This window comes from Pan troglodytes, chromosome 8 (assembly GCF_028858775.2).
Source record: "Pan troglodytes isolate AG18354 chromosome 8, NHGRI_mPanTro3-v2.0_pri, whole genome shotgun sequence".
Lineage (NCBI taxonomy): Eukaryota > Metazoa > Chordata > Mammalia > Primates > Hominidae > Pan > Pan troglodytes.
The window spans coordinates 122,322,844-122,467,022 of NC_072406.2; the positions used below are offsets into that span (position 1 = coordinate 122,322,844).

The window sequence follows — 144,179 nt, forward strand, 5'->3', positions numbered from 1 at the left end:
GGGGGGTGGTTCCTGAGCTGCCACTTCTGCCTCTCAAATTAAAGGGAGCCAGGTGTGGAGGCATCCTGGTGTGAGCTTTGCACAGCTGAACCAAGGCTGGGCAGAGGAGTGTGGAGAGGGATGCTGACATCTCCTCCCACTTCTGGAAAATAACTTTGCATTTGAAGGGAGAAAGGCATGAGTAAATCTGTAACTCGGATTTGGACGGCCTGGGATTTCATTTGGCTGTGTGAAGGCACACACAGGTGCCTCGCAAGTGTGTGCGTGATTACGTATGTATGTGTGTCTGTGAGTAGGAGTGTTTGTGTTGGGGGTGGGGGGATCTTCTGGTTACACACTGGTTCCCTTCTTCCCATTTGGATTGGGGAGCTTTTATTTATTTATTTTTAAGTCATAGCAGCCACCATGAATGGGGACCTAACTATGTGCCAGGCATTGTGCTGGACACTTTTTGAGGCATTATTTTTCTGTGAAAAAAGTAGTTTGTTTTTATGCAGGTGCACCCAGAGACATCAGGTATTTTTTTCCATTCCGGTTAAAAGACAGTGTTCTACTCTGTGGTAAGCCCTGGGGAGAGGCAGGGAAGGCTGCGGGTACGGGCAGGGGCGGTCCCTGCCTCGCTCGCTAGTCTCCACCTTTTATTTTGACCGGTCCGATGGCGACAGGCTCGCACTAGGACCCAGGCGCCAGAGTGCCTCCGTCTGTCCTGTAGGTTCATTCAATCTCCCATACACACAGACCCACAGCGAGACCGACACACACTCCCATACACTCACACACACAACTGCAGGCAGCGAGGCTCGGGAAGTCAGGCCGGCTCTTCGCCCCGGCGCCTTCTCTGCTCCAGCCGGCCGGGTCTCCCTGGGGGCCCGGAGCTCGGCCGGGCCGCGCAGCCCCGTTAGAGGACGAGCTCGGCGGACCCCCGCTCCTCCATGGGCAAACGCGGGCGGCCGCGCAAGGAGGCGCGCTGCGAGGGCGCGGGGCTGGCCCCCACCGCGCCCCCGGCTGTGCCCCCCGCCGCGGCCGCGCCCCAGCCCCCGGCCCTGCCCGAGGACCCCGCTGGGGCCAAGCCCAGGTGCCCCTTCTCAGACATTTTCAACACCAGCGAGAACTCGATGGAGAAGCACATCAACACTTTTCTGCAGAACGTGCAGATTCTGCTCGAGGCCGCCAGCTACCTGGAGCAGATCGAGAAAGAAAACAAAAGTAAGTTTGGGGGCCCCTGCTCTTCCTCGGCGCCCGGTTCTTTCTTTCTCGCCCACTTGGGCGACCCCTGTTGCGAGCTCGGCCCGTCCCCCCCCCGCCCAACATACACATCCAGCCCTTGGCAGTAAAGCCGATGACACCGGAGAAAGGACACGCACGCACAAAGCTGCTAAAGATGTAACAAAGACGGGCGAGGGGGAGAGGGGCCTGTCGGTGCGTCGGTCTGTCCTCTCCGGCGGGCTGGGGCTGGGAGGATGGCCCAGCGGAGGAGCGGGGGAGTGTTGTTGTTTGCTGACAACTGAGCCGAGAGCTCATCTCTTTGAGGTCGCTTTTCTTCCTTTTTTTTTTTTTTTTTTTTTTCCGGAGCCTTCTCAGGCAGACAAGTGTTGTTTTTCTGTTGCTCGTTCCTGGGTGGGGTGGGGATTAGAAGCCGAAAGTTGGAAACCATAGGCAGAGCTCAGAGGTTCCAGAAAGAAAACACACAGACACACACTACAACAATAACAACCAAACAGCTCTCCACGGCGTGGGCTCGGCTCTGTCTCTCTCTGTCCCTCCTACTTCGCCTTTTTCCTTCCCTCTCGCAGCAGGACTGGGCTCAGGCCATCACGTCTACGGACACAGTCCCCCTGCACGTCCGTTGCCCTGGGGTGCCACCGCCGCCCCCCCCCCCCCCCCCCAAAGAAGGAGGCCGGCGGGGCCAAGCAACGCCAGCAGCTCGCCCCGGACACGCCGTCCCGAGCCCGGGAAACTTGGCCGTGGGGACGCGGCTAGAAGGAAACTTTGGGATCTTTGAGAAACAATAGTTGGGGAAGAAGGTGTGGGCTGTTCTGTGCTTTTTCTTTATTTTCCGGGAGACGGCTCCTGAGTGAGCGCACAGGGCAAGCAAGGCAAACGCCTTCCTGGTCGATTTCTACCCCCCCCACCCGCCCACCCCCAGATTCACGTGGATAGTAGTGCGTGGGTGGGGGTGTGCTGGGAACCCCACCCTGGCCTGGCCTCTTTTTTGTATTCATTTGTTTCATTTTTGCCCCTACCAGCCAGGTCCCCCAGCTTTCCCCAGGCAGTCGACTCAGCGCCCTAACGGGGGCACGCGTGTGCAGCGTATCCAGCACGGTCCTCAGAATAATAGCTGTGAAAAGGAGGAAGGGAACTAGGCAGACAGACCGACAGATAGGGGGAAACCGGGATGTTTAATGTGTCCGAACAAGTAGGAAGATCAATGAGGCGCGAGTGTGTGTGTGTACGTGTGCGCGTGTGTGTGAGAGAGAGAGAAAGAAAGAAAAAAGGTCCCGATTGCAACGTGTCAGATCTTGCAACCTTCCCCCCACCCAACACAACAACCCTCAGACACAAAAACACCATTGCTGACTGATACCCCAGGTCTTCAGGGTTAAAGGAACCGTGTGTTGGCAGCGCAATTGTGCAGACGCTGTAAGGCCAAAACGAGGATTTGTGTTGTGAGGTCGGTGGTGCGTTCTTTTCTTTCTCTTCTCGCCTGTTTTCCCGGAGTGCCTGGGTTGCGAGAAAGGCGCATCGCAGGCTATGCAGCCGAATCGCTTCGCAATTATTCATGCTGGTCGGAGGGGGATGGGGCGCGGGAAGCTACGTGTGCATTTGTCTGGAGGGTAGTTTCTGAAAAGCCAGAGCTGGTGGGGAGCTGGGTGAAGACGTGGTTTTGTTTGGTGTGTTTGCTTTTGTTGCAGGGGGGAGGGGCGCGATTTCTTCAGCTACCCCCATCCCCGGCTACCAGTTCTCTGGAGTCTGTCCCGTGGCGTTGGCTCTGACTAGGGGTACACCCCATGAGGGCACGTTGGCAGTGTGTGGCAAACCTGGCTTGCCCCCCTACCCCAGCCACCCCCCCTCACCAGCGAGGTGTATGGAAGAGGCGGTCGGAGATTCCTCAGCGTCCCGCCCCCCACTTCGCACCCGCAGACAATCGGAGACCTCCCCCCGCCCCACCCCCCACCCCGCCGCCCTGGCCGCCGCCACCTCGTTGTTTACCCCGTGCCGGGGCTCCGGCGTGGCCACCAGTCACGTAAGCAGAGAGCCGGGCGCGCCGGGCTTGGGCTGCCCCGCGCGGGGCGGGCCCGTGGCGGCGTAACCGGGCTCCAGAAGCTGGTGAAGCCGAGGGGCTTCCTCCCAGCCCATCGCCCGAGGCGTCCGCCCTGCAAATCTGCCAGCCCCCGAGAGGGGTTTGGAACCTTAGCACCTAAGTCTAAGTCAACTTCATGTGCGTAATAGGTCCCTCGGCCCCGCAGCCCCCCTCCTCCGGCCGGCTCCCAGCGGGAGTATTTTTAGCTCTCTTGCTTCTTTTCGCCGCTGCTGTTTGGCTCTAAATGACGTGATGCCAACGGCCCCCAGATTTCCCCGAGAGCTTGGGGCGCCGCGCTGTGCCCAGTTTGGCTGCAGAGACCCCGCTCCAGGCCCTCGCCCCGTCCCCAACAGCTAGAACAGGCTGGGGTGACCTCCGGCAAACTCCGTGCGACCATCCGCCAGGCCCTCTGTTATCCCCCTTGCAAAGAGAAGCGGTCCACGGGGGCCACTTTATCCCACCCCCTCTCCTCCCCTCCTCCTGCCCGGTCTAGGTCTCTGGGTACGGAAAACGGCGGGCCCTACATCTGCCTCGTTTTATGGGGGGCGCTTCTTCGCGCTGGCGGCGCTCGTCGTTGTTTTCTGCTCGCTGCACACAATGCCCGCGCGTCACGGCAATCCGCGTGTGCACAGCAATAACGCGAGTCGGGGGGCGGGTCGTGCGTGCGCCCGGCTCGGGCACTGCGGGTCGCTCGGCGCGCGCGGGGCTTGTTTTGCTCCCGAGCTCTGCTTTCCGAAACGCTTACATCATTCAGTCGTTGGGGGAGGGAGAGGGATCTGGGCGTTCCGATAGGATTCCAGCATCTACCGGGTCCCTGGTTTCTGGAAGGAAGCAGGGACCGTAGCTTTTTAGTAGTTATTATTGGGGGTGGGGTTGGGTAGTTTGTTGTGTACGTCTTTTTTTTTTTTTTTTTTTTTTAGGTCACTACTGCAAAAGGGCATCGGTGGCCGACTCAGGTGCACAACCTCCCCGCCTTCATTTCAGCGAGTTCCCCTATAATCACTTGATCTCGGTTTCTCCGCCTTCTCCTCCTCCCCCTCCCAGCTAGAGACACATGGTTTCCACATGGAGACAAACTTCTTTCCTCCGACTGGACTTGACCTAGCTGCGTCGTTCAGCCAATCGGCAGCTCCAGCCTCTTCTGACGTCACGCGTTGCTGGGGCCGGAGGCTGGGGGTGGGGTGGAGCCAGGCTGCAAGCCAGGAAATCTCTGGGAGCTGTAGTGCGGCCAGCTGGTCCAGTCTCTTCTTAAAGGGACGCTCTTCTGTCCGGAGATGAGTGTCGGGCCCCGATTCTCCATTTCGGGTTCGGTGAGACCTTTCTGAGATGCATGGTGGACCCTGGTCACGAGTTAACACGTTCCGTTTTTACTGCTGTTTGCGAAGTACTTACTTGGCGGGAGCTTGCCTTATTTTCCATCGTAGCCAGAACTGCTTTTCGTTCCCTTGTTGAGGTTTCCGTACTGGTAGTGTTCACCAAGTTGTGGCCACATTGCTGAATTATTTCCAGTGGAGAGGTTGAGTTTTCTTGGAGGAGGGGTTCAAATTAAGTCACCTATTGTTGACTGTCTGCTGTGTGCAAGGCAGGGGGGATTCCCTAGGAAAGGCAGGTACATTCTCCCAAAACTCCAACTGATGTGAATCTCCACGGATCACAAATTGAAGGCCTCCAGAAATATTAATCATGAAGGCTGTGATCCTATTACCACAAATTCAGAAATTATATGTAAATAATCTCTGACATCATCACCTATATGCATTTTGAGTCCAGTGGAAGGGTGGGAATTAAGGACTGACTAATAAGTAGAAAAAGATCTTGGAAAAGGTTAAAACTAAAAGAGAAGAAGAGATCCATAAAGGGATGTTATGTGCATAAGAGCCGACTGGCAGGTAAGTGAAAGAAGCTGTGAGAGCAGGTAAGGTCTGGAGGAGAGAAATGGGCTTCCTAGTGTCTGGAGGAGGTTGCTTTGGAGGCAACACTTCAGATAGGGAAGGACGATCAGATGAGAGTAGAAAGCCATAAGGCTCCTTGGAGTGAATCACCTGGGTTTGAGGGTGGGGTGCTTTCCTAGGGGCACGGACAGCCCAAGAAACAGCCTGTTCCTCCTGGTAGAGGAAGCTGCTGTTGTGTGGTGTCATTTGGCCCCACCCTGCCTTCTGACTTAATCTCCTCTTCCTTGCCCTGAAACTTCTGTGTCTGTGCAGCAGATCCACCAGCAAGCAGGCTTCACAGTCGAACCTCTGTGCTCGACTTAGACTCTTCCACTGTCTAGAATGCTTTCATTCTCTTACTCCCCTAGGGATATCTGTATCCTACCTTCTCTTCAAGACTTAGATCAGTTCCCACCTCCTCCAGGAAGCTTCCCCTAGCTATTTCAGCCCATTTGGCTCTATTTGTTAAGTCATTGTACTTGAGAGAATGAAACCTTTGCAGTCACATGGAGCAGGGCCCAGCTTGCTACTCTACTGCTTACTGGCTTTGTGACTTTGGACACAACTTACTTAGCCTGAGGTTCCATTTCCTTTTTGCAAAATGGGGATAACAATAGTATGACCCTCATATCATTGTCAAACAACTCAATGAGGCACTGCACTTAAATATTTAACGTACCTGAAATATAATAGGTGCTCAATAAATAGCAACTTCTCTGAGCTTTGATAATCAGTACCATGCACTTCTCTACTTGCTTCCTGTGTGTTAGCTTTACCTTTACAAGGAGTTTATTAGTAACTTAAGAGAAAAGATCACTTACAGTATTCAATGCATGTTACCCATTGCATATAGCACACCACTGGGCATACAGTAGTAGATCCTTAATATAAATGTTTTGATTGGTTAGATTTGTCATTTACTGCTAGCTATGGCACGAGGATCAGGTTTGGAGGCCAGGGGACACATGACAGCCTTTCCGAAGATTTGGAGACGAGTCAGAAATACTGATCTCCAACTCCCTTGGGTGGTGAGACCAATCCCTGCAAGAAGATGATAGTTCAGACCTGAAGAGCTGAGACTGCATCCTGTGAACAGCTGTGACCCTGAGAAACAAATAAGAAAGAAGGAGACTAGAGTGACTTCTGCTGAAATCGAGGGCTTTGATGGCAACTAATGTTCAAGCTGGTCACGTTTTTGCATGGCAACAATCTTATGAATTCATACATTCTTCAAATGTACATTGAATGTCTACTATGTGCAGATGCTTCTTTCTGAAAACTCTGTAGGTTGAAGTATGGTGGGGGTGGAGTAGGGTATTTGTCTTTAGTGGAGTTATGTGAAGAGCATTCTTAAATCAGGCCCTATTTCCTCTGCATCCCAAATTATGTTCCCCAGATTCAACTTATTTTTTCCAGTTTTAAATATGATCTCTGCTGACTGGTAAATACCAGAAGAAGGCTTTTTTGAGGATATTGTTACGGCTTTCAGAATCACGGAGCTCCCAAGGACTGTGTGTCGTGGAAAGGAGATCCAGGGAAAGGGGACAGGGCCTTGGAAGTTAGAGAAGTTGAATTGAGCCATTCCTGGTTTGGGAGCAAAAAGGAGGCTCCATTAGCTACCAAGGCAAAACAGTAGCTGCTCATCCATCTCTCATCTCTGATCGAAACAGTCTCCCACTGACACATCCAGAAATGGGGATTCATCTGGAGATGCCTGGGCAAAAGTCTAGAGGTGAAACTGAGGAAAATGAAGAGGGTGCCGGCGTGCAGCAGCAGCAACTAATTGTATGGCATAATATCAATAATGGCTACAATTTATTGAACACTGACTGTATTCCAAGTATGGGGCTGTGCATTCATTATCTCCCCTGATCTTCACAACAACCTTCTGATGGATGCAATTTTATTACCCCCTTTTATGGAGGAGGGAACTGAGGAGCAGGGATGCCAGGTAATTTGCCCAAAGGATATATAGCTAGTAAGTGGCGGAGCTGAGTTTTGAACTTAGGCCTCTGATTCCAGAGCCTGTGCTCTTAACCATATACACATGTACTCATTTTACAGCCAAGGAATGAAGTCCAGAGAGGTGAAATGACTTACTCAAGGTCACCCAGGAACCTGAAGCAGAGCTGGCATTTGAAACACCTTGTTTATTGTCCAAGGTCTTCCTGCACACACCTTGCTTAGAAAAGGTTTCAAAGTGAGGCTGGAGTCAGAAGAGCCAACCAGAGAGGCTTTTTTTTTTTTTTTTTTTTTTTTGTCTTTCAGAGTTGTTCAACTCTCCTGGCCTTAACTCAAGTTTAGGGCTCCTAGGAAACACCACCCCCCTCCTGCTGCCTTTCCCAAGTCTGTCCTCTGGGCATATTAGAGGACTTGGGGCTGTTGCTATGGTACTGGGGCCAACAGCAGGTTCATCAAAAGCCGGGTCTTTTGCCTTTTGAAAAAAAAACCCAGCCCTGCAAAAGCGAATTGGCCACAAAGATTTGCATCAGTCATTGTGGCTTGTTCTGTTTTAGATCCCCCTGCCTCCCTACCCCACCCCCTCCTCCCTACCACCACCACTTTCTATAAATACAGTTGGATAAATATTGATTTAAACTGGGTTTCTGGAGGAGAAGCACATGCTTGCCCTGGCTTGGTCTTCACTTAGATACCACCAGTATGTCAGGCCTGACACACCTAACCCCTGACAGCTCTGGCTTCCAAATGTCCTGTTTTGGGGAGATGAATTGTGGTTTTGTGGCTTTTGAGTTTTTTTTTTTTTTTTTAAAGGAGAGAAAGAAAAAGAAATAAAAATGTAACAACCCAGCAAGAAATGGGAGTCTTCCTGCAGAATGAGGAAAGCAATTTTCAGCAGGCAGAAATGGGGGAGCTTTATAGTAATATGACCTCCTGAACCATTCTTCTCCTTTCCCATTTTTCTTTCCGCTCCACTTCAGTTTTTTTTTTTTTTTTTTGAGATGGAGTCTCACTCTGTTGCCCAGGCTGGAGTGCATTGGCACAATCTTGGCTCACTGCAACCTCCACCTCCTGGGTTCAAGTGATTCTCCTGCCTCAGCCTCCCAAGTAGCTGGGACTACAGGTGGTTGCCACCACGCCTGGCTAATTTTTGTATTTTTAGTAGAGACAGGTTTTCACCATGCTGGCTAGGCTGGTCTTGAACTCCTGACCTTGTGATCCGCCCACCTTGACCTCCCAAAGTGCTAGGATTACAGGCGTGAGCCACCACACTGGGTCCAGGTTTTGTTTTTAAAGGAGGCAGGTATTAGCACAGAGCATCAGGGCCAGAAGGAGCCCCAGAGGTCACAGAGCATCCATCATCTGTACAGTCATGGAGTCTGAGACCCAGAGAGGGACACTGGCTTGCCCAAGATGACACAGCAGAGGCAGAACCAGGTCCTTCTGGGCTGTGTTCCCTCCTACCTGATACGAGAATGGGTTCCAGGTAGAGTCCCAACCTGGGCATTTGTTTCACAGGTCCAGTGCTCATAAAGTCAGCAATTTTCAAACCTGGTTTACTGATCCCAGGGTGTGTCCGGTTATTGCAAAGGTCGTTGCAACATTCTCAATAGTCTTTCAAAATGAAGCTAATTTCAATTTGCCATACTTAGAAAAATACTATCTTTTACATTTGGGGGCTGGGAGGAGGGAGGAGCTAGAAGGTGGTGGCAGTGATGAGGTGGCTATCCCAAGCCTTGACTGAGGAGGAGGAATTCAAGTCTTGGGGGATCCTTCTGGAGGTGGAGCTCTAGGCTCACAGTGGGGAGAGAGAAAAAAAAGAGAGGGAGGGAGGATGGAAGGGAATGGGAGAGGCTTCAATTCCCTGTCCCAGGGACAGACACCTGCTCTCTGGCTCTTCTAACTTAAAGGAAGCAATTGTCTCTGATGTCATTGTACCCGAGTGGCCTGGCTAGAGGTGTTAAAGCTGTCAACAGCTGACTTGATCTTTGTGGTCAAAAATAATGGGCATTTGCCATCATCATGCTGAGCAGGAGGCTCCTTCTTTGCTTCCTCATCTTGGCAGAAGTGTGCTGGGCCCCTTGCTTATGAAATGTTTTGAAAGTTCAGGTGACCCTTGGTTTGAGCAGTACGCTCCAGGGAATATATGTAAACAGAATCCTTTTTCAAAAAAATTTAGAGAAACTCTCTTGAAAAGCCCTTGTGGCAACTATTTTGGTAAGATGTGGAATTATGTTGTGAGCCATTCTCCCTAAATTTGTGTTTATTCATTCATTAATTAAACCAGTACATAAGGAGTACATACTTGCTTAATGGGAGGCACTGTGCTAGGTCTTGGAGGTAGAGTCCCTGCCCTCATGGAGTGTATTATTCCAGTGCCAGGTTTTAGAGGTAGAGTTCCTGTCTTCATGGAGTGTACTGTTCCACTGCCAGGTTTTAGAATTTCACTTGTCTTAAAGTGAACCCCAACAATGCAGGATGGCATTTGACTTGAGTATTTTTGTCTTTGGTTCTAGCTATCATTATAGACAGAATAAAAATTTAGCCTGGGCTTCCAAAAGGAGTAGTTCTTTCCCTCCCTGTCTCCCCTATCTGTGTTTAATGTTTTTTTTTTTTTTTTTTTTTTTTTTTTTTTTTTTTTTTGGAGACAGGGTCTTGCTCTGTTACCCAAGCTGGAGTACAGTGGCACAATCTCAGCTCACTGCAACCTCTACCTCCTGGGCTCAAGTGATCCTCCTGCCTCAGCCTCCCGAGTAGCTGGGACTATAGGTGTGTGCCACCTTGCCCCACTGATTTTTTGTATTTTCTGTAGATACAAGGTTTTGCTATATTGTCGAGGCTGATCTCGAACTCCTGGGCTCAAGCCATCGACCCACCTCGGCCTCCAAAAGTGCTGGGATTACAGGCATGAGCCACCGTGCCCGGCCTACAATCCTTTGTGTTTTTGTGTTTGTCCTTGTAATTTCTACAGATGTTTTTTTTTTCTTTCACTGCCTGAGCTTAGGAAACTGTGTAAGCAACCTTGTAAGTAAATACATTCCACTCTCAGTTCTTTACAGATAGGGGCCTTCTGCACTTGGAGGATTGTCCACACCAGCATTCCTCCCAAGTCCACTCTCCTGTACAACATGCTCTTGGCCACAGACCTCTAATATCCAACTCCAGTGTCTGTAAGGAAATTTAGACACAGCAAAATTAGAAAGATAAACACACTGTCCTGAGGAGGGAGATTGAGAAATTCAAACTGAAGCCAATTAAAGGGGATCTGGATTACCTACTATTTGAAATTTCTTTTTCTGTGTCTTTATTGCCATTAGCAAGGATACTTGAATAAAGGTGATTTGGGAGTAGGAAGGCTATTGTATTAAAGTGGAGGACATGCCCAGGGCTGCTCTGGGCAAGTGAGAGCTGGTGTGGACTTTGTTTTTATTTCTACAGGGGCCCAGAACTACCTTATGGTGCCCCTGTGTTATCTTCCTCTTACCTCCACCACAGCCTGACCGTCCTGCCATATTTCTTGGCTCCCAAGACTGTGTGTGCCTTGCATACAACTTACTTTCATTTTTTTCTGCCAGTGGTACTGAGCTAAGTTTTTGTTGAACTGAGCTAAGTTCAACAAATAATTTCTAAAACCTGCCAGGGAGCCAAGCTCTGTGCTTGGTGATTCCAAAGTGAAGCATGTATGATCTCCAGTTCCAGGTCTATCTTCTAGTTCAAATGATAGACGAATAGAAATCAGTCAACAATTCTTGTCTGTCTTCTGGGAGAGTGTGATAACCTGTCCCCAAGAGAGCTGCTGACAAGTGCAATGTCTTCTCTGTTTTCCAAAGGAGTGGTGATAATGCCCTCCTAGTATTGAGCATTTACTATGGGCCAGCACAATGCTACGTGCTTTATATTAAATTCTCACAAACATCCAATATGCAGGTGCTATAATAACCCTCATGTTGTAGATGAGGAAAGCCTTAGCTTTAGCAAGACTAACTTTCCTAAGGCCACAGTCTAATAAATAGTGGAGTAGAGACGAAAACCCCAGATTTTTCTTTCTTCCTAGAGAGACCTTAGGGCTCTGGGAAAAGCCCCAGGGAGTAAGAAATGTGCAAGAGTCAAGAATTGGAATCTGGAGGCTGGGCACGGTGGCTCACGTCTGTAATCCCAGCACTTTGGGAGGCCGAGGTGGGCGGATCACGAGGTCAGGAGATGGAGACCATTCTGGCTAACACGCTGAAATCCCGTCTCTACTAAAAATACAAAAAATTAGCTGGGCGTGGTGGCGGGCGCCTGTAGTCCCAGCTACTCGGGAGGCTGAAGCAGGAGAATGGCGTGAACCCGGGAGGCGGTGCTTGCAGTGAGCCGAGATCGCACCACTGCACTCCAGCCTGGGTGACAGAGTGAGACTCCATCTCAAAAAAAAAAAAAAAAAAAAAAAGATTTGGAATCTGGAATGTTTTAAGTTAGGCTGAGGGTGCCCTTGAGGATGCCTCCCTGGAGCAACTTCCTTTTCTCCCCACTCTTGCTAGGGTAGAGAGTGGGCTGTCAGAACCTCCAGGGCCCTTTGGGTGTTGACAGTGGAGCCAAATGGCTCCTTTCTCTAGACGGAGATGGTCTAGGGTGTCACTGCTTGCACCTGCAGTAGTACCTTGCCCAGCACCCCCTGGGGAACTCACCCAACCAGTAGATCTCCTGTGGTTCTGCATACTAGGGTGTCAGGGTGTGAATCCACACCCTGTCAGACTTATTAGGCTTCCTGGAGGCGCCCGAGCTTGTAGGGCAACTGGGCTGGCCCATACATGGAGCCAAGGGCTTCTGCCAGGGAAGCCAGAGGAGAGAGGCAAGTGTGAGCTGCAGAGATGAGCATTAGGTCCTCGCTGCCACCGTGACAGTGTGGGCCAGCTGGTTCCAGTCAGACGATGACATAGGCCAACCACTTCCTCTCGCTGATCCAGAGCTAGGAAACAAGGGATCTTAAATATAACTGGATTTGTCTGGGCGAGGTGGCTCATGCCTGTAATCCCAGCACTTTGGGAGGCCGAAGTGGGTGGATCAACTGAGGTCAGGAGTTCGAGACCAGCCTGGCCAATATGGTGAAACCCTGTCTCTACTAAAAGTACAAAAATTAGCTGGGCATGGTGGTGGGTGCCTGTAATCCCAGCTACTTGGGAGGCTGAGGCAGGAGAATTGCTTGAACCCGAGAGGCGGAGCTTGCAGTGAGCCAAGGTCGTGCCACTGCACTCCAGCCTGGGAGACAGAGTGAGACTCCGTGTCAAAAAACAAAAACAAAAACAAAAAACCCAAAATATAACTGGGTTCCTATTACTCACTTTTCAAAAGCCCTTCAATAGCTTCTTTCCTGCCTCACTTAAAATAAAATCCAAACTCCTTGTCATGGCCTTCATCATTGCCGTTCAGAGTGAGTGTGATTGGAGGATGGAGAGCCTTGGTACCCCCTGGGAGCTTGTCAGAAATGAGACTCCAGGTCTGCTGCAGCAGAATCTGCATTTGCCACAATACCCAGGTGATTTGTGTGCTCCTTAAAGTTTGAGAAGATGTCTTAAACAGTCTTTGTGATCATCCCAGAACTCCTCACCCAGCCACCTAACCCTATCCCATTTTTATCATTTATCCCATATCCTGCTCATCACAATTTACACTTACTCTACTTGCTTATCATCAGTCTGGAGGGCTAGAATATAAGCACATAGAGGACAGGGACCATAAGTAGTTTTGTTCATTATTTTATCTTTGGCATCTAGCTTAGTGCCTGGCACATAACAGATGCTTAAGGAATATTTATTGAATAAATGATTAGTTTTCTGTCTTTATCTTTCTGACCTAGTGTTTCTCAACACAGGAGCTGTTGGTGTGACAGTTCTTGTACAGATTAGTTTGGAATATGGCAGGATTTAACATCCTTGGTTCCCACTCACTAAACGCCACTGGAACCCCCCCAGTCATTGTGACAATAAAAAAGACACTCCTACAATGTTTCTACCGCCTCCTAGTGTGATGGGATTGCCTTTGGTTGAGACCATTGCTTTAACCAATTTCATTTGACCTGACGCGATTGAACATAACATGATGTATGCTGTAGGGTCCAAGGGTCAGAAAATTCAAGTTCCAATCTGTTCATAGCCTGTGTGACCTTGGGCAAATCACCTAACCTTTCTGGGCCTTATTTGTAAAATAGGAATCTCAGAGGTGTGCTGAGGATTAAATGGACTGGAGGAGCAGCACCGTGCATGTTGGCCCTAGTTATGTGGCAGCTAGTAGGCAAATGGATGTGTATTGTTCTAGGATCTAGGGACAATCCCAGCTTCCTCAAATCAAAACACTATTGCTGGAAGAGCTGGTGAGATCAGCTATACCTTGGACAGGCAAGAGAATGGTATTTTTATTATAAGTGCTGCATCTGAGGCTGAGAGAACGCAGATACAAGGCGGCAGGAGCTGGTTGTGTGGTTTAGTGTTCAGGGCCTGGCTAGACCTAAGTGTGACCTCCACAAGTTTCTGCTGCCTGGAAAAGGGTGGTGATGCCAAGGGGTGGGGGCAGGGCAACTCGAGGCCAGCTCCTGGCAGGGGAGGGAGGGTTACCCAGGGCTTTGGCAAGAATGTGGGGCATCCTCTTAGCAGCAGGAGAAGGCCTTAAAAACAAGTTACATCTAACTTTGAAAGAACAGACTATTGCAATGCCAACATCTAGGAAACACAACAAAAAATACAGTTTACTTTTGCTTTCAAATATGGATGCAGAAATCCTAAACAAAAATATCAACTCTTGGAACTGAACAGTGCTTCAAAACAATAACACACCGTGGCTGACCAGGTTATTTGCTAGATATTGCTGAAAGTCACAAAATCTACCAGCATAGATGATTACAGGCACAAATTAAAGAATAAAATGTGTTTACACTAACAAATGTTGAAAAGTATTTGGGAGGCATTTCTAATGAAGAAAACTACTTTGGCACAACAAAGATGGTTTCCTGTGGTGGTCTTTTAATTATAGTGGAAGGGTGAGGTTGGGCCCAAGGTTTGCGGTCATCACCAGGAGTGAAGGAGTTGACTCTGATGGCAACCTTTCCTTGGGGAAGAATGAACCATGAACAGAAAAAAACAGCATTTGGATCCTTTGGGAATGCAACTTCGTCTTGATATTTAAAGGAATGGGCCCCACGGGTTTAAAAAAGCCTGAGTTCTAACCCTTATTCCATCAGTTTGATAGACAGCTGTTGGCCTTGGGCAAGTTACCATACCTCTCTGAGCCTCAGCTTTCTCAAGTGAAAAATGGGGACTGTATTGAGAAACAAGCTTAATGACACAAACTTCTATGACATAAACCTTGAAATGTTATTTGGGGAAATATTCACTTGGCATGGCCCTAGCAAAATCCTCCCAAATACCTTATCAGTAGCACCCTGGTGTCACCCCAAGTGGGGTGCTCCAAAGTAAGCAAGCCGCTTAGATGTGCATGTTAATTGAGTCCTGCAATGCAGATGTCTTCTTGGATCCAAGTTCATGCAAAAAAGAAGGAAAAGGACATTTGAGAGATTAACACATCCATTATAATCACTGAAATAGGCTGCTGTAATAAGGGCCATTTAATAAAATGTAAGAAGCCCTTTTCTAAGAGGGAAGAGATGGGTCAGGATGGAAGTCAAGTGCAGCTGTTTGAGCCTTTGCCAGTGGTCTGATCTCACCAGTAAAACTGGAGTTAAAAAGCAACAAACTTCCAGATTCAGCCGTCTCAGATAAACACTGCCTCCCCCTGGCGTTCCCCCCACCCCATGTCCTTTCCCTTTCTCCCCAGCTCGGGCAGCACCTGAGTCGCTTGGTGCGTTTCCGTGTGGTTGGGATGTCAGCCGGCAGCCCTGGCGACAGGAGCCCTGGGAGGCGGCAGCTACCTCTCGGGTTTAGCATTACGTCATCCCTTCTAGACCCAAATTTATCTCGGCTGCACACAGACCCGCAGCTCTGAGCTGCCGCTGACTTGAGGAGAGCTTACGCATGAACTTAGGCAAGGCTGACTCACTGGGCGAGGGAAATGTTTTCTGCTGTTCTTCACGTTTCTGGGCTCTGGGGGAAGAGGAGGGGAGGAGGCTGCAGTAGTCATTTTGGGATGGGGGATGGAAAAATGTATAACTGTTAACGGTTCTCATTTAAGAGCTTGGAGTTCACCTCCCGTGTCCCCAGTGTTGATTATTTGAAAACGCCCATCCTTAAAGATAATTGCAGAAAACAGTGCCCTACTCAGTAAACACTTTGCAGTTTCAGGGAAGTTCTCCTAAGTGCAAGGTGTCATCAACACAGTAACTTTGGACTTGTAACTTAACCTCATGGCCCCTTCCTCTCTCCCCATCTCGCCTCCCTGAAGAAAAGATACAACACATCAGCCTCCATTGTTTATGAATCTGCAATAAATCACTTGGAAATTGTCACTAAGTAAACTGTGCTGAGAAAGGACCCTTAAGAATTGAGGGCTTTGCCTGCTTCCTTCAGAAGGCAGATTGTCCCCATCCGTGGCTGTGATCGTTATAGGCCTGGGGTATTCTGGGGGACTTTCTCCATTTTCAAATGACTCCCTTGAGAGAGATATATACTTTAGGGAGAGGACAGAACAGAGACTATGGGTAGGATTCCAGGTTCTTATGTCAGTAGACTTTGGAAGCCTTGCTTTTCCTGTTTCCCCATCTGCATTTGTAGTGCAAACTAGTTCATCGGAACAAAAGAAAGGCTATGGCTGCCTCTGGGTTCCTCCGGGCTGAGACTGTTGCTGAGGGATGGTTTGTGGGTAGCATTACTTTCCTGTGGATAGAGCCCTAAGCTTTGTGCTGGAGAGGCCCTTATAGCTGATGTCCAAGGAAGGACTCCAGGAGGCAGCCAGCGCAGGGAGAAGGAAGTGGCACCTCAATTGCTTTTAGAAAAGGCTGGAGATTTCTGTACATGAACCAGCCGTTAATACTGCCCACCATGATCATCATCTCTCCCCTTCTTCAATGCAGGTGGGCTTTTGGTGAGTCTCGCTCTACTTTCCATGTCCTCATCTCCCTCTTGGCCATGGCTCTAGAAGAAGGGCTCTAGGTTAGTTCACCTGGAGGTCAACTGTGGAAGGCCATGCATAGGCCCCAGGCCTCTTGCATGTAGCCATCTCTTCCTAACCAGCTATGGTTCTGTGACCTCTGGAATTAAAGCCATCTTGAATTCATGTATATTTTCAGTTTGTACTACTTTTCTTGATTGCTCGTCACACAAGTTTACCTCCTATTGGGAAAAGTAGAGTTGTATTTGTCCTGGCCAGGGACACTTTGGGAGGCTGAGGTGGGCGAGTCACGAGGTCAGGAGTTTGAGACCAGTGTGGCCAACATGGTGAAACCCTGTCTCTACGAAAATACAAAAAATTAGCTGGGCGTGGTGGCAGGCGCCTGTAACCCCAGCTACTTGGGAGGCTGTGTCAGGAGAACCCGGGAGGTGGAGGTTGCAATGAGCCGAGATCGCGCCACTGCACTCCAGCTGGGGTGACAGAGTAAGACTCCGTCTCAAAAAATAAATAAATAAATAAATAAAAAATAAATAAATTCTACCCTCAACTAACAGATGTTCTAAATGAATGGTATTTTCTTTAAAATAATCCAGTCCCACCCCTACCCAACATGGCCCTTGTTGAGGGTGAAGGGAGGTTGTTACCAACACCCAGTGGGAAAGTCCAGATCCAAAACGACCTGGGAAAGTCCAGATCCAAAACGACCTAGTCAAGAGCTAAAAGAACAGTCCCTTTTTGAAAGCCTTTACAAAAAAAAAAAAAAAAAAAAAAGTTCTTCTGTGGCTTGCGAACACCTCTCATTTTGGGTCTGCTTGCAGACCCAAATAGATGGAACGTCTATTTGGTCTTAAATGTGGTGCCAAGTGTAATATTTAAAAGGACTGGCAGAATTTTGCATCTTGTGACCTCACTGGAGATTTTGTTCACTTTACCAAAAAAAAAAGAAAAGAAAAAAGAAAACAAAAGGTATGAGGGAAAGGTAAGAAAACAAAAGGTATGAGGGAAAGGTATATTAAAATGCAGCATGAAGCCGATAACATTTTTAAGAGGGTAAGATTTCCATCTCAAGATGGTATTTTCTGCAGGAGCCAATGGAATGACCACGGGAGGGGGAAACTCCCCCCTCACCAGGAGCTTCCTGTTATTTTGGATGTGATGTCAAGCAGCAGGTTAATATAATTGGGGTGGAAAAAAGTTATGGGTATGTTTGCACGGTTCCCAGCTTGTTCCTAGAGCATTCAAGTACGATTCTCTTGTTCTTCCTCTCCCTAGATCCCTTGTTCCCAACTGGGGGACAAGGGAGGGATTTTGTGCCCCAGGAGATATTTGGCAATGTCTAGAGGCATTTTTGGTTGTCACACCTGAGGGGTGGTGGTGTGCTACTGGCATCTAGTGGGTAGAGGCCAGGGATGCTCCTAAACATCCTGCAAAGCACGGAACAGAGCTCCTGCTCCAAGGAGGAATTACCCAGATCAAAATGTCAGTGATGCTAAAGTTGAGAAACCCTGGTCTAGACTTTGAGGATTTTTTAGATGGAGGACTTAGAAAGAGAGTGGCCATGAGAGCAGTCAGTGGCTTTTTTTTTTTTTTTTTTTTTTTTGAGACTGAGTCTTGCTCTGTTGCCCAGGCTGGAGGCTGGAGTGCAGTGGCGTGATCTCGGCTCACTGCAACCTCCGCCTCCCGGGTTCAAGCGATTCTCGTGCCTCAGCCTCCCGAGTAGCTTGGATTACAGGCACTGGCCACCATGCCCGGCTAATTTTTGTATTTTTAGTAGAGACAGGGTTTCACCATGTTGGCAAAGCTGGTCTCGAACTCCTGACCTCAGGTGATCCGCCCACCTCAGCCTCCCAAAGTGCTGGGATTACAGGCGTGAGCCACCGTGCCCGGCCAGTGGTAGTCTTTTAATGTGGTCTCCGCTCTCTAACTTCCTTTTTAGCTACAGAGGAGAGCATAAGAGAAAACATAATCATTGCTTCTATTTACTGAGTGCCTAGTATATACTAAGTGCTGGAATTATTATATTTAATCTTTGCAAAAAGCACTACTGAATACACAAACCTCGAGAGCAGGTCTGCGTCTGTTTCTCTCTTACTATGCAAACTAAGTCTAGTACAGTGCCTGGCACATGGCACGCCCTCAAGGCCGTGGATATGATCATATCCATTTTATACATAAGGAAAATGAGGCTGGAAGAGTTCACACAGGTCTCAGTGTAAGTAGCAGAGTCAGGATTTGAACCAAACTCTGTTCCGCACCAGGGAGAATTTTCTGGCGTCTAAAAGCACTAGTGAGGGACTGAGGGAGGAGAAAGTTTTAAAAAGTAAGATTAAAGAAAAAAGTAACTACTTGTCTGTGTGGAAGCTGAGGTGGAAGAAGGGCTTCATGGAAACCCTCTCTGATGAAATCATCCCTCGTTTTTGAACAGCAATTTTGGCTTTTCCAGTTTCTGTGTGCGCTGTTGGTGCAGGTGTGTTACTCTTCTTATTTTGCAGATGAGCAAACTGAGGCACATAAGTTACATGAGAAAGTAGGAGATAGAGGACTGGAACATGATACTTCGAATAAAGAATGTCTCAGCCCCTGGGCAACCGCAGGGAGTCGCTGAGAAACAAGTTTCCCCGGGAGTAGACTCCCAGCTCGCTCAAATCCCTCCCATTCCACATCGTGTCTGGAGGGAGGAAAAAAAAATTCTTCCCTCCCAAAAGCAAAGTCCCGCAACTTCTTAGTCTTCCCTAGAGACAGGAAAGGAAACCCAGCAGGACTACACCTTCCGACGACCTTTGCGAATCTTGCGGAACGCAGGCGCCCTGAAACGGCGTGCGCACTACGATTCCCGGCAGCCGCGGGCGGGTGCGGGACTACATTTCCCAGGGGGCAAAGGCAGGGGCGGGAGGGGGCGGGCCCCGGCGCTGCTCCCGCCCCTCCCCCGTGCTCGCGGGGAGAGGTAAACAAACCACGCGCGGGCTGCCCGCGGCACGGCGGGCGCGGCTGGCGCGGCTGGGGCGGCAGGGGCGGCGGAGAGCGCGCCGAGCCGCGGCCGGGCTGGCCCGCCAGCCCGTCGCACATGTTCCGGAACGGCGCCCGGCCGTAGCCGCCTGCGGCGCCTCCTGTCGGCCCGAGAAGGGAGTGCGGAGAGGCGCCGGTCGCCACCCGCGGTGCCCATGGAGCGGGTGAGGATGATCAACGTGCAGCGTCTGCTGGAGGCTGCCGAGTTTTTGGAGCGCCGGGAGCGAGGTAATGGCTGGGCGCCGCTGCGTGAGCCCGAGCGCTACTAATCTTTTTCGGGAGTGCGGTGCGGCCGGTAAGGGAGGGCACGCGTGTGAGGTGCGCGCATGAGGTGAGGGGTGCGCGCATGTGAGGGGAGGGGTGTGCGCGCGTGAGGGTAGAGGAGCGCGCGTGTGTGGGGAGGGGCGTGTGTGGGAGGGGCGTGTGAGGGAGGGGTGCGCACGTGTGAGGGGAGCGCGCGTGTGAGGGGAGGGGCGTGTGAGGGAGGGGTGCGCGCGTGTGAGGGGAGGGGCGTGTGAGGGAGGGGACGCGCGTGTGAGGGGCGTGTGGGTAGGGGAGCGCGCGTGTAAGGGGGGCGTGTGAGAGGAGCGCGCGCGTGAGGGGAGGGGCGTGTGAAGGAGGGGAGCGCGCTTGTGATTGGAGGGGCATGTGGGGAAGGGAGCGCGCGTGAGGGGAGGGGCGTATGAGGGAAGGGGAGCGCGCGTGAGGGGAGGGGCGTGCACATGTGAGGGGAGGAGTGTGTGAGGGGAGGGGAGGGGCATGTGAGGGGAGGGGAGCTCGCGTGTGAGGGAGGGGTGCGCGCGTGTGAGGGAGGGGCGCGCGCGTGTGAGGGGAGGGGCGTGTGAGGGGAGGGGAGCGCGCGCGTGAGGTGAGGGGCGCGCGCGTGTGTGAGGGGAGGGGTGAGTGCATGTGAGGGGAGGGTTGCGAGCATGTGAGGGGAGGGGCGTACGCGTGTGGGGAGGGGCGTGTGAGGGGAGGGCCATGCGTGTGTGTGAGGGTAGGGGTGCGCACGTTAGGGGAGGGGCGTGTGAGGAGAGGGGCACGCGCGTGTGCGGGGAGGGTCGCGCGTGTGTGAGGGGTGCGCGCGTGGGAGGGATGGTGCGCGGGGGGGAGGGGCGTGTGCGGGAAGGGCGTGCGCGTGTGGGAGGGGCGTGCGCGTGTGGGAGGGGCGTGTGCGGGGAGGGGCGCGCGTGCTTGGGGAGGTGTGTGTGCTGAGATCGTGAGTGGAGGCGTGTGTGAGAGGTCGCGCAGGTGCTGGGGGAGGTGCGAGGGTGCGCACGGAGGGTGGGGTGCGGCGAGCGGGAAGGAGACGGGTGGAGGGAAGTTGGAGAGAGGGCGGTCTGGGGCTGGAGAGAGGGTGACCGTGGAGAAGCCGGGAGGGCCCCGGAGCGGGAGAGGGTGCTGGGAGATAAGAGGAAGGAGGAACAAGGATGCTGGGGGCGGTCAGGGGAAGGGACGAGGCCGGGAGAACACTGAGCGGGGGAAAACCGGTGGAGAGGGGCCTTTGAATACCTGCGGGGTGATGAGATGGGGTCCCTTTAGCGGTGGCAGCCCAAGGGGCTGTAGAGATGGCGCAGAAAGAGCAGGAACTCGGAGACTGTGGTGTCGAGAGAGAAAATGTCTTTCTAAGACTTGTTCGAAGTACACAAAAATATTGGGCTTAAAGAGACTCTTTAGAACGGAGAGAGTTGAAAGTAAAGGGGAATTTTTGAGGCAAGCGAAGTCAATGAGGTGAATGGTAACTGGTCACAAAATTTTTGTTCTAAAGCATCTGAAATCTCAAAAAAGTTCTTGGGAGAGAAGGATTTTGGAAAGGGGGGATAAACTCTTTGGTTTAGAGGAGGTATCCAAACACCTTCCAGCTGGTGGGGTGTCACAGGATTGATGTCCAGGCGAGGGACATTAATTTTCTAACCAAAAAGAGTGGAAACATTTTACCTCTTTTCCTGCTTTCAAAAACCTGTTACTGCAAAGACCTCGGATTTGTGGGTCAATGGATTTGGGTACTATATTCTTCTTACCGTATCTTTTTTTCTTGCTTTCTTCAGAGTGTGAACATGGCTACGCCTCTTCATTCCCGTCCATGCCGAGCCCCCGACTGCAGCATTCAAAGCCCCCACGGAGGTTGAGCCGGGCACAGAAACACAGCAGCGGGAGCAGCAACACCAGCACTGCCAACAGGTAGCAAGCTGGGAACGCTTAGAAGAGGGAACTGGAGGGAAGGAGCACATTTCTCCTGTAATCCCAAGTCTGAAGGAGCAGCACTTGATGGGTTCCTTTACCACTACCCTGGGGATTTGGCCCTTTTAAAATAATGAAGTCTAGAAATCATAACCTGGTTTTGCATGGAAGGAAAGGAATATAATCTGGAAAGACAACCAAAGAAGTTCTTGCTGGGATTATTAAGATGGCTATGCCAAGTTGAGAGACTTGGCAGCATGTGTCCATGCATGCAGCCACCTGCTAAAAGTAATTGTGGGCTGGCTTTCAATATTCTGGCCAAGTTTTGGACAGTCCAAGAAGATTAAAAAAAAATCAGAAATAGGTCTGGCAGGGTATAAAGCAGAATCAAGGGTTTGTTAAAGGAATAAAAATATTTAGGTAGAATTGGTAGTGAGCGGATGTGGTTATTTGTTGAGGAGAAAAGGGAAGACCATGCTGTGAAAGTTTTGCCTCTTTAAATGATGAGATCGGATTGGTTGGTGGGCTCTTAAAGCAAAAAGGAAAAAAAAATCTGTTTATCTTTCAAGCAGAATAGATCTTTAAAAATATACTTGTCTAGATGTACTTGGAAAGGCTGGGCCTAGTGGCTCACGCCTGTAATTCCAGCACTTTGGGAGGCTGAGGTGGGAGGATTGCTTGAGCTTAGGAGTTCAAGACCAACCTGGATGACATAGTGAAACTTTGTGTCAAAAAGAGAAAAAAATAGATGTACTAAGATGTAGCTGACTTCCATTTTTGAAAACTTTTGAGTAGTATGTGGCTATCTCTTCGGTGTTTTTATTCTAGGGAGCCAGTGAATTCCTAGGATTCATCTCATAGGAAGTTTTCAAAAGGCCTTTCTTAACAGAAGATTAACAGATGGCTGCCTTTTCCATTGATAAGGGGAATTAAATGAGACCTTTATTTCTGTTTCCCAGAGCTTTGTCTAGAGAATATAATAAACATTCATTTTGAGGAGGACAGAGCAATCCCTGGGTAACCAAATTTCCCTGAAGGCTTTGGGGAGCTTCAGTCAGGTGGTTGGTTAGTCATTTGGGACAGCAGATTGGGTCAGAATGGGGCTCTTGATTCAGAAAGCCTGAGGCTTCTACAGATAATAATTGGAACTCATGAGGTTGGATCATCCCACTCTGTATTTCAGACATCACCGAGGAAAAACTAGGATTCACTTTTCTCCTTTGACTTCTCTGTAGAGCTGCACGTTTCCTTTTTTAGCTTCTTTTCATTAAGACTACTATATAGTTTTTAAACTTAATTTCTTAAGTTATAAAAATAATTAACCATAAGCTTGATGTACTATCTGTGTTGTGTGTGGGTCTAGAGATTTTGTTGTAGTATGGTGTATTTGAGATGAAAATATGTAGTATGATATACAGCATTTTAGAAAATGTACATTTGCTTGCCCTTACGGTTTCAATGTTTAAGCTATCAAGAATTAAGACCTATTCAGGAATTTATGTGTCTTTCAATCCACATAGATTAAAAAACTTTTTTTTTTCAACTTGGAGACATAGGAAGAGTACACATAGGAAACCAGACCTGGGTTCTGTCATGCTGCAAGTATTTAAGCCTTTCCTATTTTCTAGAAATTAGGTATATAATTTCAGTACATTTCCCATCCCTTACTGTATTCATCTGTAAAATAAGATGCATTAGAGTCTCACCAAGGTCCCTCGTTCTCCTGAACTTCTGTGACTCTGATTTATTGACAGTTTTAGAGATTGGTTACTATATTAGTAATTTAGTATGTCTCCCATCATTGCAGATGTGACATTTTTAGGAACTCAAGGATTATAGAGGCATAAATAAGATGCACATTCCTAAGTTTTATCAATTATGTTACCAGTCATTAATAAGAAACTCTTAGTCATCTGTTGACTTACGCTTTGCTCAGCTTGGGGTTTGGGCTAAGTGATGTTTCTCTTTCATGCTAGTGTCTCTGTTAGGATTCTAATATTATGTGTGGGACCACAGTGCTAATTAGTGTGTTTTAGCATAGCATGTCGGAAAATTTGTAAAACTGCAAGCATGCCATATTGTTCTGATAGTGCCCAAAGGAGAATATGTGTACATTAGACCACCTAAAACAGGAGAAGATACTTTTTTTATGGGAATATAAGTAGCAAGAAAGAGAGAGAGAGAGAAAAATATATTTTAGAATATATGATCTCAAGATCCACCAATGTGTGGGTTTTGGGCTGGGGCTTATGAGAGAGAACTAGTATGTTAAAATGAAACACTAGAAATTATTTCTCCTTTGCCACTTATTTAAAATGCCTGCTTCATGGAAGTAAGAGCTGAGGTAGAAATTCCAATACTGGGGTATTTGGACAATAGTGTTGGTCCATTTGAAAGAGGACACTGTAGGCTTCTTCTTAATTTTAAGTTTACTATTGGATTTTAATGAGATTTTATTATGTTGGTTACATAAAGCAGAAAGTTAGAAGACTTACAGAAATTTCCATGTGTTTATCATCTGAAACAAGGAAAGGAATGGACTTCATAAGTATATATGTCTTATTTTTTGCTGATCAAAAAGCTACTAGTGTGGAAGTAGCTGTTATTTTATTACTATACATCTTGAACACTGATGTATGTTATAAAATGACATTTGTTTCTCTGACATCGTAGCATCTTTAAGATATAATGGTGATTGACTATTTTACCCCTGATATTCTCAGGTATTATATGATATGCCTGATAAAATGTTACTTTAGGCAGGGTGCAGTGGCTCACGCCTGTAATTCCAGCACTTTGGGAGGCTGAGGTAGGTGGATTGCCTGAGGTCAGGAGTTCGAGACCAGCCTGGCCAACATGATGAAACCCTGTCTCTACTAAAAATACAGAAATTAGCCAGGTGTGGTAGTGTGTGCCTGTAATCTCTGCTACTTGGGAGGCTGAGACAGGATAATTGCTGGAACTTGGGAGGCGGAGGTTGCAGTGAGCTGAGATTGCATCACTGCATTCCAGCCTGGGCAACAGAGCGATAATCCATCCCCCCCCTCAAAAAAGTAACTTTATAAATTTATGCTGAAAGTTAACTCCTAATATTATAAATTCCTATTCCCCTTTCCCCCATTCCTTAAAATCTTATTTTCAAAGAAGTAAAAAGGAGAGAAAATAAATGATATAATGTGATATTACAAATATGTTCCTTGCAAATACCAGTAATTTTATCATTTGGGATCCTTCTGATAGTTGGAAGTGGCACCTATAATATATAATTATTTTTAAAATAAATGCTTGATTTTACTGTGGTCTTGGTCACAGCCTTCTGGCACACTTCCAAAAATCAACATTGCTAAGATGTTACTGCTGTTAGAGAATGTGGCTGCAATAGCTATCTGGCTTTTTGGGGAGCATCAGATAAGTTCAAATTCCAGCTTCTTTACTATTTGGTACCACAGGTGAAAAATCTCAAGGTCTGTCATCCTTAAAACTCTACTAAATAAGCCATGACTGCAGTGTAACACTGATTTCTTCCTAAATATCTCTTCAGTCGGCCTTCTTTCCTGTTACCCTCATTACTATCCTCCTAATCTCGGCTACCATCATCTCTTACTTGGACGACTGCGGTAACTTCCTACCTGGTGTCCCTGCAACTACAGTTTTTTTTTTTTTTTGTCTGGTTCTGTTGCCCAGGCTGGAGTGCAGTGGCGCGATCTCAGCTCGCTGCAAGCTCTGCCTTCTGGGTTCACGCCATTCTCCTGCCTCAGCCTCCCGAGTAGCTAGGACTACAGGTGCCTGCCACCATGCCCGGCTAATTTTTTGTATTTTTAGTAGAGACAGGGTTTCACTGTGTTAGCCAGGATGGTCTCAATCTCCTGACCTCATGAACCGCCCGGCTCGGCCTCCCAAAGTGCTGGGATTACAGGTGTGACCCACCGCACCTGGCCAGTTCTTATGAATTACATTGGCCAGCCTTCTTTTGATTCCTTCAGTACGCGTTTTCTTCTACCTCAAGATCTTTGCATACTTTCTGTTCCCTGCGGGGAATCATTTTCCCTCCCCCTTTGTTATCTCTGTTGAATAACACTCTTCCTTCAGCTCAATCATAAGTTCCTCAGGAATGTTTCCTCATCTGCCGTAGTAGATCAGGTCTTCACATACTTCATGGCACCCCTATTTTTCCTTCATAGTGTTCATCACATTTGTAGAAATACAGTTATCCAGTTGTTTCTTAAATTCATGTCCTATTCACTGGATTAAAAACCCTGCGAGGCGGGCAGGGATTGAGTCTCTTCTGCTTAAACATTTATCCCTAGTACTTATCACAGTGCCCCGTAAATAGTATGTGTTTCTTAAAGAATGGAAGGTTTTCAAACTCCAAGCAGACTGTCTTAAATTGAGTTTCTTTTTTGTGCTGAGTACCATATTAGACTGGAAGGAAAAGTGATAAAACCCCTGCTTTGGCAAACTCTGATTACTTTGTGTTCCAAGGGATGTTAATGATACATTTGGAAAAACAGCATGTAGTATTTAAAGAATAAAAATCTCTAACCTGTCAATTCTTTTAAACAAGCAGGCTACAGAATGCTACACTTAATTTTGAAGAACATTCAGTGTCATCCTGTGTCATGAAAATAAAATAATACCGAACTTGCATATTGAAAGAACCAGAAGTCTTTCAGATATTGGCAATAAATATTCATATGAGCCTGTGACACACACATAGTAATTGCATTGTTTTAAGGTAATCTGGGAAGTAGTAAATAGCCAATTTATGCTTTAATTTCAAGCTGATATATTTCTTCTCTTTAGTGTCCTATGGATACTAAAGAATCTCATAAAAGCAGTATCTCAGTTCCACTTTCTAAGATTGAGGACACTAAAAAACAACTTTTCTGTTGTTTATAAGGCTTTAGTTTAATTTTTCTTAAACTGTAGAATAAAGAAATGCTTTAGTCTTATTTTAGATAGAATTATTGTATTGTTATTTTTTAGCTTTGCATCCTTTTCGGCTATCTTCATGGATTTTTAGTTTTTCTGGGGAGAGGGATGGTGGTGAATTATTTTCCTAGGATAGTTTCAAAGGATTTTTTCCAGTAGTAATTTGAGATGCTTTATCTTCTCTTTATTCTACGTGAACCTATTTGTTCACAGAAGAATTGAATGAACCCTTATTTTTATTTTTGTGTAATTTTTTTCTACTATTCTGTGTTTTTCAAATTTTTTTATATTAAAAAATAGTTTCTGGGTCTTTGTTCCGTAGAAAACTCCCAAAGTTTCAGGACAAAAATGTAGATTAGTAGCAGTTAAACTCTTAATGATGTTGTTATTATTCTTAAGTATTTTCTGCATTTTGAGTGATTAACACATCCAGTGAAATGTGTTTTGTGATAGTCTATCTTCTACCAAAATTGACTTAAATGAAAAATTCCCAAGAATTACTTATATGCCTTTACTAAAAAAACTCAGGCTTTCCTTTAAATGCTTCTTTGAAGTGTAAGTTTGCTATTGCTGGGTTTCTTAAGGTTATATTCCTCTATGGAAGTATTGAAGGAGACTTGTATGATCATGCCTTGTAAGTCAGTAGGACAGCTGTTTCTGTTCCTAGTCGATGAAAGGCATTTTTGTCAAAATACTGAATATATGATGTAGAAGATCACAAAATGTAGAAAGGGAATTCTTTAGTACAATTCTCTGATTTATGAAGACAAAATATTATCACTCATTTTATGATTAAAGCACATGTGGCTTAGAGATGGTGATTGCTTAAGCCTTACAGCTGTAGATGATGGTTGACTTTATTGTCAAGCTGGATTTTAAGCAATATATGCATCATTGTTATAATCAGGCAGTACTGTTGACTGGAAGAAAGCTTTCTCTTCTAGATTTCTCCTTGCAAATGAAAGAACATTGCCTGCTTTTGAATATAGCATGATTCTTTGTCATTTCTTCAGTAAGGACAGTTTTCTAGATACTAATCTAATCAAAGAGGCTTGATGGTATGCTTTGACAGAGTGTATTTCCAGGTCCCATTTTTAGTGTGATTTTATAGTGCTGATGAAATATAAACATGCATTTTTTGTTAGATTGTTTTTTTGTTTTGGTTTCCTACATTTTAAAACACAGTTAGTGGTACCATAATTAACAGCATTACCCATAATATCAAACCTATTTTTTTGAAGTTGCTCCTAACTTTTATATTATTATTAATATACTCAGCTCCTCCCCATAGATGCAGGTGTTATACATCTATGGTACCACTCATTTTCCCCCCAACAGTTATTTACTGAATGTTTATTTCATGCCTGACTCTTAAAATGATTACCTTTGGAAGTCAGATGAGTTAGGAAATTGCTGATATTTTCTGTACTTTTAAAGGTTTTTTAGAATATTGCTCTGTAATAGAATTTGTTAACAAATGAAGTAGTCTAGATAATTAGTTGTTTACCTTAATGTGTTTTTTAACTTCGAGAATATGTTTAAGAGCAATTATTTTAACCTTCAAAATTCTCTGTAGTTTCTAGTGTTGCTGCCTTACCTAAGAAATATTATTTTACAAACAATATTTAACTTTAGAATGTATAAGATGCTTCTTAATTTCTGCTGCTACCAGGTGAACTAGTTATTTTAAATTCTTAACATTTTATAAAAGTAATATATGTATATAGTTTAAAAAGTCAATTAATACTAAATAGCTTATAAAGGAAAATAACATCCCCATGCCCCACCTCTCTCCATCCAATTTCTGCTTCTTAGAGACTACCACTTCCGATAATTTCACAGCTTCTTCTGTTGTTTGCTTTCATATTTCTAAATGAGAAGCTTTTCTTGCTATAGAAGATGAGAATTTGACTGTCATACTCTTTGACTAACAGCAGATTAATATGCCAGAAATGAAGATTTTTAAAAAGTACATGAGAGCAAATATTCTCCAAAGGAATGATGTTTCCAAATGAGATACTTTGTAGTACTGTTTATTATTAATCACCTACAGAAAAACATTGATATTTTACTCTCATCTCTGAGTACTTTATGGTAAATTATTGCCTCAGTTTCATGATGAGGTTTATTAGTTAAAAAAAAATAAGCTTGGCCGGGCACGGTGGCTTACACCTGTAATCTCAGCACTTTGGGAGGCTGAGGCCAGCAGATCATGAGGTCAGGAGATCGAGACCATCCTGGCTAACATGGGGAAACCCTGTCTCTACTAAAAATACAAAAAAATTAGCCAGGCATGGTGGCGGGTGCCTGTAGTCCCAGCTACTCGGGAGGCTGAGGCAGGAGAATGGTGTGAACCCAAGAGGCAGAGCTTGCAGTGAGCCGAGATTGCACCACTGCACTCCAGCCTGGGTGATAGAGCAAGACTCTGTCTCAAAAAAATAAATAAATAAATAAGCTCTATTGGTCGGGTGTGGTGGCTTATGCCTGTGTTCCCAACACTTTGGGAGGACGAGGCAGGCGGATCATGAGGTCAGGAGTTCGAGACCAGCCTGACCAAAATGGTGAAGCCCGTCTCTACTAAAACACAAAAATTAGCCAGGCATGGTGGCACGCGCCAGTAATCCCAGCTACTTGGGAGGCTGAAGCAGGAGAATCACTTGAACACGGATAGTGGAGTCTACAGTGAGTTGAGATCATGCTACTGCACTCCAGCGTGGGCAACAGAGTGAGACTCCATCTCAAAAAAATTTTTTTTCTCTATTTTCTTCTAGCAGTTTATAATATTAGGGTTTACATTTAGATTTAAAATTCATTTAGAGTTAATTTTTGTAGAGGGTGTGAAGTAAAGGTTGAAGTTCTTTTTTTTTTTTTTTTTTTTTTTTTTTGCAAATGGACATCCAGTTGTTCCAGTATCATTTGTTGAAAAGACTATACTTTATTCATTAAATGGCCTTGGCACCTTTGTGAAAATCAGTTGACCACAGACTTGTGAGCCTTATTTCTGGATTTTCTGTTCTGATCCTTTGATCTAAATATTCATCCTTATTCTAATGCCACACTGTCTTAATTATTATAGTTTTTCAAAAAGTTACGAAATCAGGTAATGAATGTATTCTGACTTGGTTCTTCTTTTTCAAAAGTTCCTTTGGCTATTCTAGGTCTTTTGCATTTTTATTTTAATTTATTTTTTTGAGACAGGGTTTCACTCTTTCACCCAGGCTGGAGTGCAGTGGCATGATCATGGCCCACTGCAGCCTTAACCTTCTCGGGCTCAGGTGATTCTCCCATCGCAGCCTCCTGAGTGAGGAGCTGGGACTACAGGTGTGCACTCCCACACTCCGCTAATTTTTATATTTTTTGTAGAGATAGGCTTTCACCATGTTGCCCAGGCTGGTCTTGAACTCCTGGGCTCATGCAGTCCTCCCACCTCTACCTTCCAAAGTGTTGGGATTGCAGGCGTGAGCCACTGTGCGTGGCCTGCATTTTTACATAAATTTTAGAATCAGTTTGTCAGTTTCTACAACAGAGCCTGCTGGAATTTTTATTGGGATTGCACTGGATCTATAAATTAATTTGGGGAAACCCAACATGTCTTAACTATTGAATCTTCTAATTCATTAACATGAATTAACAGACATGGTATGTCTGTTACTTAGATATTTTCAAATTTCAGCAGTATTTTTTAGGTTTTCAGAGTATGGGTCATACACATACTTTATTAAATTTTTCCTTAAGTATTCTTTGATGCTATTTTAAATAGCAATTAAATTTGGCATTTTGGTTTTGTGAACTGACTTCGCTAAACTTAATTGTTCTAATAGTCTGTATATTCCTTAGGATTTTCTAAATAGACAGTAATGTTGTTTGCAAGTAAAGACATTTTTATTTCTTCCATTTCCTTCTGTGTATTTCCTTTTCTTGTTTTATTTCACTGGCTAGAACCTCTAGTACAGTGCTGGATAGAAGTGATGAGAGTGGACATTCTTGCCCTGTTCCTGATCTTATGAAAAAATGCATTCTTTGACCATTGAGTGTGACTATAGTTTTTCTTAGATGCCTTTTAGGTTGAGTAAATTCCTTTCTTCCCTTATTTGCTAAGAGTTTTTATCATGAATGGATGGTAAATTTTATTTAAATGCTTTTTCTACATCTATTTAGGTGATACTGTCATTTTCTTTTTTATTCTGTTAATATGGAGGATTACATTGATGGATTTTTGAGTCTTAAACCTGCATTCCTGAAATAAATCCTACTTATTCATGTTGTATTTTGTACTGTTGCAGTACTGATACTAACAACACAGAGCTAAAACAAACTTCACAGGTTTAAGGATTTAGTCCCCAACATGTCTGCCCTCGCTACAGATGCCAGCCATAAGTTCAGGAGTCCTCAGGCCACTCTCACATCTGACCAACTGGCTGCAAATTCAGAGGTTCCTACAGCCCCTTCAGGTTTGATAATTTGCTGGAACTACTTATAACTCAGGAAAGTGCTACACTTTGTCTGTGTTTAGAGACAGAGTCTCAACTGTCACCCGGAGTAGAGTGCAGTGGTGAGATCAAAGCCCACTGCAACCTCAAACTCCTGGGCTCAAGGCAGTCCTTCTGCCTCAGCCTTTCAAGTAGCTAGGAGTACAGGCATGCGCTACAATGTCCAGCTGCTATGCTTATAATTGCAAGTTTTATTATAAATGATACAGATCAGGACCAGCCAAATGCCCAGACACAGAGAGAGAGGTCTGGGAGGAACCTGGACACAGAGCCTCCGTGCTTTTTCCATGGAATCAGGATGCATTACTCTCCTGGCACATTTATGTGTTTACCAACCATGAAACTCACCCAAGTTTCAGGTTCCAGAGTTTTTATTGGGATATTATTACATAAGCATGATTGATTGAATCATTGGTTATATGGTTGTGAATTCCCAGTACTTCTCTCCCCTGTGTTGGGCCAGAATCAGTGACTCAAAGCCCCAACCCTCTAATCACATGGTTGGTCTTTCTGATGTGACCATCCCCTATCCTGAGTTATCTCTCCTTGGCATAAACTCAGGTGTAGTCCGAAGACCCACCATGAATAATGAAGACACTCCTAATTACTCAGAAAATTTCAAGGTTTTAGAAGCTCTGTCCCAGGAACTAGGGTACTTTCTGTATATTATTGGGTTCAATTTGGCAAAATTTTGTTAGAATTTTTGTGTCTGTGTTCATGAGAGATGTTAGTCTTTGTTTTGTTTGTTTTCTATGTAATTTGTCAGGTTTTGGTATCAGGCTAATACTGGTCTCATAAAATGATTTGGAAAATGTTCCCTCTCTCTTTATTTTTTCAAAGATTTTATGTAGGATTGGTTTTATTTATTCCTTAAATGCCTGGTAAAATTTGCCAATGAAGAACTTTCAGGCCTGGAGTTTTCTTTGTGGGAAGGTTTTTTTTAAAATTATTATTTTAATCTCTTTAATAGATGAAAGGCAATTCAGAGTTTCTGTTTCTTCTTGAGTCAGTTTTGATCATTTGTATCTTTCAAGAAATTTGTTCATATCATCTAAGTTATCAAATTTAGATGATGTGGACAATTATTGGCATAAAGTTGTTAATAATATTCTCTTATCCTTTTAATGTATGATGTATGTAGAATCTGTAATGATGTACACTCAATACTGTTTTTGTATTGTAATTTTTGTATTTTATTCTTCATCAGCCATAGAGGTAGTTTATCAATGTGTTGATTTTTTAAAGTCAGCTTTCAATTTTACTGATATTCACATTTCTCATTTTCTATGTCTTTCATTCCTGTCCTTGGTTTTTATTATATTTCTCTACTTCAGTTTCTCAACGTTAGCAGTCTTGACATTTGGGGTCAGATAATTCTGTTTTGTGCATCATAGGATGTTTAGCAGCATTCCTAGCATCTCCTCACAAAATGCCAGTAGCCTCCTCCTGGTTGTGATAACCAGAAGATCTCCAGACATTGTCAGATGTGTTGGTGGGCAAAATTGCTTACAGTTGAGAACCGTTGCTCAACTTCTTTCAGTTTAGTTTGTTCCTTTTTCTACTTTCTTAAGGTGGAATCTTGGATCATTGATTTTGGACACTACCCTCCCAACAGAAGGATTTAAAGCTAAACAGTTGTGTTTAAGCACTGCTTTAGCTACATTCAACAACTTTTGATATGTTGTGTCATTAAGTTCAGAATATTTTCTAATTTCTCTGCAATTTGTTCTTTGAGCTGTGATTTACGTTCCAAATATTGGGATTTTTCTAATTAGCTTACTGTTGCTGATTTCTAATTAAATTTCATTGTGATTGGAGAACTTACTCTGTATGATTTCAGTAGTTTTAGATTTGTTAAAAATCATCCTTTACAAAGCACATTTGTTTGAGATGTAGTATGCCAAAAGATTTGTCAAGGACTTACATTAGGGTGTTTGCTATATTTGAAGTAAGAATTGATTTTTAAAGAATTCAGTTTGTATACTATTAAAAAATTTTTTCCTGTTTACCAAAGTAAAATGCACATACGAAAAAGCATACAAATCCTGTGTACAGCTCAATGAATTTTTACAAAAGCAAAGAAATATTACAAATCTTAGAAGCCCCCTCCTGACTTTTCCAGTCACTGTCACCCCTTCTCCAAGGTAACTGCAATTCCAACTTTTTTTTTTAATTCCAACTTTTTATGCCATAATTTAGTTTTGCCAGTTTTGAACTTTATGTGAATGGAGTTATGTAGTGTGTACTTTTTGTGTGTGTTTGGCTTTTTTCATTCAACATTATGTTGAAATTGTGTAGATTAATCCATGTTATTGCACAATAGTTGTAGTTAGTTTATTCTCATTGCTGTGTAATATTACATTGTATGAATATTTCACAATTTATCCATTCTACTATTGATGAATGCTTCCAGTTTGGGGCCAGTATGAATAGTTCTATACAAGCATTCTTTTGTATGTCCTTTGGTGAACATGTAAACATATATTGGCTTGGTATATGCCTGTAAGTGGAAATACTTAGTCATAAAGTATACATATATCCAGCTTTGATATGTAAGTTTTAAGGAAAAAGGTTATTGATTATAGTTATTGTTGTGCATCCTGTTTAGATACTTGATGTTCGTGGGCTTAGTTATTGTGGTGGTAATTGTTTTGTCATTGTTAAGAAAGAAGCAATACATTTCTTATGAGGCATTTTTTCTAAAAGTTTATAGTATTCAAATTTTACTGTTTTTAATGGTTTTTAAAAATGAGATGTACTTTTCGATGGAAACAAATGCACAAAACTACCGTCTTAAAAGAAGAATAATAATAAATAGAAGTTTTACTGTTCCACTAATCCCAGTATATTTTCAATCTCAACCCCTTTGGTATATCCTTGAAAGATACCTGCTCTACTATAGCTAAAATTTTCTGTTTTTTTTGCCCTCTACATATATGTGTAAGAATTGTAAGCTTTAGGATACCAGTTAGTTAGAATTTAGCTTTGTAGAATATGCTCTTTTCATTGTGTGGAGGGCAACATCTGTGAGGCACTTTAGGATTAGAAAGTAAGTTAAATGATGAAAATGTTAACAAAGTAGGGATTGGCTCATTATTTCTGCAAAATTAGAGGTCTTTTCTTTTGCTAGAAGAGAGTATTGAAATTCTGGAGTGGGGATTTTTATTTTCTTTCCACAGTGGTACTACTCTTGAGCCAAACTGTACCATTTCGTGTAGTTTCATTTCTATGGTTCATTTCTTTGACTACCACCAAACTACACCCTAAATAATCACAAGTTTATGTATTGGAGCTATGTTGTAGTCAATGAAAAGTCACATATCTGGTTAAGGTAGTCACATTTCATAGATAATGACTCCCATTCAAATAGGGAATACATTAGGATGCCTCTCTTAAAGGGATGCTGTTTGCGAAAAAGATTACCTGTGATTCAATGATAAAATGATAGAAATGTCTTTTTCTCTGTCATTGGAAGTTGTTAAGCATTCAGGGTAAGGGTGTTTGAAAGGAAGACACAATTCATTAGTGTTTGCTCTCAGAGGTGCATTTTATTGGGAGAAGAAAAGTGGGCTAACTAGATGGGTTATTCAGAACATCTCAGCCTTACACAGGGAATTTATCATAATTGAATATTTCAATGGAACATTATTGGAAGGGCTTGGTTGGACACATAGCTCAGAGAAGCAAAGGGGTTGTTACTGAATGTGCTAGTGTGTGATACATTTAATTACTTGTTTATCGCCTGTACTGTTTGGATTACTTTCTCTGTGTGCGTATAATTAGGCATCTCTCTCTGTAATATACTCCTAAACCTTGTACTGTCCTCACAGCTGACTAAATGATAAAGTAGCTTCAGTCACCTATCTTTTCTTTCAGTTTCTCTTTCCATCATTATGGTTGTTGTTTGCTTATTTCCAGGCTAATTCAAAGTAGTATTGAGAACCTATCAATTTGTTGACCCATGTAGTATAGTTAATAACGTTTTGGGTAACATAATTTTAGTCTTTTAAAAAAGTAATAAAAATACTAACAGTAGCTAGCATCTATTAACTACTTATTAGGAGCTAGATGTTTTTACATCTGTTTCTCTAATTCTCACAGTAACCTGGCCAAGGCATGTGTAATACTCCAGTTTTACAGATGAGGAAACTGTAAACCAGCGAGGTTAAATAATTTGTCCCAAAGTTACACAGCCTGTGTGAGTGACAGAGTTAATATTTAGATTCAGGACTTTCTTTCTCTAACACCATGGGTCTTTATGATCTTTTTGTGTTGTTTGCTGGTTTTGCTTTGGACTTCACAACTCGACTTGTTTGCTTATCTTATCCCTTCCACTTGGAATGGCATCTCCTTAACAGTTTCAGACTCTACTAGTAGCAAATGTACCTATCATTTAAGCCTTAGACCAAATGCCACCCTTCTAAAGCTTTTCTTACAGTGCCATTTGGAAGTAAACTGTCTCTTTTGAGCTCCCACAATACTTTGTACCTTTCTTTGTATATTTATTTTGCCTTCAGTTATAATTATTGCTAAACATATCTTAATTTACCCAATGGAGACTGTCTTTGATTTCCTGTAGTGTAAGACAGCCTTGAACACTGAAAGTACTCAGTATTTGTTGACTTGACATTACAGGTAAAAACCCATCAAAATAGGAGTAAACACTATTGATGCTTTTGTAAAAAAAATTGGAAGAACATGGCAACATGGTAATGATTTGTATATTTATGATCATTTTTGCTTCTCGTTATTTGAAAATCTTGCTAAATTTTGCTGGTGGTATAATTAAATGTGGCATGCATTTCCTGGTTTGGTGAAAAGGTTCATAATCTTAGCTATCATTTTCTTTAAAAAAAGATAATAAAGAAATGTCTGTTTGGCAGGCAGGAAGAACCTGCTGTTTTAATTTTGTTCACAGCAGTGGGTCAGATTATGATCTTTTGGAGCTAGCTTTGATAATAGACTCAATATAATATTGGAATTCAACAATTGGTTATTGTTGAGTATATTATCTCTTGCACTGATGGCTGTCAGTGGGATTGCCAGACTGTTTAGAATAAGTTTATGGCTGTTTAGAATAAGTTTATGGCAAATAGTCTACGCTTCTCTAAATACAATGTTTCCATTTATTACTTACTGTAGTATTTTATATGTGCATTGTCTTTTTGTTTTGTTTTTAGTTTTCTTCTCAGAGAGAGGCAATTAAACCAAAACTTGCTCACCAGTGGGGGTGGGGAATCTTACTATTGATTATTTATTCAAATTTTGAATTATATTTTTTCTTCTAAACGTCTTTAAATAGGCCTTTTCCCTCTTCTAACTTGACTGATTAACATTTAATTCAAACAAAGATTAACAAAATTTTAAATAAACACTTTTATGGTGATAAAGGCACACTGTGGTTATAATTTATTGAATTTTGAGCTCCGAGTCTCTGTTAAACTAGGATTTCTGACTGTGCTTTTATAGTTTCTTCTATCTGAATTCTTGAAACATCATAAGACTCTATTTACTTCCCTCAAAGGAGAAGTCCTTTTGTTAAGATAATATTTTTAAATGAATATCAGTCTTTTTCATTTCATGTCTCTTGGACTTGATGAAATTACTCATGAAGCAAAAGGTGGATAGGAGACAGTAACTCAAAGAAGTCTTTTGGCCCTTAAGCTAAGACAGTGGGTAAAATTTACACAAATTATGAGACCAGCAAAAGCACTCTTAATTTTAAGGTTTGAGAATCTGATTATTAAATATCCATTGAAATAATCAGATTAAAGCCATAAATATTCTTTACGCATTTGACATTAACCAGAATCTACAAAATGATTAAAGTTTTAGTTCTAGTGACAGGAATTTAAATTCTCCTTCATAAAATTCCTGTTGTTGTTAATGTTAAGTTATTGCAAAAGTAACACATGTTAATTCTAGGGAACTAGTATAACAATTCTAATAGTAGCTAACTTTAGAGTTCATTATATTTTGCTATTTAGCATAAACCTGTTAGTCCTTATAACAATCATATGAGGCAAATACTGTTATTTTTCCTATTTCATAGATGAGGAAACCGAGCACAGAGAAATGAAGGGACTTTACTGAGGCCATACAGTATTTGGACTCAGGCAGTTTGGCCTTAGAGTCTGTGCCCTTAACCTCTGTTCAGTATTGCTTCTCACTGAGTGGTTAAGATTTGGGGATTGTTAAGATAGACCTGGATTGAAATCATGGCTGCCACTTTATACTCTTGGGAGAGGAGTATATTTCTTGACTTCTCTGAGCTTCAGTATTCTTGTTTATAAAATAAAGGTTGTTTTAGGGATAAAATAAGATATATTAACTGCTTATCCCACTGTTCCCCAGATGCTGTGCTTGTTCAATAGAAGGTATCATTTAAAACAAATAATGAGAAACAAAATGAAAAAAGTCACCAAAACTAAACAATAACCATTGCTAACATTTCGAATTATCCAGTCTTGTAAAACACGTTTCTTGATTTTATTAGTATATTTTTTCTTTATATTAATTTTCTTTCATGTATAACTTTTTCTTGTTTTTGTTTCACAAAATAAGGTGGGAAGACTTGGATTTGCCTGTATCACTAAGCAGTAACGCAAGCCTTTTTCAGCTTCTGTGCTAGCCAAAACTTTTTTTTCTCTGTTTAGAAGTGGGTAGATGGAGATAGAGGAGGACATGGAAGTACACCCACTTTTTTTTTCCTTTTTAAATAAAAACAGGATTATGTTTAAAATTTCTTATATAACATCTGCAGATCAACAAAATCTAGGATGCTAGAAGTAGGGAGAACATGTGCTAGTATTACTTTTATTAAAATAACAATGAAACTCCAGTTTCAGACTGTTTAGAGTTGTTAACTGAAAATACTATATTTGAATAAACAATCCTAATGAATGTAGACTATTTCCTCTCGATGAGTGAGCTTGTAGAAGTCTGACCATGTGTTGCATTGTTAAATAAATTCACTAGGTGTAGCATAGCAGTAACTAATCTGTCTTTCTATAGCTTTAGCAACAAAGCATGGCTAATGCTTTTTTTTTTTTTTTTTTTCTTTTAGATCTACACACAATGAGCTGGAAAAGAATCGGTGAGTCAGTGATGAGGTACAGCTTTCACTTATGTTTAAAAGCAAACTCACCATTTTACCTGTGAAAATAATGTAATAGTGCATATGTAGTTGTAATTTTATTTTTCAGATGTATAGCCTATTGTGAACCTGATATATATGTATTTTCTCCAAAAAATGATTTAATAGTAAGCTTATAGCAGCTAGAAGACGTAAATACATTTTTAAAGCTTACTCGAATTTGAGTTTTAGGTATAGCCTTTATTTCTGTCTCTGAAAATGAGTTAATTGTTACAAGCTCATGGTTTAAATGTAGTTTTGCTAAAGGTAGGATTTCTAAAGAGTAGGTAATAAGCATTACAAATTGGAGGGCATTGAATTTTTCTTCCTTTGTAATTTGTTCATTCATTCATTCATTTATTCATGCATTCAACAACTATTTATCAAACATGAGCTGTATGTCAGTGCCAGGCAGGCAGAATGCTTTATATAGGAAATACAAGAATATATATGATAGTTTTTGTCCTTAAGGAATTCAGAACTTTGTAAGGGAAAGACAGGTAATTAAAGTACTATATAATGTGGTAAGTATGGTAATGGAGAAGCAGAAGGTACTAGAGGGTACTGAAAGATATTTTGGAAGGTCACCTGATGCCTTTTTGAAGGGAGTCTTGGAAAGTTCTGCAGAGGATGGTGAGTGAGCAGTGTATACTGAGGAAACTGCAAAAGGTTCAGTGTGACTATAAAAGATTGTAACATGAGTAAAGCATGCCAGGTGTTGAAGAGTCTTGTCTACCATGCCCAAGAGTTTAGACTTCCTGAGACCCATAGGGAGCAGTTAAATAATTTTAAAGTGGATTATCATATGATCAGCCTGTGTCTTGGAAATATCATTTTGGCTACAGCTTGAAGAATTGGTTGGTTGGGAGAAGGGATACCAGAGGCATAAAGATGCTTTTGAAGGCTATTGCAGTAATCTAGGTAAGAGATGATGGTGGCCACTGAGATAGAAGTAGACAAAGTAAAGAGTATGGAATGGAGTCAATAGAAATTGGTGATTAGTTAGCTATGGATAGTTGAGTCTTAGATGATATTACTGTTAATCAAGAAAAGAAATAGAAGAAGAGGACAAATTTGGAAGAGAACATAAGAATTGTAAGAGTAAAATACTTTCTTTTTGGTGTAGAGATTAGATTAATAGCAGCCAGGCATGGTGGCTCATGCTTGTAATCCCAAAACTTTGGAAAGCCCAGGTGGGAGGAGCGCTTGAAGCAAAGAGTTCGAGACCAGCCTGGGCAGCAAAGTGAGATGCCCTCCATCTCTACCAAAAAAATAAAAATAAATTAGCTGGTGTGGTGGCATGCAGTCCCAGCTACTCAGGAGGCTAAGGCAAGAGGATCACTTGAGCCCAGGAGTTGAAGGTTTCAGTGAGCCATGATCATGCCACTGCACTCCAACCTGTGTGACAGAGAGTGAGACCCTGTCTTAAAAAAAAAATGAGAGAGATTAGATTAATAACAAACTGAAATCATATGTACCAGCTGTTTTTGACAAATAAGATCTCATGACCTTCAACTTTTTGTCCTCCCTTTAACAAAAAATAGATTGGCTAGCCCAACTGCCTCATTGCAAGTAAGTTTAAATGTCAAATCCCCTTGAAAAGGCTTAGCATAGTTTTTCAGGCAGACTCAGTGGCTTTTACTACTTTGCACGGTGCTGTGTTCTTGTCTCTTATTGTAAGGCTGAATAGGTAGCATTGTAATTATTTCTGCCAAATGACTATGCCCCAAATGCAAAGATACTGTTTTTGTTCAATTTTGTATCCTCAGTGCCTAGCATTTGAGGCATGTATAGGAGACAATGGCTCTAGTATTGAGTGAAGGATAAAACTGGAACTCAAAGTTGAGTGGTCTAGTCAAAGACATTTTGGTAGTTAGTGGTAGAAACTCCTTCGTTTTAAAGAATCTCTTTTCTGCCTTTTATTTCTGATTTATTAAAGATCTGGATGGATAAAGGAAGGACATATCTGGCTATTTTAAACATAACAAAAAAGACTAAGAAATGAAACTTCTGAGGATCCTAAAAATAAAACCTTAAATTGAAGTTTACTCTAAATTAGATCATAGAGTATGTTTTGGGCCCATGGATTAAATATTGATAAACATGTGGCTTTTATAGTTATTTCATTTGAATGTGGTCCTTGGGAGACCTTCATTGGAAACCTGGCGAAAACCATTAACACTGGACTAGGGACTCTTTTTAGTAACTATTTGGAATGGAGCTTTAAAAATCTTTGATTCAGTGATGATGAGCATTTTTTCATGTGTCTTTGGCTGCATAAACGTCTTCTTTCGAGAAGTGTCTGTCCATATCCTTTGCCCACTTTTTGATGGGGTTGTTTGTTTTTTTCTTGTAAATTTGTTTGAGTTCATTGTAGATTCTGGATATTAGCCCTTTGTCAGATGAGTAGATTGCAAAAATTTTCTTCCATTCTGTAGGTTGCCTGTTCACTCTGATGGTAGTTTCTTTTGCTCTGCAGAAGCCCTTTAGTTTAATTAGATCCCATTTGTCAATTTTGGCTTTTGTTGCCATTGCTTTTGGTGTTTTAGACATGAAGTCCTTGCCCATGCCTATGTCCTGAATGGTATTACCGAGGTTTTCTTCTAGGGTTTTTATGGTTTTAGGTCTAACATTTAAGTCTTTAATCCATCTTGAATTAATTTTTGTATAAGGTGTAAGGAAGGGATCCAGTTTCAGCTTTCTACATATGGCTAGCCATCAGAGAAATGCAAATCAAAACCACAATGAGATGCCATCTCACACCAGTTAGAATGGCGATCATTACAAAGTCAGGAAACAACAGATGCTGGAGAGGATGTGGAGAAATAGGAACACTTTTACACTGTTGGTGGGACTGTAAATTAGTTCATCCATTGTGGAAGTCAGTGTGGTGATTCCTCAGGGATCTAGAACTAGAAATACCATTTGACCCAGCAATCCCATTACTGGGTATATACCAAAAGGATTATAAATCATGCTGCTATAAAGACACATGCACACGTATGTTTATTGTGGCACTATTCACAATAGCAAAGACTTGGAACCAAGCCAAATGTCCAACAGTGATAGACTGGATTAAGAAAATGTGGCACATATACACCATGGAATACTATGCAGCCATAAAAAATGATGAGTTCATGTCCTTTGTAGGGACATGGATGAAGCTGGAAACCATCATTCTCAGCAAACTATCGCAAGGACAAAAAAACAAACACCGTGTGTTCTCACTCATAGGTGGGAATTGAACAATGACAACACATGGACACAGGAAGGGGAACATCACACACCGGGGCCTGTTGTGGGGTGGTGGAAGTGGGGAGGGATAGCATTAGGAGATATACCTAATGCTAAATGATGAGTTAATGGGTGCAGCACACCAACATGGCACATGTATACATATGTAACTAATCTGCACGTTGTGCACATGTACCCTAAAACTTAAAAGTATAAAAAAAAAAATCTTTGATTCAGTTTTGTTTAATGCATTTTGCAGATTATTTCTGACTCATTGATAACCTTTTTTAAAACCCTCACAGAAGATGTGTGCATCACTCATAGTATTACTTTGGTATGCCATTATAAGTTGTTTAATCTAGCATCTAGCTGTGGCATAGGTATAACACATGTGGTTTTATTACCTGGGCTGTGTGTAATCTCCAATAAAAGTCATTTGTTCCTATTTTATTTACTTAGATATAAGACTTTCAGACTGGTTTCTTACCCTACCTTACTTCACTTAAGGCATGATTTCCTCATCATCTTCTAATAGCTTTGGAAGTGCTAATAGATATTCTTTATTAGCCCAAAGGACTAATAAACATTGTTTATTTCTCAAATTATTTCTTCCACTCTCTCTTTACTCTTTTTCCTCCTTTACTCTGTCTATTCCCTGAGGCTTCATTGAAAGATGATATAGAATTAACTTTTCCAAGATATATTTGTTTTTAAAAGGGATTTTTATCAACAAAAATAAAACTCGAATTTAGAATAATAATCTGTACCCTACTTCTGGGAAGTTACCAGTGGTGGTCTGGCAAAAAAACAAAAATACTGGTAGACTTGGGATAGGGGAGGTGGTTTAGCAAGAAGGTGGCACAGGAATATTTTTAAAATTTAACCCTATATTATTTTTACATTTTAAGGCCCCCATCCAGTTCTGTTTAACAGTCCTTTTTACCAAGGCATCATTTTTATTTGACGTGTTAAACAAAGAAAAGTTATTCTAGCTTTGGCATCCTTTAAAATAAATAGAATTTTGGCTTTACCTTTGATCTGCCTTTGAGTGTGATGTTATATGAAGATAGTAACTCACTATGAAAAGATTAGTTTTGTCTTTGTTCTGAAAAGACATTCCTGAAGTAATTCATATTCCTTAAAATTTGCCACTTTGTATAACATATTCATGTCAGAAATTGCTTTTTTCCTTTTTAGCGTGGTTCTGAAATCTTGGATATAAGCTTCTCTGAGTTAGATAAGCTGGAACAACTGATACCTCAGTATCAGTTGTTACTGATTACAGTACGTTAAATACAAAAATTAGCCAGGCATGGTGGTGCATCCTTGTAATCCCAACTTCTTGGGAGGCTGAGGCACAAGAATTGCTTGAACCTGGGAGGTAGAGGTTGCAATGAGCCAAGATCACACCACTGCATTCCAGCCTCGGTGACAGAGCAAGACTTTGTCAAAAAAAAAAAAAAAAGAAGGTACACTAATAGTGTTTTTCATACTGAAAAATGAAACTCACTAGTGGTCTATGTGATCATTTAGTGAATCATTTTGAAAAAGAAATGGAAGAAAATACCAAAGTACACTGCATGAAGTAAAGTTAAATATGGAATTGTGAAACCTGTGTATACTGGATTATGATATAAAATACTGTGGGTCATAGTCAAAACCTACTACTCTGGATATAAGCTTGTCTGAGTTATGATAAAAAAAAAACATAGATTATTTTTATTGGAGCAAATGCAGTGAGATTTGGAGTAGGTGATTTTAAATTGCTGGTGAATGGCTAAGTAACTCCAGATAGCTATCTCAAACAAAGCCATGAGATTGTTGAAGCCCTGGGGTCTGGCCTTAATTAAGGAGATAATAGCCACCAAATGTTGAGGTTCATACTACCAGATCTCCGAGGGAAGCGTAATGGTGGAGATTTGGGTTTCGGCAGGCCCAGAGTAGTTGGTTGTGATCCACAATTACCCCAGGATTCTCATAGCCCATTAGGGAGCTCTAGGTAGTTTCAGGACTGATAGAGAAATTCAGATTTTTTTCTTGGATGGGTCTTGGGAGCTGATTTCTGCCCAAATCCTTGTTGGTTATACTGAGTATGCTCTAGATGGTTCAGAGCATTTGTTACCTATGTACCAACCCTGTCCCCCTAGGCCCACAACAGGTCATAATAGGCCTAGGAGATGGAGGGGAAGCAAAATACTTCAGTTGTTCTGCATTCCTCAGGAACCTATGTGAATCATCTCATGGTAAACTTAATGAGACTTTGAGATTGAAGAATTAAGATATTACTTTGCCCATTGGCTTATCTTACAGGTTGGGTCCTTTGCCAGATAAGACACAATTCAGTATCAGTACAGATTTTAGATTGCCTCACTGTTTTTTCATTTTCTTAATTCAAATTGCTGATGATGTTTTAGAAAGAATCAACAACTTTGGCCAGGCATGGTGGCTCATGCCTGTAATCCCAGCACTTTTGGGAGGCCGAGGCAGGTGGATTGCTTGAGGCCAGGAGTTTGAGACTAGCAGGGCCAACATGGTGAAACCCCATCTCTACTAAAAATACAAAAATTAGCCAGGCATGGTGGTGCATCCTTGTAATCCCAACTTCTTGGGAGGCTGAGGCACAAGAATTGCTTGAACCTGGGAGGTAGAGGTTGCAATGAGCCAAGATCACACCACTGCATTCCAGCCTCGGTGACAGAGCAAGACTTTGTCAAAAAAAAAAAAAAATAATAACAACTTTAACAGGACTCTGATGGTCAAGAACCTTAGTGCTGACTGCAGGAGAGGCCATTTAACTTTAAATAGCTGTTATTCCATCAAAACAAAAGGCTTACCCTTATTATAACTTTGGCAAAGCTAGAAGGGCCAAGGAGAAGTGACTAAGTATTTGTTAAAAAAAAAAAAAAAAAAAAAGAGAAGGATGTCTAGTGAGTAGTAATAGGTATTCTCCATATAAGGACTTTCACCTACCTCTGAGGGAAAATTGGAAATTAGCATTTATAGAGTTCTTACTGTGTTCCTCCACTGTGCAAGGCTATTACATAATTCTGTAAGGTAGAAAGGCAGACAGTTTGAGTCAAAGTGTCAAAAACTGGCCATTTTATCATCATAGCTACAATTTGAAACAAGATGGATACAAACACAAAACAGTTCTAATCATGATCCTTTTTGATCATGAATATGAGAGATACGGTTAATATCAATCTTTCAGCAACAATTAATAAATACCATGTGTGGCATCATGATAGATCAAATGAAGTATAAGATACCCTATTCTATTCTAGTTAAGGTTAAGGTCATTATAGTTTGGTATTTATAGTTCACCTTTCAGTACCATGATCTAGTTAAGTTACCAGTAAATGTCTAGAAAGGTACACTAATAGTGTTTTTCATACTGAAAAATGAAACTCACTAGTGGTCTATGTGATCATTTAGTGAATCATTTTGAAAAAGAAATTGAAGAAAATACCAAAGTACACTGCATGAAGTAAAGTTAAATATGGAATTGTGAAACCTGTGTATACTGGATTATGATATAAAATACTGTGGGTCATAGTCAAAACCTACTACTCCGGGTAGTTAAGGAGAATGTATACTGAGCCGTGAAGAAGAGAGATAATTTGAATATAAGAAAAGAATAAGGAAAGGAGTCAGTGTGAGTAGAGCCATGGAAGCAGGAATGTAGCATCATAAGCTGTGTTCAGGAAGGAGTGGATAGACCGTATTGAGTTAAATAGCAGAGTCTTATCAGATTAGTAGTGGAAGATGAGGCTGAAAAGGTGGTTTGGAATTAGACTGTGGAATGTTACTGAATGCCAAGTAATTTGGATTTTATTTTATTGGCAGTGGTGAATTTTTGAGGCTTTTGAAGCAAAGAGATAGGCATGTACAAAGCATTTAAAAAAGTACAATCTAGTAGCTGTAGAAGCAGGGAGACCAGTTTGGATGCTTTCTGAAGTAGTCCATATAATAAAAAGATATGAGTCAGCACTCAGGTGATAGAATTGGGAACAGAAAGGGAAACAAAGGTCTAAGAAACACTATAAATAAAAAGTATTTTCTGTTAATTGGTACTACTTATTTCTTCACATAGCTGCAAAAGTTATCTTCTCTTAGTGCCTACTGCAGCAAGGAAAAAAAAAGTGATCTTCTCAAAGAACATATCAAATTGAGTCATTTCTCTGTTGACAGTCTTCCATTGGCTTCTCACTACAATTAGATAAAATCTGTGGCCTACAAAGTGCACCACTCTATCCCTTCTGTAGCTCTTCTGACATTGCTTCCTTTCTTTTCTTTAAACACAGCGTGATCATTTCCATCTTAGGGCTTTTGCACTTGCTGTTCCTTCTGCTTGGAAAGCCCTGCTCTAGTTCTTCATCATTATTTAGTTCTCAACTCTCAGGTCATCTGCTTAGAGAATAATAATCACCTCCTGGTCACACTCTATCACATTACTTTTTATGTCGCCTTAACATTTATATCTGTCTGAGTTATTTATTCATTTATGCTGTCTGACTTCTTTCACTAAAATATAAGTTTCAGGAAGGCAGGACTTTGCCTTATTTACCCTAGCACATAGCAGTCATTAAGTAAAAATTCATTGAATGAAAAAATGATATGTGATAGTAGATTTATAATCAACATGTTTTCACATTATAATGACTTCAGTGAAAAGTGATGAAGATATATACTCTTGAGAGTTCAGTTGACATAATAAAAGAATTTTATAATAGGCAAATAGAAAATTTAATGAATTCTTAAAATGTAAATAAATTATATGAGAAAACTTGATAAGTAAGAACAGCTTAAAGGATTTTTACCATGCCGGAGTTTATCGTACTTTTTTAGAAGCATATGGACTCATTTAGTCCTTTAGGATACCATACAGTGCACTAAGATAAGGATAGGTAATTTTATAAAGGAGAACACTTTATCTGATGAAGTTTATGCTATACTTGTGGGATCTTTATTCCTTTCTCATCCCATGACTTGAAAATGGTAAGCATTTTTACAAGGAAAAGATCTGTTTATACTTGTAGGCAAGAATCCTGTAAAAAATTTCAAATTTTTCATGTTAGAATTTTTGATGGATTAGTACTGTTTATTCCAATTGTTTGGACACGATAATGAATGCATTTTTTTTTCTATACTGTCTATCATGTCCCCATTTTACATGGATGTTTTGAGAGAGTGATGGTTTTGGTCTGCCTTATCTTAGAACAAAACGTAAGAGTAAATCTTTATGACTGAGGGTTAGGCAGTGTTTTCTCTTGGTACATCATCAGACTAATTCAGGATTCCTTGGCAGGAAGAGCATATCTGAAATGGTTTTCACTGCCTATTTTGTATGCTTTTAAGATATTTGTTTAAAAAGGGCATACTTTTTTTTACACGGTGTACACATTCTACAAAAAAATGTACACTTGTTAGTAGGAAAGAAACAACATTGGTTTGACAGAACTTTCTTTAAAACTCTTACCTCAACTAATAGTACTTAAAGGGTATTTGCTTGCATTAAAGTCAGGTTGCAGGGTTAGGGAAGTCAAACTTTTATTTTAGGTTTGAAATTAACCTATAACTTCAGCTGGATTAAAAGTCTACAGTTTTAGATTGGGTCCTGTAATTTTGGAAAGTTTAGTCAAAATCCCATTTTAGCCTTGGTTTTTACTAAGATGCAAAGGGTATTAGTATGTCTCAATATGAAAATACCTTAGAGTAACTTTCTCAACCTGATAAACAGCATTAATGACAAACCCACAGCTTATGGCACTTGTAACGGTGAAAAACTGAATCCTTTCTCCCTAAGATCAGAAATAAGGTTGTCAACTTTCATGACTTATACTCAACATTGTACTGGAGCTTCTACCCAGGGCAGTTAGATAAGAAAAAAAAAATAAAAGGCATCCAGATTGGAAAGAAAGAAGTAAAACCATTTCTGCTTGCAGATATCATGATCTTATGTACAGGTATACTTCATTTATTGCACTTTGCAGATGCTGCATTTTTTAGCAATTGAAGGTTTGTGTCAAGCAGGTCAATTTCTAATCGCATATGTTCACTTCATGTTTCTGTGTTGTATTTTGGTGATTCTTGCAATATTTTAAACTTTATTATAATTTTATACGTTACGATGATCTGTGGATCTGTAATCTTTGATGTTATTATTGTAATTGTTTTAGGGTGTCACAAACCATGCCCATATAAGATGCAGACTTAATAAATGTTGTGTGTGTTCTGATGGCTTCACTGACCGGCTGTTGCCCCATCTCTCTCCCTCTTACTGTCCCTGAGACACAGCTATATTGAAATTAGGCCAATTAATAACCCTACAATGGCCACTAAGTGTTCAAGTGAAACAAAGAGTCACATGTATTTCACTTTAAATTTAAAGCTAGAAATGGTTAAGCTTAGTGAGGAAGGCATGTCAAAAACCAGGATAGACTGAAAGCTAGATCTCTTGTGCCAAATAGCCAAATTGTGAATGCAAAGGGAAAGTTCTTAAAGGGAATTAAAAGCGCTACTCTGGTGAACATCCAAATATGAAAGTGAAACAGCCTTATGGGTGATATGGAGAAACTTTTAGTAGTCTGGATAGAAACCAGCCAGAACATTCTCTTAAGCCAAAGCCTAATCCAGAGCAAGGCCCTAACTCTATTTAATTCTGTGAAGGCTAAGAGGGGAGGAAGCTGCAGAAGAAAAGTTGGAAGCTAGCAGAGTTTGGTTCATGAGGTTTAAGAAAAGAAGTCATCTCCATACAAAAGTACAAAGTGAAGCAGCAGGTGCTAAGGTGGAAGCTGTAGCAAATTATTGAGAAAATCTAGCTAAAATAATCAACGAAGGTGGCAACAGATTTTCAAAGTAGACGAAACCATCATCTATTGGAAGAAGATGCCATCCAGGACTTTCATAGCTAGAGCAGAAGTCATAGAGAAGAGAAGTCGATGCTTGGCTTCAAAGCTTCAAAGGCTGGGCTGTCTTAATAGGGGCTGATGGGCTGATGCAGCTGGTGACTTGAAGTTGAAGACAGTGCTCATTTACCATTCTGAAAATTCTAGGCCCTTAAGAATGAGGCTAAATCTCCTCTGCCTGTGCTCTGTAAATGGAACAATAAAGCCCAAATGACAGCACATTGTTTATAGCATAGTTTACTATTTGACGCCTACTGTTGAGACATACTACTCAGAAAATTTTTTAAAAAAATTATTGCTCATTGACAATACACCTGGTTACCCAAGAGCTCTGATGGAGATGTACAAGGATATTAATGTTATTTTCATGTATGCTAACACAACATCCATTCTGCAGCCCATTGGACCAAGGTGTGATTTCAACTTTCAAGTCTTATTATTTCAGAAATACATTTCATAAGGCTGTATCTGCCATAGATAGTGAATCTTCTGATGGATTGGGCAAAGTAAGATGAAAATAATTACATGTACAATAGCATCTAAAAGAATAAAATACCAAGGAATAAATGTAACCAAGAAGATGAAAGCTTTGTACACTGAAAACTATTAATACAAAATACTTTTGAAATAAATTAAGGAAGACCTAAATAGATGAAAAGATATCCTGTGCTCATGGATTGGAAGACTTAATATTGTTAAGATGGCCGTACTTTCCAAATTGATCTATAGATTCAGTGCAAGCCCTATGAAAGTTCCAGCTTCCTTTTTTTTGCAGAAATTGACAGCTGATAATATAATTCATATGAAAATGCAAGGTACCCAGAATAACCAAAACAATCTTGAAAAGAATAAAGTTGGAGAGCTTGCATTTCCTGATTTCAAATCTCACTATAAAACTATAGTAATCAAGGCAGTATGGAACTGACCAAAGAACAGACTTACTGATTAGTGGAATAGAGTTGAGCGTGTAGAAATAATTTCTCACATTTATGGTCAACTAATTTTTAGCAAGGATCACAAGACAATGTAATGTATTTTCAACAAATAGAGCAGACACAATTGGATACCTACATACAAAATAATGAGGTTGGATCCCTACCTCACACCATACACAAAACTCAAAATGGATCATAGACCTGAATTTTTTAAGAGCTAAAACAATAAAATTCTTAGAATAAAACATAAGTGTAAATCTTTATGATGTTGCATTAGGCATTGGTTTTTTACATATGACACCAAAAACACAACCAACAAAAGAAAAAAATAGACACATTAGAATTTATCAAAGTGAGCTGGGCATGGTGGCTCACGCCTGTAATCCCAGCACTTTGGGAGGCTGAGGTGGGCGGATCACCTGAGGTCGGGAGTTCAAGACCAGCCTGACTAACATGGAGAAACCCCATCGCTACTAAAAATACAAAATTAGCCGGGCATGGTGGCGCATGCCTGTAATCCCAGCTACTCGGGAGGCTGAGGCAGGAGAATCGCTTGAACCAGGGCAGCAGAGGTTGCAGTGAGCTGACATTGTGCCACTGCACTCCAACCTAGGCAATAGAGTGAGACTCTGTCTCAAAAAAAAAAAAAAAAAAAAAAAAGAAATGGCCAATATACATGTGAAATGCTTAATATCAGTAGTCATTAGGGAAATGTGAATCAAAACTATAAGATACCACTTCACAGTTACTAAGATGACCATCTAGGGTTGCTCACCAACTTTGTAGTCATCCATTCATCATACCAGTTACCACTGATCAGAGAAAGGTCTTGAAAAGTCCACTGAGTTTGCAGTTTGGCACTGAAAAACTGATAATGTCATCATCAGCTGATGGCACTGCACAGATGGCTCAACACTTTGCAATTACTTAAGACATGTAATTAACCACAGGTAAGTTTTCAATATATTATGTGGTGCCAGTATGTAATGTGGTATGAGTATTTAATAATGGAGAAAGATTAGTCTCTATTTAGCATATGAAAAGAATATACCTTTCTTTCAGCTGGAACTACCATCTTCCAGTAATTTACCAAAATAACAAACATAAAGGGAAAGAGGAAAGACTCCTGATATACGTTCTCTGGGTTTCTTAGAAAACATGGAATTGTTCCTTTGGCCACAGACATGCGATTCTACAAGAAAGATGATATTGTAGATATCAAAGGAATGGGTACTGTTCAAAAAGAAATGTCCACAAATGTTACCATGGCAAAATTGGAAGACTGCGAGCGTGCTATTAGCATTGTTGTACACAAACAAGTTAAGGGCAAGTTTTTGTTTTTTTTTTGAGACGGAGTCTCCCTTTGTTGCCCTGGCTGGAGTGCAATGGCGCGATCTTGGCTCACTGCAACCTTCGTCTCCCGGGTTCAAGTGATTCTCCTACTTCAACCTCCCAAGTAGCTGGGATTACAGGCACCCACCACCACACCTGGCAGTTTTTTTCTATTTTTAGTAGAGATGGGGTTTTGCCATATAGGCCAAACTGGTCTCAAACTCCTGACCTGAAGTGATCCACCCGCTTTGGCCTCCCAGAGTGCTGGGATTACAGGCATGAGCCACTGCGAAGGGCAAGATTCTTGCCAAGAGAATTAACATGTGTATTGAGCATATTTTTTAAGCACTCTAAGAACTGAGGTAGCTTCATGAAATGCATGAAGGAAAATGATCAGAAAAATAAGCCAAAGAGAAAGGTTTCTGGGTTCAGCTGAAGCACCAGCCTGCTCTATCCAGAGACGTGTACTTTATAAGAACCAGTGGAAAGATGCCTGAGCTGCTGGAACCTATTCCCTGTGAATTCATGGCATAATAGGTGTTTAAAAAACAAACAAACAAACAAAAAACAAAAACCCTCTGGAAAAAAAAATAAGGGGGGAGGTATAGGTTTTAAGGATTTCTGATTAACAATGAAATCTAACAAAATTAAGACTAGATATTGAAAGAATTTACTAGTTTTATAAATTTCATTTAAGATGTAACAGAATATAACTTGATTATATTTGTTATGCCTTGAACAACAAAATTAAGAAGTATAGTTGTGGAGGAAAGGAAAAACAACATTGTCCAGTGATCAGGAAGTAGCTACTGATCCAGTTTTCTGGATTTTATTTCTGGCAAATAAAAATGGTGGTTACTTCCCATTTTTAGCCTAAAGGTAGAAAATTGATACCCATACTTTTAATTATTGCAAAAGTCCTGAAGAAGATAATTATATTCTTTGTACTTTTTTAGACAGTAGGAGTCCAGTTGCAGGGCTGAATTATAGAGGGTTACTGTAGAACACTTATGTCTTGGAAAGTAGGGGCCACTCATTTAATTGAATTTTCTTATGAAACTCTTAGAAAGTAGGTGACACTCATTTACTTGAATTTTCTTAGGAACCGGATAAATATGTAAATTAACATTATCAAACAGTATGAAGAACAGTATCATTTATCAGAGAGCTATATAATTCATGTATTTCTTTTTGTATGCAAGTAAATGAATATTTTAACTGTAATTTCTATAGGGATAGGAATACTGAAAACTGTAGACCAACTAAAAATAGTTGTCAGAGGGCAGAGATAGGCACCTGTTAGAGTTAGAATTGAATGCTATATGAGATAAAGATGAAGTAATGTGCAGGTTTTAGAGATAAAATAGAGGAAATGTAGCCAGGATAAAATTACACATCTAAAATGCAGTCTGTACAATGAAGTCATTGCAGTTGTGTCTAGATAGATTCACAGTTTCTATACTGACCTTTGTTAGAAATAGTTCATTAAGACTAAGCTTTCTTCTCCCTGACTTAGGTTACATATACAGCAAGGTGACAGAGGCTCATTCGGAGACAAAGACTGAATTGTAGGAACCAAGTGTTTTTAGTACTTCAGCTAGCCAGTTATTAAAGTTTAAAGCAATTCTACAACTGATGTGTGGGAAGAAATGAGATCATGAGATCTTAAAAAATAATCAGAATTACTGTAACTTGAAATTCAGCTTCTAAAATTTTGTATAGAAATAAACAAGTCAGACCTTGAATAATTGACATGGTATATTATAGCAAAGTTGTGGTAGCTTTTTATGCAAGTGATTGCAGAGTGCCTAACTTAAGCTGTAACTTGTTTAAGAAAACAATTCTTCTCAAACTATGAATTTGTAATTTAAAAAAACAACAGGAAGAGTTTAATTAATAGATTTTCTTGAGATATTTTAGATGATGCAATGTAAACAAATTTATTTTATATGCAGCTTTGAGGAATGTGTTTGATTCATAAACTGACTATACCTTTAGTACTGATGCTTGTAATAATTACACAGGAGAATCCTACTAGACTTTAAGGCAATATGTTATTTTGCTAAATTCTTTTGCTGCATATTGTAAAGGAATTTGTCCATTGTAAATGCTGTGATAAATATTGAAAATTGAATAGTAAGCACAATTCAAATACTTTTTCTTAAACTAGAATCTTCTTCATTTAAAGATAATTTCTATTCTGGTACAAATTTTGGCAATTAAAGCATGCCAAGAGGAAAATCAGTAAAAAATCTCTTTTTATTAGATGAGAGACTTTGTTAGTATCTTGCATTTATATTCTAAAAATGAAGAGATTCAGATATTTTGATATATTTTAGCTGTTTTGAGGAAGAGGATAATTCTTTACTGCTTGCTTATCTTTTTCTACTTATTCTAGTAAATAATGTCAATCCCATGACAGTGAAAGTCCCGTAAGTGTTACTAGTGAAAAACTTTAGGTCTAAACTAGGATTCAGTAATGACAACAGAATTTCCTAATCTGATTACTAGCTAACCAGTTCTTTAAGACGAATTTGTTTGGAAAATAATTAATCAGCACTATGACAAACACATGACATAGTGCTTATACTCACATCTTCTAAATCAAGAAAAGTTGGAACTTAACTCATAAGTAAATGACTTCCTTGTTTTGTTGTTATTTTGGGAAAAGCCAATGGAGAAAGATAGGTTTTAATACTAAACATGATTTTGGAGCCAAATTGTCAAAAATGATACCCAGAATCCAACACAGATGGCCCTTGGGAGATATGTAATGCATTGACATGAGTATCGTACCAGAAGTCAGAAGACATAATTTTTCCTTTCATCTCTACTACTGATAGGTTGTGAATGTTGTATAAGTTAAACCACTTCTTGGAGTCTTGCTTTTCTTGGCTATTAAAGGAGGAGCTCTAGAGATGATCTTTGAAATCCCTGCCTACATGTAAAGTTTTGTACAGTTTTGTGAATTTTTGAGTTAAGTAATTATTGGCATATTAGAAACTTAGTTGTTACTCTGCTGTTTCTGAAGCATTTTCCTTGATACAGATGTGTGTGTGTGTGTGTATACGCCCACAGATATATACATATATATAACACTTGAGACACACACACACACACACACGAAATGAAAGACCAGCAGGAAAAATCAGCTTAGAATCTCACTTCATTTAAAATTTGGTACTTTGTAAATATCTAAAGATTATTATAATACATGGTACTGGAGCTATAATAAGGTTTTAATTTATAATGAAGAACTTTGATAAGTAGTAAATATTTATATAAGACTAGAATTTGCCCTAAGAAACATATATTTGTGTGTATACTACAAACACATTCCTCAAAGCTGTGTGTACACATACACACACTCATATGGATAGATATAGATACAAATTCTGAAATTTAAATGCTCAGGAACATTCAGGACCCTGTCCCTTTTGGAAAACTACTTACCACTGACTTCTAAGGAGATGTAGTTAATCTGGTAAGCATTATTGTGTTATAACTTCTGGCCACTTTTTTGTATTCTCTGACAAGTTTATATTTGCTCAGGCTCCAGAAATCTGGTTTTGTGGTTGTAACTGTATTATATTGTTGTATCTCATCAGTCACTTTAATAGGCTCCAGTGATCACTGGATGGAGTGAGCCATATACCAGGAGGAAAGAGCACACTGCTCTTACACAAAACAAGGAGCACAGCTTAGCTCATCTAAAATATTTGTCTATAAACAATCTGAAGAGAAAGTAGCTACAGGTCAGTATGTTGGAATCTTTCTTCCTAACCATTTAGACAATAAAAGTAGCTTTTAAATAATGTCCTCACTGCTTTGATAATCTGCCAAGCCCCATTCCTAATTCTAGGACATGTCTACTGTTTATTTTTTTTGCTTGCAGAGTTGCTAAGCGTTGGAAATGAGAGCTGTGCTGACTGGGTCCACTAGATAGTTATGCTGTGTTTTAATTGCAGCCTTCTATGGATCGGCCATTTTCACTTCTCATTGTCCCCCTGTAGCATTTATCATAATGACTATTCAAACCATTTTTTTTTTTTTTTTTTTTTTTACCCTTCCAAGAGAGTGTGAGGCAAAAGCCAAAGCTCTAGAGGTCATCAAATCATATTGTGGTTTACAGACAGGACCTTAGTTCCTCTAAAATTACGTGATAGAGATGAATGATCTTTAAGATTTCTTCTAGACTAAAAATTTCTGCTATTTGAAGTACCCAATCCCACTTTTTACTCTTAGATCTAGTTTTTGAATCAATGGCTAGGACCCATATCTCCCATCTCCTAGTCTAAAGATATTTCCAGTATACCATTGTGACTCTTCATTTCTCCCTTTGCTGAAAATATGGATGCCTGGTCTGAGCTTTTTCATCTTCTCCTATATTTTCTACCTTTATAACTTCAGCTCAGATTGACTATATACTCCCCCTGCCTTGTGAACTTCTACTCATGTACAGATAGGCATGAACAAGAATAACAAAAGTGTTTATAATAAAAATTAGAAGTAACATGAATTTCTGTTAACAGGGGAATGACTAAATAAATGATGATACATCCATACTATGTAGCAAGTAAAAAGAATGATGTAGATGTGTATATGTGTATGTGGAGAGATTTCCAAGACATATTAAATGAAAATAAGCAAATTGCAAAATGGCATTTCAATATGATCTCATTTATGTTAAAAAATAACAAAGCAAAATCACATACAGTTGGCTCTTGTATCTGTGAACTCCACATCCATGGATTCAAACGACTATGGATTGAAACTATTTGGGGGGAAAATTGCATCTATGCTAAACATATACAGACTTTTTCCCTGTGTCCTTATTCCCTAAACAATACAATATAACAACTATTTACATGGTATTCACATTGTAGTGAGTATTATAAGTAATCTAGAGATGATTTAAGGTATAGAGGAGGATGTACATAGGTTATATGCAAATATTACACCATTTTATATCAGGGACTTCAGCATTTGGGGATTTTGGTATCCCCCATTGATACTGAGGGATGATTGTATTTCTATATGTACATGTATGTGTATGTAAATGCATGGAAAAGGCACACCTCAAAAGAGATGTCAAATGGATACACTTTTGTTACTTCTGGGGAAAGGAGTGAGATTCAAGGGGAAATGATCATGTTGATTTTATTGTCATGGTTTCTGTAGTAAGAGTGCATTAATTTGTGAACTTAAAAAAAGATTTTTTTTGAGCCACTTAGTTTACAGTACTTTAAAGTAAGATTTTTAAAAAGGCAATAGGTGTATTCTATTCATACATTTCCACAGATAATAAAGGTGGGAGAGACCTTAGAAGATCATCTAGTAGAGTACTGAAAATCTAAGTCCCTCTAAGTAATATGCTCTACCAGTCTGGTTAATGACAAAGTCAGGATGAGAAACTAGCTTTTCTGATTCGCAGACCAGAGTTTTTTACACTACCTTCAAGATGCACAGCTAAGATACATAATTTTTCACAAAGTGTTTCCTGATTATCCAAACTGATCTCTCTAAATTCCTATCTCAGATTCACTGTTTGTGTCACTTGTATGAATTTTAACCCATACTACTTTATACTGTTATTTCCTCCCTTTCTAGATCATTTATATTCTTGCTAGAGCATATATATTCCATGAGGGCAGAAACTGTAACTTGCTTGTCTTTGTATCTGACACGGTGCCTTGCACTTAGTACTTAAGGTGAATTAGTAAGGAACATTTCTGTAGCAGGCTCTGCACCTTTCGTTAGATTCAGAGAAAAAAGTTGACTTTGGCCAAGTCAAATAAATAGCTGAGTTTTTTTTGTTTTTGTCTTTGCTGGTAAAACCTGCCATGTCGAGATAGAAAATATTTTAGGAAGGCACATAGTGAGATATTTGCTACCCTGCAAATATATTCCCTTTCCAAGGAAAATAGTTTTGTTCTCCACTCCTGCTTCAAAGAGAACAGTTTGTCCCCATAGAATATTCTAGGTAATATGACCCACTTAGGAAATATGTGGTGATTGTGCTTCATAATGGGACCTCTTTGCTAAAGTTGTACCATGAGAAAATGCTTCTTGAGTGCAATGGTTTTACAGATGAAAGTACATTTTTTTTCTGTATTTGAATTGGTACAGCAGACCAAGAAACTCCATTGTGACTTCAAGTTTACTATAATTAGCATAGAAGCTGTGACAGATCTTTTCTGTTATGAAAACCTTTCCTTAGAATTTTTGGAATTTATACAAGTATCTGGCCCTTGAGGTGTTGTTACCCTGTTCTGTCTAAATAGCTCTATAATTTGATATAGCATCTTTGTAGATTTCAGCTTGCTTTACGAGATATACTCTTTTCTATGATTTTCATCTGCAGTTGTGTTAATCCTATTTTCCTTCTGATTTTTTTGTTTCTTCTCACAGCTATTTAATTTGACATCATTTAAGGCCTGTAGAATTATTTACAGAAATAGAATCTTTCATGGAAGTTTCCATGATCTGCTGGAACAGTGATCTTGGACAGAGCCTTAGGAAGACCCATTCCTTTTTGGAAAGCTAATTGTCTCTCTTAGTTTAGAATTAATAGCTTTAGGAAAATATCTCAGGATGTTCTAAATTTCCATACATGCTGCTAGCTACAGAGATGGTTATTGAAGTGGCCAATGGGTTCATCTGGAGCCATTTTTCTGTTACCATAATTTAAAAGTGTGTGTGTGTGTGTGTGTGTGTATGAGAGAGATACATATACACATCTTTTTTTCCACAAAGGTATATGAGTTACATATATGTGAGTTCTGAGTTTGATTCATTTGAAGGCTGTGAAGCAATTAGAGATAAGAGGTTATTAAAAAGAAAGTAATTTATAACTATTTTAGTGAGTTTCAAATATGGTATACCAAAACTTGTTCCTGCTGTATTGGGCATTGTATTAGAAATTTTGAAAGTAGTTTTGTTTAGCACATTCTGATTTGCTGTGCTTAGAAGGAAATATATTAGTAATTGATTTTTTTTTTTTTTGAGATGGAGTCTCGCTCTGTCACCAGGCTGGAGTACAATGGTGTGATCTTGGCTCACTGCAACTTCCGCCTCCCGGGTTTAAACGATTCTCTTGCCTCAGCCTCCCGAGTTGCTGGAATTACAGGCACCCGCCACCACGCCCAGCTAATGTTTATATTTTTCATAGAGATGGGGTTTCACCATGTTGGCCAGGCTGGTCTCAAACTCCTGACCTCGTGATCCGCCTGCCTCAGCCTCCCAAAGTGCTGGGATGAGCCACCACGCCCGTCCTAGTAATTGATTTTTAAATATTCTTGAGATCATAACATTTTAAACTTCATCCAGATGAAGATTTCTTATGTAGATTAATTTACTCAGGCAAATTCCTGTTAACTTTATCATATTATTTTTCTAGATTTTAACTGGCTTTATAATTTGCCATAATAAAATTCCATTCATTTAAAATTGTAGTCAACAATGTTTTAGTTTAGTATTAGTTGAATGGAATAGAAAAAAATTGATTTTTAAACATTAGCTTGAGGCTAGTGCTGGTTAGTGCTTTATGTTAAAAAAATTTTTTTTTTCAAATGGTGGTCCTCGATGGAGAAATGTTTTCTAGAAATGGTATACAGAACTGTATTCTACTTCTATTTAGGATTTTTTAGTTCGGATATGAAAAAGCTGGAGCTCAAATATATGTTTGAGTTTGGCACCTTCAATTTGCAAAATGGACACATCTTTCTTGACAGGTGAAGGTTTTGATAGAGCTCTGAGTACGGAGGAGTTAGATGCTAGTACAGGCCCAACATTGGTTAGGAATAAATAATAGTTAAGAATTGTTTATCTTTTAGCAACAGTTTTACTATATTCAATAAAGTACAATTTGGCTCCTCTCTCTGACTCTTCTTCCTCACCCTTTGCACTTTAGATGACATAACAAGGAAATACGTTAAAACTTTAGATTTAGGGTTTGTTTCAAACTTCCTTGATTACTTGATCTTGAAAATTTAGGATTTGTTTTGAACTTCCTTTGATTATCAATCTAGGGTGACTTGCAAGTAATGGGTAATTATGCTAATGTCTCTTAACAGTCTTATATACCCCAAGATGATGTTTTCTGATTTGAAATTTTTGGTGGAAATGGGAGTTCATTTGAAGTGGTATAGTTCCTGACACTGACAGAGGACTTATAAAGATAATTACAAATCAACTGACAAGCACTTATTAGACATTGACTGTGTGCTAGGTAATGGGAATAGGATAAAAGAAGTAGAAGTCCTGAGCCCTGCTCTGGAGGATTATAGTCTAGGTAGAAGACAAAAGATATTATAAGCTCCTATAAGCAGCATATAATTAAGTGCTAAGTTGTATGTGTTTGAGATGGGAGTTGAGGTAAACTCATAGCAGGGGGTTATCACGGGCTGAGGCTAATATGAACTGCTTAGACATGAGTGGTTATTCCTCTGCATGGTTCTCTCTTGGAGTTTGCCGTAATTGGTTTTTATCATGTTTTCAGTATGTTTAAAAGGGCTTTCAGGAGAAATACTACATCTGAGTCTCTTTTGCTCTTTTAATCATTATAGTTGTCACTTACTCTGGGGTGAAAGTGAACTTGCAGCTTTTCAGCATGGATAAGATAGATATAGGCCTGAGAGTACATTTGGAGAATGTGATACAACCTTCTTATTAATTTATGGTCGCTTTTCTGGTATGTCTCTGATGACAGCTAAAATACAGAGTCTTTTTCTTTTCTTTCTTTTTTTTTTTTGAGACAGAGTCTCACTCAGTTGCCCAGGCTGGAATGCAGTGGCATGATCTTGGCTCACTGCAACCTCTGCCTCCCAGGTTCAAGCAGTTCTCCTGCTTCAGCCTCCTGAGTAGCTGGGATTAAGGGCATGTGCCACCATGCCCAGCTAATTTTTTTGTATTTTTAGTAGAGACGGGGTTTCACCATGCTGGCCAGGCTGGTCTCGAACTCCTGACCTCGTGATCCGCCCACCTCGGCCTCCCAAAGTGCTGGGATTACAGGTGTGAGCCACCGTGCCCGGCCTAATACAGTGTCATTTTTAATGGCTGTGTTTTCTATGAAGGAGTGTCTACAGTGGTTCTCCCTCTTTTTGTGGTGGCAAAGTTGGTGACTGCCCAAATGTCTTGTGAAAACAACCAAAAGCCTCAACTGGGACAGATCAATCTATCATTACCTCTGAGTAAATGAGGATACCTGAACATCCAGTTCCTTAGCCCTCCATAATTTCTTAGAGGTCATTCTGTTTTGGAGTACTATTGAAGATGTCAACTTTATTCTAGCAGGCCCTATATGATGAAGAGCCTACTAACTTTTGAGATCATGTATTTCACGTTGTACATTATATTTTATCTGAGTGCTTCTCATCCTTTAATAGAGAACCCCAAGCAAGATGTTTGCATGGGAAATCTTGTGCCTTTTAAAACTTTCTGCCTGCTTTAGTGCATCAACCTGTGATTATTGATTTTTAAAAATTTTAACCCATAACCTATCTCTTATAAGCTTCCCTAAAAACTAAGATTGATAGGGGATTTTATGCCATTACAGAAAAATATATGTTTAATAGAATCCTTTATTTTCTGATACTTTTATCCTGAAGTAACTAGAGTAAAGCTGACCCTTTAAAATCTAAAATCAAATGAGAAAGATACAGGCTTTCTAATGTTGAAGTGTAATGGCTAAATTAAGATAAGGGAGAAACTTGGAAATTAGGAAAAGGTACACTTAGATTTCTTCATCAGAAATCATAATGACTAAAATGAGGGTGTCTATTCCCTTTGAATCCTAAAAGAGGAATTCTCAAATTAAAAAAGGCAGTCTTAATACAATATGTGGTAACTATATGGGGACTTATTACCCCAATAAAAAATAGAAATAAAATCAAACCAAGTTTAGATCAGTTCTTTGATAAAATATTGCTATTGGGCTTTAGTAAGGAGATGTTAGGGGTATGTTTCTGTAATATATTGGTTACTGTCTTGGAGGACAGCCATCATAGTTTTTTCTGAGCCATCTGTTGGTGTCATTGTCAAAAGTGAACTCTTTGGCATTTGGACCATTGATGCAACCAAATATGTCATTTTTCTTTAGAATTGTAATGTTTGTAGGCTTTTTCCATCTTGATTCACTTTATTCCAGCCTGACTCACAATTATTCCTTTACAGAACAGCTTGTATTCGACAAAGCTGTGAAAAAAATCACTCTTCTCTAAATCAGGTTCTTTTTTTGATTAGAAATCCCATCTTTGCAGTTAAAACATTTGTAAACATAACACAATTTAGATAGAGCTGATTGACTTTTCAAGACTGCTATTTTTATAATGGAAAAGAATTTTTCTTAAAGAAGCAATTTGGTGATGGGGCCCTTAGAATGTCCTTGAAAACAGTTGGAATTTACTGCTAGCATATATTGGGTCAGATGAATGAGGGAGCATGGGTTTGGCTGATTTGCAATGTTCAAGAAATATTGATATTCTTAGAAGACAACACAGAATATATGTTGGGTCTTATTTTCCAAAATGTCAAAGTATCCTTCATATGCCTTTTGTTCTGTGAGATAACAGTTGTTGGTGATCCTGAAAGATGTTTTAGAACTTTCATCCTGCAGTATCTGAAAGGAAATGTAGCCAAGATTGGAAAATTTAACCTCCATACTCTACTGGCTTCTTTAGTTGGAGTAGTGGTCAATATGTTCTTGCTGTTGGAATATACTTAGGCGAGAGAGCCACACAACCTGCCTGATGAACAACTAAAATATTGACTGGCAATGGTAACAAAATAAAACATGTTCCCCTCCGCCTGTCTCTTCCTTCTTTTCTCAAATCCCTGGAACTGTATAGATTTTTCAGGGCTGTTCTCCTGAGCTATTGATGAAATGAAAATAATAGCACTTGTGTAGCAGTCCTTAGAAAACTGTAATGGTATTGAGCTGAGGCTGGAATCATATAAAATAAATACTAGAGCTTTGATTCCTCTCTCATTTAATCTTTTCCTGGGCTTTTCTAGAGGAGAGTCAAACTAAGATTTAGACAAATATAAATAGAAGCAAGTCACACAGTGTAATGTTGCAACCCAGATATAACTTGAACCCAGTCTTTTACTTGATAAAGAGGAGATAATTGTAATTGTTGTTAATCTATCAAACACCTTTCCCTTTTCAGAAGGGTTTTAAAAAATAAAGTAGTTCTTAAGGCATGTTCACTTTCTATCTACCTAAAAGTGCTAATCTGTAAGTGCCCTACTATATATAACACTGAGAAAATTTCTGCCTTATCAGAGGAGGGCATGCCCAGGATTGGTGCCAGGTGTTGTGTTATGCTAGGCTGCCTCCAAAAGTTACTCTCAAAAACTACTCTTCAGTTGGGCCCTTTGTGGTCAGGAAAAAAAAAAAGTGATACAGTATAATGAAAGAGAGGTCAAAACAGTTAAGTAATTTAGAAATGAAAAGACATACCAAAACATTGATTCTCTATTATTATCAGGGACTATGGCATATTTTAAATTCTGTAAATTTTATTTTTCCAGAGGTTGCAAATGGCCTGTAAATGCTTCAGTTATTAACAACAACAACAACACATACACACATACACACTGGCCAACAATTCCTCTTTGTTACCCTTTTTCTACCGCAAATTTTATCTCCTCCTCACCAAAAAACAAACTGCATTTTGATTTTGGGAAAATTGTTCTAAAATGGGACTTTAAAAATAATTCCTGGCTGGCTTGACTGGATTGGCAGATGTCCAGCAATGCCAAACCATTTGCCATCTGCCAGTAGTAAGCATGGTTACCACTTTTAATCGTTTAGCTCTCTATTTCAGGTTGCTCATATTCAGTACAAATTATGAATATTCGCCTTCCAGGGATGAATTAATTCTTGGGCCAGATTGTTCCTGTTCCATTTAATAAAAAGTCTTGACGTCCTATATGAATACTCCCCTTAAAATGAGCTATTATACAACTCACGTCTTATTAGTAGGGCCACTTTTAAAGGTGCTTTGCTATTTTCATTTTCTGCTTCTAGATGAACAGCTATATTACAAAGCATTCTTTAAATGTGCTATTTTGTGCTATGTAAGATCACCATTTTAATTAGAGATCAGTAACAGTATTTCGTCATTTCCCTCTTCCATCCTGGACAATAATTTGATATAATAAAGCAATTACACTGGGCTCTGGGTGGGAATAGAGCTGTGAGAGTTAGACTTAAACTTTTGTAGAAGAGAAGACTTAATTCTTGCATTTTGTATATAAAATTAGGTCAGTGTCTTGTAGAACATTATCACTGCGTCTCAGATCTCACTTGCCAGCACGTAGGAAGTTTGTTTTGGTTTCAAAATGTACTTTACCCCATGGTGGCTGGCAGGGTACAATACTATTGACATCACTGTGTTTCAAATAGAAAGTTAACAAGTAGCTACTGTTGTGATTGCAGATTGCCTTCCCAGTCCCTGTGAGAGAATGCTTTTTCTTTTGGACAGCAACACTTCTCAGCCCCTTGGTACCATTAAATCAGCCAATGGGGGCTGCCAGAATAGAGATGAACACCAACAAAAGGCCAAAGAGTAGAAAAACTGTTAATAAGGCAAAAATCTTTAATCAGTTTCCAAATTGATGTGAAAGATAATTAAAAAATATTCTCTCCCATCGATGGCTAAGTTTTGACAGTAGTCCAGGTTCAGAGCCTGATCTCTCTAGAGAGGAGTATCCCTTCCCTCTACCCAGACCCCTGGAAAGTTGCCAAAGGAAAATAAGCTATTTTGTATTTAGAACAAATTGCCACTGTTTTCTCCAGTGATGTAGCCCTATTTCCCAGACTTTGAAACTTGGAATACAGAAAGTTCTTGTGTGACCAAAGAAGAAATATGGTGAATGAATGATCAAGTTTTTCTTTTTAACTAAATCCTTATAAACAGATAAGAGAGGGGAAGTATGCATAGAAACTAAATTTAGCACAGAATGGATGTCAAGTGAGCAATTTCTGTTAAATCACTTTGGAGATTGGGTTCCTTGTGGGAGTTCCAGTGAAGAACAAATGCCTCTGGAACAAGATTTAATTATTATTTTTTTTCAAATGAGGCTGTCAAAAATGAAGTCTTCCTTAGACATGAATGCAGGATAATTAAAAAAATAGTTGTTTATATGTTCTGCACTATAGTCTTCAACTTAGCAAGCAGTCCATGGATCTGGTAAGCATACACTAGTTTCTGATTTATTACATGGGATTAAGAACTGTTGATTTAATTTTTTTCTTCTTTGCATTGTGGAATATTGCTTTTTAGACTTTCCCTTCTCATACCTTGGTTTTCTTAGCTGTTTCTTTTGTTTTCCTAGTCTAGGCCCCTTTCACTGTAAATACTTTGATAAAGTCATTCTGTTGTAAAAGCTGCAGTTCTTAAACCCTTTGCTTCACTATTAAAAAAGGTGTTGGCCGGTTGCGGTGGCTCATGCCTATAATCCTAGCACTTTGGGAGGCCGAGGCAGGCAGATTGCCTGAGCTCAGGAGTCCGAAACCACCCTGGGCAATATGGTGAAACCCCGTCTCTAGTAAAATAAAATAAAAAAAAATTAGCTAGGCTTGGTGGCACATGCCTGTAATTCCAGCTACTCAGGAGGCTGAGGCAGGAGAATTGCTTGAGCCTGGGAGGCGGAGGTTGCAGTGAGCCGAGATCGCGCCACTGCACTCCAGCTTGGGCAACAGAGTGAAACTACGTCTCAAAAAAAAAAAAAAAAGTGTTGACTCTCATCAAGAGTTAGGTTGGAGACTGTTGGTTACTCTACATGTAGACATCTTTGGTGGTATGCACCTTATTAACATTTGCTGGTGACTTCAGCTGCACCAGAAAAAAAAAAGGTTAAGAGTTCTGGCATTCATAAATAGATCTCTCACAAATGCTGGCCTGGCATCTGATTATACTGTTTGGAGGTCCTAGTATTGATTGTTACCTCAACTTTGGTGAGTTAGAGAGTCCCAGAAACATCCACTAGAAGTATTACATCTCTCCTCCCCACTGTGTGCCAGTCATTCTGTTTATTTGAAAAACAGAAATGACTAAAAGTATGGATTCACTCTCAATTGAAATACAGTGTGATTAGTATGAAATCAAGTATCATCTGAGGAAGGAGTATGGCAAGGATGATCTTGTGGAAGAAATTGTTTGGCCATGGCCTGAAAATGAGTTAGATGCCCACCAGGTGGACATTTGGAGAGAATGCATTCCAGGTAGAGATATTGGCAAGTATAAAAGCACATTTGGTTATGGAAGAGGTTTGCAAGGGTATGAGTTATGGGAAATGAGGCTGGAAAGGTGGTAGGCAGAGGACTAAATTATAGTCTTCAAACAGGTAAAGATTATACTACTGACAACTTGAAAAATCGTTATAGCATTTAGCTCAGTGGTATAATAAGGCACTATTGTTTACTGATGATAATTGTTATTGACTGAGTGGCACTTCATGTTCTTCATATTTCTGAGTTGTAAAGACTAAATGACATTTCAGCCTATGTGGTATCTGTGTAGTTTGAGAAAGAATATGTGACTATTTTGTCATCGTTAATTTACATCTCCCTTTCCTCTCTCTTCCATATCTTCTCTCCCTTCTCCCCTGTCCCTTCTTTTTTCCTCCCCAAACCTTTGAGAGACATAATCCCAGCCATGAGTCAAAAATGATGTTCCAAAGTCCATAGTGATGTGTTGTGATTTGCTGTAGCAGTTTGAACATAGATTCCTGGAGGCCCTGGGATGTAGTACAGGTTGAGCATCCCAAGTCCACAAATCTGAAATGCTCCAAAATCTGAAACATTTTGAGTGTCAACATGACTCTCAACAGAAATGCTCACTGGAGCATATCAGATTTAGGATTTTTGGATTTGGGATGCTCAGCTGAGTATAATGCAAATATTCCAAAATCTGAAAAAATGAGAAATCCAAAACATTTCTGGTCCTAAGCATTTCACATAAGGAATACTCAACCTGTCTGAAATAGTATGAAATTTGAAGTCTTCTTTTAAAAACACATTTTGCATTATCTGTGTTTGTTTTTATATAGAATATTTTTCTTCCAAATTTTTGAAAAAATTATGACTTCTGGAAAGGATAGTATAACCCTGTGGCTTCAAATATCCTCTGGCTCAGTGTTGAATACCTCTAGAGGTATATATAGCCTATGCTAAGAACTATTTATATTTTATTGAAAGAAAGTGGTTTTAAAAAGTCTCCCAAGAATAAGTAACATGCATCTCAACCATTTTAATTCTTATTTGTATACAGATAAGCCCTTTCATGCTGAGGCTGACAATGTGACAGAATAATTTATATTATTATATATTATATGTAATTTGTAGAATTTGCAGCTTTATTATACCACTTGTTAATATTTCTATTTGATTATTTTATAAGATACCAATTAAGAAGGCTATTTAAGTGAAAGCTGTTTCTTTTTGAAAAGTGAGAAGAGAGTCCCAGCTATTTTCCTAAGTTTTTATTTCTGTCATCATTGAGTCCCATGACAACCACAATCAGATCTGACACTAGGGACCTGCCACTTGCCACGTTACTACCTGGGAGTTAACAGTCTATTTTCTGTGAAGTAGATAATATATGAGTTGTAGGTGAAACATACGATTATCAAATGCCATTTTGTAGAAATAGCTTGTTTAGCTTTTTTTTTTTTTTTTTTTTGTGAGATGGAGTCTCGCTCTGTCACCCTGGCTCGAGTGCAGTGATGCGATCTCGGCTCACTGCAACCTCCGCCTCCCAGGTTCAAGTGACTCTCCTGCTTCAGCCTCCCAAGTAGCTGGGACTACAGGCATGTGCCACCACGCCTGGCTAATTTTTTGTGTTTTTAGTAGAGATGGGGTTTCACCGTGTTAGCCACAATGGTCTCGATCTCCTGACCTCATGATCCGCCCGCCTCGGCCTCCCAAAGTGCTGAGATTACAGGCATGAGCCACCGTGCCTGGCCTTTGTTTAGCTTTCTTATTTCATGAACCGAATAAGCTGAACAGCAGAATATGATCATACATGTTTTAGTAAATAAAACTCATGAACCACAATATGCTTTTGATATATCAGGATCCATTTTTAATGTCATTTTTCATTAGGAAAACAGGCAGGCAGGGTTTTTTGGGGGGATAAATTTGGGTTTTCAGAAGATTCTCAACACATTAAGTTTTAGAGACACTTTGGTATATATGTGTAGGAAAAGTAGCTAGCTGCTGTCACGTGCAGGAGTGTGTGTTGGGAGTTGAGAAACCTGGCCACAAGCCACTGCAGCTTTGAAGAATGTGGCTCATGAGAGGACTCATAGTTCATTACGTAACATTCAGCAGAGAGGAAAATATAAGCACTGTCTCCATCACTTGACTTGCTTTCCATTTTGATTTAGTTATCTGGTAAAGTCTAGGTATCCTATAGTGGAAGAATGAAAGACAAGCAGGTTCCAATGAAGGACCATGCCTCCAAAGGCATCAGCCAGTGGATCGTTTGTGGGGCCAGGCGGGGGTTAGATCTATTATTGTTGGACAGGGGTATTAGAGTTTTGAAAGACTACTTGAAAAACATAATCAAATGATACTTGGAGTTTGCTTCCGAAAGGGTATTCTTTCCTCTCTCTTCCCACAACAGTGTGCGCTTCCTATTATAGTTGATATACCTGTGCTTTAAAATAGCACAGCTACTCAGTAGAGGCCATTTTATACCAAAATCATTTCCCTTCATGTTCTGTGGTGCATCAGTTTGGCAGTAGAGGTTACAGACTTTGAAATCAAAAGGAGCATTGGTTCCTTCAGGGAAAAATGATACCAATCTACCAAAATAAAAGCCAAACAGACTCTCATTGTTCTTTATCCCACAAGGGGCTTGCCCTTTTTGAAGGTGTGGTTAATTTTGATAGGACTCTTCTCTCTAACAGGGTTAGTGGCTGGGAATTACCTTTTCCCCTGGGCAAAACCCACTTTAAAATCTCATTTTAAAACAGAACTCAAAGTGTCTTTGAAAATAAAAGTACTTTGGGAACTCTTCATTGTGTAACCCCATCCCTCTCAGCAAGGGGACTCCAGTTTTCTCACAGGGCACTTCCTGCTGCAGTACCTAATTCTAACTTTGTTTTACTATAACTCATGCTAAAATAGGAAAGGTTTCAGCTTTACAGTTTTTATTAGCTGTTCATGTGTTTTTAAAAAGTATGTGTTAAATAAAAATAAAGTAAACGTCCACCAAGGAGCTAAATTTTTAAAAATCAGTTTCCATTAAGTCTAGTTCTATAAATGTTTCAGTACCAGGTTTTTTCTACTTGCTGTTTGTCTAGTGTTCATCATAATATTCAGAAGAGCAGCCTTAACTTTCCCCAACCTTCTTTCCCTTCTTTTACTAGAGGTGCAGGACCATGCCTTTCATGAATCGTTATTTTCTATGTCAGCTCTTCTCTTCCTTGGAGACTTGAAAAACATCATCATATGATACTTGCAGTTTTTTTCCTCAGTGAATAAGGATTTTTTTTTTTTTTTTTTTGGTGGAGTCTCGCACTGTCACCCAGGCTGGAGTGCACTGGCACAATCTCAGCTCACTTGCAACCTCTGCCTCCCGGGTTCAAGCGATTCTCCTGCCTCAGCCGCCAGAGTAGCTGGGATTACAGGCACGGACCACCATGCTTGGCTAATTTTTGTGTTTTTAGTAGACACAGGGTTTCACCATGTTGGCCAGACTGGTCTCGAACTCCTGACCTCAGAAGATCCACCCACCTCGGCCCCCCAAAGTGCTGGGATTACAGGCATGAGCTACCGCACCCAGCCTGTGAATAAGGATTTTCAAATCAAACCAAGCTTTTTTCTTCTATTGCTTGTCCTTTTTCCTTCCCCCAAAGTCTTACAGCACCCATGATTTGGCAGCCTCATACAGGAGGCTCTTGAGCTACCAGTCACATGAGAATGAAGGCAAGAAAAGAAGGGACCAGATGGCATCAAAAGATATGCCTTTCTAGGTCACTGGTGGTTAAGCTTGCAATCTGGTTACCAACAGGGAGACTTATGGGGGAAAGGGTGGAGAGCAGCATCATTGAAAAGGAAGAATAATTTTGCCATACAATTGCTGTTCTAAGAATTTGCAGGAGAGAAAAAAAACTTAGACATTGAGGAGAATGGATTTTTCTGATTTAACTCTTCCCAGTTTACAGTTACAGGGCATCCATTGCTCTTGGAAGGGTACATTTACCTAAGTGGCAGCTAAGGACATGTGGTAACTGTGTGCATTATTTGGATGGGACTCTCCCTCTTGGTCAGCTGCTGTTCTTCAACTGCCATTAACCATTTGTTATTCTACTCTCCAAATGCCTGTTTCATTTAAATACAAAAACCTAAGGAAATGACATTTATCTTCCACAGGTACACCTCTGTCCACAAGAGCAGAGGAAATAATTCACTGTTCATCTTTCATATTAATATCGATTTTGGAGGACTGTATTTACAAAATATGAAGAATGACATCACTGGCCTTTGTGAGATATCTCAGGGTATATTTTCTTGGTGTAAGCTGTATCTCAGAGCAGATGAATAATTATTTGACAATAAAATGTTCAGTAGTGGCTAAAAAAAATATCTTTTAGAGCATTCTGCCTTCCCTGTTCATTTGGGCATTTTTCAGACTTTGGTCTGGGTACCTCCTGATTTGTCAGTGCATTGCAGATCCTCAGACAGCTGAAACTAGCTGATTATTTCCATATAGAATTCCAGCTCAGTTGTTTTCCCTTGAAGGAGAGAAAATAAGGCATTTAAAATTTTATGTTTAAACTTGGTCCCGGTCTATAAATTTAGGTCCTTTACTTTTTAAATTACCTAGAAAATCCTCGCTTTTTCGTACGCAAATTCTATATTATTCAAGTCCAAAGTCAAATTTGAACCTCTTTTACAGGTCTACCTCCTCCAATTACAATCTCTCCATTTATTCAGATTTTTTCAATTTTATGTTTAAACTTGGTCCCAATCCATAAATTTAGGTCCTTTACTTTTAAAATTACCTAGCAAATCCTCACTTTTTCATAGACAAATTCAATATTCTTTAAGTCCAAAGTCAGATTTCAACCTCTTTTACAAGTCTCCCTCCTCTGATTACAATCTCTCCATTTATTCAGATTCTGTTGTCCTTGATATCTGTATGACTCATTCAGTATGGACCAAATGAAACAAAGCAATATGTTTCTTTCTGTAGTCTTGAGTGTAAACTCTTAAAGTTAACATTTTTTTTTTTACTTTTCCTTCTCAAGCAAGTGTCTGGAACAGTGCTGAGTATGTAAAATCCATGTAATAAATACGTGGAATGATTAAAGAGAGAAAAAAATTTAATATGTTAGTTATTTTCATTCTAGGTTTTAGCAAGTATCACAAAACGGAAAATAGACTCACCTTTCTTTTCCTTGATGTGAAAGTTTACGGAATCATTTTGATTTTCCTTTCTTTCTTTTCTTTTCTTTTTTTTTTTTTTTCTTCCTGAGGCAGAGTTTCACTCTGTGGCGCAGGTAGAATGCAGTGGCACCATCTTGGCTCACTGCAACCTCCACCTGCTGGGTTCAAGCGATTGTTGTGCCGCAGCCTCCCGAGTAGCTGGGATTACAGGCGTGCACCACCATGGGCAGCTAACTTTTATATTTTTAGTACAGATGAGGTTTTACTGTGTTGGCCAGGCTGGTCTCGAACTCTTGGCCTCAGTCTGCCCACCTTGGCCTCCCAAAGTGCTGGGATTATAGGCGTGAGCCACCATGCCCAGCCCATTTTAAGTTTCTTAAAAACTAAAAAATAAAAGATAATTCTTACATATACTGAAGTTTTGGAGTTAATTTGAACAAAATTGACAAGGTATTCTTGCGGCAATGTGCTTGTTAACTTTACTAGTTGCTTTGTTGAGTTTTTTAGAAGACTGAATTTAAAGCAGGAATGTCTATTAGTGTAGCTGCCAGTCTTTGTTTCCACGCTCCAGTCATATTATATGAGTGCAGTTGTTATCATATGCCATAATAATCTTAATGAAGAGTTTAAAGGCACTTTTTACTCTGGTGTTTTGTTGTTGTTGCTGTTTGTTTGCTTTTTTTGGTCTGCTGAGCAAGAGCACTGTGGTCACATGAGAATCCTCACCTAAGACATTTTCCAGTTAAAAATGAAAATTTTGTTAAAGGTTCTATGCATTTGGGTAGTACAGCAGGGGAGGAAAGTGACTTTGAAGTTGTTAAATATCATTAAGGAGAATCCATTGATATACCTTTGATTTAGGGATTCCTTTATCCACACCAGTTACGTCAGGTTTCAGCCTGGACCCAATTATTAGACCTGAGGTACTGAACTCAATAAAGAAATTTGAAATGGAAATACTGTCAGACCTTGAACTATAGTTAGGTTAGTAGGTGCTAGAAGAATCTTAATTCATTAGCCAAACCTCTGACCTCACTACCCTTAATCATCCTTGCTTGTCATGACATAATTGGCTGCTTATTGCCTTCTCCTACCTCTCTTTTCAAATTGCTAGCCTTTGAGAATTTCACTTGACATTATTTCTTGTCTATTAAGACAGAGAAAGCGCATAGTTTGGTGTGTGAATTAGCAAAACCATTTTAGTCCTCTTTCAGAAGAGAATGGAGGGTGTGTGTTTTGTTCTTGATGCAGTTAAGACAGTTACCAAAAGTTCAATTATAGGTCTTTAAGGACTAGGGGTAAACTGTGAACGTATTTGTGGATTTTCTTTTCAGATATGCTGTTAACTGCTGAATTACCTTACCCCTTATGAAACACAGGACCAAAGATGTGGACTAGTATTGTTTTAGGATGAAGTTAAATACTCAGAACTCTCTCATCACCATGATCATAGTTCTTTTAGGGCACAGGGAAGGTAAATCCATGAGGTTCTCTGCTAGCATTTCTAGGAGAAATTTCCCTCAACTTTCCCACAGGAAGGATAGATTAGAGAATGCAGTGACTTTCAGTAAGTAATTTTTGTCACCTGTTGTCCTTGTGGATTGGAGGCAGGTAGTGAGAGAGACGAGAGAGGAAGAGAAAAAAGAAATAAAAATTAAGCTAACAAGCTGGCACACTTAGATAGGAAGCAGGGGATTATTTTATGGGTTATTTCTGTGGCTAGAATTGACCACAGGGCATATATTTTGTCTAACCCTACCCTAGCTGGTCACAGAATTTTGCTGTTTCTGTTGTATTGGAGTATAAGAAATCAACATTTTTATAAGTGAAAAGTGGTTGAATATCAGAAATTTCATATGGTTCAAACTAATATATAACAACATGTAACACACTGTAGGATGGCTACAGTTGTAGAGAGGTAGGGTGTGTGTGTGTGTGTGTGTGTGCATGCCCACACACACACGTGCAAGCAAGTAAAAGGTGGGAGGGGGGGAAATAGAAACTTGTGAGCATATTATATTCCCTTGGGGTACCATAGCTGAAAACCTCTCCTCTCGCCTGTGGTTTTAGTTATTCAAGATCAAATACAATTGTCCTGGTATGTTTTCACACTTCCATATTAATACAGTTGAGACAGTTTATGGGGTGAGTTAAAAAATAAACCATCTTGACAGAGATTACCATTGGGGATAATAATCTAAAGTGAGTGTTGTCTAAAGAGTACAACAGAAATAGCAGAGACTGAAATGCGGCCACCCCTACATTCTTTGACAGTGGTGAATTAGGGGTGTAACATCTATCCTATAGGCTGAATAAATGCAAATTATTGTTTATCTTAAAATAGGTTTTATGATATTTCTAGTGAAATAACCAGACTGTGCTGAATTGACTTCTTGTCTTTCTTAGACGAGCTCATCTGCGCCTTTGTTTAGAACGCTTAAAAGTTCTGATTCCACTAGGACCAGACTGCACCCGGCACACAACACTTGGTTTGCTCAACAAAGCCAAAGCACACATCAAGGTGAGAATTTTTACTTTCAGATTTGCACAATTCCCTCAGTTCTGGTTTAATTATTGGCACTGATTCCTATTCATATACATCAGCTAGTTCACCATGCCCTCCTTAATAACTGACCTCAAGAGAAGTCTTTCTAAAAACTTACCAGCTAATCTGATGGGAACAACATAACCTGATTAAACTAAATTGTTTTGACAGCGTGGCCATTTGAAGAACTGAGAACACTAGGAAAATAACAATTACCCTCTTCATACTCAGAAGGCAGGCAGTTGTGCCCTCTGGTGGAGATGACTTCATTTGGCTGTGTCCTTCAGTATTTTTCCATCAAATACCATACTAGAGGAAGTTTCTCCGTGGAGATTACTTTACAGACTTTTAGAAGTCCATCTTGTTCAAGTAACATAGCATTCATTACATACACACAAAAGTAAAGACAAAACTATTTTTTATTTTTAAAAATATGTATTTATATGCATTCTCATTTTGGAGGCTTTAAAATGTATTTATATATTTTTATACACACTCACACATGTATATTCATTCATGTTTTCTCTGCTAAAGGAGGAATCAGTTTTATTGTTTGTACTGGACTATACACGAATGTAAAAATCATTTCATCATTTCAGAAACTTGAAGAAGCTGAAAGAAAAAGCCAGCACCAGCTCGAGAATTTGGAACGAGAACAGAGATTTTTAAAGTGGCGACTGGAACAGCTGCAGGGTCCTCAGGAGATGGAACGAATACGAATGGACAGCATTGGATCAACTATTTCTTCAGATCGTTCTGATTCAGAGCGAGGTAGGCAGCTTGCCTCTTCTCTAATGAAATACTAAACATCTCTGTATCTGGATTTAGGGAAGGTATGTTGGGAGGCACTGTATTTGCTTTCTTTCTAGCCAACAGAGTAACATTGTAGGTTTTATGCAATCATAATATTGTCTAGCAGTGCCAGTGTGGACTATAAAACTTTTTGTTTTTTCCTTGAAAAAAAATATATTTATATATTTATATTATAAATTATATAATGTCCCTCAATTTAGGTTTGTCTGATGTTTTCAAATGATTAGATTGAGGGTATACAGTTGGGGTAAGGAATATCACAGAAATGATGTTGTGCCTGGTGGCTCATGCCTGTAATCCCAGCACTCTGGGAGGCCAAGGCGGGCAGATCACAAGGTCAGGAGATCGAGGCCATCCTGGCTAACATGGTAAAATCCTGTCTCTACTAAAAATACAAAAAATTAGACGGGCGTGGTGGCAGGCGCCTGTAGTCCTAGCTACTCGGGAGGCTGAGGCAGGAGAATGGCGTGAACCCGGGAGGCGGAGCTTGCAGTGAGCCGAGATCATGCCACTGCACTCCAGCCTGGGCAACAGAGTGAGGTTCCGTCTCAAAAAAAAAAAAAAGAAAAGAAAAGAAATGATGTTTGTGCCTTTCTCAATCCATTGTGTCAGGAAGATACATGATGTCGAAGTTTTTACTACTGGTGATGTGAATTTTTATATGTAGATTTTAAAGTACAACACCCTTTATTTCTCTTTCCATCTATCCTAGAATATTTATCTTTGACAGAGTTAAAGAACAGAAGTCAACCAAAAAAGAATGGTTTGACTTTTACTGATTGTTCTTCCCAAAGCTTCCACCACATCAGGCTTCATATCACATTAAAAGATCCCAGAGGTGAACACTGGTGATTTGAAGTCTTATATTTGGAGAAAAGAGCTCATGAGCTCTTTAGGATTCTAAAACATGAGACAAGTGACAGAGTTTTTTTGTTTGTTTGTTTTTAGGACTCTGATTTTTTTTGTTTTTGACTTTTTTAAGTGGAAAATTTCAAACATACTTAGAATAGAATAATGAACTCCTGTATACCCACCATTCAGTTTGAATAGCTGTCAACTTGTTTCATCTGTTCTTCACTACGCTCACCCTCAATATTTTTTCTGGAATGCTTTAACTCTGAATCCCAGATAACATCATTTTGCCCCTAAATACTTTAGTATGTATCTTGAATAAATAAGATTTTTAAAAATGTAATTATAATGCTATTATAATACCCCACAAAATTAATTAAATCAGATAATCTTTTTTAATATCATCTAATACCCAGTCTGTGATACATTTTCTCCAGTTGCCTCAAAAATGGCATTTTACCATTGGTATGTTTAAATCAGGATCCAAAGGCCACATTGCATTTGTTTGATGTGCCTTTTAAGATATTAATCTATAATAATTTTTTCTCTTCCCCCTACACCGTTTTGGTAGAAACAAAAACTGATTTCTACATAACATCTCAAAAAGACTTCTTTGGCAGAGAAAACATGAAGGAATATATAGGTATAGATCTGTGTGTGTATATATGTACATATTTTTTTAAACATCAAGAGACTGAGTCATTTTTCTTATAGAATTTCCCACATCCTAGATTTGGCTGGTTGAATCCTCATGGTGTCATTTAACATGTTATGTCCTTTATATTGACTGTAAACTGGTTGGTAGATGCAGAATACTTCATAGGTGGTGCTTTGTACTTCCTGTTACGTCAGTATTGTGTGTAGTTGTTGTTGCACTTTTAATATTAATCAATAGGTTCAGGTAAGGTCATTTTAATACATTTATATAAATGTATAGCCTTTAACTTAACAGTTTTAGCAATTATTGCCCTTATTTCACTGGGTGTCATAAAATAGTGATTTTCTAATTGTGTCATTCCTCTTGTATTTATTAACTGTTTTTCTCCTATAAACATTTTCTCATCAACTTTTCGGTTATCCTGAAATAAAGTTCATACAGGGAAGGTGGGATAAATGCTTGGTCTTGTTTTTTGCTTTATCAGTTTCCCAAACAGAGTTGGTACCCTAGCAGCTTCCAGAAGTAACAAGTTTTGGTTTTACTATTTTTTGATTATATCATGAACTCATGTTTTGCTGTACTGAATGTGTTCCAATCCATTGCAGTCATCCTTTTAAATTCTTTTGAATGCTCAAACTGTCCCAGATTTGCTGAGTAGGAGCCTTTCAAATAGTTTTTTCATCCTTTTTAACGCAACCTTTTTAACACAACCCTAGGAGTTCTTGTTTTTCTGTTTTGTTATTTTTCTATGTAAAAGTTTATTTTTGTGTGGCACTCAGTTTTCAAGAAAAGTCTACCAGAGGCAGTAGCAAGAACCTGAAGGACATGCTACATTTATCAGTAACAGTGAAATATAGCAGAAATAACCCTGACCTTGGTGTCCCAGTCTTTCCTCTATTGCTAACTAGCGGAAACCTCTTCTTAGGTCTTTAGGTTTTAGCTGTCCTTCCTGTTACCTCCTCCTTGTACCCACCCCAACTACCTCCAAATTTCAGAGAGGAGGGTGTATTTTCATCACTATAGCTCTCATTTTTTTTTAGTGTTCCCAGTGTACCTTACTTTAGTGGTACCTTACCAAGTACCATCCTTATCCTGAGCTGGCAACCTCCTTTTTGTAGTGTTATGGGGGCTTTTAGTTAACATCTGTGGTACACTTGGCTAAAGCAGTTTCTCATTTTACTTTGTTTTTTTGGGTTTTTAAAAAAATTCTTTAAACATATTTTTAAATTTTATTAAAATAGAGATGGGCCTTGTTGCCCAAGTGGTCTCAAACTCCTGGGCTCAAGCAATCCTCCTGCCTTGGCTTCCCAAAGTGCTGGGATTATAGGTGTGAGCCACTGTGTTGGCCATCATTTTACTTTGTTTTGACTGAGTTCAGCATGCTCTTTTGGATAGTGTGCCTTGTTATTATCTTCTAGTTGTAGGTTGGATGAGTGTTCAGTGGTGCTGGGAAACAATGGCTTCTGAAGCAATTCGGATATAGAGCCAATATATGAATTCATAGATTATTTGGACAGCTGCCTACATTTTAAAAACATCTCTAGAATCTCTAAAACTTTTGAAGCAACAAGCCCTTTTGAAAAGTATATTCCTGGAAATAGCTTCACCCTGTCCTTTTGGCCTCACAAGAATCCACTTTTTTTTTTTTTTTTGAGAGTGTCTCGCTCTGTCGCCTAGGCTGGAGTGCAGTGGCGTGATCTTGGCTCACTGCAACCTCTGCCTCCTGAGTTCAAGTGTTTCTGCTGCGTCAGCCTCCCAAGTAGCTGGGACTATAGGCGCGTGCCACCATGCCCAGCTAATTTTTGTATTTTCAGCCTAGACACGGGGTTTCACCATATTGGTCAGGCTGGTCTTGAACTCCTGACCTCGTGATCCACCTGCCTCAGCCTCCCAAAGTGCTTGGCCGCACCCGGCTGAATCCACTTTTTTTTTTTTTAAAGCAGTTGTGATTAGTGTGAACCCTTAAAAAGTCAGTGCCAAATGTGAAACATCAGGCTTTGAATTTGTTTTAAGTAAGGTAACTGAAAAATCCTGGGTTTCACTCTAGCTCTGATGGGAGAAAACAACTTTTTAACTCCTTTTTGTTTTTAACATGTGTATTGATTTATGTATATTATTGATGATTGAATATCTAGTATTTAACAATTAAGATTTTTTTTTTTATTTTTAAGAGACAGGGTCTCACTCTGTCACACAGGCTGAAGTGCAGTGGTGAGACCTTGGCACACTGCAGCCTCAACCTCCTGGGCTCAAGAGTGATCCTCCCACCTTGGCCTCCCGAGTAGTTGGGACTACTGGATCACCCACTATACCCAGCTAATTTTTGTGAGGTTTTTTTTTTTTTTTTTTTTTTGGTAGAAATGAGGTCTCACTTTGTTACCCAGGCTTGTCTCAAACTCCTGCGCTCAAGTGATCTTCCTGCCTTAGCCTCCCAAAGTGCTGGGATTACGGACGTGAGCCACTGCGTCCAGCAACATTATCTATTGATAGCTGAGTCAAATATGTATTTGTGTGTGTTTTTTTTTTTAATGTTTGGCTTTTAAGTCTGTATACTACCACCAAAATGGATCTCACTATAATCTGAAGACTTTTAAGTCTCAGGCCCTTATTTCAAGCTATATTTGATGCAAGAAAATTAAATCTAAGACATATACCTCAAACTCTACTTTATAATGACTTGTTTGACTGACTAGTTGAAGATCTTTATGATGAATCCTAGAAGTCTGTTGAACTATCTGTAGAATGGCACCACCAAAGGCTTGGATGGGTAAATTTTCTAGTTTGCCTATATTAAGTTTATGCTCCTGCCCACCTTTAAGGCAACCCTGATTAATAAACAGAACTGAGAATTAGTTTGTGGTTTAATGCAGAACAGATGTTTTTAAACCACTTGGGGGTTGGGACCTTTTAATATTAAGCACTAATTCCCAAATACGCCAAGTGCTTTAGGGAGGTCCAGACGGACTGGCGTCAAAGGATTTAGGAAATTTGCTGCCTAAATTAAGACCACCACTGTATATCAGACATTCCCCTTGGCAAAAAATATTCCTGTCTCTTCACCTTGTTCCTCTGTTCTCCAGACATCACTGATAATAAGCTTGTTGTGTAACATTTCTTATACCTCTTTTCCTCATGCTGTTAGTTTTTGAAGGTGCGCTATACTCGATAATTAATGTTCTTCTTCTTTTTTTTTTTTCCTTTGGCAGAGGAGATTGAAGTGGATGTTGAAAGCACAGAGTTCTCCCATGGAGAAGTGGACAATATAAGTACCACCAGCATCAGTGACATTGATGACCACAGCAGCCTGCCGAGTATTGGGAGTGACGAGGGTTACTCCAGTGCCAGTGTCAAACTTTCATTCACTTCATAGAACCCAGCATGACATAACAGTGCAGGGCAAAATATTCACTGGGCCAATTCAATACAAACAATCTCTTAAATTGGGTTCATGATGCAGTCTCCTCTTTAAAACAAAACAAAACAAAACTATACTTGAACAAAAGGGTCAGAGGACCTGTATTTAAGCAAATACTTAGCAAAAAGTGGGGCAGAGCCTCCCAAGGAGAACAAATATTCAGAATATTCATATTGGAAAAATCACAATTTTTAATGGCAGCAGAAAACTTGTGTGAAATTTTCTTGATTTGAGTTGATTGAGAAGAGGACACTGGAGATGCCATCCTCTTTCTCTTTTCTAGTTTGCTCATACTACATTGAGTAGACACATTTAAGGATGGGGTTATGAACCCTTCCTGAGCTTTATGGTCCTAAAAGCAAAATAAAAACTATTCGAATGAAAAGACAAGAAAATCAGGTATTAATCTTGGATAGCTAATAATGAGCTATTAAAACTCAGCCTGGGACAGTTTATCATGAAGCCTGTGGATGATCAATCCTTTATTATTATTTTTTTTTTTTGAAAAAAGCTCATTTCACGCTCTGCAAAAGGAGAGACTCCCATGAAGCCTTTTGAAAGGGATCATCATGCAGCTCAACTTTCTGTTGGATTCCATGCTAAGCAAGCTAACCTTATCCTGCATTGTTAGCACTAGGCACCCAGCTGCCACCTCTCCATCCTGCGGCCCTTAGGCCACATGGGAGCAGTCCATGCATGACAGCCTCTATCCTACAAGGCCTATGAGTATGGATTGGGGGGCCAAAAGGAAAAAGCTCCACGTGCCTCTTTGTCTGCGTGGGTCAGAAGAGTTGTGCACGCAGATTAGCAGGCCAAGGTCTGAGCCACAGCAGCATTTTTATTTCAGATTTTGATAACTGTTTATATGTGTTGAAAACCAAAATGACATCTTTTTAAAGCTTATCCATAAAAAAAATAGATGTCTTTTATAGTGGAAAAACACATGGGGAAAAAAATCATCTATTTTGATGCAGCATTTGATAATGATAAAACACCTCACACCTCACTCTTTATAGTGCACAAAATGAATGAGGTCTGGGCTAGGTAGAAAAAGGGTCAATGCTATTTTTGTTTTTAGAATCATTACCTTTTACCAGCTTTTAACCATCTGATATCTATAGTAGACACACTATCATAGTTAACATAGTTAAGTTCAGCACTTGTCTCATTTTAATGTAAAGATTTGCTTCCATTTTCCTACAGGCAGTCTCTCTCTTCCTCACAGTCCCACTGTGCAGGTGCTATTGTTACTCTTACGAATATTTTCAGTAATGTTATTTTCTTCTAAGTGAAATTTCTAGCCTGCACTTTGATGTCATGTGTTCCCTTTGTCTTTCAAACTCCAAGGTTCCCCTGTGGCCCTCTCCCTTACCCTGGGAAGGCCTCTTGGAGACCTTACCCCTGGCTGTTTGGACTTTGTATACTTTAAATAATTTAACTACCCTTAATTACTTAAAAAAAAAAAAAAAAGCTTTATGATTTTCATAACTTATTGCTGATTTTAATGGATTGTTAATTTCAGTCCTGTAGTTTTATTTTATGTTTAGATAGGGCTGGGCAAGGAAAAAGAAAATAAAGACAACCATATTTAGCAGTGCAGTTGAGTTGTGTGTTAATGTTAGACTATCCCTTTGTGAGTGACACTTTAACAGCATTCACTGCTTCTATATATAGTGTACCATCTTGGTCATACATTACGCCTCAACATATACTTGTGCTCTTCCTTTGCCTCCAGAAGAAGTTTTTCCTTGATTGTGCTATGTTTCAGTGGAAGAAATTCTTTGAAGTAGATGTGAGTGAAAAACTGCATGCCTTTAGAAGCCCAGTATCAGAACTTGCTACGTTTCAGGTGCTAGGGACTTAATGAAAAACAGGACAAAACAATTCCTTTTTGTGGCCCAGGTAAATTATTTCTGGTTTCACTTATAATTACTAATGGCTGAGTCAAGATGTTGTCTCTGTGTTTGCTTACTCTTGATCAAGTGTGAGACAGTTTGAAGACTGTGCTACCATGCAAAGTGAATGAAGCCAGTGACTAAGCTTGTGTTTGTTTTGTTATTCTCATGGCCTTCGCTTGCATTATTTGGGCCTTCATTCAGATGAACTTGAGGTGCCATTTTGTTGCATATGTACAGGATTATGGGCTGGAAAGCATTTGTTATAAACCTATAGTGCACATTTTAACTGCCCCCTAAATTACCCTTCCCTGGGTTTGTTTTCCTTGGGGTGGTGTAGATTGTATGAGTAAGAAGTATTAATTTAATTTTTTAAAAGACAAATCAACTTTGAAGACACAAAAGTTAATTGGAAGAAATAAAAACTGTGAACGAAGAATACTTTTCTTTTTGTACCATCCTTCTTTATGAAGGCAAAAACATGAATGGGTATCCACACCTTAAGAGGTAACTATCTCCTAAATGTCTGTTGATACCAAATCAGTATCAATGCCAAATCAAATGGCAGTTTGAATTATAATTGCCATTCCTGTTCTGCAATTTAAACAGGAGCCTGACTGGTAACTCCATATAACCTAACTGCATGTGGTTTAATGTGCCACATTAATAATAATATTAACTGCCTCAGGTAGGACACAAAGCCATTCTCATGATCTGTTCTCTAACTTTTGGGAGCATCCCTTTAGCTACACTATTATTCAAATTGCAAACAAGTCTGGAAGTTCCACTAATCTTATTTAGGGTACCCTATTTATAGAACACCTGAGTGACATTTATATTAAAAGGTACAGGTAGGCCAGGTGCAATGGCTCACACCTGTAATCCCAGCACTTTGGAAGGCAGAGGTGGGCAGATCACTTGAGGTCAGGAGTTTGAAACCACCCTGGCCAACATGATGAAATTCCGTTATCCACTAAAAAAAAAAAAAAACAAAACGAAAAATTAGCTGGGCGTGGTGGCATGCACCTGTAGTCCCAGCTACTCAGGAGGCTGAGGCAGGAGAATCTTGAACCTGGGAGGCGGAGGCTGCAGTGAGCTGAGATCGAGCCACTGCACTCCAGCCTGGGCAACAGAGCGAGACTCCGTCTCAAAAAGGTACAGGTAAAACCTACTGTAGCGCGTTATGACTAGAGGATTCTGAAGTCACTGCAACTCAAGTTTCTGGTTAGAATAGGTATGAGAACTCCTACAGAAATGCCTTTCTAATCTCCCTGACAATGACTGCTTTTAGCATTATGAAGGAATTTTAAGAGGCAGTGAGGATTATTGAGGCAAAGTTGCTGACCAAAATCAGGTTCCCAACAGTTAACCCAGAACAGTAAAATGTGGGAAAAGCAAGTGTTTTAATTACACTTTAATCCCAGTTCCAACACTGCTGACCCTAGTTAAGTTGCTTGATTTCTTCATGGAGCCCTTTTCTTCCTGAAAAGCTATTGTAAGTACTACCTCTATCTTGGGTTGTAAGGATTTAAGCTGATATATATAAACTACCACCCCACTCCCTGACTGCCATCTAGGAAGATGTAGCACTAAGGAAATTAAAAGGGGTGTATTTCTCTAGTTTCTCTGATGAATGCAACCTTTTAATGCATCCTTAATCCTGAATTTTAGTTACTTTGACTCCAGATCTTACAGAAAAAGACTGTTCCTAAATATTGGTTCACTTAAACAAAATTCCATGGTAGGTAATACTTTAATATAAAGTAGTTATTTTTTATTTCCTATAGAATTTCTGTCACCCAGGCTGTAGTGCAGTGGTGTGACCTCGGCTCACTGCAACCTCCACCTTTTGGGTTCAAGCAATTCTCCTGCCTCAGCCTCCTGAGTAGCTGGGACTATGGCATGTGCCACCACACCCGGCTAATTTTTGTATTTGTTAGTAGAGAGGGCATTTCACCATGTTGGCCAGGCTGGTCTCGAACTCCTGGCCTTATGTGATCCGCCCACCTTGGCCTCCCAAAGTGCTGAGATTACAGGTGTGAGCCACTGCACCCAGCCTCCTATAGAATTTCTTAAATGAAGGCTTTATAAGATTAATGCAGCATCAGTTTTAGTGATTAGTTGGTCTTTCTAGAAAAAAGAAAAAGGACTAATCTCAAGTTGAACATATTATACACTGATAATAATGTGCCCTAGGTCAGTATTTAGTGCTGACTTTGCCAAGAAAAGACAATCAGCAGCTATCTCCTTTCCTATGTATCAGAACTAATAGGAAACTGGTTTTCTTGTGGAATATGTCAGATTGTTTTAAATAGGCAGCGTAGTTCAAAATAAATGTACTGGCTGAAAACTTCACTTCCTGTTGTTTTACCTTTCTATACAGTCATAAATTAGAGAAAATGGCTTTAAATGAAGTTTTAAGATACTGCCAACTAACTTACTGTAGTTTTGGAATTTTTTCCATATCCTCAAGCTCATAACTCTTTGCCATGGGGAATGCTTTAAAAATCTTTATTGGTAGGGTAATAATTGAGATATTTATTTCAGATGCTCACACCAGGGCACAGAATAGCACTGTAAAAATATAACAAAACCTATAAAAGTACCTCTAAAATTATAAGAAGAATATACATTTAAGATCAGTCGTTTCTAAATTAGTAGCTTCATCACACTTAGAAAGCTAGGTCAACTAAACCTGAGGGGCGATTTTGGAGGGAAAAACTCCAGGCAAAAGAATTAAAGGGATACTTACTCCTTCCTGCTACTTCTGAACAATGAACATTTGGACGGTTACCATCTATTAAAGTGATTACTAGCCTAGCTTCAGATCTCAGGCTTCAACTCTAGTTTCCCAGGATATGGAGTCAAGTGTTTCCTCCAAGCCTGAATTATTTTGTTTCTCTGGTCAGAAATTCACTGCATCTTGCTAAAGTAAGTTCAGGGCTTGAAAGGGGAAAAAACAAAAGCACATCAGTTTTACCAAGAAAGGGAAATCCTGAGCCAGCAAACAACAACCATAACTTTCAGCCCCAAGTTGAGAAAGTAGCTCTTCAAACAAAATACCAACCTTCTCTCCTAATGATTATCACCATGGCTCTTTCAGCCGTATTCTTAAAAAAGACTAAGTGGAGAAACAAATTATAGTTTAAATAATTCCAGTGACTATACTGGTTTTGTTTTAAATGAACTGGTAAGGTGTGTGGTGGAACTAAGTTTCCAGTTTTTGTTGCCTGGGAACTGAAAGATTAATTAAATATCCAAAACTTCGTATTTTTAGCTAGTTCAGCTGTCAACTACCACAAACCCCTATTATTCTCAGTTCTGCTTTACCCCAATCAAGGCCACAAAAGAACCACCTTTATATACATAAGTTAAAAGGCAGAAAAGGCAATTAAAACACCTCACAGAAATCTAACACTATTTTGTTTTATTTTACTCTTTTGGCTAGGCCAAAACGAATTATTAAAATGTTCCATCTATAAAATTGATTTCTGAACCTCTTAAGATGTTTAAGAACATAACTATACACATACATAGGCCTTTTAAAAGATGATTGGATAAAGGGCGCCAATTACTTGGGTTTTTCTGTTTGTTTAAAATACAGTATTACCTGTTATTTTGCCTGCTATGCTCCTCCTCTCTACTGCAGTAAAAATTCAGTTTAACTTGCAACTCAAAAATCCTAGATACAAAGAATGTTTACATTTACTGTTGAACTTGTAAATTGCCATTTATACTAATTGATTGCTTCGTAGTACCATACAGATACTTAATTCAGCTGATATTTATTGAATCAAGATTTAAAAAAAATATAAAACCTCATTGGTTTTAATAGATTTTCTTCCTTTATATTTCAATTACTACCCAAGTTAAAGCAAAAAGCTAAATCAAAGCTTTAAATTTTTTTTGGTTGAATTTACAACTGGTAGTTTTTTATCTTATAAAAATTGTAATTATAAAATTACAATCTACAGACACATGAGTCACAAAACTACAGTTTTCCTTTATGTTAACCTGATGGTCTCCTTTGCTATTTTTAAGGCAGACATTTGGCATTAGAATTGCATACTGGAAACAGATACACACCCTTCATTGTGACAACAAGCAATTTTTTTAAAAAAATGTGTTGCTACAGTAACTGATGCATCTTGTTTTGGTTTGACGCCTAGTCTTCATGATTAGGCTAAAAGGTAATTTTTCTTCATTTCACAAATTCCTCTTTAATTTTAAACAAGCATTAGGGGTGACTTTTATTATAACCTTCACCCCCTTCCCATTAAGAAACATGCCCTAGTATACAAATTAGTTCAAACCTTTAACTAGGAATACTAAATATACCCTACAGCCTTGGTAATTTGATAACACTTCAATAATACAGTTATAATCGGATGCCTCAAATCATAAACAATGGGTATTGTTATCCATTGTAATGTGGATTGCTATTCAAGTTAAGGAAAAAATATCAGATAATTCACCACTGCCACTCTGCAGAGTAATAGCAGACGCTTCTATAGTGCTTATGCCGGATACTCTTAAGCTATTTACACATTTGAATTCAATCCTTAAAACTGAAACCGATTTTTCCATTCTACAGCTGAGAAAAATGAATCAGAGGAATACACAGGTAATAAATGGGAATACACAGGTAATAAATGGTAATAAACAAACACTAGTCTGGCTCTACAGTCCTTGCTGTTTTCCAGTATGCTCTGTGGCCTCCCTACATGTTAATTAAAATAGCACTTGTTACCTGTGATTACTACTAAAACTCAACATTTTATTTTCGGGAGGTTAGGACTGTTCTTTCCTTGAAATGGTAACAACAGTCAAACGTCAAGCTTTGGTAAGTTACATGCAACCATTTCTACTTAGGGGCCCATAACTCAATATTTAACATTTCAGTCTGTCACAGTTTCAAAGCTTCAAGTCTCCTTTCTTAATGGGGAAAACTCTACATTAAATTTTCTAACAAAGCTTTTTAAGGTCAAGGTTTATATTTTGTTTCAGAATATAGAGAGCTTAACCACCTTCAACTGTAAAATACTGTGGGTGTCATGCTTCTCATTGAGCATCTTCTCAAATTCAGTATCACACTGTGACAGGTAGTCTCCCCAGGAGTCCTGCCTCTTAGTTCAGAGACACAAACATCATCCTGACACTAGGATTTTCCAAAGGGCCACATCTAGATCTTTGACACAAAGGTTGCTGATTTCATTCTAAAGGTCTATTTTCAAAACATTTTTTTTAAGGTCACTTTTATTCTTTTTCTCTCTCCTACTGCAAAGTCCTCTGGGAAAACTAAGGCCCCCAGGGTCAAAAGAGGGACAAGACTGTTAACAGTCCTGCCTACACAAACATCAAGTGAATTACTATTCTAATACCACCAAGGTAATCTCAACAACCATTTTCTGGGGTCACACAATGACACCAAATTTCTTCCCAGTGCTTTTTAATTCAAAGGATTCTCTTGCAATCCATCAAGGCTACTCTTGATTATTGATAAGCTCTTAAGATGTTACAATAACAAAGTATATTTTATTTAGAAGTTTACAGGCTTCAACAAACCCTTTTTCTACTGCAGTTTGTGCCTTTCTGTCCTTTGTGTCCTACCCTGTGGCCACGAATTATATGAAGAAAAAGTGACCCTCCTGGGTTGAGAGGGGTGGGTGTGGAAGGGAGAGATGAAGAATTCTACCTAACACTGTCCTAAGTTTCAATTTATAAAAAAAATTAAAATTCATGAAATAAAAACTTATTTCCCCTTCCACCAAAAATCTACAAACACCCATTAAAATGAGGACATCCTATAAACACAGGCCTGGTTTGCCCTTTAAGATCCAATTTCTTCTAATGGAAGGAATACTTAAGCATTTACTGAAACCTCTCACACACTCAGTATTCTCTTCCATGAATGCTGTGTGCAAGTACTTGGAGGTTTAATTGCTTTAAGTGCTGACAGCTAAAGACTTTACCCTTTTGTTAACATACCCTGGAGATTTTAAAAACACTTTATTTAATAAAAGTTAAACATACAAAACTGAAATAATACACATCCTAAAAATTACCTTCTTCCATTAATAGGAAGACCCTTTTCTATGCATGTATTTGGCTTAAACTCAACTCAGGATAACTGTGATGATGTTCACTTACACCAACAAATGCAGACAACCTGATCTAATTAACAAAAATTACAAACAGCTAAATGAACATAATATACAGGGAAATTATCGTCAGATTAATGCACAAGAAATACAAGAAATTTTTAATGATGAAATATTCAGTATTCTTGTTCATTAATTTAGCCTTGTGTTTTTACAAAAATAGTATCTACACTGTATACAGGGCTATACATCAGCTTTTTGTTCTCCCATATAAACATCACACATCCAAAACATGGTACCACTGCCATAAATGGAAAAAACAAAAAACAGGAAAAAAGCAAACATACAAAAAACAAAAACACCTTAGAAAAGGGAGCTCATTCTAAGGTTTCTTACATAAAACTAAGAGTACATAAAAATAAAACAGCTAGATCAATTTTAGAGATGGCCTAATAGGGCTGGGAAACAAGTTATTGAGGAAAAACCTCAAAACAAACTTTGTCATTTACAAATTAACCTATCTTTAAGCTTAACTGAACGACAGCTAAGTTTTAAAGCTGAAAATAAGAAAAATGAAAAGATCTCTTTTAGCAGGTTGGTGTTTTTGCCTTGGTGTTCCAATGAATTGCTAGAGTATGTGTCAAGTTCAAAGCATCTGAAAATTTCAAGTTACAACTTACAAAAAGTACATACCATAGGTTAAGTAGGCGCCTGATATTAGGAAGATCAATAATTCATCTAAGTGCTGTATGAAACAGCATCTACAAAAGTTGCTTTATTCAACAAACTTTGAGGGAACCGTGGTACTGATAATGAGAAAAGTTAAATGAATAGCAGTTATCAAATGCAATTTCTTCACGTTTCATTCTACTGAACCCAACCAATGACGACAATGGTATCTTGCTTACTCATCTAACAAATAATTTACCTTTAGAAAAATATAAGGATAAAAAGGTAAATGTAAAGCCCTGCAGAGATGAAATCCAACAGTTTTTCTGATTATTGAGGCATCAAATGCCTGACATTGTATTTAGAGGTATCTTGATATTGTGTCATAGGTTTATCAGCAATTCCACAGGTTCCTACTCCAACTTTACCAGTCACACTCTCAGGTGAAGCAAAAATACTCCTCTTTACCTAAGGGAAAGAAAACAGAAATCATTCCTGATTAGTGTTGGAAAAAATAAAAAATTTCAAATTTTAAGTAATGTTAAAATATATTCTGGTTTCAATGTTTAAAAGAAGAAAAACATATTGCCTTTGTTTAGTGTTAAAAAATGGGTACAGTAGTGGTCCCATGCTGGAAGCCATTTACTCTAACTTCTAAGTTGTGGAAAATATCATTACATTTACTAATACTCATAACACTTGCCTTCTGATACGTCAAAATTTTAGTTTTGTAAACGCAAATCCTAACTTCAGCTGTGAGCTAGCCATTCTAGCATGATTAAAGCTCTGGCTGTATTGTGGTTTACTGTGGGGCCTGTTATGATAGCTAAATTGTGAAGTCCCTTGGCCTTTGTCACAAAATAAACATCTTTATGAAAAGGAAGCGCTTCTTTCCAGAAGCCATGTCCATCAATGGAAGGGCTACCTTGATGGCAGTGAAGAGTAACACATGGGTGAAAGTCAGGTTATCCTTATTCTCAACTTCCTATATGAATGCTACAGTTATTTTCTACCCAACACACACAAGGTAAGTGTATCAAGGGAAACTGAATGCACTTTTAAATAACATCTACCAGTGATGCCCAGCATGAAGGCATGTTAACAAAGCAGACAGAGTTAAGCACACTGCCTCTAAGTAGCAACTATTTTTTCAAATATTAGTTTATAGAAGGAAAAGAACATAGACCTTTTGTAATTCCTGATATAAATTCTCTCATTTGTAATATTTTTATTGCAGAGACAATGGCTAACATTTTTCAATAAGTTAAATTGAGCATCAACAAGGATTCGGAATACAAAATCTGAGTTAATCATACTTTACAAAAAATCTACATCTCTTTTCATTTTAAAGTTATTTTAATGACAGTTGCATTTCTCAAATTTACAAAGTGTCATAAAAAGATTTACCAACCTGGCCTTTTTTGTTTTTAGAATAGGCTCTGTTGTTGAATTGTTGCCATTTCACTTTCTGGTCCTCTCTTTCCTGCTCAAGTTCTTTTATTCTCTGAGCTTTTTTCAAAGCTTTCTTCTTTTTATATTCACGCTGCTGGGCAATCATTTCTTTTCTGCATGAAAAAAAGTTAAATGTCAACTGTTAAGACTTATCATACAAGAATGACTTCCTTGAAGACACCGGCAGTGCAAAAAAAAAATCTAATAAACATATACAATGGTCTATGAATAAAAAGTACTAAATCATTAAAATCAGTACCAATCACCCAGAATTACTAAGAAATGTTTTTTTAAAAAATAGCATCCTTGGAAGCTTTCAAACATAACTGTAATCTATTTACCCATTTAAGGTAAATATTTCAACTATGCCTTTTTTTTTTTTTTGCGACAAAGTCTCGTTCTGTCGCCCAGACTGGAGTTGGAGTACAGTGGCACAATCTTGGCTCACAGCAACCTCCACCTCCTGGGTTCAAGAGATTCTTGTGCCTCACCCTCCCGAGTAGCTGGGACTACAGGCACATGCCACCATGCCCAGCTAACTTTTATATTTTTAGTAGAGATAGGGTTTCACCATGTTGGCCAGAATGGTCTTGAACTCCTGGCCTCAAGTGATCTGCCTGCCTTGGCCTCCCAAAGTGTTGGGATTACAGGCTTGAGCCACTGTGCCCAGCCTTAATTATGACTTTCTATTTTACTTTTGTATAGCTGTTGCCAGTTGTTTTAGGAATAAGTTGAGTTTCAGTATTAATGGGTATCTAAGCCTTCAACTACTTCCAAATAGACATAGTTAAGTGCAGCATTTAGAAAAAATGTATGAAGAGATTCGATGCAGATAAAATATTTTACCTACATTGGAAGAATGCAGCAGCACAAATGGAAATCATAGCTAATAATTCTCACCAAAACAAAACACCTGGGGGTTTCAAAAACATTCTAAATAAGATTCTAAATAGGATCAGAGCCTAAAACCCCCAATAATTTCTGCTCAGTTAACACTGACTTCTCACCAAAAGGATGAAAAAAAAGATCTTTAACAGGGGCAATATCTGGACTCCCCGGTACCATATTACCACCATGAAGCTATGGCTTTTTACACAGATGACAAAGACATTAAAATATATATATATACATTGTTCTAGAATTTTATTTTATTGGAATGCTTACATTAATATATAATTTTTGCATACTCAAATATAAATATGTAGCAACTTAAGTTTCAAAAACTCTTGACAAATCAAAAGACTAAGTTGTGGCAAATATGCAGAAGTTCACCAAAATATTGTTAATTCTGCCTCTTACTTTTCAAAACTGCATAGTTCCCCATTCCCATTGCAACTCCCTGGGTTCAGGCCATCATCTTATACCTGGATCACAGCAGTAGTTGCCTCTCCCTACTGACAGTGATCATTCTAAAGCTCAAAAGTGATCACATCATATCCCCTCTACTTAAAATGTTATCGGTGGCTTACAAGCTCTTTATGTTCTGGACTTTACCTCTCTAATCTCTTCTTAGACCACCCACCTTCCAGGCCCCAAGTTTTTACCACAGGGATTTGTTACTTGTACGTGCTCACCTCCCCCCTTTAAAAAAAATTTACTAAGCTCTTACTACATGTAAAGAACTGTTACAAGCTTTACTAACATTTATCGTTTGAATCCTCACAACCCAATAATGTACTGCCCCTATCTTACAGATGAGGAAACAGAGTTAAACAGCTTCTCCAAGGTCATAATGCTCATTAATAACAAAGAATTCAAGCCCAGATCAACATCATACCGCCTTGTAGCTTTGTACTTTGGCTATCTCTTATTCTTTTCAAATCTCAGTTTAGATGTCATTTTCTCAAAGAAATCTGCCCTAATAATAAAAGTGGAGGCTGAGTACCTCTTGTTCCCTTACAGTACCTGTTATAGCTCCTTTGTAATGTTTACACTGTACTATTAAAGCACTTCATTAATGATGAGTTTTCTTCTCTAAATATGAACTCAGTTGGGACAAGGCCTGAGGTGGTCTCCTGTGGTATAGCCCCAGTACCTGGCTTATAAAATATGCTGGGAAGATGTTCATTGTACATACTTATCTTCTTAATATTTACTGAATGCCTAAATGGGAATCAAAATTATCTTCATTTTACTTAGGCACACTTACACAGACAATGTTGACCCTTTGTTGCTAATCTTCAAAACAACGGTAAAACAGTATTACAACTTTCTTATGCATAGATTCTCTCTGCAGACTACTTCAAGTATGCAAATGGGGAAGATTGCACCTAAAATGGAAAAGTCAAAGTCACTTACTTTGACATGGGTTTGTTGCCACTGTCCTCCTTTGCCTTCCTTCCTTCTTCTACAGGCTTGAGGTTCAACAGCGGAGTCACTTCAGCATTGCCATAACCAGCAAAGGTGATTGCAGCGGTGCCATTTTCTTCATCTATCTCCTCAATCTCCGCTTCATAACACCTGTAAAGATATCATGGCTGTAAGCAGGTGAGTAAAGGTTTAGTACTCAGCCTACAAGACTTATACTGTAGTGATAAAATTATTACATGTGTCTATAATGAAACTTCTATAATCACATGGTTGTTTCAGCAAAGAGAATACAAAAGAGTGGTTGAAGTTAGTTATCTGCTATCAAAAAAGGACATCCTAATCATAATATTGCTGGGCAAGTCTCTTACATGTACCTACTCAACGTGATTTAATGTCTTTGAGAATAGAGGTTTCTTTTCTTCTCTTTTTTGCGAGAGAGTCTCACTGTCGCCCAGGCTGGAGTGCAGTAGTGCAATCTCAGCTCACTTCAACCTCCGCCTCCCAGGTTCAAACAATTCTCATGCCTCAGTCTCCCAAGTAGCTGGGATTACAGGCACACGCCACCACACCTAACTGATTTTTGTATTTTTAGTAGAGATGGGGTTTCACCATGTTGGTCAGGCTGCTCTCCAACTCCTGACCTCAAGCGATCTGCCTGCCTCAGCCTCCCAAAGTGCTGAGATTACAGGCATGAGCCACCACACCCAGCGAAAAGATATTTCTTATAGGAATGATGTCAGTGTATGCTCTTCACAGAATTCTCAGAAAAACCAACCATTCACTCAATTTTCAATTTGAGAAAATAATTTAGATTATTTTAGAAAACACCCATTCATTGTCCTGTTTTTCTTTCCTCCAGAATCCCAGCCATTCTTCTCCCCAAAACTTAATCTAAAGCTAAAACTAAACTGTATTAATGGCAACCACCCAAGAATCAAATTGGCTCTATAAATCATACTGCCTAATAGAAGTCAAGATTAAAATAGGGTAGTTAAAACTGAATAAAAACTTCTTACCATTGTATTTTATTATTTCATGTTATAGTTAGAGTTTTTTTTTCTACACTTACTGTCCATCTTCACTCCAGATTGCCATACACTTGTCTCCTACTTTCCATGAATGAGTAGGTTGAGTAGAAGCAAAACTGTCTGAACTTGCAAGCGTCTCAGAAGGTTGAGTTGACAGAAGGTCTTTGGTTAGTTCTATAACTTCCTAAAAAAGAAAAACAAAAACTACAACATTATTTTTATAATTCTCATTGTCAACTTAGTTTCTGATGACAGCTTTCATACTGTACGTTAAGTACTCTACATATATTTCATTTGCAGCTCATAACACTATTAAGCAAGTACTGTGATTATCCCCATGTAGAAACTGATACAGTATTGTCTACCAGTTAAGTGGCAGAGCTGTGACTTAAGCCCATATAGTTGCCTTTCAACTTAACCACAAATACTAATGAAAATATAAGACTTGAGCTTATACCATGCATTATTTCTAAGTGCCTATTTTAGCTGAATAGATCTCTCTAAAGATGAGAAAGTCAAGTATGAGGCACTGAATTAGATACTCTTATTGTAACATATATTTTATGCAACTGTACTGTTTTATAGGGCATTACTCAGCAGTATTAACTGCCAAGCAATCCCAAAACACTTTAAGCAGCTTTATTAGTAACAAAAATGTTCCTACTTATACATATCTCGACTAAAATACTACAGGCAATGTAAAAGAAACCAGTGGTCTTCCTATTCAATTATTGTAAAACTCACCCCATCTGGGTAAGCAAATTACCAGGTTAGATTTTAAATGTTCCATACCTTAATGTTAAGCACATTAGCACAGCTTCATTTAAAAGGGGGAAAAAAAGGTAACACACAAAGGCAATGCCTTTCTGTGTGGCAAATATTTTTTTCTAATTCAGGCTTACATTTATTGGCTTCATTCAAAGATGTTTGGTGTAGGGATGGCTAAAAAATTGAGAATAGTACAAGCTGACAGATTCTGCTACCTGTCTACTATATTGTTACTCTAATGAAGATCCACACTATGCATCTTATCTGATCTAAGAACTTGCATAGCTGTTCACCCATCGTTGCATTTAAAACATCATACTGTGTGTTTGGGGAGAAAAATTAACAAAGTTAAACTATGTACTGAGTTTCTTCTAGTTCCCACTGAGGTTTCATAATAGTAATTTTGATTCCAGTAGCCAAGAAAGTTAAATATTACCTCTCTCCTAAAGATTCTAAATCTTCCTGGCTATTTCTGAAAAAACTAATATTTGAGTCTTAAATCTCTTGAAGAAAGGTTAGTTTTATAAATAAATAAATAGAACACTTAGGTTTGAATTAAAAATTTAGTAGGAATAATATCTCTAAGTTTTATTAGTTGCCAACTAGCCATTAATTAGATCTTTTTAATTAGATAGTCCTTTGCAAATAAAGCAAAGAACCTTCCAAATAACTAGATCAAGTAGTACACAACAGAAGAGTAAATTATCTGGTCTTATTTTTAACCACTTTTAGGGGTAGGAATGTAATCCAGTAAGCCTGACTCAAGAGCCCACACAAATCTCTATCATTAAATACTTCCAGATCCACCTAGGGATCATTTAACTTAAGCACAGACATGAATTCTGCACTTGTAGGTTTCAGATTTAGAACTCTATTTCTTTTAGGACAGAACTATTTTCCAAATATATTTTGTTAAAGAAATATATTTCATCAAAGAAAAGGGTCCTGAAAAGCTGTGCATATTAGTGAATTCAGAGGCCTGTGCTGAAATGACCCTTTTTTAGAAAAAATCCAGAGCATTTACTCCTAATGTCCTTTAACTTTGCCATGGTTTTACATAACCCTCCCAACAAACTATGAAGAACCTTCTAAATTTCTATTCTTCACATGTGCGTATGGACCAAAGTATTAGAAAAACTATTTTATGTGTGAGGGGGTTCTTGAAGGTACATACCATTAATTACTTTTCCTCCCTCAAGTCTGAGTTCTGAAACTGCTCCTTCATCGACAGATGGGCAGCAGTTACAGTAATCGGCAATTCCAGGAAGCATCAGGTGTTGTGATCTACATATCAGCAGGTCAAATGGGGTGCACTCAAGCACTCTGCTTACTGAAGGAAGGCGTTTCGGGGATGCAGAGAGCCACTGTAATATATGAGACAAGTGACTTGACCCCTGCCTCCTTTAGAACCAGCTTATTCAGCAAAACAGCCTAATAAATTGACTATCTCTGATTATCATAGACTGCCCGGGGAGCTAGTCAGTTAGCTAGCCTGGATTTTATCACACCCACTTTTTTAAGTGAAAAAAGAAAGGCAGGACTTTAGTAGATTATTTTGCTGCCTGCTGAATAACTTTAGTCTCTATGAAAGACAGTACATGAAAGAGATAAACATGGAAACCTTACTGGCAAAATGAAGTCATTGAAAAGATGCAAAAAAAGCATTTTGTCATAAAACAAAGGGCAAACAAATTAATAACTGGGATAAGGATCTAATTCTATAGAGGAACACAAGAAATTAGAAACCATATGATGGTCAAAAAATATTAATATGAGGAAGCCACAAAATCAGTCTGAACAGACTTTTCACCAAATATAACAAGCTGAATTAAATACCCATAGAATGAGATACATCCCAGAAGGCAGAGAAGGAAAAAAGAGGGGAACGAGGGGGGAAACCCCACAGCAAAATAGAAGCTGTTAAGTGTAGTCTCAATGGAGACAACAATTACTGGGTGGAAGCATATAGCCAAATACTTTTCAGAGTATTACCTCATCTTAAAACATGGTTTCCGTTTTTGAGTAGTTTTCAATTCAAAACAGACCTTATCTAGGGACCAAAATGAAATTTCTAATGATAGAATAAAATGGGAAGAAACTCTGATCAAGACTGGTCGGGAAAAACATTCTGTTATTACTATTATTCTGTTATTACTATTATTCTAAGTGTATTAGAACTTGCACTTCTAAATCCTTGCCATCCAGTATGGTAGTCACGTGCGGCTAATTAAGTTATACTAAAAACTCAGCTCCTAAGTAAACCTAGCTGTATTTCAAATATCCAACCAAATGTGGCTAGTGGCTATGGTACTGAATAGCAGATATAGAACATTTCCATCATCACAGAAAGTTCTACTGGACAGTGCTGTTTTAAATGGTTATAGAAAAGAGGATACTTTACAGAAAAATGATTTCCAGGTCATTATTAACTGAACCCCTGCAAGCAAGCCTTTTAGGGGCTTACTACAGTGTTTATCACAATGGTTTCCCCCTACAGTACTTTCCACTACGATGATCGACATGGTAAGGCAGTTCTGCTCAGACTCTAATGAGGAATTATTCTAGAAATATTAAAAAGACCTGATGATAATGCTATTTCTAACTCCACTCCCAACTTCCCCAACCCAACCAGTTCAACAAATACCCCTCCTCCCACTGCCCAAGAAGCAATATACAAAACATTGGCACCCAATGTTTTCTTTTCCTAAAAAAAGACTGCTTAAGTTGGTAAAGGTAGTCAAGGCATCTCTCTTTGGGGCAAACAGAAAGCACTTTACAGAGTGTAAGAAAATAAGAGGTCGGTGTGCCTCTGTTGCCTCATCTTCAATGTATACTCACAACATATGAGCAAATCAAATGGACAGGTGGCAAACCACTGGGTTATTTCTCACTTAAGGGCCTGGGAGTGGGAGAAACTGCTCCCAAAACATCTTTTTCGTATTGACTGGCACCCTGAAGCCCACAGGCCTGGCTTCTACGTATCGAAGAGGGGTCTTGTTCATATTGAAATTAACCCAGATAGTTTGTGTGTGTTTAAAAATAACATACTACTGCAATTTTATTCTAAATCTAGAACTTGAAAGTATTCAACTCATCTTAATTACGCCCAGATAAGCAGTTCCAGAATCCCAAATCCGGACCCTATTTCAGTTAAGTTTGTTTGCAGTTCTGATATTCCTAAAATAGTAATAGTTTTAACGGGCAGTGGGATAATAAAGGGAGGGAATGAATTTTTAGACAGGATACAGATTTGAGTTTAGTACTCAGTCGGTAAAGCAATCTCTAATCAAAACACCCTTGAAACTTTTTAAAAATCAGGTTCAGAATTTAAAGGAAGCTCTTAAAAGTCATATATATTTGCAAATTATATATGGCATTTTTCTGAATCAGTCTGGTGTCCTGAAACACAAAAGGTATTTACTATGATGGCTCTATGTTTGTCTTGAAATCCCAGTGCAGGTTTTTAAAAAAAGGTTTCATTATCTACTAAACTCTACCATGACAAAGATCTCCTTTTCACCACATAGTTCAATTTCCACAAGTGTCAACAACTTTACTGTAAAACCTAGCCTTAAGTCTGAACATCTATGTAACAATTATACAAAGCACTTGTCTCTCTTTAGGCATTTTTGTGGTGTGTTTTCAATACAAAATGTAATCCACTAGCTTTGGGGAAAAAAAAAAGGCACGCATTTTCAAAGAATCTTGTATTAAAAAGAATCTTAAGGTTCTACTTTTCTCCTTCAATCTTTGTTACTTTTTGAACTAAATTTCATTTGCCAGGTCTTAAAAACTAAAAGCGTTTTTCATTGTGAAGTTACATGTACCTCTCGTCTTGAAAATCTGACAGACTTGGAAATTTCTATCAACTTTAGTTTTTAAAAATTATGTAAGCACACAAGATTTATATAACAAAGAACAATATTTCACTCTGATGTACAGAAACCTGAGAACTGGGGAAGCAACCCTACTTCTACAAGCAATAGTACCTACAGAATTTACATATATACATAGGGTGGGGTGTAACCCCTCAAAAGGCGCTTTGGGTACTTAGGGATTCAAGCAATAATTTGAAAAACAGAGAAAAACTACAATTGTCTACCCATACTTACTTGTAAATCTTTCTTCAATTTTAGCAAATCTTCATTTTCTCCATTTCCAGATAATGCAGCTTCAACTTGCTGGAGCTGAGCTTTGTAGCTTGCCAGCTGCTTTGCTAAATCCTCTGACATCTGGGGAAAATAAAAAGGGTTAGACCATGAAAACTAAACCAAAAATCAAGGCATAAAAAACTAACTTCCCTGTCTGCCTGAATTACCAGTTTTTGCCTCTAACTCCTTCTAACACTGCAGCTTAATTTACCATTACCTTTACTCTCAGTTTAGACTTCAGCTAAACCACAAACTTCAAGGCAACAGATTCTGAGGATTATAAACTTGAGATACATTCCATACTTTAAAAAAGCATACAGATACAAAGAAATTTCTAATTTTCTTTTAACTCCTATCCACAGGGTAGGTGCTGAATTAGGCTCAATAATCAGTGTTATCTTTTTAAAAAGCACTACTCTGTTGGAAAAGTCGAAACTTCCAAAAACAATCCAAATACTTATTTTTAAGCACTACAGTACGCTTCCAAAGCCAAACAAGTGCGTTTTTAAATTAACTACACAAACTACGATCTTTACTTGAACTATTCAATTAAGAGTGTATTTAAAAGTGCCTCTCCAAAACAAAAATCTTTCGCCCAGTCGCTTAAATATTTATCGGTGCGTTATCTTCAGCAAAAAGAACAGCACAGGTACTCTCCCATTTAGGCATTCTAAGGAATGTGCCTTTCGCCAAATCCAGCTCAGTCATTTTCCTGAAAATAAGATACCAATTAACCTTTTTTGATGGTTTATAAGCAAATGTACGACGTTTCCGAGGACCCTTCTCCTTCGTAAAATTCCCGTCCAACCAAAGGCTGGGAGCCTGGAAAGGCCCCCTAAGAGTTACAGCGACCCAGGCTGCTCTCCTCCCCGCCACGCAGCACCTCAAAGCCCGCCACAACTCGATCACTCGGACGTGGAAATCCACACGCCAGCTCCAAGACCACTGCCGGAGCCCCGCCGCGCTCCAACAGGCAGGCTCCACAGGGAGCCGCGCGGCGCCCAGCCCCACCCGACCCGGTCCCCTGCGGGCCGTGTTTGCCGCCGCCGCACGGAGGCCAGCGCCGGCCGGGCCGCCGAGGCTCAGCTCTGGCTGAGAGACGGCCGTGGCTCCGGGATCCAGGGCCAGCGCCTGGGCGTCTCCGGCGAGGCGGGCTCCTCAGCCTTGGGCCTCCACTTCACCTCGGGAGGGACCCGGGCCCGGCCAGGCCTTACTCTCTCCCTCAGGGGGGTTGTTACCTTGTGTGGGGCTGGGGGCGGGGCGGCGGGAAGGGGTCGGGGCAAATGAGCCCAGTGGTAGTGGCGGCGGCAGCAGCAGCAGTAGCAGTAGCAGGAAAATCACCGCGACGACAGCAAGGCGACCCGGTCTGAAAAGGAAGAACTCGGTCGGCGGCGAGGGGGAGGTGAGGAACGCCGGGCACTGGAAGGAGGAAAAGACAGAGACGGTGAAGTCTCGCGAGAAATACAAACTCTCGCGCGAGGTCGCTCGACTCACGTGACTCCGCGCGCCCTCTAGCCAGTCCCTGGCTGTCAGGGACACGAAGTAGGCGGGGCCTAGGAAGGAAATGGCGTAGCTGGGCTTCGCCTGGCGCGGAATGTAGGTTACCTTCCTGGAGTTCCGGCTTGGAATTTATTGGAAATGCAAATTCTCAAGCCCCACCCCAGACCTCCTGAATCCAGAGACTCTTGTTTTAATAAGCCCACCAGATGATACCAATGTCCGCTGACGTTTGAGAACCACTGCTTTTCCGGGGCGGCGGTGGTGGTGGGTGGGTGGGGGTGGGTGTTGGTGGGGGCTCTCTTTACGTTGCCCTGGCTGGTCTCCAGCTCCTGGGCTCAAGCTATCCTCCTGCATCGGCATCCCAAAATGCTAGGATTACAGGCGTGAGCCACCGCGCCCAGCCTGAGAACCACTACTTTATATGATACAAGCCTTAGTAGTAACAGAAAGCTAATTAAATCGTGACAGAAATAACCTATTGGAGAGAAGATTGATTTCTTTAAAATCTGTTTTGTTAAAACCTACTTGGTTTTAATTAAGTTAGTTGGGTTAATCTCGCCTGATAGGGAACAACGTCCAAGTTAGTCTAGAATGGTAAAGAGTGGTAGGAATACTGACGTTTGTGTTCAAAAAGAAATGCCCCTTGTGTATGTTTGTAATAATATATACGCTTTCTGGACGGATACACAAACCTGATCAGAGGTTTGGAGTGGAAGCCAGATGTTTTATTGATTACCCTCTTTGCTGTTTACCCTTTTTCCTTTTCTTTTTTTTTTTAAACCATATATATATAATTTTATTTCAATTAAAAAAGCAATAAAGGCCTGAGACACAAAGTTTTATATAGATGCCAGGAAGCAACCTTTCCTGGGAGGTTGGGAGTTTGTTGCTGGATCCATAAAAAGGCCCACTTCTCGCGGATCACCTGAGGTCAGGAGTTCGAGACCAGCCCGACCACATGGAGAAACCCCGTCTCTACTAAAAATACAAAAAAAACACCAACACCACCACCAACAACAAAAAGCCGAGCATGTTGGTGCATGCCTGTAATCCCAGCTGCTCGGGTGGCTGAGGCAGGAGAATCGCTTGAACCTGGAGGCGGAGGTTGCAGTGAGCCGAGATCGTGCCATTGCACTCCAGCCTGGGCAGCAAGAGTGAAACTCCGTCTCAAAAAAAAAAAAAAAAGGCCCACTTCTCAGATGGGCTCTTTTGAACTGTGCCAACATCTTTAGTTCCTAGTTTTCTTTTCAAGGAGCCTTCCCTTTTGTTCTCTACATACACACACATAACCCTTGCAGTGAGTCAGATAACCTGTATAGATGGAAACTAGGTCGGGTTTGCGAGTGTGAAAGATTGAAATTGCAGCAGAGGGCAGCAGTGTGTAGCTAGAATTAAGAAGGCAGACAAAACAGAAAGCATGTGCTTTTAAATAAATATTCGTTTAAAATAAAATGTAGTTTTAGAGAACTTCTGTTATTGTAATTGTGTGTTTTAAGAACCGATGCGAGGAGGAACTTCCTTGAATATAAAGTCAACCTTATTGTGTAAAAATCTCTTAAATGAGAACTTTTCCTGAACCCCATAGATCAGAAAATAGGCAAATATTCATTATAAGTTCCATCATAGATTTCTATACCATCTTAATAATTTTTTCAGGATTGTTTTTAGGATTGTTTTTATCTATGCAACATTCATTTATAAAGAAAAGCTATATTGAATTTTAATTTTCACAAAGAAATAACAGTTTGTATGTGCCAGATACCATTCTAAGCACTTTACACAGGTTCATTTAATTTTCACAATTGCATGCGGTGTTGCTCCAGACAAAACTGGAGCAGACAAAACTAAGAACAATACTTCAAATAGGCTTTCTGAATTACTATTTCCTTTGAAGTGTCAATATTTACTTTCAGTGTCTGATTTTTCTTAAAACATTTGCGTTCAAACTTAATCATGTTTATTAAAAAAAAAGCAGTATCTTAAACCTTTAGTTTTGAAACGTGATATTTATTTTATTGAAAGACAGTAAATAAATAAAATGTAAAGGCTCCAAATTGTCATCAGAATATACAGCTATTTCCTTTCTACTAAAGAAAATTAAAGTATGGCATGATGGCACCCAGCTACTTGGAAGGCTGAGAAGGGCGTCCAGAAGTTTGAGGCTGCAGCACACACTGACTGTGCCTGTGAATAGCCGCTGCATTCCAGCTCGGGCAACATAGTGAAATCTTGTCACAAATTTTAAAAAATTAATTTTTTTTTAGATGGATTCTCCCTCTGTTACCCAGGTTGGAGTGTAGTGGTGCAGTCTCAGCTCACTGCAACCTCCACCTCCCTGGTTCAAGCAATTCCCTTGCCTCAGCCTCCCAAGTAGCTGGGATTACAGATGTGCACCACCACGCCTGGCTAATTTTGTTGTATTTTTAGTAGAAATGGGGTTTCACCATGTTCACCAGACTGGTCTCGAACTCCTGACCTCAGGCAGTCCGCCTGCCTCAGCCTCCCAAAGTGCTGAGATTACAGGCTTGAGCCACAGCGCCTGGCCTAAATTAAAAAAAAAAATTTAAGTATAGCTCTTTGGAAATGTGCCAGCCCACTGTAAAGCAGAAGAATATGCAATAAAGTAATACATGTTGGTCAAATAGGTTTTGGTTTTTTTTGTTTTTTTGTTTTTTTTTGAGACTGGGTCTTACTCTGTTGCCCAGACTGGAGTGTAGTGGTTTAATCTCAGCTCGCTGAAACCTCTGCCTCCCAGACTCAAGCAAACCTCCTGCCTCAGCCTCCCTAGTAGCTGGGACTACAGGCATACACCACCATGCCCGGCTAATTTTTGTATTATTTGTTTTTTGCTAGAGACAGAGTTTCGCTATGTTGCCCAGGTTGGTCTCAAACTCCTGGGCTCAAGTGATCTGCCCACCTTGTCTTCCCAAAGTGCTGGAATTACAGGGTGAGCCACCTCCCTGGGGCAGAGACTGCATTCTTTATCTCAGCTTTTATTGTATCATTTCCTGACTAAAAGTAGCCCCAGATTTGGCCGCGTTTTTTCTATCTTGACAAAATGCCAAAGGTGATGAATTAGAGTTGTGTACGTAATCATAGTAATTGTTTTATGCTCCTTTCTTTAGTCCTAATAAGTGATTTGAATCTTTGCATAATTTGCTGCAGGACAAGCTACTTGCCTTTTTGTGCTTATTGAGTGTTTTTGGATACAGTACATGGAACACATATATCCTGGGATGAAGCTTAGGTGGCATCATCCATTTAAAGTTGATGGAAAACAACCTGAAAATGGTGTTGGTCAGCGCAGGTCTTCAGATGTTCATCAGTCATAGCAATCCTGAATTGTTTGCTTAAATTTGTATTGCACTGCTAGCCTTAGGATGTGCATTTCAATTATTCTGTATTTTACACGTACCATTGAGGAACAGAAGACTGTACCACTAAAAAACAAAAATATGCCACTAAAAACGGAAAACGAGAATTTCTTCAGGTTGAAAAAGATTATAGTCTAAGGCTTTACAGGATAAGAAATGTCAGGCTTTGTTTGTTTGTTTGTTTGTTTGTTTTTTGAGATGGAGTCTCTCTCTGTCGCCCAGGCTGGAGTGCAGTGGCACAATCTCGGCTCACTACAACCTCCACCTCCTGGGTTCAAGCCATTCTCCTGTCTCAGCCTCCTGAGTAGCTCGGATTACAGGCATTTGCCACCACGCCTGGCTAATTTTTATACTTTTAGTAGAGACGGAGTTTCACCATGTTGGCCAGGTTGGTCTTGAACTCCTGACCTCAGGTAATCCACCCCCCCTCAGCCTCCCAAAGTGCTAGGATTACAGGCATGAGCCACCGGGCCTGGCCAGAAATGGCAGTTCTTTTTTTTTTTTTGAGACGAGTCTCGCTCTGTCGCCTAGGCTGGAGTGCAGTGGCACAATCTTGGCTCACTGCAACCTCTGCCTGCCAGGTTCAAACAATTCTCCTGCTTCAGCCTCCCAAGTAGCTGGGACTATAGGCGTATGCCACCATGCCCGGCTAATTTTGTTTTGTATTTTTAGTAGAGACAGGGTTTCACCTTGCTGGCCAGGCTGGTCTCAAACTCTTGACCTCTGATCCACCGGTCTCGGCCTCCCAAAGTGCTGGAATTACAGGTGTGAGCCACCGCGCCTGGCCTTGAAATGGCAGTTCTTTACTACTTATTTAGAAGTGGTGCTTAATAGTACTCCAACCATACATTCTTAGTGGTTTATATTCTGAGAGCAAAAAGAACAAAAACAAGCAAAAGCCCTCAAACACCACATATTTATTGCCAGTAGTGGTATTGGTAATGTAATTTTGAAACTCAGGCCTACTATAAAACAAACCAGAAATTTATTAGTAGAAACTCTAAGAGGAAAGAAATACAAATATCCTTTTTGTATTTTTAAAAGAAGATCCACCTTCTTTTATATTTGTACTTCTTTCCTCTTATAGTGGGAAAAACTGATGTTAAAACCTCTGATGTTAAATTGAATTAGAATTTTTCATATGTATATTTCTTAGAAGCAATGTCACCCCCCTAGAGAATGCCCACAGCTTGATATCTAAATACCAATCCCCACTAAGAGGAAACAATGTTTCTTAGAGAAATGGCTAATTTCCGGTTTCAGGCGCATAAAGTACAAAAAAAGAAAGTTAAGCCTGAAATACCTTACCAGAAATCAGGGAAGTGCCCCAAAATGAATAAGGTCAACTTAAAAGCCCACAGAGCCCAGCTCAAGTGGGCTCCACTAGCCAAATATGAGTCAATTTGGCCACTAAAAATAATAATAATTCATAGATCATCAAAGCCTTCAATAGATTTTAAAAATCTATTAAGTCCAGAGTGATACTCAAAGAGTTTGGGAAGGGAGTTTCTCTTTAAAGAAGAATGCCAGCCAATTCATATAAATAAAATGACGGAATCAGAAAAATCACCATTTGCAATTCCCAATAATTCAGGCAAGTATCAAGAGAAGCTAAAAACCATCTGGTGAAAGGAGGTAGGGAAAAGGAGGATGTTGGCATAATGTCAAAGTATCACACCTACATACAAAGTATCCCCACAGACTATCCAATAATTTCAAAGGGGAAATATACCTTACTATGATGAAATTCAGCTGTCACCAACTTAACCCAGAGACCAAGTTTAGCACCGCTAATTGTGGAACAACCTGATTTCATATGCCTGTTGTTTTGATGCAACATGAAGCACTAATAGCATTACCTGTGAAGGAAGGTTGCCAAAAATGCTTAACCTGAATACAATCAAGTTTATTGACCCAACTTCCAGTATACAAGAAATAGGGGCATAAAGGAACAAGTAAATTGAGCATGAGGGAAGAATTACATCCAGAATATGGGACATTGTATAAGAAAACACCTAAATTCTTCCAAAGGTCAGTGACATTGAAAAGCGTGGGAACTGTTCTAGATTAAGAGGTAAACAGATGTAACAAGTGCAATGGATAAATCTTGATTGATCTTGGTTTTGAAAAACAAAGCTGTAAAAAAAAAATTAGGGATCACTGGAAAATTTAAATATGGACTCAATATTAGATTATATTAAATTATTGCTAATTTTATTAGATGTAAAAACTATTTTATGGCTTCTTAGGAGAATGTCCTATACTGACTATAGAAGTGTCCTATAGAAGTGATTGTTTCAAATTTTTCAAAATGAAAAGTATAGATAGACTGGCTAAAACGCCTTTTAGAATAGTTTTGGGAGGTGTGTACGTGTGTGTTTGGGGATGATGGGGAAGAGCAGAAGATAGTTGCAGGGAACTCTGGGCATTAGCAATAGCTTAACAAGCTCAGAAGTAATACAGGAGATTACAAAAGCATTGTCAGAAACAAAAGACAATAGAAAGCCAGATGGGTCAATGTTTAGCAGGAAAGATGTGGGCAGGAGGCTGTAGCAGTCACCAGGAGCTCTTTGAAGGGCAGGAAGGAAAGCATGATTAATGTGAAAGAATTACTTTGACTTCCCCACATGCAAGAGAGTCAAGTGGGTCTTGCCTTCTGATGTTGTGATAGGAATTTTTTTTTCATTTTTTGGCCCTGTTTAACTTTCTCGTATAGCAGCTCCAGCAGCAGTCTTAAGACAGTCTTTTAAACTCGGAATTCATTGGATTCGTTTGCATCACAGCCCCTGAAAGTACCTTTCTTATCTGGATATTCCCCACCCCATATTCATGTCACTTACAGATCATTTATCTTAGAAAAAAGAGGAATGGTGTGAAATAGTCCACATTATTTGTATCGCACAGTGGATAATAGAGCAATCTTTTAATGAAGGTTGCTTAAACTGAACAACCATGAGTGGCAGGGGATGTACATTCCCAAATGTAGACAGGAAAAAATAAGGCAGTTAACTTGACTTTTTCCAAAAACCAAAATGAATCCCAGAGTTTTGCCCCATGAAGACTAGTGGGCATAATTTGACATGGTCGCATTTGCCATTTGGTTGATATGTCAGCAGTTGAAAAACCCCAAAAAACTACACAATGGAGACCTTAATGCTCAAAGATTCCATTAGGTGGCAGTCAGGATACAGGAATCTTTCAATGTCTGATTTCTCCGCCCCCTCCCCCGCCTCCTCCAGCCTTAGTGAAGGAATATTGCCAGGTAGCGTGGTGGGGAGAGAGGAGTTAGGGAAAAACTAACACCCCCAAAAAACTATGGCTCGCAGTATCCAAATGATGAAGAACAGCAAGTTTTCTGTGCTCAACTTCCATTTTGGTTCTAATATATATGTTTTTCTTTGGCCTTCCTGTGATTCCTTCCTTTATAAATTCTTCTATATCTAAAGCCCTTTATAGACCACTTGTAATGCTGTTTACATCTCTGTGTTATTAGTCTTAGAGCATAAGTAGGAAGTGTGGCTCATTTTGTTAAAGACCTGTAAGAATTCAAGGGACTTTTGTAGTGACACTCTCATCCTCTGTAATTATTGCTCATGAAAGGCTCCTGGTGGTCCTGGTTGGCTTTGTACATTGGGTTTCATGGGGAAAGGACTCTAAGATTTCTGTGCGAAAGGTAAAGTTTTGGAGAGTGCCCTTGGGAACATCACCTGTGACGGCTGATGGGCAGGACTGGACAGAGGAAGAAGGTGAACTGTTAGGCGCTTGCAATAGGGACCTTAATCAGTCCCATAGAAGCTCTGGAACTGGGATGGCCCTTCTGTAACTGAGATGCCCCTGTCCCTTAAGTCAAGGGGCTAGGGCTTTATGTTCACCCATCATCAATTGACCAGCCAATAGATGGGGGCTATCCCTGTGAAAGGGGCTAAGAGCAATTCAGCTAAGAGCTGTCAGCTACTAGCACTCCCAACTTCTAGGAAGATGAGTACCTCAGTCCTAAAGAGGGAATCTGGGAAGCATACCATAACATCTGCTACACAGAGGAAAACGGCATACTTTCTGAGTATCACCCCTATTTTTGGTATCTCTGACATTGTCTCTCTTGCAAAAGCTACCCATATTAGAGATCATGAAACATCACCTTCTCATCTTGTTTTCCTTGGATTAAAACTAATGGAGAAATGCCTCAGCACTTCCTGCAGATGATATGTTTGTTTCAAATTGATTTCTGATATATATATATTTTATGCTGTAGGAGAGTTTGCTTATGCAGAAGCATCTCAGGTACAAAGATTAAGCATTTCCTCTGTTGCAGAATACTCCAAAATATTTTGGCACAATTGGTGATGATTTACTCCATTTCATCAAAAAGCCATTAGAGTGAGTTTTATAAAAAGAGAAAGAAAACGGAGAATAAATGATATTTTCTGAAAATAGCCTATTTGCAGGTAGTAAATGTATGATTGGCTAGAAAGAAGATTTTAAATTGATATTTTTGCCTGACCTTGGCTTTTATTGTATTTCGTGACACTGATGCTCTTCCTAATTTTTTTTTCTAGTTTTAGCTGAAGAAATCACTTTCCTCCCTTATGGTCATTTAACTAGTTTTAAAGACCCTCTGAAAGTCTTTTGGATGTATTCTCTTTCCTCTATCCCCTGTGTTGCAAACCAGGCTGCCATCATTTCTCACTTCGTCTAATGCAATAGCCTAAGAATGAATTCCTTCCTGAGACGCATCCTCCACTCTTGGTTGTCAGATTGATCTTCTGGAAACACCAATCTTAGCAAGCCCACACCTACTCATTGAAATCCTTTGTTAGCCCACCATATAAGGCCACTGGGGATGCTGTCACAGCCTTAGCACTGGCACACACTCCATATGTAAACCTGCCCTGTCTTTTCATGCATTATTGCCTTTGCTCCAAGTGTCTGCTTTACCTCACATGCCTTTCCCCACTTCCCTGCCTGGAAGAATGCCTTTAAAGACCCAGTTTTTTGTTTGTTTTTGTTTTTGTTTTGTTTTGTTTGTTTTTGGTACAGAGTCTCACTCTGTCACCCAGGCTGGAGTGCAGTGGCCCGATCTCAACTCACTACAATCTCCAAACCTCCACCTCCTGGGTTCAAGTGATTCTCCTGCCTCAGCTTCCCGAGTAGCTGGGACTACAGGCACCCGCCACCACGCCGGGCTAATATTTTTTTGTGTGTTTTTAGTAGAGATGGGGTTTCGCCATGTTGGCCAAGCTGGTCTCAAACTCCTGACCTCAGCCTCCCAAAGTGCTGGGATTACGGGCGTGAGCCACCACGCCCCACCAAAAGACCCAATTCTAATGGGCATTGGTGACAACTTACCAGCTTTCAGGAGTAGAGCTCCTTGCTTCTCTTTTCTGCTCCCTTAGTCTTTTTATATTTGTTAAGAGAACCCTGAACTACTGGGTTTAGAACTGGGAGCCTTGAGACATTATATCCAAGGGGTAGGGGGTAGTCACATCCTGTTCTTTGCATCTTCAACACCTGGCGAGATGAGCCTCCTTGATAACGTGACTGTTTAGTTGGACTACATTTGATCTGCTTGAGAACACAGAGAAAGTATATTTTTGGTATCAGTGAACACTATATTTGACTTTGGCAAATATTCTAAAGATTTCTTGTAATTGGTGTTATAATACTTCTCTGACACTTGGACACATGATATCAATTTCTTCATAAGTTTATTACTATAGTAAAAAGTAAGGAGTGAATGTTTTAGGCATTTTCATTATGGAAAGAACTTCTGATTAATCCTAGTGATAGCATGTTTTTTTACAGCCAATTGAAAGTGATTTTTACATTCATTTGTGCTGGTAAGTATATAGATATGAAAAATGAGAGCTGTAATAGCAGCTTGGTTATGAGCAATTTAATCAACATAGCTCTGGTCTATATTTTCAGCGCTACTGGCTGCCCAAGTCTGATGCTGTCTCTACAGGCAACATTAAGTAGAACCAATTAACCTGGCTTTCAGTAGAAGAACAATGTTCATGTAACTGAGACAAGAAAGTAGCTATGATGTATAGATACATGTGGCCATTGATCCTGTGGCTTATGAAAGTATTGAACATGTTCTTTGTGTCTTATCTGGAAAAAAAATGAAGATAACATATTTCCCTATATCCTCATAAAACAAACAAATGGATGTGAATATAATAGCTGTTTCTAACAGTTTCTGTGCCACATTTAATGGTCATGGGCTTTTTTGGGGTGTTGATGTTCTGTTTTGACTAATTAGTTTTTTCTTCACATCACTCTCAAAACTATTTTACCATCAAAGGAAGATATGTCAACATTCTTTTTTTTTTGAGACAGAGTTTCGCTCTTGTTGCCCAGGCTAGAGTGCAATGGCGTAATCTCAGTTTACCACAACCTCTGCCTCCTGGGTTCAAGCAATTCTCTTGCCTCAGCCTCCCGAGTAGCTGGGATTACAGGCATGCACCACCATGCCTGGCTAAATTTGTATTTTTAGTAGAGACGGGGTTTCTCCATGTTGGTCAGGCTGGTCTCGAACCCCTGACAGCAGGTGATTCGCCCACCTCGGCCCCCCAGAGTGCTGGGATTACAGGCATCAACCACCGTGCCCAGCCCTCTTTTTTTTTTTTTTTTTTTTTTTTTTTGAGATGAGGTCTCACTCTATTGCCCACGCTGGAATGCATTGGCACAATCATGGCTCAGTGCGACCTCCATCTCCAGGGCTCAAGCAATCCGCCCACCTCAGCCTCCCGAGTAGCTGGGACCACAGGTATGTGCCATCATGCCTGGCTAATTTTTTGTATTTTTGGTGGAGATGGGGTTTTGCCATGTTGCCCAGGCTGGACTTGGACTCCTGAGCTCAAACAATTCACCCAATTCAGCCTCCCGAAGTGCTGAGATTACAGCCACCACGCCCGGCCCCATGTCAGCATTCTTAATGAGCAGGTGAGACAGCACCCTGGATGGGAATCTGTAGTTCTAGTATGGATTCTGCCTCTCACTAGCTGTGAGACCTTCTGCAGAGAGACCTTAATTTCAGTGGGCCTGCATTTCCTTCCTTATGTTTATTTTTCCCCCCACATTTAAAATTTGTTTTTATTTTACCTAAAATTACCAGAATAGTTATTCCCAACCTACTTTACCTCATTGCCTTATGTAGGATATCACCTCATGAACATTTTTAATTGGTGTAACACTTAAATGTAATACAGATAAAGAGATAGATGTTTTAACTGTATACATTTATTTATTATCTTTAAAAAATAATTTCAGAATTTATTAAATGTAGTTTTAAACACTTTTAAAAATGAAGACATTTAACCAACAGTAGGAATTAAAAAAAGTTGTTAGCAAGTTTTTTCTGGACATATGTCATATTCTTTTACATAATAAGGTCATTTAGACAAATTAGTTTGTGTGCACATCACATTCATAAAGTGAAATACCTAGTTTTATGGAATTAGTCACTTCTGATACTGTTAATATTTAATGAATTCAACCTAAGACATATTTAATCAAAATACAAAATTGTTACGTCTTTTATAACTACTATATCTAAATCTCCTTATAAAATATTTATATGAAATCTATAGATGAAGATTTTCCTTCCATGGTCAATTGACCACCAGTTATCTATTAATTTTCTTTAATGAAACTTCCCACAATTTAAAAAATTTTAATGGTTTTAAATATAAAATATAAATATATAATTATAAATATAATATATACTATATATAATACCACGGTTTAAAATATAAATGTAAAGATAACTTTTGTAGGCATAATTTCAATATAATTTTATATATTATACTTTAATATACTTTTTCTCCTTTCATTAACTAAGATATTATCCATGAATACTCTTACTTATATTTCATTGCAGCCTAAGACTCTGTGATTCCTGAGTGTACAGGAAGTCATAAAATTTGACATACAGTCTGTCTGCCCTGATGAATCCAGTCCATAGACAATTACTCAATCCTATCCCAATCTCTCCTTCCTCAAGTTTCTACTGCAGTATTTCAGAGCTACACAGTCTAATGCTTATTAGTCCTCTGATGGTAAGTTCTAGTAAGGCAGGGTTCCATGTATGAAATCCTACCTCGTCCCCCTCCCCTCAACCCCAGCCAACTCCCAGGTCTAGGCATTTGGTGTGGACTCAGTTAATACAAGGTGATGGAAGGTGGAATCTCAGGAACTCTACAGCTATATCTAAGAGTTGTCCTCCCCTTTCATTTTACAGAGAAAAGAAAGATCATTTGGCAAGAATTTCCTAAGATACCCTCCCCACCCAGCACATACACCTTCAGGTTTTATTCATCCTTGAAAATATTGAAAAAATATGACTAGATTAAAATGTAATCATGTATACAAAGACATTCTTAAAAAGTTAAAGACAAGCCGCAGACCATGAGAAGTTACTTGTGATAAAGAATTAGTAGCCATAATAATAATAATTTAAAAAATCCTATGTATCATTTAGAAAATAAATAACCCAATGGAAAAATGAAAAGTAGAAGAAAGAAGGAAAGTAGGAGGTTATCTAAACAAACAACTTACAAAAGAAAGAACCCCAAATGGCTGATAACATATGAAAAATACTCAAACTTATGAATAATCAGGGATATATCCACAAAAACTATAGCCCCTCAGGTAGGAGAAAATGTTAAAGTCTGAAAAGAAAACAGTCAGCAAATGGTAACACTCATACACAACTAGTGGAACTACATATGGTCATACCCACCGTGGAGGCCAGTTTGGCGTTATCTAGTAAGGGTAAGGTGGGTGCTCCTGTAGCCAGCAATTCTATTCTTAGGGAAGCTCTTGGATATGTAATAAGGAGACACATAAAACTGATTACAGCTTTAATTTTAAAAAGGGAAACTTTAAAACAAAACCTGAATCCCCATCAACAGGAAACTGCTGGGAAAAGTGTGGTATATTTATTCAATGGAGTATTGAATAAACATTTTATGAAATGAAAAGAAGACAAATGAACTAGAGGTACAAATATCAACATGGATAAATCTCAAAAAAATGTTAAGCAACAACAAAAAAAGAAAATTTCAGTATAATATATATAGTTGGAGACCATTTATACAAATTTTAAAGTCATGGAAAAATATTTCATATTGTTTATGGGAACACATTGGTAGCAGAGTGTAAGACCATGCATGAAAATGAAAAATACCAACTTCAGGATAGTGGTTGTCTCCAGGGAAGAAGGAGGGGCATTGGGGTACTACAGAAAGCTTTTCACTATGTCTGTAATATTTTATTTCTTCGATATATGATGTGTCATATGTCTAAAAAGCAGAGAAATCAAGATCTCATAAGAGTCCTCATGGCATATTTCTTTAAAAATATGTAAGTTCAATACAAGGACACTTTTGTAAATTTTAGAAAAAGGCGATATGAGAGGGGGGCAGGGAAGTGCTGGGTAGAGAAGGGTGAGGTCCCTGGTGAGGGCTCCACCTTCGGGCCTGTGCCCAAGGACCTAAGGGAGGACAAGCATTCCTGGTTTCCTGCCCAAATGTTGCATTTTCCAAGACCACCCTGGCCTGCCACACCCCGCATCGTGTGCCCACAAAAACCTGAAGATCCTAGCGGGCCTACACACAAGCGGCTGGATGCCAAGAGGATCAGAGGAGAAGAGGAGCACACTGACAGACACCAGCAGACGCTGGCAGGCCATTGATGACAGGACATTTTGGAATTCGGTGGGTGGGGGGGGGGGCGGTTGGAAGAGTCCAGCCAACTGGAAGGCAGGGGACAGGGGAAGACAGCCTTCCCACACCATCTCCCTCCTGGCCTCCTCATCCATCTCACTGAGGGCTACTTCTACCACTTAATAAAAAACTTTGCACCCATCCTCCAAGCCCACGTGTGACCCAATTTTTCCGATACACTAAGGCAAGAACCTGGGATACAGAAATCCTCTGTCCTTGCAATAAGGGAGAGGGTCTAATTGAGCAGATTAACACAAGCCACCTGCAGATAGCAAAACTGAAAGAGCGCACTGTAACACGCCCACTGGGGCTTTGGGAGCTGTACACACTTAACCTTAGATGCTGCCATGGGGTCAAAGCCCAAAAGCACTCCCCATGACCTGCCTGTTTGCATGTTTCTGCTAGGAGTTTGAGCAGCAGGATACCAAAAAAACAAGCCACAGCCCTGTCACATGCTTTGCAAAGGGGATAAGGGAAAACTCCTCTCATTTCAAAAGTACCCTCTCCCTTCAACAAATGTGATGCCACAGAGACATGTTTAGATAGTACGTGACTAAGGATGCCTCTTCCTCTAGGTAGACACAGCCCCACATCAGGGCTTATAGCTTGGAGAGCAGAATGCTCCTCTCAGCCAGGGATCCACATACAGGACATGACCAATATAACCATATGTAGCAGCCCTGACTCTATATCAAAGAAACCCTTCTTCCCCTCCTTTCTTGCATCTCAGAGTCAAAGGGAGAAGTCTCCTTGCTCTTGTCCAAGGCAAACAGCTCCAGCTGGGCTAAGCTTATCTCTCCCCCAACTTTCCTCTCTCATTATTCCCTCATTCCTGCAGCTTCAGCCTTGCTTCCCTTCTAGCCCCTTTTCCTAGCCTTTGACCTTATGTTTCTATTTGCTGCCACTTCTCAGCCCATTGTAGTCTTCTACTGTATCACTGAAATGACTGTCATACACAAAGTCATCAAAGCCCTCCTAACTCTCAGAGAGCCACTCTGCCATTCACTTGATCTTTGCAATATTTGACACCTTCCTTATGAAAACTCCTCTTGTGAGGCCAGGCACGGTGGCTCCCGCCTGTAATCAATCCCAGTACTTTGGGAAGCTGAGGCGGGCGGATCGCGAGGTCAGGAGATCGAGACCATCCTGGCTAACACGGTAAGACCCTGTCTCTACTAAAAAAAAAATACAAAAAATTAGCTGGGTGTGGTGGCCAGCGCCTGTAGTCCTAGCTACTCCCGAGGCTGAGGCAAGAGAATGGCGTGAACCTGGGAGGCGGAGCTTGCAGTGAGCCGAGATCATGCCACTGCACTTCAGCCTGGGAGACAGAGCGAGACTCTGTCTCAACAAAAAAAAAAAAAAAAAAAAAAAAAGGGGGGGTGTCAGAAAGAAAACTCCTCTTGTGGCTTCTGTGACATTATTCTCTCCTGGATTTTCTCCCTTTGGCTGATGGAACTCTTTGTTTTTATAGGCTCTTGTTCTACCACATGGCTTGTAAATATTAGTGTTCCTTCTTTACGCAAGTTTTCATCTCACTTTGATTCAAGTAGTTTCAACCTTCATTTAACAACTATTTATTGAACGCCTACTCTATACCATGCTCTTTGCTCAGTGTTTGGGAGAAAGCAGTGAAAAGGCCCTGCTCTTGCGGACCTTATATGGTAGTGAGGGGAGACAGACAGCAACAATTTAAAAAGCAGATACTAGTTACGTGAAGATAAGTGCTATGGAGAAAAGCAGAGCAAGGAGATAGGTAGTGCAAAGGAGGGAAGGAGTTGTATTTGTTTTATAGCAAACGGTCAGGAAAGCCTCATTGAAAAGTTGACTTTGGGGCTGAGACCTGAAGGGAGTGAGAATTGTGAACCATGTGGCTACCTGGTGGAAGATCATTCCATGCAGGGGGAACAGCAAGTGGAAAGACCCTGAGGTGGGCATATTCCCGTTTTGAATATGTTGAATTTGAAAGGCCTATTATTTATTCAAGTGGAAATGTCAAGGCAGTTGGAAATATATTCAGACTTGGGGAGGAGCAGGTTGGCGGGAGGTAGGAATGAGAGAGAGAACCAGGAGTTTAGTTAATTTGTGCTAGATGAAGCATATGTTGTCTATCAGTGATCAACACGTAGCTATAAAGTGGGTACTTGAATCTATTCAATAAATATTTATTAAACACCTGGAATTCCATCTCTGTTAATAGCAGGTAGTTCATATTGGATCAGCCCTTCTGCAAATAACAATTATAAACTCTGGAGGAAAAAAATTGACCTAAAGGCATTACAGAGTGACCAAACTAGAAACCAGAGGATAATTTACAATTGGAAGAAGGAAATGGTGCTGGATGAGTTTGCTTTTTTTTTTTTTCCCCTAATGAATTTTTGCCTGAGGAAAGGCCTCAGTCAGCTCTGTGATGGGATAGTTAGAATTTGGATAGAAATATACAATTTTGAGGAATTGGAAGTCAGACCTTGAGGTTATCACAGCTGTTGCAACAACTGGGAAATTGTTGTGGTGGTGGGTATCCTAAAAAGGAGAGAGCCACAGAAGAGAAGCCAAAAATTCTGTGTATAAACTTTCCCCAAATCTCTGACTGTCCTCCAGATTATACACATAAAGGGCAGACCTCAAATAGCCTAGCTAATGACAAAAGAACTGAACGGACATTTTAACTCTTGCACATTATACAAGAGAAAGAGTTTGAAGTTTTAGTATAGCCAAGTTAACTGTTTTGTAAAACAAAAAATTAAAAGCTTTCCAGAGGAACATAACAGAAACCATGGTCTCTATAATGTATAATTTACCATGTGCAGGTCACAATCCAAAATTACTGGACAATCAAAGAAAACAGAAAAACATTGCCTATATTCAAAAGAAAAGGCAATCAATAGAGATTGAATCTAAGATGATGTAAAAGTTTGAATGAGGATACAATTATTTTAACTATTGTAAACTATTTTAACTCTGCTCAAGGACATAGACAAATATATGCTCATAATGAATGAACAGAGAGGAAACCTCAGCAGAGGGACAGAAACTACAAAAATGAACTAATAGAAGATTCTAGAAGTAAAAAATAACAACATCTAAAATTAAAAATTCACTCAATGCACTTGACCGAAGATTAGAAATGGCAGATCAAAATCAGTGAGCTTGAAGATAGACCAACAGACATTATCAGAACAGAAGATAAAAGAGAAAAAAAAGATTGAAGAAAAATTAAGAGCTTCAGTGACCTCTGGGTCAACACAGAAAATTCTAACATAAGCACACTTGTAATCCCTAATGAAGAGAAAATAATACAGAAAATGTATTAGAAAATAGTGGCTGAGATTGGGTGCAGTGGTTCATGCCTGTAATCCCAACACTTTGGGAGGCTAAGGAAGGAGGATTGCTTGAACCCAGGAGTTCAAGACCAGCCTGGTAAACATAGAGAGACCCCAGCTCTATTGAAAACAAATTTAAAAATTAGCCAAGTGTGGTGGTGCACGCCCATAGTCTAAGCTACTCAGGAGGCTGAGACAAGAGGATTGCTTGAGCAGGAAGTTGAGGCTACAGTGAGTTATGATCACACCACTGCACTCCAGCCTGGGCAACAGAGTAAGACCGTTTCTCAAAAAACAGACAAACAAGCAAAAAAAGAAATTAGGCCAGGCACGGTGGCTAATGCCTGTAATCCCAGCACTTTGGAAGGCTGAGATGTGTGGATCACTTGGGGCCAGGAGTTTGGGACCAGTCTGGCCAACATGGTGAAACTCCATCTCTATTAAAAACTCAACATTTAGCTGGGTGTGATGGCATGCACAGGTAGTCCCAGCTATTTAGGAGGCTGAGGCAAGAAAGTCGCTTGAACCTGGGAGGCAGAAGTTGCAGTGAGCTGAGATTGCACCATTGCACTCCAGCCTGAATGACAGAGCAAGACTCTGTATCAAAAAAGAAAAAATAAGAAAATAGCAGCTGAAGTTTTTCCAAATTTGGTGAAAGACATAAAGTTACATATCCAAGAATCTTAGTAAATCCCAAGCAGGATAAATACAAAGAAAAGCATACTTTGGAACACTTTACTCAAACTGCTAAAAGTGAAAGAAGCCACAGACATTTTGCACACATGTCCAAAATGGAATTTATCCTCTTCCCTCTGAATTTGCTCCTCTTCTTATATTTACTTTTTCAGGAAATGATGCCACCTTCTGCATTCTGCAAGAGAGAACCCTGGAGTCCCTCTGAACTCATTCTTCTCCTTTCTTTTCTACTTCAGTAGGACACCAACTCCATCTACTATGTCATTACATAGCTCAAGCCTCTTTCCTTTCTCACAGCTGCTGTCTTAGTACAATTCCATATTTATAGCCTGGGAGTCTCCTAAATTGTCATCCTGATCTCTTCCCTTTCTGCTGCCAGAATGGTTATTTTAAGCCCTAATTCTGACCTTGTCACTTTCCAGTTTAAAATCTTCCAGTGATTTTCCATCCCTTTGGAAACAGAATTTCTATACCGTAGCATACTGCTTCAAGATCTGGGTCCTGATGTCATCTCTAGCCTTAGTTATGCCACTTAGAGGTCTCCAAATGAGCCACAGTGTCACACCTCTGTGGTTTGCCAATGTTGATCTTTTTTAGTGGAAGTTTATTCTCTTGTTTCTCAGGCTAATCTGTACTCATCCTTCAGTCATCAACTCAAGGGTCATCTTCTCTTGGAAAACGTCCCTGACCCCTTTCCCTAGGTGGAACTGGATGCCCCCTGCTCATCCTGCGTAGTGCTGTGGTATCTGCGCTCCTTTACCTCTATTATATCTGGTGTTCCATTGTACTCTTGCCATTGATTTTCCTTTAGCATCAGGTCTTATTCATCTGTAGATCTCCAGAACATGGCAAATAGCTGGGGCTGAATGTTTGTTGAATGAGCAAATGGCTGAGTGAAACAGAGTTTGAATTGATTCCCTATGTGGAGCCTATCTGTTTCTCAGGCAGTAAGTTCTTCTTTTGCCATGATAAACCTCCCTAAATAATATTATCCAGGTGAGAAAACCAGCAAAGAACCTGAGGCAAAGGCCCAAGGAGGGGAACTTTGTACACAAGCTTACGTAATGGACAGTGAGGCAACTGAGCTTATTTTTCCACCAAGGAGATGCGTCAGGCTAAGCAATTCACGTGTAACTTTGGTCACTAGCACATGAGTAGACCAACAATAAGCTTAAACTAGGAGAGTGATCTCTTTCAATGAAACCGTTTTGGACTCTTTTCTGCTGTAGGTGAGAAACTACCCTTCTTTGTTTTTATACCACTTTTTGGGGACTAGTACTCATGTCCATCACTCATATCCCTAGGATTCTTCCTTCTAACTCTTAAGCCACTCATTTGCCAAAACAAAGCCCAAATTTCTCCAAAATATTGTCTTTTGTTTGCAGTCATTTTCAGCTCATCAGCATTATTGATTTTATGTCCACTCTGAAGGGAAGGCCACAGAGTTGACACCCAGGAAAATGATTCTCACTCAACTTACAGACCAGCTTAAACCAGGAAAAATGGGACCTGCAGAAAGATCTGGCTGCCCCAGACAAATGGGCATGAGTCAGGTTTAGCTCTGTCAGGAGGCCTCTCTGCTGCTGCATCACTGCCACATCAGCTGCCCTCCCGCACATTCCTGCTCTTGCTCCTTGTCTTCTGGAGCTGGTTGAGCATAGGCCCAGGGACCTAGTGAGTCAGCTCACTATGCCAGTTCCCTCCTCTGTGACCTGGTGCTTTTCTTTCCATCCTTTCTTTCCTTTCTATCATCCTCCCAGATGATAACATTTCTCTTATAAAGATTATATTATGACCATACTTGAAAGATTTGTACATATTTTGTTTATTTTCATTGCCGGAGCTAATTCCCACACTAGTGCTTTCTGTAGATATCTCTTGTCTATCCCAGAATTCTTATCCTGAGTCCACTTAATAGATAACATAGGTGGGAGTCCTGAGACCTGGGAGAGGCAATATTCCTCCAATGTCCAGCCCAAGCCATATACTGAACATCTGTTGCCAACTCTATTTGTACCCCCAAGAAACTCCTTTCACATGAGGGAGACCCCTTCACGGTTTACTAAAAAGCAATTTAGAAGTAGCAGAAGTAGCATCAACAAAGGTAAGTCAAAGAAGGAAAATAAGTTGTCAAGAACAGTGAGCAATGATAGAGCTCAAAAAAATCAGACCACATATTTCTTTTTTTTTTTTTTTGAGATGGAGTTTCACTCTGGTTGCCCAGGCTGGAGTGCAATGGCGTGATCTCGGCTCACTGCAACTTTCGCCTCCTGGGTTAAGGTGATTCTCCTGCCTCAAACTTCCGGTAGCTGGGATTACAGGCATGCGCCACCATGCCCAGCTAATTTTGTATTTTTAGTAGAGACAGGGTTTCTCCATGTTGGTCAGGCTGGTCTCGAACTCCCATTGACCACATATTTCTATGCTTGGGATGTATCCATCAAAGTGAGTGGGTGACATTTGTCCCAGCCCAACACTGAATGACTCACTTTCTGTGCTATCAGCAAACAACCAAGGCTCTGCCCGGTAGTTAACAAACTCACCGAAGGAAACGCTATTCTGAATCTGTCACTAATTGAATTTTTAAACGTAATCCAATTGCCAGCCAATTTACAAATTTCCTCTGTATTCTCCAGGTTGTTTCCAGCCTTCCTCCTAATCACTTTTGCAGCCTGGCTGGATTTGATCAGGTTTATCTTTGTTTGGTTTGAGAAGGAATTGAAATGCCTCCTTCTCTTAAGAAGATGATTGTATATCCCTTGCAGTTTGCTTAGGGCACAGAGGTGATCTCATAGGGTTTTTCCACTCGGTGTATTTGATTTTAAAAACATAAATATGTGAAAGCCCCAATGTTGCCTCTTAAAATCCCCTTTGTGCTCAAAGAGGAAGTTTGGTGAACAGTTTCAGCAAAGTATCAGGAATATCAGATTGCATTGATTCACCGAGTTCTGGAAACAAACCTCAGCTTCTCCAGTCATTGGCTCATGATAAGAAAACTTCCCTTCCCACAAACTAATATGACAAAAAAGAGAGATCAGCCTGTCCTCTGATAAAGATGACACATGAATTTGACGAGTGTTCCATCTTTTTTTTACCCCAGCTCATGCTGTGCCCTTCTGGCTACATCATTGCCCTTGCTTCTCTACACAAAAGCCTTCTTCATTCTCACTCTTGCCCAGTAACCTTCACCAACATTCTGTCCTGTGGGGAGCTCTTCCTCCCCTGAACAACTCTGGCTTGTATGTAAAAATCTCCTAACATACACACACAGTATAGACTTTCCAAGGCAGGGACTCTGCTGAATTCTTATTTGCACACCTGTGGGATAAGCTGCTTAGCTCACAGCCTTGGTGTGCAATGCAGGCTGGGCATCAGAACTACCCATATAGCTTTTAAGAACTACAAATGTCTAGGTTGGGTGCAGTGGCTCACTCTGTAATCCCAGTGGAGGCCGAGGTGGGAGGATTGCTTGAGCCCAGGAATTCAAAACCAGCCTAGACAACATAGTGAGACCCCATCTCTACGAAATAAAAAATTTAAAAAAATTAGCCAGGCATGGTGGCATGCACCTGTGGTCCCAGCTACTCGGGAGGCTGAGGTGGGAGGATTGCTTGAGCCCAGGAGTTTGAGGCTACAGTGAGCCATGTTCACATCACTGCACTCCAGCCTGGGTGACAGAGTAAGACCCCAACTCAAACAGCAACAACAACAACAACAACAACAACAAATAAACTACAAATGTCCAGACCCCACTCCGGGCCTTCTGAATCAAGATCACTCCATAGGTGACTCTGACTTGCGGCTGAAATGAGAACCACTAGCTTACCATCATTGGAAGGATTAAACGAGTTAACATACAGACAGATATTTTTTAAACTATAGACTTTCATGACAAATGCTAGTTATGATTCGTAGTGAATGCTACAGTTGCCCTCCACCCCATCCAACCCCTCTAACTCCTCCTCCCTTTCTCAAAGGTTCTGTTCAGAGGGTTACTCCTCCTCCACGCAGCCCCGTGGCTTCCGGGAAGCTGACCCCGCCTTCAGTGTCAGGTGAGGGGCTGATTTGTCTGAGCCTAAATCCATGATTCAGGAATGGGATGTGATGGCCATTGCGACCCAGAAGGACTGCTGGAGGCATCTGGGAAGAGTTTCCCTCACTTTGGGAAGCTTTGCTCTCCTGTCATGATTCTAGTTGTTACTGACAGCCATTCTGCGACCTTTCTCTCTCTCTTTCCTCTCTCCTTTCCCCAGAGGTAACAGGGCTTAGGATAATGCTGTGAAAACACCTTGGTCTTTGACGGTGGATGGAGCAACCCTGAGCTGATCTCGATTTGGATTTCCATTTCTGTGCACCAGGAAATGCCTCATGGTTTAAGGCAGCTCTGTTACTTGTGTCTGAAATATCCTCCTGGCTACATTTGCTTTTAATTCCTTCTCAAGTATCATCTGACACAATGCCCTCTTTAGTAAATGCTTCAATAAGCATTTGTTGAATGAATGAATGACTTCATCGTCATTGAGTGCCTAGACTTGCTGGGTACTGTATCTCCAGTAGCAACTAAAAGAAGTCCCTTTCCTTATGGATTTTATATTCTGGTGGGAATAAAACTGCACTTGTGGGTCAGGTTAGCAGCTTCTCTAGAGAAATAAACTTTATGTTTCTAGTTGTACAAATAGATGGTTCAACCCACATTAGGGGTTAGAATGGTAACACTTGTGCTAAAGAATCACTGCTTAGGAATTCACCTGACCACCAGAGTGACTTTCTGCAGCTAAAGAAAAAGGAAATGACAAGAAGAATCATGAAGAATACTTTGTCCCTAAGTTTATGACTCAGAGGAAAAACTACAGGGCTCTTGTTCTCAGATCTCAACACCAGAGCATGAGACAGGTCCTCGATTGCAGAAGACAAAGTGAGGAGTAACAATCTGAAAGATTCAGGATAACTCGATTTTAACAAATGAATGAAACTGGAAGAAGGGGAAACTGACGACCTGCTGAATGTTAATATTTGAGTCAGTGCAAGGTATCACGAGAGGTAGGGATCAGCTCATCTCTAGGTCTTCTGTCTGCAAGAAAGCAGGCAAAGGGAGGATGCTTCCAACTTACAGATTGTCTAGTGCAGCTTAAACTGAGGAACAGCCTTTCTTCCTTATTTTTGTATAGGATAGCCTCTTTTTCAAGATTGCCTTAGATGTATTCTTTGCACAAATGTTGGGATGATCCCATAACTTCTCCGGGGAAGTCAACGCTAGCTAGGGTGGCTACATTCACCACTCAGATTAAGGAAAGAGTCACCTGGCAAGTAAAATGACTGAAATGAAGAAATGTTTGGGGCAGCAACAGGCCTGGTGATTCAGCTGGGCTGGCCAGAGAGCAAATTCCAAGGGGTAGGATAGGAGGGGAAGCAGTCCAGCAACCTGAGGTAAGGGCCAAATTCAGGAAGATTAGTGATAACGCAAGGCAAAGGTAAACACGCTAGACCTGGAAGATGAGGGCTTCATAGAGCAGGGCTCAGGAACTTTAAGCCTGGACACTTGGGGAGCAAGAGGTAAGGACTTTGACCCTAAGATCCTGAGGTTAGGTCCCAGTAATAAAACTCAGCACCAGCTGACAGAAAGGACAATGACAAAGGGTGTGCCCTTCAAGGGTAGGAGGAGTCCTACAGGCTTTGTGAGATATGGCACATAGTCAGTGCTGTGTAAATGTTAAAAGGGTGAATGAAGTCACTAGGCTGGGCTGTACGATGGCAGCAATCAGACTCTTTTTCATCCTTAAGCTCTAAAACTACTGGTTCTTCTGGAACTGGCAAAATTTTCAGTAAGATGCTTTAGTTCCCCAAAACAGATAATTGAGATAGTTTTTGTTTTGTTTTTGCCCAACCTGCTTCTATTCCCCTGGAGATAGCATTGCAGTTTTCTTTGGGGGACTGTGCCTCCTCTGCCTTCAAACCATGCAGCTCAGGTAATGCCCTGTTTACTAAATGCTTCAGTAAGCATTTATTGAATGAATGAAAAAATTCGGCCAGGTGTGGTGGCTCACGCCTGTAATCCCAGCACTTTGGGAGGCCGAGGTGGGCAGATCACGAGGTCAGGAGATGGAGACCATCCTGGCTAACACGGTGAAATCCCGTCTCTACTAAAAATACAAAAAATTAGTCGGGCGTGGTGGCGGGCGCCTGTAGTTCCAGCTACTTGGGAGGCTGAGGCAGAATGGCATGAACCCAGGAGGTGGAGCTTGCAGTGAGCCGAGATCGCGCCACTGCACTCCAGCCTGGGCTACAGAGCGAGACTCAATCCCCCCCTCAAAAAAAAAATTCATTGTCATTGAATGCCTAGACTTACCAAGTACTGGAGATAAAGTAGTAACTAAACCAAGTCCTTGTCCTTATGGATTTTATATTCTGGTGGGAATAAAACTGCACTTGTGGGTCAGGTTAGCAGCTTCTCTAGAGAAATAAGCTTTATGTTTCTAGTTGTACAAATAGATCGGTTCAACCAACAAAAGTGGTTCAAATGGGAACCCTTGTGCCAAAGGATCACTGCCAACCATGCTCTCCTATCTAGGAGTGGGCAAGTGGCTTGGCTAATTAGCATATTCCATTCCTCTATACACTGTGATTAGTTCGGGGATGGGCACATGATCTACGTTGTTCCAATGGAAGTTAATTCTGAGACTTTTGCTAGAACTACTGAGAAGGGGCCAGTTTTTCTCTGCTGAGGTTGCCAAGCTATACAATGTAGAATGTAAACCCAGGGTTGGCAGGAGTCACTGCATGGAGCTGGCCTGGCAGCAAATGGAACCAACTCAGAGAAAAGCATAGCTCGGGAAGTAGGGGATAGATTGAAAGACAATAATTCTGGTGACATAATTTGAGTTTCTGGTACCAGTGCCTGAAGAGAGGCCTACTACTGGTCTTCTCTATGACTATTGCTTAAGCCAGCCTGAATTGGGTTTCCATTACTAACAACTTGGTGTCCTGAAATGATAAACAATGGAGACTGTATGATAAGTAACTGCTTTCCCATCTTGTCAGAGCTGATGAACTCCAGGCCAGGCACAGTGGCTCACACCTGTAATCCCAGCACTTTGGGAGGCCAAGGTGGGTGGATTACTTGAGACCAGGAGGAGTTTGAGACCAGCCTGGCCAACATGGTGAATCCCCGTCTCTACTAGAAATACAAAAATTAGCCAGGTGTGGTGGTGCGTGCCTGTAATCCCAGCTACTTGGGAGGCTGAGGCACGAAAATTGCTTGAACCCAGGAGGCGGAGGTTGCAGTGAGCTGAGATTGCGCCACTGCACTCCAGCCTGGGTGACAGAGAGAGACTCCATCTTAAAAAAAAAAAAAAAAGAGTTGAGGAAATCCAGCCAATCAACTAATACTTATGTAGTGATTTCTATTGCCAGATATTGTTCTAAGTACTGGGGATACAGCTATAAACAGAAATTCTTGCCCTCAAAGAGCTTATATTCCAGCAGGAGGAGACAATTGTTAAAGTAGTCAACAATAAATACATACGAAAAGTTTAGGTATAAATAAGAGCTACTAAGAAGATTAAATAGGAGCAAGCCACCTGCTCTCAGACAGGGCCCATCTCTCAGAGGGGGCAACATTTGAATTGCAGTCATAATGACAAGATACAAAGAAGCGGCCATTCAAAGATTGGGGCAAGAATGCCCTGAGGAGAATGAATAGCCGGTGACAAGGCTCTAAGACAGGAACAAGACTGGCCTGTTCAAGAGACTAAAAAAAGGCACGTGTGGCTGGAATGTCTCGAGTAAGGAGACCAGTAGAGAGAGGAAGATGGGGCAGAGAGGTAAGCTGAGGCAGTCCCCTCAATTTTGTGAGAATTTGAATTTTATTCTGAATGCAACAGACCTTCACTGGAGTTACTGAGACCTGATTTACCTTTTAAAAACATTATTCTAGGCCGGGCGCGGTGGCTCATGCCTGTAATCCCAGCACTTTGGGAGGCCAAGGTGGGCGGATCACTTGAGGTCAGGAGTTCAAGACCAGCCTGCCCAATATGGTGAAACCCTCTCTCTACTAAAAATACAAAAAAAGTAGCCAGGCATGGTGGCAGGCGTCTGTAATCCCAGCTACTCGGGAGGCTGAGGCAGGAGAATTGCTTGAACCTGGGAGGCAGAGGTTGCAGTGAGCCGAGATTGCGCCATTGCACTCCAGCCTGGGTGACAAGAGTGAAATTCCGTCTCAAAAAAAAAAAAAAATTATTCTAGATGTGGGTTGAAGGTTGGACTTAAGGAAGGCAAGAGGGATGTAAGGAGGACCTATTAGGAGATAATGCAGTAGTCCAGGAAAGAGATGATGGAGGGGCCCCAGGCCAGGGTTGGAGCAGTGGAGATGGAAATAGAGAAAGGGGGTTGCATTCAGGATACATTTTGGAGGCTTAGTCAATAGAATGTACTGTGGGTTAAAGGGAGGTGTGAGGAAAAGATGATTTAAGCCTGATGACTAAGTTTTAGCCTGAGCAGCCAGGTGAATGATGGCGCCATTTACAAAAATGAGAAAGTCAAGGCGGGGTGTGATGGAATCCATATTGTTGGGAGAAAAGCTGAGTCGTTGGAAGAGAAGCTGAGGTGGAGCTTACATGTCTGCTAGACTTGCTGGATCCTTGCTTCTAGCACTCCCATTATCTCAAGTAGCCATATGTTTCTCATTCACTTGATACACCATTTCGTTTCAACCCCCACATCCTCACCACCTGTTTCTTTGATCACCAACAAATAGTGGGGGCTCCCATAGCTCAGGGCCTTCCCAGCCTCCACACTCGCGATGGCCCCCTGGTCCCACTTTCTCTCTCAAACTGTCTTTTTCTCATTCCTTTGACTCTGCTGGATTTCGTCGCCCCCATGACCTGGTGTTGAGTCTGATCACCCCAACACATATTGCTGCCTCAGCTATGCAAGACATTCAAGTGTAGATGTCAAATGGGCAAAGGGATAGAACATTCCTGGAGTTCCTTTTTTCTTTTTCTTGCTTAAACAACAAATTTATTTTCTCACAGTTCTGGAGACTAGAAACCTAAGTCCGAGATCACAGTGTCAGCAGGGCTGCTTTCTTCTGAGGGCTCTCTCCTGGGCTTAGAGATGCCCATCTTCTCTCTGTGTATTTGCATGGTCTTCTGTCTGTTTGTGTCTGCATCCTAATCTCTTCTTTGTATAAGCAAGAGGTGACAGCGTGCTGGTAGCCCTTGCAGCCCTCGCTCGCTCTTGGCACCTCCTCGGCCTCGGCGCCCACTCTGTCTACACTTGAGGAGTCCTTCAGCCCTCTGCTGCACTGTGGGAGCCCCTTTCTGGGCTGGCCGAGGCCGGAGCTGGCTCCCTCAGCTTGCGGGGAGGTGTGGAGGGAGAGGCGTGGGCGGAACCGTGGAACCGGGGCTGCTCATGGCGCTTGTGGGCCAGCACGAGTTCCGGGTGGGCGTGGGCTCAGCGGCCCCGCACCCGGAGTGGCCAGCTGGCCCCACCGGCCCCAGGCAGTGAGGGGCTTAGCACCCGGACGAGCAGCTGTGGAGGGTGCGCTGGGTCCCCCAGCAGTGCCAGCCCACCAGCACTACACTGGCTTTCTCGCTGGGCCTTAGCTGCCTCCCCACGGGGCAGGGCTCAGGACCTGCAGCCCGCCATGCCTGAGCCTCCCCTGCCCTGCCCCCTGCTGTGGGTTCCTGTGCTGCCTGAGCCTCCCCGACGAGCGCCGCCCCCTGCTCCACGGCGCCCGGTCCCATCGACTGCCCAAGGGCTGAGGAGTGTGGGTGCAAGGCGTGGGACTGGCAGGCAGCTCCACCTGCGGCCCCAGTGCGGGATCCACTGGGTGAAGCCAGCTGGGCTCCTGAGTCTTGTGGGGACTTGGAGAACTTTTAAGTCTAGCTGGGGGATTGTATATGCATCAATCAGCACCCTGTGTCTAGTCGGGGTTTGTAAATGCACCAATCAGCACTCTGTGTCTAGCTCAAGGTTTGTAAACACACCAATCAGCACCCTGTGTCTAGCTCAAGGTTTGTAAATGCACCAATCAGTGCTTTGTGTCTAGCTGATCTGGTGGGGACTTCGAGAACCTTTATGTCTAGCTAACGGATTGTGAATGCACCAATCAGCACTCTGTGTCTAGCTCAGGGTTTGTAAATGCACCAATCAGCACCCTGTGTCTAGCTCAGGGTTTGTGAATGCACCAATCAGTGCTCTGTGTCTAGCTAATCTAGTGGGGACTTGGAGAACTTTTGGGTCTAGTTCAGGGACTGTAAATGCACCAATCAGTACCCTGTCAAAACGGACCAATCAGCTCTCTGTAAAACAGACCAATCAGCTCTCTGTAAAATGGACCAATCAGCAGAATGTGGGTGGGGCCAGATAAGGGAATAAAAGCAGGCTGCTGGAGCTAGCAGTGGCAACCCGTTCAGGTCTGTTTCCACGCTGTGGAAGCTTTGTTCTTTTGCTCTTTGCAATAACTCTTCCTGTTGCTCACTCTTTGGATCCACACTGCCTTTATGAGCTGTAACACTCACGATGAAGGTCTGCAGCTTCACTCCTGAAGCCAGCGAGACCACGAACCCACCAGAAGGGAAAAACTCCGAACACATCCGAACATCAGAAGGAACAAACTCCGGACATGCCGCCTTTAAGAACCGTAACACTCACCGCGAGGGTCCACAGCTTCATTCTTGAAGTCAGTGAGACCAAGAACCCGCCAATTCTGGACACATAAGGAAGTCAATCCTATTTGATTAGGGCCCACCCGTATGATTTCATTTAATCCTAATTACTTGTTTCTAAGAAATCAATCAATTTATTTTTTTTGAGACAGGATCTCACTCTATCATCCATGCTGGAGTGCAGTGGTGCGATCAGAGCTCACTGTAACTTTGACCTCCTGCGTTCACTCAGTCCTCCCACCCCAGCCTCCCAAGTAGCTAGGGCTAAAGGCAAGTGCCCTACCACACTCACCTATTTTTACAATTTTTTTGTAGAGATAGGGTTGCACTATGTTGCCCAGGCTAGTCTGGAACTCCCGGCCTCAAGCAATCCTCCTGCCTCAGCCTCCCAAAGTGCTGGGATTACAGGCATGTGCCACTGTACCGGGCCTAATTTACCCTTTTTTTTGAGATGGGGTCTCACTCAGTCTCCCAGGCTGGAGTGCAGTGCAACCTCTGCTTCCTGGGTTCCAGCAATTCTCCTGCCTCAGCCTCCCAAGTAGCTGGGATTACAGGTGTGTGCCACCACACCTGGCTAATTTTTTGTATTTTTAGTAGAGACGGGGTTTCACCATGTTAGCCAGGCTGGTCTCAAACTCCTGACCTCAAGTGATCTGCCTGCCTTGCCCTCCCAAAGTGCTGGGATTGCAGGCATGAGCCACCGAGCCCGGCCCAAATTTACTTTTTAAATTAACATGTAATTATACATATTTATGGAGTACATAGTGATGTTTTGATACATATGATGTATAGTGCTCAGCTCAGGATAATTAGCGTATTCATCATATCAAACATGTATCATTTCTCCATGTTAGGAACATTCAATATCCTCGTAGCTATTTGAAACTATGTATTATTAGCTTTAGTCATACTCCAGTAGTATGGACCACTAGAACTAATTCCTCTTGTTTAGCTGTAATTTTGTATCCCTTAACAAATGGGACATGTTTTCTTAATATACCATTTAACACACTCTATGAAAGAACAAGTTTCATTTTTCAGCTTTAAATACATGAGCTTTACATAAAATAGCTCTTTATTCAAAAAACATTGGCCAAACCAATCTACTGCGTTAGAAGTCAGGATCAGGAGGAGGAGAGAGTGTGTAGTGATGGGAAAGGAAATATCAGGAGCTTCTGGGGTGCTAGAGATGTTCTGTTCCTTTCACCTGGGTAGTGGTTACATGGCCCACTTAAAGATAATTAAGCTGTACACTCACGATATGTATACTTTTCTGTATGTATGCCTCAATTAAAATTTTTTTTTAAAAAAACAAAGGAATCAGGAGGCCTGTGCTTCAGTTCCAGTACTAAAGGTAACTAGCTGTGCGATCACAGGCAAGTTACTTACCCTCTCTGGACCTCAAGTTTTCTCACCTGTCAGTGGAGAGGATTGAACCAGATGCTCACCAAGATCCCGTCCACCCAACATGGTTCCACAGGCAGCTTCCTCCATTTGAGATCGGGCACTTGTGCTGCTGGAGTCAGCCTGAAGCCCTCTCTGACCTTCGCCAAGGAGGAGCTGGTCCTTTTGCATGTTCTTCCTTTCAGAAACTAACAGTTGTGGCTGATGTCTCTGTGGTACCACTTGTTACTAACAAGGCAGCTGTGAAGTTAATGATAGTGCAAATAAAAAGCTGCTGGTAATTAGGTGGCTGGATGTTCAGGCATTATTGTTATTTTTTAAAAAATCGGCTGGGCACAGTGGCTCACTCCTGTAATCCCAGCACTTTGGGAGGCTGAGGTGGGTGGATCACCTGAGGTCAGGAGTTTGAGACCAGCCTGAACAACATGGTGAAACACCGTCTCTACTAAATATATATTTTAAAAAATTAGCTGGGCATGGTGGCACATGCCTGTAATCCCAGCTCCTTGGGAGGCTGAGGCAGGAGAATCGCTAGAACCCCGGAGGCGGAGGTTGCAGTGAGCTAAGATTGCACCATTGCACCCCAGCCTGGGCAACAAGAGTGAAACTCCATCTGAAAAAAAAAAAAAAAAGAAAGAAAAAATCAATTAGCTGAATAAGAAAATGCCATTGAGATGAACATTTATTTTTCTCCTTAGCATGATTCCGGTTGGATAGGAGGTTAATGTGGTCAATTCCAGAAGGGAAAAATATGTTTCTTATATATTAGAACTTAACATATACTTTTAAAACTGCATAGGGGGCCGGGCGTGGTGGCTCATGCCTGTAATTCCAGCATTTTGGAAGGCCGAGGCGGGTGGATCACAAGGTTAGGAGTTCGAGACCAGCCTGACCAACATGGTGAAACCCCTTCTCTACTAAAAATACAAAAATTAGCTGGGCATGGTGGCATGCGCCTGTAATCTCAGCTACTCGGGAGGCTGAGGCACGAGAATCGCTGGAACCCGGGAGGCAGAAGCTGCAGTGAGCCGAGATCTTGCCATTGCACTCCAGCCTGGGCAACGGACTGAGACTCCGTCTCAAAAAACAAACAAACAAACAAAAACTTCATAGGGGAAGATGGAGGCTTTTAATTTTTTACAAAAGGTTTCTGTAAGTGAGGGAGAAGCTTCATAATAATGACCTGTGATTTGTACCTACTGCTGACTTACTAACTAACTTCTGACTCTGGCAATGACCACATCCTCATTTCCTCCTTTTAGAAGGTAACCAAAAACACTTCTAGGAAGTCTGGGGTTATTGAGCCGTAGTCCTATCTCTAAGACCTAGATAGTCTATAAAGCAAAATAAATGAAGCAACAAAATTTTTTCCTTGTACTTCTGTTGTTCACTGTTCAAATAACTACATTTAACCAAGCAGATATTCTAATATGGCTGTGTTTATTTACGACTGTCTTCTGAAGACTGCCTGGATCTGTTTTAACCCGGTAACCCTCGGCAAGTTACTTACCCTTCCTGAGCCTTATTTCTTCATCTGTAAAAGGAGATAGTGACAGTACCCACCTCAACGTTTGTGTGTGTGCACGCATGTGTGTGTGCACAGACATGCATGTGAATTAGGTGACATAGCCCATAAAAATGCTTTGCACAATGCCTGGCATGTAACAGGCTCTCAAAAAATATGAACTATTTTTACCCTTGGGTAGAAGTGGTTCTTACACCTGTGGGAAGGGGCTGGGCAACGTTAGGCAGCAGAAAGTAGGTCTGGCTGTTTTCCTTTTGTGTGGCCTTGAGAACTCCTGCATATAAGGGCTCTTGTCCATCCTGGCTCTCACAGGACCCCCAGCAGGGCTTTTAGACTTCTCTGGGTTTATCAGTTTTCAGTCCCTGCTTGTCGCGCTTTTGGAACTACAAATAGCCTCGGAGAGAGGGCGTCAGATGTTTTGAATCTCCCCCTGCTAATGGATGGGACCACACCCCCTGCCGCCACAGCTGGTAACACAGGCCTTTAGGATAATGGAAGGCATTTGGGGATCTATTTTTCTCTCACTGTGCAGAGCATTACTCACCTCACTCCTCTGTGTTACAAGGAAGGCGAAGGAGAAAAGCACAATAAGCTGCCAAGGATGAGTCAAATTTCAATAGAGCGTCTTTGCTCAGAGGCAGCGATTGCCAACTGCCATTTCTTATGCATTCCTGAGATTCACATTGCAAAATAAATCCTGAACTCCTGCCCCTTCTTCTTTTTTTCCCCAGGGAAGGGCAACAAATGGAGCTGCATTTTGACTGCACTCTTTGTAGGTTGGAGAAGCAGGGAAAGTGATACTCCGGGAGCTGGTGTGTCTAAGGCCTCTGTGAGTCTGCATGGTCAACACAGCTGGCTCTGCCTTTGCGCTCAGCTTCTCCTGAGGCATCAACCTGCATCTAAGCTCTTCTGCCTCCTTTCCGGGAATGGCCTGGTCTATGGTTTCTCAGTTGACTCTAGATTCAGGAGAGTATGGAGAACTTCTCTTTCCCTGACCAGTGGTATACTGCTGTGGCCCTTGTAGCAGGGGAACAGCCTAACTGCTACAACATTCATTTCAGCCAAGAGATCAGTCCACTCCCACGTGGGAGCAGGTGTCTTCGCCCATGACCCTGACCTTCTTATAAAGCTTTCATTTCAGGATGGCATGAGGTCTTTCCTCAGAAGGTGTCAAGAGAGAGAAATGCTAAAGGAAGAGATGCAATCAGTTTTATGATCATTAAGTGTTTAAGCTAAAGGGCTTTTCTTATAACACCTTGTATCTGTGGTACAAAGCAATGGATGTATCAGAAGGGAAAGGATGAGGTTACGTTGAGAGTGTAGGGCAGGAAAAGAGAACACACAACATTACTGAATTAACTAGACTCTGTCTTGCATGAGGCATATTTTGAGCATCTCCATAGGCCATAGGAAACAACATTGCAGAAAACATTAATTTTAACTGAATGGGCGTACTTGAGGCTGGTGGTTCCCAAACTTGGCTGAGCCTGAGAGTCACAGGGAGCCTTCTGATGATACAAGTTCTCGGTTCTGTGTAAGGGAATTCTGATTCCCTGGGTCTTGGGCAGAAATATTCATTTTAGAAGTTCCCCAGGTGGTTCAGATGACCAGTCAGTTTTGGGAACTACTAAGGTGGGCCACATTTTGAAAGGACATGGTCCCATATCATCTACCATCAACAAGTCAGCTTTTAAACTTTTTATTGTGAAATAATGCACAGATACAGAAAAGCTTATAAAACAGAAATGTGGCTCAGCTCAGTGATTTAGCTCAAAGAAAATGCCCAACTGTCCACCTCCCCCTTGAGAAGTAGAACACTGCCAACAGATATATTTCCTGGCAACTAAATGAAATCTTGAAATTGTCCCCATTTATAAACCGTCGGAGCTATTTGACTTCTCTAGTACCTGGATTTCAAGCCTTGAGTTTTTTGTGTATCTCTGATACTCTCAGACTTTGCTTTGACTTAAGGAGCTGAGTTTTTCATCCTTTATAATCTTGCACTTGGAACTCATAATTAATCAGGAGTCAGAAAATCTCTCTTCAAATCTTAACTCCTCCACTTGCATGCAGTGTGATTGTGGGCAAGTTACTTAACATTTCTGGTTCTTAGGTTCCTTGTCTATTAAATAATGAGAATAACAATATGCACCCGATAGGAGTTTGTGACCATTAAATTTTTTGAACAAAATAATGCCTTACAACCGTAGAACACTTTTCTATCAGATCCCATTTTCATTTTGCTATTCTCAAAAATGACTGTTCCCAGCAATTATTCCCTCTCTCCCTTGCATCTGGGCCCTGTGCCAGAACCTGTGTCATTTCTGTACTGCTATGGTTTGAATGTGTTCCCAAAGTTCATGTTTTGGAAACTTAATCCTCAATGCCACAGTGTTGAGAAGTGGAGCCTAATAAGAGGCGATTGAATTAATGTCATCATTATAGGCTTGTTATAAAAGCAAGTTTGGCCCCTTCTTGCTCTACTACTTTTCCACCTTCTGCATGAGATGATATAGCAACAAGGACCTCACCAGATACCAGCCCCTTGACCTTGGACTTCCCAGCCTCCAGAACTAGAAGAAATAAATCTCTGTTCTTTATAAATTATCCAGTCTCAGGAATTCTGTTACAGGAGACAATTCATTGCTGCCTTACCTCTGAATGGGATTACAGGTGTGAGCCACCGTGCCCAGCCAGGCAGGTGTGTTTTAATCCTCCTGCTGTCTTTGCCACACATCCCTACTACAGGCACATTTGCAGGCACACACTCAGCAGACCCACACACTCAATGCACACATTCAATACATATGCACACTTAATACACACTCAATAATATAAACACTCAACAGCCGAACAATTAATACACACAGACACACACACTCAGCACACATGCTAAACATACACACACCCAACAGAAACACAACTCAGTACACATGTACACACACACTCAACCCACAAGGTCAGCACCCACACATTCAGCACTCACAGACATTCATGCACAGTCTGAGCATTCATGATACTGATGGACCGTGAGTTATTTTCCATTTCTTTGCCTGTATTGCCCAGCAAGCTGAAAGTTGAACAACATGGAACACTGAAGTGAGTCGGGAAAGATTCACCATCTTCAATTATAAGTTCCTGCCACTTATCTGCCAGATCAGAGTCTGGTGAGATCAAGAAAAACGAGCAGGTAATTTTTACAAAGAAAGACACTACTGGCATAGCATGCTCACTTTTTCTATACATGTGTCTCTCTGACACTATCTCTCTATCTGTGTCTCTATCTTTGATTATGGAAAAGCTGGCCCAGAAGAGCGTCCCATTTAGAAATGAGCTAGACAAAAAGTTAACAAGTACTGTGACTTTTAAAGGAGACCTATTTGAAATAGGCCATCCTAAGTTAACTCCCAAAGCTTGAAAGGTTAGAGAATAATACTCCAGATACCATCTGGGCAAATTAACAATGCTGGATGATGCGAAACCAAAACTTTAATGAAGAATTCCATGAATAAGTAGAATAGATGATCTCGCCCTATCTAAAATTAATTTGCTTTCATTTCCAAACTCTGACGCTAGCAGAGTTCTTCCTCAAAATGACGAACCTGTAGAGCATTCTGGGCAATGGCATGCAAATGAGTAAGATCGCTGTGTTCCCTGCTTGGATTCTGGCAGACCACTTCATATGGCAAGAAATATGCTAGGGTAGAGCTTATTCCAATCTTATTCTGGTTGTTTTCAGATTTTCTGTTTGAGGACATTTTGTCATTATCCTAGTTTTCTAGTGTTCCTCTTTTTAATGTCTGGTAGCTCAATTGTCTTTTCTTTCATGCCTCTTTTCCAGCATTTCAGGCCAGTTTGATACCTTTATTCTCTCCATTTTAGATTCTAAAGCATCCATTGAGTGTCTAAATGTATCTGGCTTTATACAGGTGCTTTGTGTAAAGAAAACCTAGTAGAGTATTAAAAGCCAAAGTCGCAGAAAAGGATGCAGCAAATTTTCCTTGACAATTGTCTTAGCACTTAAAAAAATTTTCAATGTATTTTATAATCTTATTTTATCTTAGAACATATTGGTCTGCCACTAATGGAAATAAAACAAAAAACTGGTCCATCACCCATAGGTGAAATAGATAACATTAAAATTAAGAAATGCTAGCAATGAAAAGACATACAAGGATGAAAAAGCAAGTCATAAAATGGGAGAAAATTTTTCAACACATTCATTGTCAAAGGAGTTATAAGAATTAATTCAAACAAAAATGGGCCAGAAAAAAAAAAACAAAAACCCGTGGAGAGACACTTTACATGAGGAAATCCCAAGGCTCAAGGAACAGGTGAGTAGTGTCCTACCTGACTTTCACCAGTTAAATGAATATTAAAACCACAACGAAAGCCACAGAGCAACCAGAGCAACAAAAACTAAAACATCTCACAATCCCAGGTGTCAGTGAGGATGCTGAGCAGCAGGAACACCCAAACACTCTGTTGGGAAGTAAACCCATCAAAGCCCTTCAGGGCACTCTTCGGTAGTATCCACCAAAGCTGAACATGAGAAGCCGAACTTGTGAGCAGCAGTTCCACTGCTAATCCTCATCCTAGGAACCAACAGCAGTGTGTGCACAAACCCCGTAGTGGGGATGGGCGCATTCATGCTTGGGCACCAAGCAGGGTTTGTGATGGCTGCAAAATGGAAACAGGCCAAATGTCCACCCAAGCTCACTGGATAAATGAAAGCTGTTGTATTCACACTTTGGAATAGTAAACAGCAGTAAAGATCATCAAGCCACAGCTTCAGATACCGTTGGTCTTGTCTGACTTCCCCACTGGATCTGCAGGGCATCCCAGGGACAGATTCTCCATGAATGCAGTCACGTCTTAGTGCTGGGGTTATTCCTGTCTGCAGAGCTTGCCCCTGCTTGGTGCCCAGACATCATAAGGGGTAAGAAAGGACCCCTGAAGAGGTTTTGGGTGGGAAGATCCCCCAGGCTCCCTACCACAAGCTTTGGCCCCTGGTAATTGCTGGGATGCTGTCCAGAGTATTTGGCCTGTTGGTTCATGAACCACAGGTGCTTGTTCAGGTTGAGTCCTGCAGCCCTTCTGCTCCTTGTAGGCTGGGTACCCACTTTTCTCCAAGTATTTCTCTATCTCCTGCTGTGATTCCCTGCTAGGACTCTGTGTTCCTGGTGCCACCTCCTCAAGGACTAAGGATGGTGTGAGGCCCTTGAGATTCTTAAGTTTTTGCCTCCTTCATTCCTTTGTTCCCTCCCCAAGAGCTTAATACATTTTTTGGTGTGTGTCATCTAAAATTTTCAAGCCATATACTTGTCCAAAAATAAGGCCTCCCAGAAGCATTAGACCATGAGGCAGTCATGGCCTTGGCCCCTGTGAAGATAGCCTGGATTGATGACTGAATAGAAGACACTTGATGAAAATGTTAAGACATTGAATAAATGCACACACAAAATACCAAGGGCCTCCCCTCTCCTCCTGAAAATAACCGGCCGCCTCTTTTCCTTCCCATTTGCACGTCCCTGCAGCCCCACTGCTTAACCACATCTTTCAGCGTTCCCCGACCCTCCCCAAATAGATTTCATTTACATTTTGCCTAATTGCTCCAATACCTTTGTGGCTTTTTCCTTCTAGGAGCACTCAAAATGGACTCCCAGTCGGCAACCCTGCCCCCTAAAAATCAGCATCCAGGTAGAACAAGCCCCAGCCCCAGCTTCTGGAAGGAGTGAAGTCACAGGGTTAAAAGCCCAGACACTCCTTAAAAGCTTTGTGATGTCTTCACACTAAAAATGTGTATTTTTTAAGTGGTTAGTTGTATTTCTTTTTGAAAAAAATTAGTTCATCTAATTATAAAATAGGTAAAACATGTACATTTACAAAATTGAAAAGGTAGAAAGAGGTACATGGTGAAAAATGAAGTCTCTTTGCTTTCACCCCTGTCTGCAGACTCCCAAGCACCCTCTCCAGAGGTACCACTGTCACCAGTTTGTGCCAGAGACAGTCGATGTGTGTGTAAGATTATATGTACATAGACTTTCTCTTTCCCAAAATTACAAGCAATAGCATACCACACAGTGTTTGCTTTTTCACTTAGAACTATTTCTTGGCAATTGTATCATACAAGGACATTTTGCTCTGCCTCATTAAAGGCTTCATACTACTCTACTCCATAGAGGTGCCTATGGATGGACATTTAAGATTTTTAAATAATGTTTGGCTATTATAAATAAGACTGCAGTGAGTAAGAACCTCTCTGTTTCAATCGTTCTTCTCCAGACTCAGTCTCCTAGGGGTAATCTTTTAAATGTTTAAGAGAATGTAGACAAGGGAATGGTCTTCTTTGGTGCCTGCTGGGAAATTAGGACTCCTTTGTCTAGTACTGCGTCACCTTGGGAGAGTTGCTTATCGCATGGAGGTAAAGTGGGTAAACTCTCCTAAGAGGGGTCTGGATGAAAAGCAATAACACATTGGTTAAAATGCTTTAAGAAGTTGAATGCATTTTACAGATATAATAAGGTATGACTATAGACTAATGGGACAGATTTTACCAGAATCATATACTAGAACCAGCCACGTTGCTTTACATTGGATAGGTGATACTCAGAAGACAGTTCAGACTGACTTAGGAAAAAACCGGAAATTTATTCTCTTGTGTAGCATAGAAGCCCATGGAGTAGGGCTGTCTTTAGGTATGGCTGGATTCCAATGCTCAGATGACGTCACTAGGATTCAATTTCTCTGTCTTTGGCTCTGCCTTTACATGTATTGACTCCATTTTCATACGTACCCCCTTGTGTGGAGAGGATGGTCATAGCAGCCCGTGTCATGTCCTCCCTGGTGTTACTGGCTGCAGTTGAGTCTCCTCGACTCTTATTGACCAGAATTAGGACAAGTGGCTGTCCCTCAATCAATCAGAGAATGTGGTCATCTGGTTGTGCCAGCCTCGGTATAATGCCTTTTCTAAGACTCAGCGCAGAGTCAACTCCACTGGAATCCAATGAACTAAGGGGGAAAGAGTGGTATCTGAACAAACACCCAGTGCTCTCGGGCTTTACAGGGATGGATGCTGGGCTCTTTTCTTTATCTGTTTGTGTTGCTATAAAGGAATACCTGAAGCTGGGTAATTTATAAAGAAAAGAGGTTTAATTGGATCATGGTTGTGCAGGCTGCAAGGAGCATGGCATTGATATCTGCTTCTGGGGAGCTTCAGGAAGCTTCCACTCACGGCAGAAGGTGAAAGAGAACAGGCATCACATGGTGAGAGAGAAGGAAAGAGAGAGGAGAGGTGTGCCAGCTCTTGAGTGAACTAACAGAATGAGAACCCAATTACCACAGGGAAGGCATCAAGCCTTTCATGAGAGATCCTCCCCCATGACCCAAACACCTGCCACCAGCCCTACTGCCAACTTCGAGGATCAAATTTCAACATGAGATTTGAGGGGAGAAATATTCAAACTATATCAGCCATCAGGAAGCCACAAATATTCACTACCTTTTGGGGATTTGCTGTTCACAAGCCTGTCATTTCAAAATTCTGGCTCAGACAGCTGAGTTCCTTTCAAGGAATAGCTCTGCATTAGGTTTTAGGAGGTAGTGGAAATAAGCAATTAAAGGCATGCATGTGGCAAAAGAAGTGTTTACATGTTGAAATAGCCTTTACAAATATTTCTTCCTTTATAAGATAGAAGAAGACTTCCTCCTGTCAAGTAAAGACGTTTGCCCTACAAAGGTCTGGCAAAGCAAATTTAGTTCTTCATCTGCATTGCAGGAAAAACAAAACCATGAAGGCTGGCATGTTCCTTCTGCACAACTGGGAAGACATTAGGTGCTGGAAACCCCCAACACATGTAAGGACATTTAAATCTACAAAGAGGGAAGAAAATAATTGTTTTGGCCAAATACACGATTGTTATTAAGATAAGCTCAGCCATGTTTTTTTTCAGTTACACAGGGAAGGTGGAGGAGGTCCCTAAAAATCTCCCTACCTCAAGCTTTGAAAGAGACAATAATGGCATGCAAATGACCCGAAATTACGCTAGGAAATTCATGTTGAAATAACCTATGAGGGTGTCAGCCCTCTAATCTTATTTTCTTGGTTTAGGTATCTGCTTCCATTCCTTTCTGCATCTTCCTTCTGTTTATTTCCCCAACTCCATCCTACCCTCAAGTCTCACGTCATGGGAGCTTGCCAGTCTCACTGAGCACAGGGAACCAGCAGTGCTTGTAGCCGGCAGACAGGCCTTCCTGAGTGGGGAGTGGCTGTGGGGGGCCCTGTTTCCATTTCACCATTCATGTTAATCAGCAGTTACTATCTTGTCCTCAACTCTGCTTTTGGGGAGAGTGGAGTGACTCCTGGGGACAGGTGAATTACAGGAGGCAAGCTGGAGGAACCACAAGGAACATGGGTAGAGAGCTGTCCATCTGACAGCCAAAGGGGCCTGCTCTCTCTCGCATTCTCTCTCTTTCACTCTCTCACTCTCTCTATTGCAGGAGGGGAAAGGGAGAGCTTTATTCTCTATGAAAAACAGTCTGCAGACTGGGGAGACAAAGCCTTTAGTATAAGTGAAATTGTGCTCTCCACAGACGGGCTCTTTTGACTCTTTTTCTGGCTGTGTGGCCAAGGAGCTCCCAGCTCTCCCCGTTCCCCCAAAACTCTTTGTTTCCAGGCAACTTGTTCCCCTGCAGTCAGGGACCCAAAACTGTTGGCTGGCAGACTTTGCTTTATTTGGCCAGCAACAGGTTTGAACATATTTTAAATTTAAATGCCTTTGGGCATAGTGTGTGTGTGTGTGTGTGTGTGTGTGTGTGTGTGTGTGTGTGTGTGTATGTATGTGTATCCTTCAGTTTTCCACAGTCTCCACCACTCCCTATTGCCTTTTACAGGCCTGCTCCACTCTGTCTTATCTGCCCAGCCCATGAGTTTGTGACTCTGACCTGCAGCTGATAGATGACATATTCATTCTTTCATTTTCATAATTTTAATTCTCTCCCCTCCATTCTTTCTGAAGCAAACAACCTCAAATGATGACTCCCAAACTTGACTGTATGCCCTCTTCCATGCCTCCACCACCTCACTGGGCCACACTCTTCATGTCTGCTTTTCCTGTCCTCAAACAGCCCTCCTGCTCAGGGTCCAGACACATTCTGGCCCCCTTTTCTGCTGTGCCTTTCAACCTCCCATTAATTAATTTAGACTCAGCCTCCAGAGCCCCTCCCAAATGTTACTTTCACAAGGAATCCCTTCCCTGACTGCTCTAGACAAGGGTAGATCCCGTCAAATGCTCAGAACACCTGCGCTTTTCCTTCACAGCCTTACCTAGATTGTCTTGTAATAATTAGTTATGAAATTAACTATTAACTGTTTGATATCTGCCTTCCCTCTTCCTCTGCTCCCCACCTCCATCACCTCCCAAACATGAGCTTGAAGAGGATAGTTGCCCTGATCACCTTATTCAGCTGCGTCTCCAGCTTCTGGTACAATTTGAGCACTCATTACATTTTGATGAATAAGGGAATGAATGAAGGAGTAAATGAAAGGATGGGTAGGCCAGGCATGATGGCGGAAGCTTGTAATCCCAGCACTTTAGGAGGCTGAGGTGGGAGGATCACTTGAACCCAGGAGTTCGAGACCAGCCTGGGTAACATGGTGAGACCCCATCTCTAATTAAAAAAAAAAGAAGAAGAAAGCATGGGTATGATGTCATCAGACTGAGATGGCAGGGAGGAGCGTTTCAGGAGAAAGACTGAGAACAAAGTCTCTGTTCAATTAAGTTTAGCCTAAAGCTGCCTCTTTACATATATTAAGTTAGGCCTAAAGGTTTCTCTGTACATAGTGAACTGTAACCTAACTGGATGTGTAAATGCACTGTAACCTACTCTTGTACCAATCACCAAGTTTCAGCTTATCAAAGGTGGCCAGCTGTCCAAACCATCTTCAAATTAGGCAGGTGCCAAACTGTAACCAATCCAGCTATTTCTATACCTCACTTCTAGTTTCTGTATGTCAGTTTCCTTTTTCTATCCATAAATCTTCTACAACCATGAGGCAGTGCCAATTCCTCCCAAACCTACTCTGGTTCAGGGGGCTTCCCAATCTATGAATCGTTCTTTTTTCAATCGTGTTAAATTTAATTTGCCTAAAATCAACAGGTCCAAGATGGTGAAGCATGGAGCATATGTAGGGACCATGTAGAACCACGTTCATTCATAAATCCAACCTCCCTGAATGAGCCGGACTTCCTGAAGGTGCCTGGGTGAACTGGAGGCTCTCATCCCATCATCCTTTCCCTCTTCACTCTGTCCCAAGTGCCCACCACACACGGGCAGAAGAGGGTTTCCCAGCTTCCATGGCTCCTTTTACTTTCCCCTTTTGCCCTCCCTCTAGGATGCTTCCCTCCTCTTCCCCACTCACGTTTAAACTCTTTACTCCATTCCTTCTCAAACTAAAGGCCATTTAGTGATAACTTCCTCAGTTTTTCTTTCTTTTCATCTCAATGCTGGCCCTCAGCAACACTTATGTAGGTAGAGCAGTCTTCTCAGGGCAAGTATTTTTTTTTAACTTCTGTGGTTTCATCTGAATTGTTTTTGTTTGAGGGTTAAATGGATCCATTGATTTTTCTGACCTATTCAGGAACTTTGCTATTTTTAAATAAAAGAGAGATGTGCCAAGGAATAGCAAGCCAAAACCACTTCCATTGGTGAAAATCACCTTCAAGAAGGACAGACTGACTTTCAGAGGCCCGGCAAAGTGGTGGAGTGGGGGCTCCAGTCTGAGTGCAGGAGGTCTGGGGGCTCGGCTGTTTGGAGCCCAGCCCCTGATGGGTGACCCTGCACATCATTGCCCTTCTCTGTACCATGAGGGGGTTGGTCAGGGGATTTCAAGCCAATTTCTAACTTTGACAACTCACCTGGGTCTCCTGAGCTTAGGGTCATTGGATGTCACCCTATCCCTGCAAGAGCAAAGCCCAGGGAAGCCCCAGAGCATGAGTCACATGGGGTGGCCTCAGTGGGCCTGCCTGTGTCCCTACACAAGACAATCATCCTGCCTGTCTGGGTAGGGCATGCATTGTGAGGTCCAATTTACAGGAATGGGAGGAAATTAGAGAAGTGGCTCTTCCTCAGTTTTGTAAAGACTCTAAATGAGCCAACCTCTCACTTCCACCTACCAGACCTGTGACTCAGGAGTGGCCTCATGGTTGGGTTGGAAGAAGGGTTCACTGCATACACAGGGTCTCCTCATAGCCCCTTCAGGGTCCCCTACATTTTCTTCCCTCTGCCACCTCTGGTCACCACTGACTGGAATATGCTTGGGTGGTCAGGTGGAAATGGAGAGAAGACTTCCTCCTTCTCTGTGCCCCATCCCTACTAGAATAGTATATTAATCACCAAAGGGGACTGTGTTAGTCCACTCTCGTTTTGCTGTAAAGAAATACCTGACACTGGGTAATTTATAAAGAAAAGAGGTTTAATTGGCTCACGGTTCTGCAGGCTACACAAGTATGGTGCCCGCATCTGCTCAGCTTCTTGGTAGGTCTCAGATAGCTTTTACTTATGGAGGAAGGCAAAGGGGGAGTCGGCACATCACATGGCAAAAGCAGGAGCAAAAGAGAGAAGGGCAGGGAGGTGCCACATACTTTTAAACAATTGGATCCCACTAGAACTTACTTACTATCATGAAGACAACACTAAGCCATGAGGGATGTACCCCCAGGACCTAAATACCTCCCACCAGGCCCCAACTTCAACACTGGGGGTTAAATTTCATCATGTGATTTTGAGGACAGATATCCAAACTAGATCAGGAACACAGAACTGGTCAATCATTAGATATTCACCATCCCCTGAGGACCACATCGCAGTGGAAAAGAAGAAACTCCTGGAAGAGTCAATGGCTCGGGTACACTTACAGCCTGGACAGTTAATAACAAAATATCAGGTTAATGTATCCCAAGACTGGAACATCTAAGATCCATTCACCCCCAGGGTTCCAGGAAGCAATGGCAGACACTCAAAGAAGCTTGGAGCTTGCTGAGGGCTCAGTGTTGGGCACTCGTGTTAGTCCATTCTCACACTGCTATAAAGACACTACCCGACACCGGTTAATTTATAAAGGAAAGAGGCTTAATTGACTCACAGTTCTGCATGGCTGGGAGGCATCAGGAAACTTACAATCAGGGTGGAAGGTGAAGGGGAAGCAAGGACCTTCTTCACATGGCTGCAGGAGAGAGAAAAACGTGTGAAGGAGGAACTGTCAAACATTTATAAAACCTTCAGATCTCATGAGAACTCACTCACTGTCATGAGAACAGCATGGAGGAACTGCCCCCATGATCCAATCATCTCCCACCAGGTACCTCCCTCAATACAGGGGATTATGGAGATTACAATTCAAGATGAGATTTGGGTGGGGACACAGACAAACCATATCAGCACTGGAAAGAAATTCTGGGTGGAGGAAGATATGGGATGGGGCTCAGGACTTCATGTGCCAAGTAGTGTAAGCCCTATCACCAAGTCATACTACCAACCCCTGCTTGTGAAGTGGGAGGAGGTTTGCAGCTTCAAGTACTGCAGAGTCCAAGCCTGGCTGACATTCTGACGCCAGGCTTGACTCATCCAGACCCTTCGATTCTTTCCAAATGCCTTTCGTGGGCCTTTCCCTGCTCAGAAAATTTTATGAGTCTCTAATTTTTGAAAGCAAAACAAATGCGACCTCCCCAGCTAGGCCAATGCTGAAAGCTGTCCTGGCTTTCCAGTATGGAGCCTCCCCAGCCCTTTTCCCACTCCTGCCCTCGGTAAGCCATCTGGGACAGTGAGTCACAAGCCTCCAAACCCCCAACTCATTTTCCTCTAGTCCTTGCTCCTTCTTCAAGTCCATGTCTGGGTCTTCTTCCTTCTTGAAGCCTCACCATCCACCTGGTCTCTGTGAGTCTTTACTTTCCCTGAGCTCTTTTGTAGGAAGGAAGTGTTGCAGCCTAGTTTTGACCCATGGATTAAAAGGGCATGAAGGCCAGGACCATTTTTGTTTTGTTCACCAATGTATAATATCCATCATCTAGGATAGTAGCTGGCACATAGGAGGTGCTCAATAAACATTTGCTGAGTTAACGAATCCCATTTTTTTTTTGTTTGTCTTGTTTCATGTATGCAATTTAGTTGCTCAATTAGACTACAAGCTTTTCAAAGCCTGACCCTGTTTCTATAACTTGTGAAGTTCTTGTCCATGGATTAAGGTCATCATCATAGCCCATGATAGTAGTCATTATGTAGGATTAGGTAATATTGAGCATCTCTGCTAATGCTTTTCTGGAAAGCAATTTGACAGTATAAACCAAGAGCCTTAAAATTGTCCACACCCCTTGATCTGGGAACAGCACTTATATGAATCCATCCTAAAGAAATGAACTGAGATGTCATCAATATTAATAAAACAAGAGTGGCTGCAATTTACTAAGCTCTTACTTGTGCCAAACATTCTGCCGCTGGCCACTTTACATATCTTCTTTCACCTGATCCTCCAAGTTACCTCACCAGGCAAGCATTATAATCTCCATTCTACAAATGAGAAAACTGAGGCTCAGAAAAGAAACTTGACTAAGGTCACATTCTTGGTAAATGACAGAGTCAGAATTTGATCTGGGAATATAAGACTTCAAAGCCCATGCAATGCATTCATCTTATAATGGTGAAAACTATGAACAACCTAACTGCCAAACAAGAGGAAAATGAATTAATTATAATATATCCACAACATGGAATGTTACTGGCCATGAAAATAGTGGTTTTGGTTGGATGTGGAGCCTCATGCCTGTAATCCCAGTATTTTGGGAGGCTGAGTCAGGAGGATCACTTGAGCCCAGGAGTTCAAGACCAGCCTGGGCAACATAGCAAGACCCTGTCTTTACAAATAATTTTAAAAATTAGCTGGAGGTGGTGGCATGTATCTATTGTCTCAGATACTCAGGAGTTTGAGGCAGGAGGATCACCTGAGCCCAGGAGGTTGAGGCTGCAGTGAGCGGTGATCATGTTACCACACTCCAGCCTCGGTGACAGAGTGAGACCCTGTCTCAAAATAATAATAATAATAATAATGTTTTTGGAAGACTGCTCAATGACATAGGAAATATTTAAGTAAAAAGTTAGGTAGAAGTAATAAGATACTGTGGTAGGTTTAATAGTGGCACCTAAAAGATCTGTCGACAAATCCTGGAAACCTGTGAATGTGACCTTATTTGGAAAAAAGGTCTTTGCAGATGTATGTAATTAAGTCAAAGATCTTGAGATAAGACATTCTAGATTACACAGGCAGGTCCTAAAACAAAAACAAATGTCCCTCTAAGAGACCGAAAGAGGGAAAGACAGAAGTGTAGAAGGCGACGTGGAGACGGAACAAAGATTGGAGCGATGTGGCTATAAGTCAAGGAATGCTAACAACCACAAGAAGCCAGAAGAGGCAAGAAATAGATTCTCCCCTAGATCCTTTGGAGGGAGCATGTCCATGCCAACACCTTGCTTTCAGACTTCTCGTCTCCGGAACTCTGAGAGAATAAATTTCTATTGCTTTAAGTTACCCAGTTTGTGGTTATCTGTCACATAGTCTCAGTTAACAAGCCCAGATTTGTAGACGCCTTAGTCTTGTCATTGCAGTCCAGACCCATTGCAATATGACTCTGACCTACAGCAAGTAGATAAGCATTCTGGGGAACCTGCCTCAGAAATGCTGTCCTTTCTCCTCAGGCCTGTGTCCCTCGAGTTCTCCATCCAGCCAAGGAGATACATAGGCACTTACCTATTTGTCTGATACAAAAACCTGTACTTAATACCACCATTGGGATTTGGTTCAGTCAACACTGACCTCGTACCAAGCCCTGGGCTGGGCACTGGGGACACCGTGCAGATGTACTTCCACTGGGTAGTGCTTTCAAGTTTGCAAGTCACATCCGTATGCATTTCTCTATTGGACGTTCAAACTGCCTTATTAGGTAAGACAGACAAAAAAATCTTAAATCTATTTTGCAGACGGGTAAACTGAGGCTCCAGAGATCATAAGTGCTTTGTTCAAAGTCATGCAGCAGGGCCAGAGCTTAATCCACATTTCTTGCATATTCTTTCCATGGTATTAAGCTCCTTCTAAGCCCAGTGCTTTTCAAGTCCAGGGAGAGGAAAGTACAAGTAGGTAGACTCTTAGAAGAGGTAGGAATTGAGCAGTGTTTTGTAAAATGAGTTGCAATAGGTCAGAAATTAACAAAGTGGATTAAATCTGACCCACCTCCTGCTTTTGTATAAAAAAAGGTTTCTTAGAACATAGCCTTGCTCACTCATTTACATGTTGTCACACTATGACTGCAGAGTTGAGTGGCTGGGATAGAAACTGTGATCTGCAAAGTCTAAAATATTTATTATTTGACCCTTTACAGTAAAACCTGCAAATCCCTGCAGTAGATGGTGTCATGTGTGGGGCAGGAGCTTGTGGGGGTGGGAGGGGTGAATGCCTACCAGATAAGGAAGTTCACAG

The 144,179-nt window shown here is 40.9% G+C and overlaps 2 protein-coding genes across 7 annotated transcripts; one reads left to right on the top strand and one right to left on the bottom strand.

The window, feature by feature from the left end:
* Positions 1–688: 688 nt before the first annotated feature.
* On the top strand, positions 689–79,667 carry MXI1 (MAX interactor 1, dimerization protein). Of its 4 annotated transcripts, none has more exons than XM_016919308.4 (6): positions 689–1,206; positions 21,282–21,414; positions 37,903–37,932; positions 72,192–72,306; positions 72,930–73,101; positions 77,860–79,667. In XM_016919308.4, the coding sequence occupies exons 1-6, from the start codon at positions 933–935 to the stop codon at positions 78,021–78,023; spliced, it is 888 nt and encodes a 295-aa protein (XP_016774797.1). In that variant the 5' UTR covers positions 689–932; the 3' UTR covers positions 78,024–79,667. The 4 variants fall into 4 exon arrangements, with proteins under 4 accessions (XP_016774797.1, XP_016774798.1, XP_016774799.1 ...); XM_016919310.4 differs by lacking the exon at positions 689–1,206 and adding an exon at positions 19,174–19,461; XM_016919309.4 differs by lacking the exon at positions 37,903–37,932 and having other exon boundaries at positions 794–1,206.
* Positions 79,668–85,955: 6,288 nt separating this feature from the next.
* Positions 85,956–97,973, bottom strand: SMNDC1 (survival motor neuron domain containing 1). Of its 3 annotated transcripts, XM_063782092.1 has the most exons (7): positions 97,681–97,938; positions 96,404–96,523; positions 93,466–93,655; positions 91,565–91,707; positions 90,484–90,645; positions 88,145–88,298; positions 85,956–87,201 (listed from the first exon to the last, which is right to left on the bottom strand). In XM_063782092.1, exons 3-7 carry the CDS (start codon positions 93,466–93,468, stop codon positions 87,064–87,066), a joined length of 600 nt encoding a protein of 199 aa, XP_063638162.1. In that variant the 5' UTR covers positions 93,469–93,655; positions 96,404–96,523; positions 97,681–97,938; the 3' UTR covers positions 85,956–87,063. The 3 variants fall into 3 exon arrangements, with proteins under 3 accessions (XP_063638162.1, XP_508030.2, XP_009457509.1); XM_508030.9 differs by lacking the exon at positions 93,466–93,655 and having other exon boundaries at positions 97,681–97,973; XM_009459234.5 differs by lacking the exons at positions 93,466–93,655; positions 97,681–97,938 and adding an exon at positions 97,178–97,435.
* Between the last annotated feature and the right edge of the window lie 46,206 nt (positions 97,974–144,179).

Coding starts and splice junctions, on each gene's coding strand:
- MXI1 (XM_016919308.4), top strand. CDS start 933: ATGGGCAAACGCGGGCGGCCGCGCAAGGAGGCGCGCTGCGAGGGCGCG. Junction 37,933..72,191: donor AATGAGCTGGAAAAGAATCG/GTGAGTCAGTGA, acceptor TGTCTTTCTTAG/ACGAGCTCATCTGCGCCTTT. Junction 72,307..72,929: donor AAGCCAAAGCACACATCAAG/GTGAGAATTTTT, acceptor TCATCATTTCAG/AAACTTGAAGAAGCTGAAAG.
- SMNDC1 (XM_508030.9), bottom strand. CDS start 96,523: ATGTCAGAGGATTTAGCAAAGCAGCTGGCAAGCTACAAAGCTCAGCTC. Junction 91,708..96,403: donor AATTGAAGAAAGATTTACAA/GTAAGTATGGGT, acceptor TTTCTTTTTTAG/GAAGTTATAGAACTAACCAA. Junction 87,202..88,144: donor CTAAAAACAAAAAAGGCCAG/GTTGGTAAATCT, acceptor TCTTTCCCTTAG/GTAAAGAGGAGTATTTTTGC.